Source organism: Erithacus rubecula (genome assembly GCF_903797595.1).
Source record: "Erithacus rubecula genome assembly, contig: scaffold_88_arrow_ctg1, whole genome shotgun sequence".
In the NCBI taxonomy this organism is placed as follows: domain Eukaryota; kingdom Metazoa; phylum Chordata; class Aves; order Passeriformes; family Muscicapidae; genus Erithacus; species Erithacus rubecula.
Genome location: NW_027635446.1, coordinates 162,236 through 304,088, shown reverse-complemented (window position 1 = coordinate 304,088; position 141,853 = coordinate 162,236). Strand labels below are relative to the sequence as shown.

The window sequence follows — 141,853 nt, the reverse complement described above, 5'->3', positions numbered from 1 at the left end:
GCCCCAGCCCTTGCTGGCCCCAGGGGCTGATGGCATTTGTGCTCACTCAGCTCCATCTCCCCGCAGCAGCACCATGGAGGTGCTGACACCTGCTCTGTGCAGTGCAAACAGGGGCTCCTGAGCCAGTGCTGCTGTGTCTGTGCCTGCAAGGATGCGGCACCTGTGTGAGCTGGGGGAGAGGCCAGGGCTGCAGAGGGGAGATGTTGTTGGCAGGTGCATGAGGACGCTCTGGGACGCTGCCCTGTGCTGTCCAGCACAGTGGGGATGGATCAGCCCCTGCTCTGCTGCTCCTTGCCAGGGTCTCTCCTTGCAGGGACCTTGCAGAGCACCAGCCATACTGTTTGCCCCCAACCTCCCACAGCCAGCCTGGGGCTGCCCACGGGGGTTTTCTTTGCTCAGCATTGGCCTGGAGCACCCAGGCCCTGCCCTGAGGTGTCAGCATTGCCCCAGCAGTGCCCATGGCCTGTCCCTGCTGCAGCTCTGGCACTGCCACCCCCAGGCTGTGCCCCCCAAGAGCACTCAGGCCCTGCAGCAACACGAGGGACAGGAGGGCAGCGGGGCAGTGGCACGGGAGCAGCACTGGCAACACCAAGTGCTGCTGCTGCTGGTCACAGCTGCTGTGCCAGCACTGATCTGCCCCAGCTCTGCTCACAGACATTGCTGCTGCAGCTCCAGAGAAGGGAACACAAGGGGCATCTCTGGAGGAATCTTTGCTAGCACATCTTTTTTTTCCGTTGAAAGTCTCTGAGAGCACAGTTCCTTATTGAAACAGTCTGTGGATCTCAGTTTATTGGAAGTGAAACAGAAAGAGAAATGGCATAAAAAATATTTGTGGAAAATATTAAAAAACTGAAATTACAAAAAAAAACCCCAAAAAACCAACAAAAAAAAAAAAAAAAAAAAAACAAAACAAGAGCCTGCAACCAAACATTAAAGTGCTATCACAATTTACTTATTTACAAGTGATTTTCAAAAATTGGAAACCAAGTTAATGTTTCTGAAATCATTTAGTGATCAGTCTCCACACTTCAGCCTTGAGCTCCTGGTTCCTCAGGCTGTAGATGAGGGGGTTCAGGGCTGGAGGCACCACTGAGTACAGAACTGACACTGCCATATCCAAAGATGTCGAGGACAAGGAGGGGGACTTCAAGTTGGCAAATGTGCCAGTGCTGATTAAAAGGGAGATGACAGCCAGGTGAGGGAGGCAGGTGGAAAAGGCTTTGTGCCGTCCCTGCTCAGAGGGGATCCTCAGCACAGCCCTGAAGATCTGCACATAGGAGAAAACAATGAACAGGAAAAGCCCAAGCACTAAACAGGCACTAAGAGCAATGAGCCCAAGTTCCCTGAGGTTTGAGTCTGAGCAGGAGAGCTTGAGGATCTGTGGGATTTCACAGAAGAACTGGCCCAGGGCATTGCCATGACATAGGGGCAGGGAAAATGTATTGACTGTGTGCAGCAGAGCATTGAGAAATCCACTGGCCCAGGCAGCTGCTGCCATGTGGGCACAAGCTCTGCTGCCCAGGAGGGTCCCGTAGTGCAGGGGTTTGCAGATGGACACGTAGCGGTCGTAGCACATGATGGTCAGGAGGAAATACTCTGTTGACAAAAAGAAAAAAAAAAAAGAAAACTTGTGCAGCACATCCAGAGTAAGAGATGTTCCTTGTGCATGGCTTTGGGCACAGTGGTGCAAATGCATCCCAGGTCAGTGAGGGCCAGGTTGAGCAGGAAGAAGAACATGGGGGTGTGCAGGTGGTGGCTGCAGGCTACGGTGCTGATGATGAGGCCGTTGGCCAGGAGGGCAGCCAGGGAGATGCCCAGGAAGAGGCAGAAGTGCAGGAGCTGCAGCTGCCACGTGTCTGCCAATGGCAGCAGGAGGAAGTGGCTGATGGAGCTGCTGTTGGACGTTTCTGCCATGTGGGCATGGTGAACCACTGAGAGAAGACATTGACAAGCTGTAAAAGATTTTCATGAGTCAATCCTGTGCAATTACATTACGAATCCTCTGAAAACTATTTATCTTCCTGTGGAGGAACTTCAGTAATTTTTTTTTTTTTAATATCCATTTTGCACTGCTGAGTTACTGCCTCTTCTTCAGCATTGCTCTCAGCCTGAACACTGGGGAGTCTAGAGGGAAAACAGGGCTCCTGTGGCCCATTGCAGTCAGACTTGCTGGTCCCACACAGCTGCCCTGTGCTCATTACACCCCCCACTATTTCATGGTGATCAAAATTACAGTGTGCTGGAAAAACAAAGTGTATTCTTTGAAGGCTCCAGTTTCAAAGTCAGCCTTCCTAAACCCTTCTCTCTTTCCCTATGCAGCTGGACTTAGAAGGGTATTCAGGGCTGTTCTGGCTCTTTGCTGCCTGGAGTTGTGCCTATTAGGAGCTGTTTCTCTGTATCCAAGACCTGATATCCTTGTATCTCTGTACCCTGCCAGAGCCCAGCCCAGCCCTGGGGGCTCAGTTCTGCCCTGCACACTCCTCCCAGCACAGGGCACTGCCCAGGGGCATCTCCCTGCCAGCAGGACATTAAGGGCAGCTCACACAAACTGAGATGCTGCAAGCCAATGTGCTGCTGCTGTCTGTAGGCAGAGGAGGCTGAGGAGGCACTTTTGTAGGGAGATGTGAGGCAGATCTGCTGATGCCCAGTGAGACAGTTCAGGAGTCTCAGTGACACCAACACACCTGACAGCCCCTTTCCCTTGCCTTGAGGAGAAAGCTGAGAGCAGCACCATCTCCACAGCAGGAGGAATCTGCTCTCATGGGAGTGGATCCTTCCACCTCTGTCTTCTCCCCACAGTCCATGAGGAGCTGCCAGGCAGGCTGAGAGCTGCCCCTGGCAGGTGGCACATGCCCTGGGCTGGCGAAGAGCCCTGAGGGCTGCAAGAGCTGCTCTGCAGGACAGCCCTGGGCAGCCCTGGCTGCAGCCCCAGCTTCAGCCCCTGCAGCCATCCCTGGCAGCAGGAGCCATCCTGCCCTGTCCCTCTAATGGTGCCCAGGGTAACCCCGCTCTGCAGCACATCCTCCTCTTCCTCTTCCTCAGAGAAACTGGGAGAGTCCTCCTGACACATCCCCCAGGCTGTGGGCTGTGCTGGCTCCAGGAGATCCCTCCAGGAGCACAGGGGACATTGCCCTGCACCCACAGACTCACCATGTCCAGGACTGTGCAGTTGTTTCTCCAAGTGAAGTCTCAGGTCAATGTTTTTCCAATCCTGATTGCCTTTAGCCTGTCTGTGCCTGGCTCCTGTCCCCTCAGTGCCTGCAGGCAGTGCCCTGAGCCCTTCTGGGATGGAAGAGGGGCAGCTTCTCAGCAGAAATGTCTTTTTGAAGCTTTTCCTGGTTGTCATTATCTCCCTCTGTGCCAGGAGACACAACACAACGACTTTGATGACCCTCTCAGGAGTTTGGTCTTTTTAAAATTAGATTCAGTCCCTGAGAGAATGTTTTTCAAAAATCTTCTCAAGAACTCAAAATTAAATTGAAACTTGAAAGTTTCTTGAACTTTTAATGGGTCCCACTGAGAGACAGGACTGAGAAAGTTCCCCAAGGTACCAGACAGAGCAGAACAATGGAAGCACTGGTGACAGGTAGGAACAAGGAAAGTAAAGGTGTCTCTTACAAAAATTTAGTAAAATTTTTTACCATGACTGCGAATTTTTAGTACAAGAACAAGGCATGCAGGGGCTGCTTTCCCAGCAGGGAAGATGTGAAGATAAGAACACATCTGGCTCAAGGGTGCAGTGATAGAATGAACAGGAACTGGGAAATTGGAATGGGAATTTAGGAAATGGGTACATTCTAATACACTTGTAGCGACTTAATATAAGCAACACACTTGTAGAATGATGTATCCACAATAGGAGAGGAGTTATCCTCTTCTTGGACATTGGACTTGAGGCCTGAAAAAATGATTTTTTCATCAAATTTGTGTTAAGGAGACTTATTTCGATATTTTGGAGATGTGATGATAGTGAACCTCCCAGAACCAAGGAGTCAAGTGTTCCACTATGGAACCTCAAGGAACAAAGGGGTCTTTTGACATTGTGGGAGCTCATGGAACTAAAATCCATTTTGACAGAGTGGGGCCACATGGAACCTATGGTCCCTTGTTACACTGCAGATCCAAGGAGACCATTGTGGCACTGAGAAATCTCATGGAACAAAAAGTACATTGTGATAGAGAAAGGCCTCATGGAACCAAGGGGCCCTTGTGACACTGTGGGGCCTCATGGAACCAATGGTCCATTGTTTACTGCAGATCCAAGGAGGCCATGGTGACACTATGGAACCTCCTGCAGCCATGGGTGCATTGTGACACTGCAGGGCCTCACAGAACCAAAGAGTCCAGTGTGACACTGCAGAATCTCACGGAACCATCTGTGTGATCTCTGTTCCAGCTCCTAATGGCAACAGTTACACTACAGGGCAGAAGAGGGAGACCCTTCTACCATTTTGAGCCCTCATGAAACCAAGGGTCCATTGAGATACTGTGGTATGGGAAATGCAGGCATGGAGACCACTCAGGGCCTTCTGCATACAGGCTCAGAGATAGAAATGGATACAAGGTTTGACCTAAGACTTGGAGAAGGTTTGAAGAATTAGAGTGTTAAAGTGAAACAGACATGAAACAAGAATATAAATTTGCTGTTTAAGTAAAGACATATTTTAAGCAAACAGAAATATATATTTTATAAGCAACAGAATATGTAAGGAAAATAGTAAAATATTTTAAAGTTTAGCTATAGAACCTGTTAGAAAGTTAGTTAGAGGTTTGTCCTGGTTTGAAAGGACAGGTGTCTGCCAGTAAGGGCAGAAGTTTCCCTCTGGAATAGAGACTTTGGTTCCACCCCCTCCCCCAAGTATTATGATTGTTGAATCAAGGACTCTGAGGCAGAGATAAGGGGGGGTGGGAATAACAGCTCTTTTACTAATATATCTAACTATACAAACAGAAAACAATAACAGTTAAAATTGCTAACAGAACGAAATAGGTAACTCGGTGTCAGTCCCTTTAGATGCAAGCACGCTGTCTCTGTGCTTAGTCCAGAGCCCGGATCTGCCAAAAAGGCAAGTGGGAAACGGAGGCAGGAAGGAGGGGGGAGGGGCAGCGGCAGCGCCGGTCCTGGGCGGGAACGGGCTGCAGCGGCGGCTCCTCGCTCACCGTGTGTCTGGGTGATCAGCTGTGTCCGCAGAGGCAGGAGGCTGGAAACGGGGCAGATGCAGGGCAGGTGATCGCAGAGGGTCTGGCTCTCCTGTGCTCGGCTGCGTGGCTGAACGATCCCGTGCGTCCTCCTCCCAACTCACGGGAAACACGAGTGCCCTCCCGGAAACCTCAGAGGCTCCTCTGGGGCCGTCCCCACCCACCCCCTTTGTCTGGACCCATCAGGGACCCTGGGTGTAGCCCGGCCAGCTCCATTGGCATGATAATGGGAAAAATTCTTTCAATTGACACAGCAACAGAAAAACACTCAACCCCCAACATTATCCACCCCGAATTTTTCCATGCCATCATGCCACATCATATTGAAACCTTTAAATTATATACATACATGTAGTTACGGGCACAGTATCATATATAGTTCACCCTAGAACAAGGTCCCCTTGGGGTATGCATCGGGTCTCTCCATCCTTTTGCATCACCCACCAAGTGCAACCTGGTCCTTGAGCAAAAACCACCCCACGAACAGGATTCTCTTTGCTAGAAGCAGAGTTCACCCAGACAGTTTTTCCTAACATGCCTCTCAGGTGTACCACTGGAACCTTATCTCCATCTGCTGCTCCCAAGGGCTCTGACTGGGCAGGGCCTGCTCGGTTAGTGGAACCTCGGGTATTCACTAACCATGTGGCCTTTGGTAGATTGATCTCCCAGTTCTTGAAAGTCCCCCCACCCAGTGCCTTTAAGGTGGTTTTAAGCAGACCATTGCACCGTTCGACTTTCCCAGCCGCTGGTGCATGGTAGGGAATATGGTACACCCACTCGATGCTGTGTTCTTTAGCCCAGGTGTTTATAAGGCTATTTTTGAAATGAGTCCCATTGTCTGACTCAATTCTTTCAGGGGTACCATGCCTCCAGAGGACTTGTTTTTCCAGGCCCAGGATGGTATTGCGGGCAGTGGCGTGGGGCACAGCGTAGGTCTCCAACCATCCGGTGGTGGCTTCTACCATGGTCAGCACGTAGCGCTTGCCTTGGCGGGTCTGAGGCAGTGTGATATAGTCAATCTGCCAGGCCTCCCCATACTTATATTTGGACCATCGCCCCCCATACCAGAGGGCTTCACCCGCTTGGACCTGTTGATGGCAGCGCACGTGTTCACAGTCGGAATAACCTGAGAGATGCTGTCCATGGTTAGATCCACCCCTCGGTCTCGTGCCCACATTATAGGTGGCGTCTCTGCCCTGATGGCCTGAGGCATCAGTGGGCCATCTGAGCAGGAACAGTTCCTCCCTTGTGTTCCCAATCTAAGTCTATCTTTGAGACCTCTATCTGTGCAGCCTGATCTACCTGTGCTGTTGTGCCTGTGTTCTTCATTAGCCGACTTGGGAACATGGGCATCCACATGACGGACTTTCACGGGGAGCTTCTCCTACCCGAGTGGCAATGTCTTTCCAATCATCAGCCAGCCCAGATTGGTTTTCTCTACGTTGCCAGTCAGCCTTTTTCCACCTTTCCAGCCAACCCACAGAGCATTGGCTACCATCCACGAATCAGTGTAAAGGTAGAGCTTTGGCCACTTTCTCTCTCCTTTTTCCCTCTCAGCAATGTCCCAAGGCCAGCTGAACAGCTTTGAGTCAGCAAGTTGACTCGATCCACTCTCTCCTTCGGTAGCTTGTGAAACTGTCGTGTTGGGGCTCCATACGGCAGCTTTTCCACTTCCGGTTCATCCCCCACCATGCGGCAGGAACGTCGGTGAAAAGGGCGTACGCGTGTTCCATCTGCTGGCAGCTGGTTGTACGGTGGCGCTTCTTCAGCCCGGGTCACTTGCTTCTGCTCCCTCTTCATCAGCGAGACCAAAATCTTCACCTTCTGGCCAGTTCGTAATTATCTCCAAAATCCAGGGCGATTCGGGTTGCCAATACGGGCGCGCTGCGTGATATGAGGGCAATCCACTTGCTCAGTGTTGCGTCCGGTGGGCTGTGCTGAGTAGAGGGAACCTTTCCTTTGAACATCCACCCCAGCACTGGCAGTCGGAGGTGCCAGGAGAAGCTGTGCTTCTGTGCCAATCACCTCTGAGGCAGCTTGAATCCCTCATAGGCAGCCAAGATTTCCTTCTCTGTGGGAGTGTAGTTGGCTTCAGTACCTTTGTAGCTTCTGCTCCAGAATCCCAGGGGTCGGCCTCAGGTCTCACCAGGCACCTTCTGCCAAAGGCTCCAGGACAGACCATGGTTCCCAGCTGCAGAATAGAGCACATTCTTTACCTCTGGTCCTGTCCTGACTGTGCCAAGGGCCACTGCATGAGCGATTTCCTGTTTGATCTGGGCAAAAGCTTGCTGTTGTTCAGGGCCCCAATGGAAATCGTTCTTCTTGCGAGTGATCTGGTAGAGAGGGCTCACAATCTGGCTGTACTCAGGGACGTGCATTCTCCAAAAGCCGATAGCACCTAGAAAAGCTTGTGTCTCCTTCTTGCTTGTTGGTGGGGACATTGCAGTGATCTTATTGATGACTTCAGTGGGGATCTGGTGCCGTCCATCCTGCCACTTCACTCCCAGGAACTGGATCTCTCGGGCAGGTCCTTTGACTTTGCTCTTTTTAATGGCGAAACCGGCTCCCAGCAAAATCTGGATGATCTTCTCTCCTTTCTCAAACACCTCCATTGCTGTGTTCCCCCACACAATGATGTCATCGATGTACTGCAAATGTTCTGGAGCCTCACCCTTTTCCAGTGCAGCCTGGATCAGTCCGTGGCAGATGGTGGGGCTGTGCTTCCACCCCTGGGGCAGTCGGTTCCAGGTGTACTGCACACCCCTCCAGGTGAAAGCAAACTGAGGCCTGCACTCTGCTGCCAAAGGAATGGAGAAGAATGCATTTGCAATGTCAATGGTGGCATACCACCTTGCTGCCTTGGACTCCAGCTCGTACTGGAGTTCCAGCATGTCCGGCACGGCAGCGCTCAGCGGTGGAGTCACTTCATTCAATGCCCGATAGTCCACAGTCAGTCTCCATTCTCCATCAGATTTCTGCACAGGCCAGATAGGACTGTTGAAGGGTGAGTGGCTCTTGCTGACCACCCCTTGGCTCTCTAGATCACGGATCATTTTGTGGATGGGGATCACAGCATCTCGATTTGTCCGGTACTGCCAGCGGTGCACGATCATGGTGGCAATTGGCACCTGTTGTTCAGTCACTTTCAGGAGTCCTAGTGCAGAGGGGTTTTCTGACAGTCCAGGCAAGGTGTTCAACTGCTTAATGCTCTCTGTCTCTACAGCAGCTATTCCAAAAGCCCACTTGAACCCCTTTGGGTCTTTGTAGTAGCCGTTCCTGAGGAAGTCTATGCCTAGAATGCACGGTGCCCCTGGGCCAGTTACAATTGGATGTTTCTGCCACCCCTTCCCTGTCAGGCTAATCTCAGCTTCCAGCAAAGTGAATTCCTGTGATCCCCCCGTCACCCCAACAATGGAAACAGGTACCTTCCCCACATGTTCTGATGGTATCAGGGTGCATTGTGAACCAGTATCAACTAACACTTTATGTTTCTGTGGCTTTGACTGTGCCAGGCCATCGCACCCACACTATCCAATAATTCCTGTCATCCCATGCCTCTCCCTGGCTAGAGGCAGGGCCCCTCTAGCCCTGGTTATTATTTCTTTCCTGGGCATACATAGTGGAGGTTCCTTCCAGGGGATCTGACAGAACATCCTCCTTGCTGTAATACCCTGCACCTTGCTTGTGGGAGGTTGAGGCTACCTTCATTTTAGTGCGGCTCCCTCGGTTAGCATTTCCCTCCCTGAGCTGACGCACCCGTGCTGCCAGGACAGAAGTGGGTTTCCCATCCCATTTTCCCATATTTTCCCCATGGTCTCGCAGGAAAAACCACAGGTCAGCTCGTGAGGTGTACCCTCTCTCCCTAGCTGGGGGACGTGAAGCTCTGTCTTGGGGGCCTGTGACTCGTACTGGTGCTACGCTGATCTTCCTCACCTCCTCAATTCTCTCCATCATCTCCTCCCTCATATCCCTCATCCTATCTTCAACCTGTTGGAGGTCCCTGGCCACGGCAGAGACATTGGCCTGCATTGGGCCATTCATCATGCTCTCGAAATTTCTGAGTTTGTTGGCAACAGAACACACTGTCTCTGGACTGTTATCAGCATTAATCATTGCTATGTAGGTGGTATATTGAGATGGACCCAAGGTTGCCAATTCCATAACATCTGCCCTGTGCACTTGACCTTGTCAGGGTCATTGTCATGCTGTCCATCCCTCCCAAAGAGTACCTCTAATACTGCTGTCTCTCTCAGCTGCTGGATCCCTTCCTCAAGGGTCTGCCAGCGCATCCTACGGTGGTGCTCCTGCATTCTCTCTCTGTGTACAAACTTCTCTCTCACACTCATTAAAAGCTGGTCCCAGAGGGAAAGGAGGCCTTGCTCCCTTACGAATATCTGGTCCACACCTGAATCCTGGGCCAAGGATCCCAAATTCCTGGCCTCAGTTCCATCCAGTTGAACACCTGTTCCCGTAAGGTCCCAGACCCGGAGTAACCAAGTTGTGAAAGGCTCACGGCCCCGCCGAGCAATGTCTTTACGCAGGTTACGGAGACTATCGTATGGCAGAGGACTCGGTGACAGATCTCAACCTCTGGCTCCCTTGCTGGTTGTGAGGACCCTCCTTGCTGATCCCCATTATCTAAGTGCCTCGTTTTAATCTTAGATTTCCTAGTTTCCACAGGAGCAACTGCTGCTGGCTGTGGCTGCTCCTGTGATCCAGCTGGAACCTGGACAGATACAACATCTACGGGTTCCACTGCAGCACCATCTGACTCCCCTCTTAGGGCAGGGTTTCTCACCAGCTGGAGAAAAATACTCCTTCATCCTGGCTATGCTCTTCAACATCTGACTCTGCTCTTTCAGCATTTGGCCTATATCCTTCACTAGAGCCCCCACCCACTCTGGATGGCTCATTTCTGCGGTGGGCTGTGGGGCATGGTTAAGCTCTGGGGCAGCAACCCTAGTCCCTGGGGCAGGCTCTGGGGCAGCATCCCTAGTCCCCTGCGGCAGAGGCAGGTTCTGGACAACATCCCTAGTCCCTGGGCAGAGGCAGGTTCTGGGGCAACATCCTAGTCCTGGGGCAGAGGCAGGTCTGGGGGCAACATCCCTAGTCCCTGGGGCAGGTATCAGAGTTGTTTTCCAAGCCAATATTCCCTTGTTTCTGAATGCTAAATAGAACAAGCCTACCAGCAAAACCAGCCACTGTAGAATACACTGGCAATAAAAACAGTCTGAAAATCCTTGAGACCATGGGGTAGCCTCAAAAAACTGGGTGATGGGTTGGGAAAAATTTCCCTTGCACTCGTTATCTTACAGTAAGTACCATTACTGAAATAGCCCAGAAACACGCAGTTAGAGTACGATAGCTCCGGATCCATGCAACCGCTTCCCAGAAAAAATTAAAAACCCATGAATCCTGAATAATCAATCCACCAAAACCATTGGACAATAGCCACAGCAACCTTGTGAGGGGGCCCAAATTCAAAAAAGGGCTTACAAATGGGAGGGAGATGGCTGTGACCACATGGAACACAAACCAGATTAAACCAGACAACATATTGCCAGTTAAGAGAGCTGTTATTCCTGTGCTTAACTCTCAACTCAGTGCCCTCTGCCCCTGTTTGGGCACCAAAATCTGTCCTGGTTTGAAAAGACAGGTGTCTGCCAATAAGGGCAGAAGATTCCCTTTGGAATAGAGACTTTGGTTCCACTCCCCCCCTCCAAGTATTATAATTGTTTGAATCAAGGACTCTGAGGCAGAGATAAGGGGGGTGGGAATAACAGCTCTTTTACTAATATATCTAACTATACAAACAGAAAACAATAACAGTTAAAATTGCTAACAGAACGAAATAGGTAACTCGGTGTCAGTCCCTTTAGATGCAAGCACGCTGTCTCTGTGCTTAGTCCAGAGCCCGGATCTGCCAAAAGGCAAGCGGGAACGGAAGGCAGGAGGGAGGGGGGATGGGGCGGCAGCGGCCACGCCGGTCCCGGGCGGCAACGGGCTGCAGCGGCGGCTCCTCGCTCACCGTGTGTGTCCGGGGGATCAGCTGTGTCCGCAGAGGCAGGAGGCTGGAACGGGTCAGATGCAGGGCAGGTGATCGCAGAGGGTCTGGCTCTGCTGTGCTCGGCCGCATGGCTGAACCATCCCAGGCGTCCTCCTCCCAGCTCGCCGGAAACGCGAGTGCCCTCCCGGAAGCCTCAGAGGCCCCTCCGGGGCCGTCCCCACCCACCCCTTTGTCTGGACCCATCAGGGACCCTGGGTGTAACCCGGCCAGCTCCATTGGCATGATAATGGGAAAAATTCTTTCAATTCACACAGTAACAGAGAAATACTCAACCCCCAACAATAATTTAAAAAACCCAAATGTATAGTACAAAGCACTGAAACTCAAAGGACAACAGGACAGAGTCTCACCACAAGCACTTTAAGAACATTTATTATTCAACAGGCACATGATATCAGCCTGCAGCACATATCAAATTTCACTTTTACAACTTAAAATAAGCAAATGTATACTTACAGAAATTTGCATTTCTTAAAGACAGAATTATAGAAGTTGGAGGGGGCAAAAATTTACTTTTTATCGACCAGTATCAACCACACAAATAAAAAAAATTACATTAAATTCTTTGCATTAAACACTGTATCAAAAACTTCAAATTTCAACTTCATTTCCAATTGTTCTTGATTTTGTCATAGACTGCAACCTGTGAGTCTCTGAATTGAAACTCTTGAATTTACCTATTTTGTTCCTTTTGCAGCAAGCTTTTCAAATTGGCAGTAGAAATCTCAAACTCCTCTGTCATGGCTGCAAGCAAAGCCTTCACTTTTTTACATTCTTCCTCCTGTGCTTCCTTTTCTCTGGTGACCTCAATTAATGTTTTCACTGTAGTCTGGAATTCAGTTTCTAAGTTCTTCTGATTAGCCTTCAAAACATGATATAATTTCCAAACATTGTTTTGCAACAAACAGCTACAGCTGTTTCATATCTAAAGTATCCATAATTATTTATTCAAATACTCATCTAGTCTATACTGTAAAATTATAAGCAAGGTGTACCTCTGCCTTTTGCAATGAAATTTTAGCCTCTTCCAGCTCTGCTCTCAAATGTTCTTTACTGACCTCAGATTCCTTCAACATTTCTTCTTTATGGGCTAAGCAAAAAAAATGTATGTTTATATTTTTAAAACTAGGATATTTACTAAAAAATGCTGCTATAAATGGAAGATTACATACATTGATAGAATTTAACAAAGACCAATGGTACTGACATAATATACTATAAATACTTTGAATATAGATGGCTTAAAAATATTGAAAATCAAACTTTTAAAAGTGTCCTCAGTGGCACCTGCCTGATTGTAAATTTGCAAAACTGAAGCAATGGATTTCCTCCTTGCAATTTTCAAAAGTTCTCACTGCTTGACTTCCCCTAAAAACCACCTGCCAGTTCCCATCCCACATAAGCAGCTTCTGTTTCAAACAAAGACAAGGCCCTCAAGGCCCCAAAATTCTGCTGAACAAACAAACAAACAAACAAAACTCTCATGAGCCTGTTTCCTGTGCTTCTAGAAACAATTACATTCAAACACAGCAGACAGAACTCTTACATTTGGCTTCCATTAAGTCAGCTATTTTATATTGTGATGTCTGCAGCTGAGCCTGGATGTCTTTTATTATTCCATCTTGTTCATCTCACTCTATGGTAAGAGCTGAAATCTAGAAAAATTAAATAAATATCATCATGAAGTCTGGGAAAGGGACAGACTCATTTCCATTTGTACCCCAGGGATGAGAAGCAGACATTGCTGTCATTCAGGTTAGACAAGGTTGTTAATCTCAGCCAAATATTGATCAAGTCACATTACTCTAATTAAAAAGGTTCTCCAGTTCAAAATCAAACTATCAATTCCAGTAGACTAAAGGTCTGAAACATCACCAAACTTAGCAGAATCTGACTTATTTTCTCCTAATACCCAGAATTTTCTACTTTTCTACTAATACCCAGAAACACTTCTTGGCTCTTGCATTGCCCCTTTAGTCACAAATAAAGTTGTATCACATATTAGATGGTAAAACTGAGCAAACCTGCTTTTCCTTCTGACTGACTTCCAGTTTGTATTCTTTTTCAAGCTTGTCCACTTTTTCTGCTTCTTCTTTTACTTTTGAGATACAGTGATATCCAAAGTTAACATTCTAGCTGAAATATACTCCAAGTTCAATACAACTTCCAGTTTAAGGATTGCTTGCAATTGTACAGCTATACATTTTGTTTCCCAAGAGTAATTGTTGAGGCTAATGTTTGATTTTATAATTAAATATAATTGTTTTGCCAGCATTTCCACAGAATTAGTCCATACTCCATGTTTGTAAGAAACTGACAGAAAAGAGCATGTGAAAATGAAACAGGAACATACAGAGAGGCATTTAGCTGAAGTTTATGTAGCATTATGCTTATCATGTAATTAATTAAATACATGAAGAAATAGTGATCTCTAGACTGTACTTCACAGACAAAACTTGGACTTTGAGTGACTATTTGAAAAATAAAGTTGCAAATTTGGCCCAGAGGAATAAGAATAGAAGGGGGGCAGGCAGTGAATGCAGCCAGCATGAACAGAAGAGGGTCCCAGTGTCCCAGTGTGAGCTGCTCACCCTTCCAGCAGTTCCCATTTGTCTGACACTGCCTGTGCTGTGTGCTAATAGAAGCTGTGAAGTGCAAAAGTGTGAGCCTTATTAGCAGCATAAAAACACACAACAAACAGAATTCTCACATTTGAAACTCATTTCCAATCTGTCCTCCTCTGCCTGCACACGAAGGCCTTCAAATGCCAGTGTCATTCTCTAAAAACAAAATTTGATATTTGAAGCTCAGTATTGGACACTGGAAGTTCCCCAGGGGCTGCTGCCAACCTCAGCCATTGTGAGAAATCACCAGGTAAGTGAAACAGAGTCCAAAAAGAAGACAGGAGTTCACCCAGCACCAAGCACATATCACATGGATCTACATCCCCACACTGCTGCATATAAAACAAAAATAATTCTTGAAAAGGGACTGAAAACCTGATTTCCTGCATCACACATGACATGGATATAAAATTATCTCAACATAAACATGTCCCTCAGCTCAGTATGTCCACTCAACTCACATTCCTTTTAGCAAGATTATGTCACTCACTTCTATGTTGCCATGAAGTTCCTCATACAATTCTCTTGTTTCTTCTCTTTCCTGTTCATCTATCAAAGCAAGAATTTTTTGATTTTTTTTTTTAAAGAATGCCAGCTGTCCAAGTCATTATGCTTAATTAGCATAATGAATTAAAAAAGGAGTTATCAGCTCATTTCTTATTAAATAAGTCATTATAAAATATGGTGCCAAAAATCTAGGGAAAATATGCATTTCATTGAAATATAAAGCAATCTCAGCTTTGAAATTTCCTTCCCAATATAATTTTTTCTGTAAAAAGTGTCATTTTGAGGATAAATTTATGTAACCATATTAATTTTTATAGCATTAATGTTGTTGAACAATAATTGTCAAAACTCTTAGCATTTGATAAAGTGTAATGTAGGGTTTAGCACTGCATTTCTTCCTATCAACAGATACCTGTGACCACAGAACTGTCATTATAAAATTATAAACTGTCATTATAAAAAACAACACTCCATGCCCTTATTTTCCTTCTTTCCTTTCACTTTTGTAATTGATACTATTTTTCCTTAAGAAAACAATTATGGAAGAGAACAGTATGGAAATACAGCTATTAAAAATGAACAGTACATCTATATACAAGTGTTTCTAGAAATGAGCTAAAAAGAAATAAGACACTTCTAAATATCCAGGATCAAGTTAGTAAAATTTTAATGATTATAATAACAATTCTACATTGCATATAAGTAAAATTCCCAATCAAAAACATGTTTTGAAAACCTCAAAGAATTTAAACTTTATTGACTTGCTCTAGTTTTGTGAGCCACTTAAAATTCACTTCTCATTTTAAGAGTCACATGCAGCCAATCTCAACAGGAGAACACAGCATGAGAACTTCTTTCTGTTTGTGAATTTAGAGCAAGCTAGAAGAACATTTGCTCTCATAAATCAAAAAAAAAAAAAAAATTTACATTTGCTGGTTTTCTCTGTGAAGTGAGTGCAGGTTTCCTTGAGCAGATTACACAGATGCCTGGAAGCAGTGGTTCTAAAGGAGGGAAAAATATCATGTTTCCACAGGAGTGCACAGTATTTTATACTAAGTATAAATATATACTTCAATATATTTATATAATACAGAAATATTTGATACTAAGTACCTAAAGGGTAACAATGACCTCACAATCTGGTTATATGAAACATGAAAACTGCACAAAACCATCTCTGTGGTTTCATTACTTACTCTTCAAGAGATCTTCACATTCACATAATGCATCTTCCAGTTGCAAATAGAGTTTATCATTTTTTAACTAATGTCATAGGGAACAAATGCAAAAAGACACTGTTATTGAAAAATACATTAGAAATACACTTTGACTTCTCAAATCAACATGAAAAAGTAATTTTGGCTATCAGTAGACAGAAGTCCATTTAACTGGCATTACATGCTACTCAGCATGTAATCTTTTTTTTCCATCTTTTTTCATTTCATTTCATCATCTTTTGCATGAAAGGCAGAGTAATTAATGAACAATAATTAACCAGCAACTGAGACCCAGGTAAATGCTTCATGCACACACTCAGACAGGACAGGTGCACACACCTTCTCAAAATAATCATTTTCTCAAGGCACAAACCAAACTGCAACATTCTTTAATATTTAATTGTACTAATAATATTATCATACTAAATCAGGAAGCACTTCCACTTCATCTATTCAATGTATATATAAAACACTGGCCTGCAGATCTTGAATGGTTTTATTCTGTGCTTCAATAATCTTTTTATCTTCTTGGTGTTCTCTTTCTTTCTGCTTTAGTTCTGATTCCACAGTCACTTTCCACTCCTTGATCTTCTCAGCCTCTTTGTAGAGTTTTGAGAACGAGTCAATCCTTGTTTCTGTATTCTATTAAAATGGGTTCCACAATTTAATCTCAAATGCTATCTAATTAATACTGTTGTAATTAATATATTTATCCCTTAGAAACATCACAGGAGTAATATTTTCCACAGATGGTGATATGAGCTTATACATGATCAGGAGCCAAAGTTTAAATCTTTGTGCATCCACTCTGTGGATACAGACCACACACAATGAAATTCTCCAACCTGCCTTCAGACACCAGCCAAAAGATGGTTTTAAAGAAATTAAAACTGCAGCACCTTGGTGCAGTCCTGATGGTACTTTAACAGCTGCTAGGATTAAAAGAAGTCTGATCATCAGGGATATGAAAATCAGCAGGGGGAACACAGGAAATATGTTTTATTTTGTGGTTGTAAACAGTGTTTTGTAGCTGCAAAGTACAGAAGCTTTTACAAAAAATGAGTTGTGCTAAAGCAGAAATATCCAGTGCCTGAGGAAACCACTAAATTCACTGTTTTACAGATAACACAAAGCCAGGCAGGGTAAATGGGATCATCTACTTCAGTTTTCCAAAGAATATTCTGACTTCAACACTGCTGCCCCTCAATAGAATATTCAGAGCCAGTTCCACAGGGACACTTAAGTGTTTAAATCTTACTCTAATTAAAACTCAGGCTTCACAGGCACTTCAAAGAAAGAAAAAAACAGCAATAACAACAAACAACATTACAATATTTTAATTATTAAAGATTTGTCTCCAGGCATAATCACTAAATCACAAATATCTCTTCTAAGTGATTCGGCTTTAAGCAGGAGACAGAAAACATGATTCCCTTTTGACTACTTCCTTTAGCCTGAAATATCTACTGAATAATGCTTTAGGCACTATTTGACAATTTGAATTAACAAATTCAAAGACCCCAAGAAATAAGATATGCATAGTTGATACTTAGCTGACCTCTTCATGTACTTCAGAGCAAGGCTTCACTTGCTGTGAAAATATATCTGAAATATCAAGAGATTTTTGATCAATGTATTTCTAAAAAAAAAGTAACAGTGAAACTATTTAACATCGTTATAAAACTGTAAGACTACTCCAAAAAAATTAAAACTCGACAATGTAAAAAAAATGTAAAGAATGTGCACAGCTGATATTTTAGTCTTACCTAAATCAGTGATTTCGCCACGGTTGGACACATCGAATGGCAATTTAAAATCATCATCTGAGCACTTGTTAAAACCCTGCACAAATTTAAAAATCAGTTTCTTATGGGTAGATTTGTAAAGAAGGATAAAATCCAGGAAAAAAAAAAGAAAAAAACAAACCCTACAGATTATGTGAAAATAATTTTTTTCATTAAGATATCAGCTGCCTACAATTTCAAAGCCCAAGGTTTTGGTGGTGGCTTTGGAACTTGCTTGCTTTTACTTCACTGTGGTTTATGGAACTGTTGGTTTTTCGCAGTTTGCTTTATTATTATTATTTTTGACTGTGGCCAAAGGGGAAGCTTTCAATGCAGGGAACTCTGCAGCTCCTGCCTGTCTGTGCACTGGTGCATGGTAAAAAACCCAAGAAGTTCAATTACTTTTTTGAAGACCAGTAGTTGACATTTCTTTTTTGCTTTACTTCCAAGGGCAGTTCAAAACCATATCTGATTATGTTTCAGCAAGAAAATACCCTTTAACAAGGTTTTTAAGTCACTGAAGTTTGTCCTCTAAACAGAGTAACTCATCTGCTGTCAGAATATCCTGTTTGAGTCTAAACTTATTTCCTAAGGAGATTCGACATGCAAAAATAACTTGTTGAATTCCCATAACTCAGTGCGGGGACAAAATTTTCACAGCACACTTGATCTGATGAGAGCAAGATATCAACGCTAGTGAAGTATCTGAGGGGGGGTGGGGAAGCGTCCCCAGCGCCTCACCTGGGATCTGCCCACAGGCCATTGCCCAGCGCTCAGGCGCGGCGGAATGAACAATTTAAACCGGCTTTCCTTCTCCATGGCGGCAACAAAAGGATGGGCAGGCGGCTCCCAGCGCCGCAGCTCTGGGCGGGCGCTGAGGGCGGGAGGGAGCTGAGGGCAGTTATGGCACTGAGGGCGGTTATGGCGGTTATGGCACTGAGGGCGGTTATGGCACTGAGGGCGGTTATGGCACTCAGGGCACTGAGGGCGGTTATGGCGGTTATGGCACTGAGGGCGGTTATGGCACTGAGGGCGGTTATGGCACTGAGGGCGGTTATGGCACTGAGGGCACTGAGGGCGGTTATGGCGGTTATGGCACTCAGGGCGGTTATGGCACTCAGGCTTATGGCACTGAGGGCGGTTATGGCGGTTATGGCACTCAGGGCGGTTATGGCACTGAGGGCGGTTATGGCACTGAGGGCGGTTATGGCACTCAGGGCGGGCAGTCGGGCGGGAGCTGCCGCCCCTCAGCGCCAGGTGGAGGCGCCGCCTGGCGGGAGCTGCTGCCGCGCAGGCGCAGTCGGGCGGGAGCCGCGGCCCCTCAGATATGGCGCCGCCGGAGGGAGCGCAGGCCGCGGGGTGTTGGCGAGGTCTCGGGGCTTCCTTGTCGCCCGTAGAGCTCTCGAGGCTGCCCGAGGGGCCGGGATGTCGCCGCGGTCGCCAGCCAAAGGTCACAAAGGGACCTTGGCCGTCGCTGGGGAAGCCGGAGAGGTCTGAGGGGAAAGGGGGGTGTCCCATCTGTACAGGGAATAAGTGGGGGGAGCCCCGTCCTCCTGTGACCTCCCGTGTTGTAAATCGCTTCCCCATGTGAAAAACGAGGTTCGCTTTCCTGGGAGATTTTAAGGAGTTCAATAAGAGGCAGTAAGAGACAAAGAATAAAGCAAAAGGTTATAATGGCCAGGTTTATTTTAACATTTGCAAAAAGCCAATAATATAATGCGTACTTGTAACATCTATATAATCTGATACCTATATAACCTTAATCACAGCTTTTTATACCTATATAACCTGATATAAAATATAATGTAATGGCTACTATATAGTTAAGCAGTTTCTTAATGCTAAATAGGCAAAAAGAAGAAAAACTCAGCAGGTGGACCCCCACAGTTCTGGTCTTCCCTCTATGCTCATATTTAATTAAGGAACACTTCAGTCAGAAACTCTGGATACTGTATGTGCTGCAGGCAGAAAAACTAGAAAAATGCTTTCTTTGTTATTTAATTTCAATCTTTTCACTTTGACAGCACTCATGAAACTGCTCAAATTAACTGCCTGAGACCTGGGGAGCTGAGGAAATCAGATATATATTTTTCAGAATCTCTTCTGTGTCTAACTCTGAAATTTCATGTTAGGTGTTAATAAATTCTCTTCACAGGGGATTCAGAAAAAACAATTTCTTCCCAGCTGGAGAATCAAGGACAACCAGTGTCCAAAAAGCAGAAACAACAGTGAGGGAAAGGGAGCTGTGCTTGGATAACTGACCCCAAGATTTGGATGAACCAAAACTTACAAAAATGTGAAAACTCCTGACCAGGATCCATCTTGGATTTGATTTGGATGTAACCTTGGCCAGGCTCTTGCACTGCCCAAGGTGCAGCCTTGAAAATGGATTGAAATATAAGTACAATAATCAAATACCTATTTTATTCCTTTTGCTCTGTCTGGTCTCTTTTCCAGGTCAACCTTTCCAGGCTGCAGGTCATGCAGAGTGCAGAGAGGTGGAGCTGGAAGGTGAGAATGGAGGGATTAGGTGGGCATGGGGTGGAATGAATAGTGGGGATGCAGCAGGATTAGAGGTAGGATTGAAGTGGAATTAGGGTAGAGATTAGGGTGGGAGTTCAGCTGTTTTTAGGGTGAGATTAGGGTGGAGGAGAAGTGAAATGGGCTGGAATTAGGATCAAATTGGAGTGGAATTAGGGTTGGGGGTGGAAAGGATTTGGGGATGGGATTAGGGTGAGATTGTGGTGTGGGTGGGCTGATTTTAGGGGTGGGATTAGGGTGAGATTGTGGTGTGGGTGGGCTGATTTTAGGGGTGGGATTAGGGTGAGATTGTGGTGTGGGTGGGCTGATTTTAGGGGTGGGATTAGATGAGAGCTGGAGTAGAGGGGACAAGATTAGGGTGAGATTAGAATGGTGATGGGGCTGGGGTTGCATGGGATGTGATTTAAAGTGGACAAGGGTGGAATTGGGGCAGGATCAAGGCAGGGTTTGGGTGGGATTGGGGTAGGATTAGGATTAAGAGTCCTTTGGTCCTTACTTGGTGCTGATTGTAGCAGGGATTTCATCATCCATCCATTGGATGTTATCCCAACCAAGCAGGCAGTTCAATTCCCACAAACAGATTCACTACTCTGTGTATGCTTAGAAATAGAAATTATATTTTTATAGCAAAGTTACTTTGACATTATACACACAGCATCCATTTTAATATTTGCAAGAAGTTGGGAGGAATGATGGATTTGTGTTTACAAGCAATCTGTGGGTCTTCTGGTTGCACTGAGAGATAAAGAAATAATGGGAAGGATTCCACTGATTTATGAATGGAAAAAAATATATTTGCCTTTACAAACAAACTGTTTGCTTTATTATACACACTAGTAAAGAATTGTTATTCCTATTCTTTTTTTTTTTTTTTTTTTTTTTCTGAGAATCCCTTAATTTCAAAATTATAATAATAATTTGGAGGGAAGGGGTTGACATTTTCCATTTCTTCCTCAGCAGACCCCTGAGAAGAGGCAGAGAAGCCAATTGCTTGATCTCAGGTACAGAGCAGGATCTGTGTGGGATTCCAGAAGGAATACAGGGCAGGATTCCACATCAGGGCATGATTCCAGATTGGGATCAGAATTCAAAAGTGTATCTGGGCTGGATTCCAGAGCAGGATGGATGGAGTGGCATTGGAGTGGGATTCCAGAACAGGATTGGGGGGATTGAAGGAGCAAGATTGGGGCACAATGGATACAGCAGGATCTGGTGGGATTCCAGAATAGTTCTTGCTCTCTATAGAGTCAGATCCAGTCCATGGGATGGGGACAGAGACAGGGTGACACCAACTCTTACTCTCATCCTGAATGATCCCTGGTGCCAGGTCTAACCCCTTCCCTCTCCCTGCACAAAGCCACAAATTGCTGCTCCCACCCATCACTCCCTTCCCAACAGATTAACTTCCTGCTTTCCCATGTTTTAAACACAATAATTACAATCATTCCAAACAATTAAATACAAAATTAATAATTTTAATTCTGGTGTGATAATACCCTGGTTTGGGCAATAAATCCCAGTTTCTTCCTCCAGTGCTTAGCAGTTCCTCTCTGGGAACCATGAATAGAAAAGGGGACATAGGAAACTGGGATGGGGATAGGGAGGGGACACTGGGAAAGGACTGGGGACACCAGGAGCTTGGAGTGAGCACAGCAATGACACCCACACCTGGATCTACCCCCTGGGATTTATTTCCCATTCTGCACCCACATCCAGGAGGAGACATGGGGAGCAGGGATCACAGGGTGGGGCTTGGATACAGGTGATCTGTGCATGGGGGACTCATGGGGGACACAGGGAAGGATCCAGGGGACACAGACAGCCAGGGAATGGGCAGAGCTGGGGGACACAGGGAACTGGGATGCAGAGAGCATGAGGATAAGGGATTCACAGGACACTAACTGGGGACACCAGGAGCTGGCTGGTGACACCAGGAATGGGGGCACTGGGGCTGATTATTCCCCTTTACTCCCTGCCGGGTGCAGCCGCCTTCTCGCTGCCCATCCCGGGGGTGCCAGCGCTGCCCGCCCCGAGGAGCAGGCGGGCGTAGGCGCCGCGGCGCTGCCGCAGCTCGGCCGGTGTCCCGCTCTCGGCCACGGCGCCGCGCTCCAGCACCACCAGGCGGTCAGCGGCGTCCAGAACGCGCCCGCGGTGCGACACGACCAGCACGGTCTGTGCCAGCCCGGCGCGCACCCAGCGCTGTGCCTGCGGCCAGAGAAGCCTCATCCCATCCCGTCCAACTCAGCCCTGCACAGTCCCACCTGATCCCGCCCCACTGTGCCGTTCCTCAGTCCCGCACTAACCCCGTCATCCTTTTCTTACCATCCCACCTCCCTGTTCTCCATCCCATCCCCATGCCCACTGTCTCATCCTGTTCACACTATCCCATCTCGCTGTTCCATCCCACCAGCCCAACCCTTCCCAACACATTCCATCTCTCTGTCTTCTTTCCAGCACTCACATCCCATCCCAACTCATCCCATGGATCCCATCCCATCCCATCCCATGGATCCCATCCCAGTCCAGCCCAACCCAACCCAAACAATCTCAACCCAGCCCAACCCAACACATCTCATCCCATTCATCCCATCTCAACCCAGCCCAACCCAAACCATCTCAACCCAACTCATCCCATCTCAACCCAACCCAACTCATCCCATGCCATCCCAACACAACCCAACTCAACCCATCTCATCCCATCCCATCCCACCCATCCACCCCAGCCCATCCCATCCCATCCCATCCCATCCATCTCATCTCTCTGTCTTCATCCATTCTACTTTCCTGCCATCCTACACTCCCAGTCTCATTCCTATCCTACCATCCTGTCCTATTTCTACACCTTATTGAGCCACACCACCCATCCAACCCCCCATCTTCACCCTATCATTCTCACTCCACCCCATTATCCCCCATCCCTCCAGCCCCCATCCCACCCTTCCACTCTCATACCATCCCACCCCATTTCCACCAATTGCACCCCTATCCCACCCCCCTCCACCCCACCCCACTCACCGCCCCCTCGTCTCCATCATCCAGAGCCTCATCGAGGATGAGCAGGGTCGGCCGCCGGAGCAGAGCCCGGGCCAGGGCCAGGCGGCGCCGCTGCCCCGCTGCCAGCCGCCCCCCACGCTCGCCCACCTCTGGGGGAACCCATGGATCAGGGGGATCTGACCTCAAGGATCCCCACACTCCCCCAATCTCTGGGAGCAACCCATGGCATCAGGGGGATCTGAGCTCAAGGACCCCCCCACACCCACCATGCTCCCCCATCTCTGCCAGAGGATCTTTGGGATCAGGGGCTGCCCCATCGTCCCAGCTCTCACACCCCACGATGAAGCCCCAGGATTCCCCTGCTGTTCCCCCAGCTCTCACCAGTGTCCCAGCCTTGCTCCAGCCCCTGGATGAAGTCCATGGCTCCAGCAGCAGTGGCAGCCTCCTGCAGCTCTGACTCTGTGCAGTGCTCCAGCCCCAGCACGATGTTCTCACGGATTGTTCCAGAAAACAGGATGGGATCCTGCTCCACCAGCACCACCTGCCCCAGCCCCAAAACTTGTGATGCTGTCCAGGCTCTTGGTGTCCCCATCCTTGTTCCATGATCTCATCTCTCCTTGATGTCCCCATAGTCTCCATCCCTCCTCCCAATGTCCCCATCCCTCTTCCCAGTGTCCCGATCCCTGTCATCACCATTCCATTTCCCAGTGCTCCCATCCCATTTCCTGTTGTCCCCATCCTATTCCTGGTGTCCCCATCTGCCTTCCCAGTGTCCCCATCCCTGTCATCACCATTCCATTTCCCAGTGCTCCCATCCCATTTCCTGTTATCCCCATCCCATTCCTGCTGTGCCCATTCCTCTTCCCAGTGTCCCCATCCCTGCTCCTGATGTCCCCACCCATTCCTCCCTGCTCCCAGCTCTGTTTCAGTGTCCCCACTGTCCCCACCCCATCCCCAGTGTCCCACCTTGCGGTGCAGGTACTGGTGTTCATACTCTGGCAGTGGGATCCCATCCAGCAGCACCTTCCCCCTGCCAGGATCCCTCACCCTCCCCAGCAGTGCCACAGCCGTGCTCTTCCCGCTGCCATTGGGCCCCGCCAGCGCCGTCACCTCCCTGGGACGCACCTCAAAGGTCACATCCTGTGGGATGGGGACAGGTGATGCCAGAATTCCCACCCCTGGGAAAAACCCCAGGTTCCCCCAGACCCACCTTCAGCACAGGGTGCTCTGGGTTCCCAGGATATGTGAAGGAGACTTTTCTGAAAAGTGACGTGGCCCTGAAGCTCAGGGGGCTTCCGTGTCCCCCCGATGTCCCTGGTGGGTTTCTGATCCAGGTATTCCCAGATCTTCTGTCCAGCAGCTGCATTGGTCAGGAATTCATTGAAGCCGTAGAGCAGCACCTGGGGAGAAGGAAGGGGATGGCATGGGGATGGGCAGGAGCATGGATGGACAGACAGACATGTGGATTCCATGGTCAGGAATTCATTGAAACCATAGAGCAGCACCTGGGGAGAAGGAAGAGGATGGCACAGGGATGGGCAGGAACATGGATGGATGGACAGACAGACATGTGGATTCCATGGGATCACCTGGACATGACTGCCAACTGTGTCCTGGTACAGCAGGAAGGTGACAAGGACCCCAGGAGTGATGTGTCCATCACGGAGCTGCTGATGGCTCCGGAACAGCACCAGGACCCGGATGGTCAGGTGGAGCATCTGTGGGTGGCAACAGGGATACTGGTGTCCCCATTCTGCTCCTGGTGTCCCCATTCTGCTCCTGGTGTCCTCATTCCAGTCCTGGGGTCCCCATCTCACCCCTGATGTTCCCATCCTTTGTCCCAGTGTCCCCACTCTGCTTCTAATGTCACCGTTCTCATTCCTGGCACGCCCATTCCTGATCCCAATGTCCCTGTTCTGATGTCCCCATTCCTGGTGTCCCCATTCTGCTCTCAGTGCCCTCATCTCAGCTGCTGGTTTCCCATTCATGATCCCAATGTCCCTGTTCTGGTGTCCCCATTCCTGGTGTTCCCATTCTGCTCTCAGTGCCCTCATCTCAGCTGCTGGTTTCCCATTCCTGATCCCAATGTCCCTGTTCTGATGTCCCCATTCCTGGTGTTCCCATTCTGCTCTCAGTGCCCTCATCTCAGCTGCTGGTTTCCCATTCCTGATCCCAGTGTCTCCATTCCCTGGCATCCCCATTTCCAGTTCCCCCTGACCCTGTTGATGAGAGTGAAGAATGCCAGCTCCAGCTCTATCTGCTCCTTCAGCCTCAGCTCCTTGGCCAGGTTGTGGCTGTGTTGCTCCTCCTCCTCCTCCTCTGCCGAAAAGATCCGGATGGTCTCGATGGCAGCGACGGATTCCTGCACACCCGAGGCCGTCCGGGCAGATGCTTCCAGCATGGATTGCTGAAGTGCCTGTGGCAGCATTGGAGGCTCTCCAGCTGTCCCAGGTCACCTTCCTGGTCCATCATCCACGCCCTGTCCTCAGCATTCCCATTCCACCACACCCACTGCATCCCCACTTTTGCATTCCCACCGTCCCACACCCTTCTCCCACCCATTCTATCAGTCCTAATCCCACCATCCCCATCCCCACTCTCTCATCCCTGTTCCTACCATTCTCATTCCCAGCATCCCATTCCTCTGGTCTTCATCCCCACTCCCATCCCCCTGGGCCAAATCCAGTCACACCATCCCAACCCATCTCCCTATTTTATCCCATACCATTCCATCCCATCCCACCCCACCTGTCCAACCTGTCCCTTCCCCACCATCCCACTTTATCCCATCCCATCCCATCCCACTCCACCTGTCCTTTCCCCACCTTCCCACCTTATCCCATCCTTCTCTTCCATTCCATCCTCATGTCAGCATTCCCACCATCCCGTTCCCTTTGTCCTCATCCCCACTCCTATGTCCCTGGGTCAAATCCAGTCACACCATCCCATCCCATCCCATCCCATCCCATCCCATCCCATCCCATCCCATCCCACTATTCTCATCTCCACCATTCCCTTCCTTCCCCATGCCAGCACTCCCACCATCCCATTCCCTTGATCTCTGTCCCCTCTCATCCCACTATTCCCATCTCCATCATCTTCCTTCCCACTCTCCATCAACCCCATTCCATCCCCACCATCCATTCCCCTGGCCCCCATCCCAACTCTGTCATTCCCACCTGGGTGTCCCCCTCCCCCTCTTTCCCTCCCCTATTCCTGACCCGTTTCCGGGCGCTCTGGATACGGTGGGTGGTGATTTCAAGTGGCACCTCCAGCAGTGCCAGCAGTGCCAGGCCTGGTGCCAGCCCCACCATGAACACCCCAACCACCAGGGCCATCCCCAGGCTTCGCAGCAGATGGTTGGCTCCAGTGGGTGCTGCTGAGCACACCTGAGGCACCTCGGTGGAAAATCGAGCCAGGAGCTCAGCTGCAGGGTGGGAAAAGAGATTGGGATTGTGGTGGGTGGGGACAGGATGGAAATGATGTGATGGGGACCAGTGGGATGGTGGAATGGGATGGGACAGTGGAGATGAGATGGTGGGAATGGAGATGGTGAGATGGGGATGATGGGATGAAGCTGAGGACATGCAATGGGATGGAGAATAATGGGGATGGGAAATAATGGATAGAATGGGGAAGTGGGATTGGGACAGGATGAAACTTTGGGGTAGAATGAAGCCAGGAAGATAAGATGGGATGGGATGGGATGGGATGGGATGGGATGGGATGGGATGGGATGGGATGGGATGGGATGGGATGGGATGGGATGGGATGGGATGGGATGGGATGGGATGGGATAGGGACTGGGGGCTGGGATTGGATGCTAGGATGGGGACTCTGGTGACAGGATAGTTGGGATGGCATGGACAGGTGGGATGGGTCAGGTGGGCTGCAGCTGGACCGTGCCCTGTTACCTGCTGGCCTTCCCTGGAAGAAATCCAAGTCTTGGTGCACCAGGTGGGAAAAGAGCCGGAGGCTCAGCCTCTGACGGAGACGTGCTTTCAGCAGCAGGAAGAAGCACCCACGGCACCCAGAAAACAGCACACTGGGGGGACACGGGGACATGGTTGACATCAGGGATGTTGGGGACATGAGGACAGGCCCAGGGAATGCTGCAACCCACCTGGTGGCTCCAGCAGCTGCCACCATGCCAGCAGCTCCAGCGGTGAGTCCGTCCCCAGTGCCGATGGCATCCAGCACCTTCCCGGTGACATAGGGTCCCAGTGTCTCCCCTGGGGGTCACCAAGCCTGTGTCACCATGGGTGTGACCACTGACACGGGGACCCTGCCTTGTGAGGGGCAGCACCCAATCTGGGCAGTGGGGATCTAAGTTTGGGAAGGCACAACACGATTTGGGCGGGATATAAAGGGGCAGTTTAGAGGGGTCAGGAGCCAATATTGGGGATTAAGTGCCAAATTTAGGGGGTCAGTACCAATTTTAGGGGTCAGAACCTAAACATGGGAGATCAGGACCCAAGGCCTTGGAGGTCAACATTCATTTTTGGGCATCAGACGCTGAGTTTGAGGGTCAGCACCCAATTTTGGGGGTCAACACTTCAGTTTGCAGAGTCAGAACCCAATTTAGAGAGTCAGGACTCAATTTTGGCAGGGTCAGCACCCAGCTGAAGGTGTCAACTCCCAGTTTATGGAGGTCACCACACAATTTTAGGCTGGTCATCACCTATTTAGGCACTCAACACTCAATTTTTAGGGGCCAGCGTTCCAATTTGGGGCTGCAGAACCCAAATTTGGGTGTCACCCACCAATGGCCGCCAGCACGAGGCAGAGGACGGCAGCTCCGAGGACGTTCCGCTCCTCCCAGGTCAGTGCCAGAGCGCGCCAGACGGTGCCAGGAGCCTTGGGGACATCGCCGGGGGTCTCAGGGACACCGCCAGGGACCGGGGGAGCGGCCCAGGCCAGCTGGGCGAGTGCGGCAGCTGCGTGGGCGACCCCGAGCCAGGCGGGCGGGGCGGCCGCCAAGAGCCCCGGGCCGGCCCCGGGCGGGCCCAGGAGGGAGCGCAGGGTCCCGAAGGCTGCGGGGGTGGCGGCGACAGTCAGGGCGGCCGCGGTGGCCCCGGGGGGACGGCGGGGGGCGAGTAGCCAGGTGGCCACGACCAGGACGGGCAGGCGAAGGGCGGCTTCGAGCCATAAGCCCGCCACGCCCAGCGGAGCCAGCGGCGGTACCAGCGGCACCAGTAACACCAGTGCCAGGGCATCGGCCACCAGCAGGAGGCCGGGCAGGAGAGCAGCGGGTGGCAGCGCCATGGCGGGACCAGTACAGACCAGTGCTCCCTGTGTGGGAAGGATCAACAGGCTGAGAACTTACCAGTTAAAACCAATGAGCACTGGGGTGCTCCCCTGTCCACACCAGTGCTCCCAGTCTAGACGAGGGCGCGACCAGTTTTGTGCCCTGAGCTCAGCAGTCCATACCAGTGCTCCCAGTTCAGCTCGGGGCGCTCCCCAGTCCACAGAAGGCACTTCCCAGTCCAGCCCTCTCAGCTCCCCAGTCCACACGGGGCACTCACCAGTGCCCACCACTGCTCCCAGTTTAGCTCTCCGGTAGCTCCTAGAAAGATCCGTTAAGATTTCGCTTTCGAGTCCCCGCCTGTCCCGCTCTGCCCCGCCCCTCCCGCCCTCTCCACGCCCACACCACGCCCATTTCCCCGCCCAGACCCCGCCCCCCGCTTGCACCGCCCCCTCCGGCCCGCAACCCGCTCCGGCTCCGTCTACCTGGCAACCGATGACGTCACATACATGCCGGCCAATCAGCGGCGCTTATTCCGGGCCTGTGGGCGTGTCAGTTCCAGGGGATTCCCGCCGGCCCCGCCCCGCCCCCCGCGTGCCGTTTTCGGCTTTCCGGGAAATCGCGGCGCCTCCGGGAGCGGACCGGGCGCGATCGGGGAGGCACCAGGGCCATGAAGGACTAGGACACACCGGGAGCAGGAACGGAGCCCGCACGGAGCCTCCGGGACCCTCCGGAACCAACCGCCAGAAGAACCGGGAGCCAGCAGAACTCACCAGGATCCAGCAGGACTCACCGGGACCAGAGCAGGACGCACCCCCTGCCCCGTGATGTTTTCTCCCCAGATCCGACGGCTCCTGGCCCTGCTGGCCCCCGAGCGCGGGCGCTGGGCGCTGGTGGGGGGGCTGATGTCGGCTTCTGCCCTCGGTACGAGGGGACCCCGACCTGGGGAGGGCAGGACCCCTTGGAGGGGCTTCGGGATCTGATTTGGAGGGTTTGGACATAACTGTGCGGGGGCAGGACACGATGGGGGGTTGCAAGGCCAATTTTCGGGGTCAGAACCCAATTTGGGGGGAGGCAGGATCTGATTTGAGGGAGGTCAGAAACCAATTTGTGCATCGGGACCCAATTTAGAGGCAGCGAGCGCACAATTTGGGGGATCAGGATCCAATTTTGGGACTCAACACACAGTTTTGGGAGCCAGGATCCAGTTTTCAGGCTTCAGTCCCCAATTTAGGGGGAACCCCCACTTAAACACTGTGTCCCCGCAGGTGAGGTGGCCGCCCCGTACTTCACGGGCCGCGTCACTGACCGGGTGACAAAGGAGGACGCGACAGCGGCCGTGTGGCCCCTTGTGCTGGTGGGGCTGGGCAGGTGGGTGCCCCCGGAGCCGCGGGGACACGCCGAGGTGGCGGTGAGGCGGCGGTGACCCGCGGCCTGACCCCGCTGTCCCCGCAGTGCCATCGCCGAGCTGGCCTGTGACTGCAGCGCAGCGGTGGCGCTGACGCGGGCGCGGGAGCGGCTGCAGCGACGGGCGGTGGCCGCGGTGCTGCGCGGGGACGTGCCCGGGCCCGGGGGTCTCCTGGGGGACACGCCGGGCGCGGTGGCCGAGCGGGTGACAGGGGACGCCAGGGCGGCGCACGCGGCGCTGGCCGATATGGTGGTGCCGTTGCTGTGGGAGGTGACACGGGCAGTGTCGCTGCTGGCCACGGTGGCCTGGCTGTCCCCTCTGCTCGGTCTGCTCACGCTCCTGGCACTGCCGCTCTTCCTGCTGCTGCCGCGCGCCGTCGGAGCCATCCAGCGGGTACTGAGGGGACATGGGGTGTGAGGGGCCCTTGGGGACACCTCTCTGTCCCCAGTGTCACCTCCCTGACCCCCTTGCCACCTCCCTGCACCTTGAGTTCACTCCAAACCCTTCCTGTCCCCTTCCTGTGCCTGTTGTCACTTCCCCACGCCCACTGTCACCTCCTCCTGTCCCCCCAGCCCCCATCCCCATGGTGACCCCCTGTCCCTGTGTCCCCAGGACCTGGCCCGGCAGGTGCGGGTGGCAGAGGCCAGCACCGCTGCGGTGGCCCTGGAGTCCCTGGGGGCCGTGGGGACCGTCCGAGCCTTTGGGCACGAGGCTGGTGTCACCTCGTGGGTCCGGCAGCGCCTGGCCCAGCAGCACCAGCTGGAGAGGAGAGAGGCCCTGGCCTATGCAGCTGGGTGCTGGGCCAGTGGGGTATGGGGACACTGGGGACACGGGGCGATGAGGAACAGTGGCATGGGAATGGAACATGTGGTGGCACAGGGCTGGGGACAAGGGACGTGGTGGCAGCGGGCTGGGAGACATGGGAATGTGATGGTGGAATAGGGGACAGGGATGTGATGGTGTTGGAATAGGGGACACAGGGATGTAGCAGCAGGAGTCACATTGGGTATGGTGGCAGGGGGATGAAGACATGGGGATACAGGGACAGGAGATACAGTGACGGGGGCTGGGGAACACAAAGTAGCAAAGGGTCAGGGGACACAGGACATGGTGGCAGGACATGAGGAGCAGCAGTGTGGGGCCAGGGGATGTGGAAACATGGTGGCATGGGGCAGAGGGGTATGAGAATGGGTGGCCAGGGGAAGGTGACATGGTGGCCTGGGGCAGAGGGGTATGAGAATGGGTGGCCTGGGGAAGGGGGCATGGTGGCATGGGGCTGGGTGACACAGTGACATGAAGCTGGGCTGACAGCCTGTGTCTGTGTCTCCAGTTCCCTGCCCTGGCTCTGAAGCTGGCAGTGCTCATCTTGGGTGGATACTTGGTGACTGCAGGGACTGTCACCCCTGGGGAGCTGGTGGCCATCCTCATGTGCCAGCTACACTTCACCAAGGCTGTGGAGGTGATGAAAGTGTCCCCTACATGTCCCCAGTGTGTTCTTTCCTGTCCTCACTCCCATTCCCTGTGTCCCATGTCCCCCCACCACGTCCCCATGTCCCCACATGCTGGCAGTGATGTCCCCATACTCTCTTGGCCACGTTCCCATCCCTATCTCCTGTGTCCCCAGCCCCTCCCTGTTGTGCACCCTGCATGTCCTCAAGTTCTGTCACTTATGTCCCACTGTGCACTTGCCCCGTGTCACCTCATGTCTCCCTGTGTCCTCCTCATGTCCCTGTGTCCCCAATGTCCCCATGTCCCCAGATGGTGCTCTTGTACCTCCCATTCCTGGCCAAGGCTGTTGGCTCCTCTGAGACACTCCTGGAGCTGCTGGAGCAGGCCAGGACGGTGGCACCAGCAGGGCCACTGTCACCTGTCACCCCCCCGGGGCCAGGAGACCACATGGACTCCAGGCCTGTGCCTCAAGGATGTCTGGATGTCATACCCTGGGCAGCCCGAGCCAGTCCTCAAGGTGATGGTGGCAGAGGGGCAGGGGGACACATGGGGTATGGTGAATGTGGGGGAACATAGGACACAGTGGGACAAGGGGATATTGGGGACATGGGGACACATGGGGAGGATGTGGGGAAACATGGGACATGGGGGGGGGTATAGGACAGGGGCACAAGGGGATAGTGGAGATATGGGGGACAAGGGGATATTGGGGATATGGGGGGACAAGGGGATATTGGGGACATGGGGGACAAGGGGATATTGGGGACATGGGGGACAAGGGGATACTGGAGATATGGGGGGACAAGGGGATATTGGGGACACGCGGGGACAAGGGGGTAGTGGAGATATGAGGGGACAAGTGATTCTGGGGTCCCGCGGTCACCGGAGGGGTCGGTGCCATCTCTGTTCCGCCAGGGGGTGTCGCTGTCGCTGCGCCCCGGGGAGGTGGTGGCCGTGCTGGCGCCCCCTGGCGGCGGGAAGAGCTCGCTGGCGGCGGCGGCGCTGGGGCTGCGCCCCCTGGCGGGCGGGGCGGTGCTGCTGGACGGGATTCCCCTGAGCCCCCGCTCGGACCCTGCTCTGCGACAGCAGGTGACACCCGCGGGCCACCCTGCATCACCATCCACCCCTGTCACCAAACCTCTGTGGCCACCTTGTTGTCCCCCCCAGCTCCTCACAGCCATCCCTGGTCCTCAACAGGTCCCCACTGCTGTCCCCAGGTCATTCCTGTGCCCCTGCTGCCACCCCGAGGTCACCAGTGGGTGCCTCAGTGCCAGCCCCTGGGTCCCCAATTCCACTCCTCTGTCACAAGTGGGTTACCATGGCTACCCCCAGCTCAGCCATTGTCCCAACAGCCATGACCCCCGTGTCACCCTGTGTCCTCAGCACGCCCCCACTGCCACCTCCAGGTCCCTCTTGTGTTCCCAGCATTTCTTCACAGCCACCCCTTTGTCATCCAGCCTCACCACGGCCCTGTCACTACCCCATGTCCTGTCCTTGTCCCTGCTCAGTCCCTGCATGGTGCCCTGTCCCCACAGGTGGCCGGTGTCCCGCAGTGCCCGTCCCTCTTCTCTCGCTCCCTCAGCGCCAACATCACTCTGGGCTGGGGACACAAGGAGGGGACCCAGGTGGTGGCAGCAGCACAGAGGGTGGGGGTGCACACCTGGGCCAAACAGCTGCCACGTGGCTACGACACAGGTACAGCAAGTGTCCCCATGGTCCCCCTGTAGTGTCCCCAGTGTGTGCCAAAGGTGCCTTACAAGTGTCCCAGCAATGTGTCCAAGGTGTCCCCTTGGTCTCCCCAGTGTGTCCCTGTTGTGACCCCATGATGTTCCCGTGATGTCACATCACTATCCCCACAGTCTCCCCACCTGTTCCCTGACTGTCCCCATGCCATCCCCTCCATGTCCTGTCTGTGTCCTCACTGTCCCCTTGCTGTCCTGTCTCTGTTCTCCCTGTGCACCCCAGAGCTGGGTGTGCAGGGGGTGTAGCTTCCTAACATGTCCCAGTGTCTCCCCTTGGTGTCCCAAATCTGTCTCCACCATGTCACTTCAGTGTCCCCATGCTGTCACCACAGTGTCCTGTTGTCCCCTCGCTGTCCACCCTCAATTCCCCACGGTGTCCCCTCTGTCCCCTCCCTGTCCCCGGGTGCACAGTGGGTGTGGCTCCCCAATATGTCCCTGTGATATCCCCACGGTGTCACCTCACCGTCCCTGTGATGTCCCCATGGTGTCCCCTCGCTGTCCCTGTGGTGTCCCCACGGTGTCCCCTCTGTCCCCAGAGGTGGGCCCGCGGGGGATGCAGCTGTCAGGGGGACAGGCCCAGGGGGTGGCACTGGCCCGGGCGCTGCTCAGGACCCCCCGGGTGCTGGTGCTGGATGAGCCCACGCGGGCACTGGACCCCGTGATCCGACTGCAGGTAGGTCACAGCCTTGTCCCTGTGTCCCATGGCCCCATCCCCCGGGTCCCCTGGGTCCCCTTGTCCTCTGGGTCCTCACTCCTTGTGTCCCCTGGGTCCCCAGTCCCCATGTCCCCTTGGTTGCTGCCCCTCATGTCACCTAGGGTCTCCTAGGTCACCAAATTCCCTGGGTCCCTTTGGTATCCCCTAGGTCCCTTCCTTGGCCCTTGGGTCCCCACTCCCCATGTCCTTTGTGTCCCCAATCCTTGTGTCCCCTACATGCCCCAGGTCCCCTCTGTTCCCACTCCCTGTGTCCCCTTGGTTGCTGCCCCCCATGTCCCCTGGGGTGCCCTGGGCCACCAAATCCCCTGGCCCCCATGTCCCCACTCCCCGGGTCCTTGGCTGTGCTTCCCCCCGTGTCCCCGCTGTGTCCCCCCGTGTCCCCCGTGTCCCCGCAGGTGGAGCAGGAGCTGCTGCGTCCGGGCGGTGCCGGCCCGGGGGAGGGGCCGGCGGTGCTGCTGGTCACAGGGCGACTGGCACTGGCCCAAAAGGCTCCCAGGGTGGCCCTGCTGGAGGGGGGGCGGCTGCGGGAGCTGCGGAGCCCTGAGGAGCTCAGGAGCCTCCCGTGGGGGACAGCGGGGGACACTGGGGATGGGGAGGGGGACACCGGGCAGGGACAGTGAGAACAGGGGTGAGGGGCAGCGGAGAATGGGGACACCGTGGGGGAGGGGGTGTGACAGTGAGCGGGTCAATCGATATTCAGATCTGTGTATCAATAAATCGATAAGCCAAGCAATAAACGCGTCGGGAGGGGGAGGGGCCGGGACCCCCCCCGGCTGGGCCCCGCGGCCCCTCCCCCTCCATGAGCTCATCGTGTTGATGGAGAAAATTCCTTGGCGGGGGCGGTGGGCACGGGGGGGACACGGGGGGGGGACATCGGGACACGGGGTGCCCCCCCACTCTGCCCCTCCCCCCCCGCCTTTTGAGGGGTCCCAGGAGCCCCCCCCGCTGTTGTTGCTGCCGGGGCAGAGTCACGGCCACGCCCAGACTGGGAGCACTGGGAGGGGTTGTGCTGGGACACTGGGATGAGCTGTACTGGTGTTACTGGGAGCCCTGGGTCAGTCTGTGCCGCATTGCTGGTGTTACTGGGAGCATTTGGACAGACTGGGAGGACTGGGATGGGCTGTGCCATGTTACTGGTGTCACTGGGAACATCAGGGTTAGGTTTACTCGTGTTACTGGGATCACTGGGACTGACTATACTGGGATGGGCTTTCCCATGTTACTGGTGTCACTGGAATGGGCCATGCTGGTGTTACTGGGAGAACTGGGGTGCACTGTGCCACATTACTGGCGTCACTGGGAGCATTGGGGCAGGCTATACTGGTGTTACTGGGATCACTGGGACCGACTATACTGGGATGGGCTTTCCCATGTTACTGGTGTCACTGGGATGGGCCATACTAGTGGTACTGGTAGTCATGGGTCATTCTGTGCCATTTTACTGGGCTTACTGGGAGCTAGAGGGTAGGAGTTACTGGTGCTCCTGGGAGCACTGGGATGAACTGGGCAGTGCTCTTGGGAGCACTGGGAGGAGGTGTCCTGTGTTACTGGTGTTACTGGTGGGACTGGGATGAGGTGTAGGACAGGTCCTGTGCTACTGGGACCACTGGGATGTGCTGTGCCAGTGTTAGTGGTGTCACTGGGAGCACTGGGATGTGTTGTGCCAGTGTTAGTGGTGTCACTGGGAGCACTGGGATGTGCTGTGTCGGTGTTACTGGTGTCACTGGGAGCACTGGGATGTGCTGTGCCAGTGTTAGTGGTGTCACTGGGAGCACTGGGATGTGTTGTGCCAGTGTTACTGGTGTCACTGGGAGCACTGGGATGTGCTATGTTGCTGTTACTGGTGTCACTGGGAGCACTGGGATGTGCTGTGCCAGTGTTAGTGGTGTCACTGGGAGCAGTGGGATGGACTAGACTGGGGTCCTTGTGAGCTGGGAGTCAGGCTGAGGCACATTGCTGGTGTCACTGGGAGCACTGGGATGTACTGTGTCGGTGTTACTGGTGTCACTGGGGGCACTGGGGTGGACTGCACTGGGGTTCTCATGAGCCGGGGGGTCAGTTGAGGCACGTTACTGGTGTCACTGGGAGCACTGGGATGTGCTGTGCCAGTGTTACTGGTGTCACTGGGAGCACTGGTGTCACTGGGACGTGCTGCACTGGGGCTCTCATGAGCCAGGGTCAGTCTGAGGCGCGTTACTGGTGTCACTGGGAAGTGCTGTGCTGGTGTCACTGGTGTCACTGGGATGTGCTGTGCTGGTGTCCCTGGTGTCACTGGTGTCACTGGGATGTGCTGTGCCAGTGTCACTGGTGTCACTGGGATGTGCTGTGCTGTTGTCACTGGTGTCACTGGTGTCACTGGGATGTGCTGTGCTGGTGTCACTGGTGTCACTGGGATGGCTGCACTGGGGCTCTCATGAGCCGGGCTCAGTCTGAGGCGCGTTACTGGTGTCACTGGGAGCACTGGGAGCACTGGGATGTGCTGTGCTGGTGTCACTGGTGTCACTGGGATGGCTGCACTGGGGCTCTCATGAGCCGGGCTCAGTCAGTTACTGGTGGCCCAGGCCCCGCCCCCGGCCCCGCCCCCCTCGGGCCGCCCCGCCCCCCAGAGCGCGAACGCAGCGAGACCGGCCGGAGGTTCTGGGGGGACTGGGAGGGACTGGGGGGTCGCTGGGGGGGCGCAGGGGCGACACTGGGATGTGACTGGGCGGGGCTTGGGAGAACTGGGCAGGACTGGGGGGCACGGAGAGAACTGGGGCAAACTGGGGGGAATTGGAGGCACTGGGAGGGACTGGGGAGGATTGGGAGAACTGAGAGGGACTGGAAGGGACTGGGAGGGACTGGGAGGAACAGGGGGGAGCTGGAGGGACTGTGGGAATGGGGGGGACTGGGGGAACTGGGGGGCACTGGGGGAGACTGGAGGAATTGGGGTGCACTGGGGGGAACAGGCGACACTCTCAGCTCTGGGGGAACTGTGGGGTTTGGGGTACTTGGAGGGACTGGGAGGGGTCACTGGTGGTTACTGGAGAGTCGCTGGGGTTACTGGGAGGTGCTGTGGGTTGCGGTGTCTGTCTGTCTCCAGGAATGTCCCCACAGGTGTCCCTCATGTCGCCACGGGTCTCCCTGTGCCCCCCCTGGTGTGTGTCCCTGTGTTCTTCAGGTGTCCCCAGAGATGTTCCCATGTCCCCTACTGGTGTCCATGTGTCCCCGGGAATGTCCCCTGGGTGTCCCCCCGATGTCTCTCTCTCTCCTCTGTGTCACCGTGGGTGTCCCCAAGATGTCCCTGTCCCCCCATGGGTGTTCCCTGTGCTTCACGCGTGTCCTTTGTGTGACCCCAGGGTGACTCCACATCCTCCCCGTGGCTTGGACATCCCCACAGCTGTCCCTATGTTCTTTATTGTCCCCATGTGTGTCCCCACATCCTCGTGATATGTGCCTGTGTGCCCTAGCTGTCCCCATAGGTGTCCCTGTGTCCCCCCGTGGGTGCCCCACGGCTGTCCCCGTGTTTTCCCGTGGTCAATCCCCATGTCCCCGTTTTCCCCCAGGACGATGCCGGTGACGCTGGAACTGCGGCTCCTCCTGCTGGCACTGGCGCTGCGGGGTGGGAGCAGTGTCCCCCTCAGTGTCCCCTCAGTGTCCCCCTCAGTGTCCCCTGCCACGTCTCCCCCCGAGCCACCCGAGACGTGCGGGACAGCGCTGGCCGATGTGCTGCGGCGGCTGCGGGAGCTCGAGGGACACGCGCGGGCGCTGAGGGGACACTGCGGGGACACGGGGGGACCCCAGGCCGGCACAGGTGACAGCGGGCAAGGAGGAGAGCACGGGGGCGGCAGGGGGACACGGGGGGCAGGGGAGTCAAAGGGACAGGGAGGGGACATGGCATAATCTAGGCTGGGACAGGTAACAGAGAGCAGTGACATGGAGGGGACACGGAAGGGGACAGTGAAGGACGGGGGGGACATAGAGAAACACTGGGGGGTCACTGGGTGGTCATTGGGGGGGTCACTGGGTGGTCATTGGAGGGTCATTGGGGGTCACTGGGCTGGTCATTGGGGGGATCACTGGAGGAGTCCTGGGGGTGTCACTGGGGGTCACGCCCGTGTCCCCCAAGCCGCTCGGTGCAGCTCTGTGCGCCCCCTGCCGGCGGGGGCTGTTCCTGCCCCGCCCCCTCGGGCGAGGCCCCGCCCCCTTCCCCGCCCCCCCCCGTGTTCCCCGGCTGCAGTGACCAGGGCCGGTGCGAGCGCGGGCGCTGCCGCTGCTTCCCGGGCTCCAGCGGCCCCGACTGTGCCACCCCCGCCTGTGCTCCGGGCTGGGGCGGGACCCGCTGCGACATCGGTGCGTCCCAACGCCCCCCAGTGCTCCCAGCACCTCCCATCGCCCCCAGCTCAGTGTGTACCCCGGGGTGGGAGGGGACACTGCGGTGACATCGGGGGCTCCCCAGTGCTCCCGGTGCCCCCCAGTGACACCAATGCCCCCTCCTCCCCTCCCATCCTGGGGGGACCCTACTGTGACACCAGTGCGTACCCAGCTGTTCCCAGTGCCCTTCAGAGTTCCTCCAGTGCTCCCATCCCAGTGCTCCCAGTACACCCCCACTTCTCTCCCCATCCATGAGGGGCTCTCGTGCCACCTCAGTGTGTCCCCAAGTGTCCCTATGTGCCACTCCCAGTGCCCTCTAGTGCCTCCCAGTGCCCCCATCCCATTGTGTCCCCAGTGTGTCCCTGGCACGTCCTAGGGTGTTCCCAGGGTGTCCCCACCCCCTAGATGCCCCATCCCAGGGTGTCACTGTGGTGTCCCCCATCCCATGGGTGTCCCCTAATGTCCCCATGGTGTCCCTGCGCTGTCCCCTCAGAGGTGCCCTGGGTGACACCACGGCTGGCCTCCCGCACCCCGACATCCCTGCGCATCACCTGGCCCCAGCCCCTCACTCCTCCTGATGGCCACCGGGTGACACTTGTCCCCCTGTGAGTGGGGACACAGGGGACATGGGGGTGGGGCCGTGAGGATGGGGCAGGGACAGAGGGAAACAGGGACATGGAAGGGGCAAGCCCCCAGTGCCACCCGTATGGTCACAAAGGGATGACCCCAATATGTCCCCAAATCATTGCCATGTGTCCCCATGCTGTTCTCAGTGGAATCCCCTATGTGTCCCAAACATGTCCCCCATAAGCTCCCCTCAGTGTGTCCCAAACCTGTGCCCAGTGCATCCCCCCAGCACGTCCCCAGTGTGATCCCAGTTTGTCCTGTGGTGTCCTCAGCCTGTGTCCAGTGTGTCCCCAGTGTCCCTACGGTGTCTCCACCGTGCTCCCAATGTGTTCCCGTGGTGTCCCCAACACGTCCCTAATGAGACATCACACTCTGTCCTCATTGTGTCCCCAACATGTTTCCAATGTGTCCCTGAGTTCCCAACATGTTCCTAAGGTGTCCCCAGTGTGTCCCCAGTGTGTCCCCCTGATGTCCCCATGGTTTCCCCCCCATCCCCTCACACTGTCCCCATCCCCAGGATGACCCTGTGGCCATGACAACACACGAACTGCCCAGCTCTGCTGTCACCTTCTCAGTGACAGGGCTGTCCCCAGGCTGCCCCTTCGAGCTGCTGGTCCAAGCCAGGAGGGAGCCACACCTGGGGGCACCCGGGGTCCTGCATCTGCGCACAGGTGGGACACTTGGGGACACCACTGGGACACCTGGGAACACCTTGGGAACAGGGAGGGGGTGGGGCAACAGGGACAGGGTGGGAATGGCTTGGAGATGAGGATGGAGAGGGCCTGAGCTCCTGCACCTCTGCACAGGTGGGGACACCTGGGGACAAGACAGGCGGCACTGAGATGGAGTTAGGGACACAGCAGGGACAGGAATGGGAGTGGGGATGGCAGGACAGGAGTGGGGACAGCAGGTGGCACAGGGACAGGGACAGGGTGGCACACAGATGGCAGTGGGAACAGGGATGGCACCAGGATGGGGACAGTGATGACATGGGGTCACCATGGGGGGCAGGGATAGCAAGGGGACAAGAGTGGGGTTGGGGATGGCATGGGCATTGGGACAGGGATGAGAGGCAAAGGGACAGTGATAGAGCAGTGTCACAGTTCAGGGGACAGCCCAGATGAGTGGTGAGAAATGGCACAGGGATGGTGACAGCATGGGAACAGTGTGGCATTGAACAGAGATGGGATGGCACAAGGATGGGGTTGGGGACACCAATGACATGGCCTGGGGGGTGGGGACAAGGATGAAAGCAGAGATGCCAGGGGAACAGGGATAGGGGTGGCATGGACATGGATACAGGGGGTAAGATGGACATGGGGACATGGGTGGGACCGGGATGGGATAGGGATTGGGACAGGGATGTCCCCCAGGGACTCTCTGCCACGATTGGTGACATGGGTCCCCTTTGCTCCACAGCACTCATCCTGCCTGTGCCCCACTATGAGGGGCCACCTCAGGGCTCTCTGGGGTCCCCAGCAGTGGCACCATCAGCCCGAGGGCCCCCAGAGTCCCCAGGATCACCAGTGTCACCCATATCACCAGACTTGTCCTCAGGGTCAGCCACATCTTTGGGGTCACCAGCCTCCCCCAAGGGTCCAGCATCCGCAGTAGCTCGAGGGTCCCTGGGACCCCCAGCACCCTCAAGGTCATCAGTGTCACCAGAATCCCCAGAGTCACCAGCATCACCAGAATTCCCAGGGTCATCAGTGTCACCAGATTTCTCAGTGTCACCAGTGTCCCCAGAGTCCCCAGTGTTTCCAGGCTCCACTCCACCGCCATGGTCCCCGGTGTCCCCACTGTCCCCGGGCATCCCCTCCCTGCAGGACCTGGTGGCCAGGCTGTCCACACACAGTGGCTCCCTGCTCCAGCATCTCGAGAGCCACCTTAGGGCCACCAACTACCCACTCAATGGCAACAGACAGTGCCAGGGGTGGCCCGTGCCATCCTGGCCTACAGCCTGCGCCGACGCCCGGCCCTGGGGAGGGTACAGGGGTCCACAGTGGGTGTGATGGGGGGACTGAACCAGGAGGGAGTGGGAGCACTGGGGAAAAAATGCCTCAGGGATGGGGGGCACAAGGGGAGGGTGGAACAGGGGCAATGGGGAGAAAGGAACATCACGGTGAGGGGAATGCAGGGATGTGTGTGGGAGGGGGAGTGGGACAGGAAAGGGAAAGGACATTCCAGGGTGGGATGGAGGGGATGGGAAAGGGGAATAAGGAAGATGGGGAGGATGGGTGGAAAGACATCATGAGAAGGAGGTGGTTAACTGGAGACAGAGGGAGTGACATCCTGGGGAGGGGAATGAGAAGGATGGGGTGGCAGGGATGTCTTGTAACACACTCTCTGGGGGCAGAGGAGAGTGGAAACCAGGAGCCAGTGCCAGAATGGGGGGACATGGATGGGGTGAAGCTGACAGAGCATTGGAGGGATGTGGGGAAAACATGGATGGGATAAGCTCAGGTGTTGGGCTTGATGATCCTTGTGAGCCCCATCCAGTTCAGAAGATTCTGTGATACCTGAGATGGATGGATGGATGGATGGATGGATGGATGGATGGATGGATGGATGGATGGATGGATGGATGGTGACTGTGATGGGTGATGATGGATGGTGATGATAATGATGATGATCAGTGGTGAATGGATGATGAATATTTGTGCAATTTGTTGGAGGTTTCATGTATCAAATCAGTGGTTAGATGATTGGATGATCCAAAGGAGGGAGAATAAGGAAACATACATGAAAAGAACTGTTCTTGAATGGATGGGTGGACAGAACCTGGAATGAATGATCCAGGAGATGAAAGGGTGGATGTATGTTCAGATGGACACACCCATCACCATCCCATATCCCTCACAGCTGCAGAAGAGCCAGAGGAACTGCCCCTGCCCTCAGAGGAGCAAAAACATGAGGAACCCCAAACTGAGACCCCTCCGTCTGATGCCCTCCCAGTGCAGGCAGCACTGGGGGAGCTGAGGGTCTCAAGCATCAGCTCCAGCTCCGTGGGGCTGCAGTGGAGTGTCCCCAGGGGCTCCTTTGACTCCTTCACACTGCAGTACCAGGATGCCCAGGGCCAGCCCCAGGCCCTGCCCATGGATGGAGGGTCCCGCTCGGTGACAGTGCCGGGCTTGTCCCCATCCCACCGGTACCGCTTCCACCTCTGTGGGCTGAGGGGAGGAAAAAGGACTGACCATGTCTCCACTGACATCATTATAGGTGAGGGGAAGGTCAGAGGGGAGAGGGTGGGTGAATGAAGGGATGAGGATGATGGAGGGAGAGATGGTGAGGTCAAGTGATGGAGGACCATGAGGGTAAATGGAGGGTATAAAGAAGTACAGGAGTGAGTGGATGGAGGATGGATCAACTAATGGATGATGGATGAAGGGCTCCTGAACTGGGTGTTTAGTTGACTGATGGATGGATGTATGGATGGTTGAATGAAGAGGGAGGATGGATGGATGGATGGATGGATGGATGGATGGATGGATGGATGGATGGATGGATGGATGGATGGATGGATGGAGAATAGATGTGGGCTCTGAAGTAGGAGAGAAGGAGCATTTATGCTGGTGGATGATGGATAAGGGGCTCCTGGGTGGGATGGATGGATGGATGGATGGATGGATGGATGGATGGATGGATGGATGGATGGATGGTAATTGGGTGGATGGGTGGGTGGATGGGTGGATGGATGGATGGGTGGATGGATGAATGGGTGGGTGGATGGATGGATGGGTGGATGGATGGATGGATGGATGGATGGATGGATGGATGGATGGATGGATGGATGGATGGATGGATGGATGGATGACTGAGCTGCTGGCTGGTTTTACCCTGGGTGAAGGAGGGAGTAAACAAAGAGGAAAGTGGGATAGATGGAGAAATGGATTTAAGGACTTCAAGTTAAAAAGATGGATGATGGATGATGGATGTTAGATTGATGATAGATAATGGATAGATCAAGATAAATGAAGCACAATAAATGCTGAAGCAATTTGTTGGAGGTTTCATGTATCAGGTCAGTAGCTGGATGATTGGATGACCCCATGGAGGAAGAGTTAAAGAGCCAGTTGATGGAAAAGATGCATGGAAAGAAAAATGACTGTGGATGGATGGATGGATGGATGGATGGATGGATGGATGGATGGATGGATGGATGGATGGATGGATGGATGGAAGTGGGGCCCAGGGGGAGCTCAGGGGAACAGGGGGCATTGAGGGCTGGGGTTTAGGGGAAAGGGGGAGCTGAATGCAACCAGGGATTGGAGGGGATTGGAGATTAGGGGGTAACACCTGGAGGGACTCTGATCAACTGGGGAGTGAGAGGAACTGGGAAAAGCTCGGGGAACTGGCTGGAACTGGGACCTGGGGTAATCTGGGGCCTGGATGAAACTGTGTGGAACTGGGGAATGGGTGGAACTGGGGCAAATTTGGGCTGGGGTGGAGCTGAGGACTGGCAAGGACTGGTAGAAACTGGGCCCCAGGGAGAATTTGGGGGGTACTGGGTAGCTGTGGAGATCTGTGAGCTGGGAGGCACTGGGGACTTGGGGGAACTGGAGGAATATGGGGGATTAGTTAGTGGTGTGACTGGGAGCAATTTGGGAGTTGGGGGGGATCGTGACAGCTCAGTGGGGACCAGGGAGAACAGTGGGATTAGAGAAGGATTGGGAGCAACTGGGGCTGAGGGTACTTGGGAGAAAAACTGGGAGCTAGGAGTAGCCAGAGGATTTTGGGGAACTGGAGATTAGGGGCAATGTAGCACTGGGAGCAACTGGCAGGAGAAGTGGGGACTGGGAGAACTGGAGGGACAACTTGGGACAACTGGGGGGTTTGGGAACTGGGGGAAACAGACTGGGGTGAATTGAGGGCATCTGGGGACTCAGAGCCTGGGGGCAACTGGGAGGGGATTGTGAGGAACTGGGGAAACAGGGTCTGGGAGGAACTGGAAGGAACCTGGGACTGAAGGGGCTGTGGGAGATTGAGGGGAACTGGGAGTAGGGGTGATGGGGGGAAATTGGAGAATGAGGGGAAACTGGGTCGGGGGAGGGGTTGGGGGCTAGGGTTGAACTGGGGACTGGAGAGAACTGGGGGGAAATGGGCACTGGGAAGACTGGGGGGGACCTGGGGACTGGGAGGTACTGGGGGAAACTGGGCACTGAGGGTGACTAGGGGGTCTCAGGAGTCTGTGGAAAATTTGGGATCCATTTGGCACAGTGTGAGGGCAGGGCTGGGGGTGCATGGGAGGGTTTGGGGTGTTGGGGTGACAACAGTGGTTTTTGGGGTATCAGCGGGGGATTTTGGGGTGTCAGCAGGGCCCTTTTAGGTGTCAGCAGTGTGTCCTTGCCCAGGTGCCCCAGGGACCCTCTGGGTGGGCTCTGTGTGGCCACGCAGTGCCTGGCTGCACTGGGACTCCCCACACCCGCCCCCCCGATGGCTATGAGCTGCAGTATGGACCCCCCGGGGGGGGCCCAGCAGGTAACAACCCCCTAAAAGACCCTAAAAACCACACCCAAGGTGTCCCCCAATATCTCCTTGGGGGACCCAATACCCTCCTGGGAACCCAAATAACACCTCAGGGTATCCCATCACCCCCTTTTGGCACCTCAAAACACCTCTGGGGCACTCCAGTGGGTATGTCAATGCTTCCCTGGGGACTCCCCTGCCCCCCTGGGACACCCCAATACCCCTCGTGCCCCCAGACCCTGTGGCTGCCACCCGAGGCTACATCTCAGCAGCTCTGGGGGCTGGAGCTGGCGGGACACTATGGGGTGAGGCTGTGGGGCCAAGGGGGAGACCCCCAAAGTGCCCCCTCGGGGCCACCTTTGACACTCGTGAGTGGGGGAAGCTGCGGGGTGTGGAGGGATCGTTGGGGGGAGCACCTGGACCCCCCGGGTGCTTTTGGGGGGCTGGGTGGGTCCATGGGAGGGAGATGACCCAGGGAGGGATTGGGTTGTGGTGGGGGGGCACCCAAGCGTTCTTTTGGAGGAGGGGGGTTGTTTGGGGGTTTTGGGGGTTGGGTCCTTTGGGGGGGTGCCTGGGGGGTGCCCAGGTCCCTTGGGGGGGGCTGGGTTGATGTGGGTCCTTGAGAGAGGCACTGGGTTACCTGGGGCTGCACTGGGGGGGTTCCATGGGGAAGGGAATGTTTTGTGGGGCTGAGACACGAGCAGAGAGGTGGAATTCTATTTGGGGGGGGACACCTGTACCCCTGGGTCCTTTTCTGGGGGGCTGAGATCCTGGGGGTGGCACCAAGACACCCGAGTTTCGATGGGAGGCATTGGGGGAGGGTTGCATCCTTTGGGGGGTGAATTTTGGGGGTGCGGGCTGGGTGCTGGGGGGGAGGGGCGGTCATTGGGTGGGTGTTTTGTGTCCTTGCTTGGGGGGGGGCGGCACCCCTGAGACCCCAAAGCTCCTGGGGTGTCTGAGGGTCCCCCCGTGGCCCCCCCAGCCCCCCTCCCGCACCCGCATCCCCGGGACTGCGCCGAGGAGCAGCTGAACGGGCCGGGCCCCCCCCGGGAAACCATCATCTTCCTCCGGGGGACCCGGCCCGACCCCTCCGGGTCTGCTGTGACATGGAGACGGACGGCGGCGGCTGGTGGGACTGGGAGCACTGGGACACTGCTGGGGGCAGCTCCCGCGGGGGGTTATAGCAGGATATATGGAGTTCTGGGGGGAAATGAGGGGTTTGGGGGCAATTGGGGATCCTGCAGGGGGTGCTGGGGGGCACTGGGGAGGTTGAGGGGTATGGGGGAGGCACTGGGAGGGGCTGGGGACATTCTGTAGGGTTTATGGGAGGGAAATGTGGGGGTTTGGGGACAATTGGGGGTCCTGCAGGGAGAGTTGGGGGGCATTGGTGAGGTTAAGGGGTATTGGGGAGGCACTAGAAGGGGAACTGGGGGGCACTGGGAGGGGCTGGGGGGGCACTGGGAGGGGTTGGGGGCATTCTGTAGGATTTATGGGAGGGAAATAGGGGATCAGGGGGGTTTTGGGGTGCCCCTGACTCCTCCCCCCTCCCCCCCCCAGGTGTTCCAGCGCCGCCAGGATGGAGGCACCGATTTTTGGCGGGGGTGGGAATCGTACGCCCGCGGCTTCGGCAACGTCAGCGGCGAATTCCGGCTCGGTGAGGGGGGGCTGGGGGGACCCCGGGACTGGGGGGGAACCCATAAAAACTTGAGGGGACATGTGGCCAACAGAGGCGCTCCACAAATTTTAAAAAACGAAGAATTTGCGGAGAGCCAGCTCCTGAGGCGGCAGCAGGGGGTACCCGGTGGGACCCCAGAATTTGGGGGCTCCCCAAGGGGGGACTCGTGGGATCCAGGCAATTGGGAAACAGGTTTTGGGGTGCAGGGAACGAGGCACGGACTAAGGAGTCCGGGGGGTTCGCCCAAGGGTCTGCAGGGACTCGGGGGGCGTCTCCAGACATTCGGATTCGGTTTTGGGGTCCGGGAAGGACTTGGAGGCTCTCCAGGAGTTCAGGGTGGGCTCGAGGGGTCCAGGGGGTCCCCAGGAGTTTGGGGGTCCCCAATATTTCGGGGGGAGTATTGCAGTAGCCGGGGGAACGAGGGAACTCGAGGGGAGTTCTGGGGGTACCGAGGGATTTTTTGGGGGGCAGATAACGAGGCGCTGCACGAGCTGACGGCCGCGACCCCCGCGGAGCTGCGCATCGACCTGCGCACCGCCCGCGACTCCGCCTTGGCGATATATCGCGATATATCGCGACTTGGCTGTCGGCAGCGCCCGGAGCGATATCGGCTCCGAGGGGGAGCGTTCAGGGGCGGGTCCCTGGGGTCCCGGGGGGGATTCTGGTGGGATTTTGGATCCCTGGGGGTTTTGGGACCCACTGGATGGCTGGGGCTGGGGGGTCCTTGAGGTGCTTTGGGAATCCCTGGTGGGTTTGGGGTCCCTGGGGCCATTGGGGTTTCTGGTGGGTTTTGGAGGCTCCTGGTGGGTTTTGGGCTCCCTGGGGTGTTTTGGGAATCCCTGATAGGTTTTAGGGTCCCTGGGGGAATTGGGGCTTCTGGGGAGTTTGGGGTCCCTGGGGGGATTGGAGTTTCTGGTGTGTTTTGGAGGTTCCTGGTGGGTTTGGGGTCCCTGGGGTATTGGGGTTTGTGGTGGGTTTGGGGTCCCTGTGGGAATTTGGGGGGTCCTTGGGGGGATTGGAGTTTCTGGTGGGTTTTGGAGGCTCCTGTTGGGTTTGGGAGTCCCTGACAGAGCCCCCCACAGGGGATGCCCTCTCCTACCACTCGGGCAGACCCTTCTCCACACGGGACTGGGACTCCCGGGACCCCTCGGGGTGCCCCCACCCCCCACCCCGTGCCGTGGCCTACAGGGGACCCTGGTGGTACCGAAACTGCCACTACACCAACCTGAACGGGCTCTACCGGACCCCCCGGGACCACCAGGTACCACCCGGGGCTGGGGGGGGTGGAGGGGCTATGAGGGAGTCTGGGGGGGGCTTTGCTGGGCGTTTTAAGGGGGTTATAGGAGGTTTGGGGGGCTGTGGGAGTAGATAGGAAGGTGTAAAGGGTTTTTGGGTGGGCTGTAGGACTGTGGGGGTTTGGCATATATGAGGGAATCTGTGGGGGTCTATGGGGGTTCCATAGGGGTCTGTGGGAGCCTATAGGATTCCACAGGGCTGTGAAAAAAGGATCTGTGTTCCATAGGGCCTGTGGGGATCTCTATGGTCTCTGGGGGTCTGTCTGTGGAAATCTGTAAGGGTCCAGGAGTGCCCATGGGAATCTATGAAGGTCTCTTGTGTCTATGGGGATCCAGAGTCAGTGGGGGTCTCTGTGTGGGGTGTATGGGGACATATGGGGGGGTCTCTGGAAGCCTACAAGTATTCTGACCCCCCCCTTCCCCACAGGGCATCCACTGGTTCCCCTGGAAAGGCTTCAACGTCTCCATCCCCTTCACCGAGATGAAGCTGCGGCCCCAGCGTGGCTGAGGGGGCTGCAGGGCTCCTCTGACTGCTGGGGATCCCAGAGTCTGGGGGCCCCTGGGTGCTGGGGGACCCAGGTGGGACCTGGGGAGGCTCAAAGGTGAAACTTTTATTGGTGGCTAATGAAAGCTGATGGTTACTCCCCCGTCCTGTGGTGAACAATGGTAGGAGACAGCAGGGACTCAGCCTGAGGGCAAGGTCATTCCAGGGTGGCTCCAAATGCTCCTTGTGGTTCTGGTCCCAGTGGCATTTGGAGTGCTGGACCCCATCCCTCACTGGCCCTGGAGATGCTGAGATGTTCCCAGTCTGGACAACATGCACATGTGGGCACAGATGGCATGAATCATCCAATGAAACCAAAACCAGAGTCAGACAAAACAACTCCCTGGAACACCCTGGCTGTCCTCCCGAGACTCAGAGACAGATTTGGGTCGTGATTGTGGCATTGTCACATCAGGGTCATCACCTGGTCATGTTGTGGTCATCTCATGCCACAATGACCCCGTGGCCATCTCCTCATCACTATCACACATTACATGGTCATGGGCATCTCAGGATCTCAAGGTCACTCAGCTCCTGACTTGCAGTGGGAATTCAACCCCTCACCTAAGTGGGGGGGTGCAGTCCCTGATCTGGGCTGGGGGTTCTGTCCCTGCACAGACACCTCCTGTCCCTGGGTCACAGATCCCTTCCAGCACCTCAGGATTCCTGGGCTCCTTTATCCCACCACAAAGAGATGTGCCCACAACTCTTGGAGCATCAGGAAAGGCTCCAGCACTTGGGGCTCCATGAGCAGCTAAATCTCTCTGCAATGTGTGGCCTGGGGTCCCAGCAGAGCTGCTCCACAGGCAGGGATGGCATCTGCACCAAAAGCTGCTGGCACAGCTCACAGGCAGCCACAGCTGCAGCTGTGCCCAGACCTTGTGGGGACCTCATATCCTGAGGGGTTCCTGCTCCAGGAGGGATCCTCAACTGGGCTCCAACCGGGCCCAGCCTGAGGGTCAAACCCAGCTCAGGGCCAGCGCTGGGGTGAGGGCAGGACAGGACGGGGCCATCCCTGGGGCCAGGGGCACTGCAGGAGCTGTGTCCCAGTGCCAGCCCAGCCTGGAGCCACAGCCCTGCTGGGCACAGAGCCCCTGGGAGCCCATGGCTGGGCCAGCTCAGCACAGCAGCACTGGGCTGATCCAGCAGGACACGGTGGCCGTGGCTGTGCCGGGGCTCTGCCACGGGATCTTCCCCTGGGGCCCGGAGCAGGCTGGGGCTGCAGGGTCAGCAACGGGCTGGAGCCGGGCACTGCCACCACCCCAGCACTGCCACAAGGCCAGCCCTGCTGTCCCAGTGCCACCATTGCCCAGGGCTCCCAGGGCACCTGCAGAGACTGCAGATCCCACTGCCCCAGCTGCTGCCATGGCCCAGGACCCCACTGTGCTCCCCCTGCCCGTTCTCCCTGATCCCGGGTGCTGCTGCCCCAACAAGAGGGGTCACTGCAGCTCCTGTTCAGCCAAGGGATTTCACAGAGTCAAGGGTGACACATGCAGATATCAGGGTTGAGGTTGGGGTCAGCTCCAGGGGAATTCTGGACAGAGAGGCTGTGCTGGCAGCTGAGGGAACCTGGAGATGGGGGGATCTGCCTCTGGGAGCTGTCGGTGGAGGGCTCCATGCTGGAGCTGTGGCTTCCCCAGCACAGCATGGCCAGGGCTCGGGGCTGGGCTCCTCAACCCCAGCCACACCCAGAGCCTCAGCCCTTGCAGGGAAAGCTGCTCCATGCAGGAAGCTGGATCAATGCTGGGAAGAGTCCATGGGAGTCCTGCCTGCTGATGTCAGCACCTCTGAAAGGATCCACTGCTCCCAGGAACACATGGTACCTCTGACATCAGGAACACACCCATATGGAAATAGGAGTATTTTGGGTCTATAGGGTCAGGATCCCCTATTTTGCCTCCCTATAGATGCACACAACTGTCACAAGGGATGGAAAACCACAAGGCCACATAGTGCCACAGAGTCAATCCTGTGATCTGACCCTGCCTGGATGACAGATACTCTGCAAAGCAGAACAGGGAGAGGAAATCTAAGGAAAGGCTCATGCATTGAGATAAGAATGGGGAGAAGTCTCTCACTGATCACTGAGAAAACAGACTCCATTTGGGAAAATTACCTGAAGTTATTGCCAAAAAAAATCAGAGGATATTGAGAAGTAAAACAAGTCTTCCAAGCACATTCCCTTCAGTCTTCCTCCATCCCAAGCTCTCCTTCCTACCCACACAATGACCATTGAGTCTCCCAGGACACAAAAAAGAAACACAAAATAGTTTTAATAAAAACAACGAAATGTTGAAATAACTGCACAAATACAGCACCAAAAGCAAAATCCAGACTTTAGACACAAAAGGACCCAGATGAACAAGAGGCCCTGGTTCCTCTCCTTTCCCTCCCCACACAGCAATGCCTGGGGAGCTGACAGGAGCCCAGGACAGCCACAGGGACAATTCCCAGGGGCTGCACATCTCACTGCACATCCAAAGCCCCGGCAGCCCGGGCATCTTGCCAGCACCTGGCACACCCCAAACCTCACCTGTCCCACTGGCACCTGCAGCTCTGGGGACTCTCCAAATCGCTGCATCCTAGATCGGGGCTGGCCAGAAGGCGCCGGGCTCACCAGGACACCTGCGAGAAGCACAAACCATGGCAGGCTCAGGGCCAGGCCGAGCAGAGGTGCCAGGTCCCTCCCGCACACTCCCAGCGGAGCTGCAGCAGCCCGGCTGCACACGCAGAACCCGCTCAGCCCCGCCGGCACACGGCGCTGCAGGGACACCGCGAGCCACCGCGGCCACGGGCACCCGGCCACCCCCTGCCACAGCGGGCAATGGGGCCAGCCCGGAGCCCCTGCTGGACACGAACCCCACGGCTCCCACCACAACCGCACCTGCCCCTCGGGACACCGGCGCCCAGCCCGACCCGGGCCCCGCGCCGCCCCGACCGGCTCCGACCCCGCCACCGGGACTCGATGCCGCCCTGGGCAAAAGCTCCGCTGCCGGACGGACGCACGGCGAGCTCGACGGGCCTCAGAGTCATTCTAGAGCTAAAGCGGTGACACACATCAGCTCCGCTCAGATAATACATGCCAGCGCTCATCATGGGCCCGGACAGCGCCGCCTCCTCCGCCCCGAACCGAACCGGCCCGAACCGAACCGGGCCGGAGCCGCCGCTGCCAGCGCGGGCCGCTCCCCGCGGCCGCAGCCGGGCCCCGCCAGCGCAGCGCTGCCCGCGGCGCTGCAGCCAAAGCCCCGGGCCAGAGCCGCCCCGGCTCGGCGCTGCCGCCATCGGCCCGAGCGACCCGGCCCGGCCCGAACGCTCCGCCCCGGGGCTGCGGCACCGCGCTCCGAGCGGCCCCTGCCTCCCTCCCTCCCTCCTTTCAACAGCCCCGGCACCGGCACCCGAGGGGCTCTGCCCGGGGGGCTCCGAGCCCGGGGGGCTCCTCCCGCCAGCCGCCCACAGCCCTGCCACCAACGAGACGCGCCCCGACCTTCCCCGGGATCCCCGACCTTCCCCGGGATCCCCAACTTCCCCCAGGATCCCCAACTTCCCCCGGCGATCCCCACCTTCCCCGGTCTCCCCCCGTTGCCCCGGGCCCGTCCCGCACCACGCGGCCGCTCCCGCTGCAAAGGAAATCCGCCCGCGCTGCGGCGGGAGGAGCCGCCGGCAGGATCCGCCTGCGAGCGCCCCATTGGCCTGGAGCCCCACCCGCACCGCCTGCATCGCCTCCCGTCCAGCCCCGAATCCTCATTCATCCCACCCGCACCGCCTGCATCGCCTCCCGTCCAGCCCCGAATCCTCATTCATCCCACCCGCACCGCCTGCATCGCCTCCCGTCCAGCCCCGAATCCTCATTCATCCCATCCGCACCCCCATCCCCATCTCCATTCCCATCCACTTCAATGCTCGTTCATCCCCATCCCTTCTGCCTCCTTCCCCCTTTTATCGCTGTCCATGCACGTACCATCCCCATTCATCCGCCTCCAATCGCATCTCACCCTCCTCCATCCTCATCCTCCTCCACTCTCATGCCAACCTTCTCCACCCCAGCCCACTCCATCCGCTCTGCCTCCATCCCCATCGTTTTTGTCCTGATGGGAAAAGATCTTCACAAGAGACTCGATGTGGAAAGAATGGCTGCGGGGTTCTTCACTACTGTCATAGAAATCAGAGTTAATGTGTTCTACATGGATCTGAATGTCTCTAGGAACATCCACCCGGGCAAGTTTGTTACAGGACCCCGGCAACCCGACCCAGACAATTTGAGCTCCTGAACTGTCGGGTAATGGGACAAACGGGTCCACACCGAGTGTACTGCAGACGGTCTGAACTTCTGGTGGACCCACAGAACCCAGACAGCCTGAACTTCTGAACTTCAGGGCAAAATGGAGACACGTGTTCAAGGGGGGAATATGTGGTTCAGGAAAGCTGCACCTTCCTGGTGCCTCAGCCAATGGCAAAAGGAACAGAGCTACATGTAGTGGAGCTCAGAATAAAAAGAGGCTGCACTCTCCAAAACCGAGAGAGAGACAGAGGGAGAGACAGAGGGAGAGAGACAGAGGGAGCGAGAGAGAGACAGACCCCATGGGTGTATGGGCCAGTGGACTCTCCCTTGATTGGAATAAAGTTGCAGAACTCCTCTGTCTCTTTTGTGGGCTGGGAGGAATGAGGGATTTGTCTTTACAAACAAGCTGTAGGTTTGCTGATAAATGAAATTGGAGATTGAAAGATGAAAGAAACGATGAGGGAAAACCATTAATTCTATAAGAGTTAAAAATTAAAAATGAGGGTTATACATTAGAGGAGAATTTGAGGTGTCAGGCATTCTGGGAAGTCTGTGCCTCTCAAGTACCTCAGCCACTGGGGAAAGACAGAGGGAAATGCAGCTGAGAAATTAGGATAAAAAGGAGGCTGTGTCCTCCAAAAAATTGGAGAGATCCCAGGGCACTGTGAGAATTCCAATATATCTATGAGCCCTGACAAGGTTCAGCCATTTTCCTTCCATGGCAATTCATCCTTTACTGGTTCAGGAAGCAGCAAGAATTCCTGGTGAGTACCTTCCTGCCAATCTGGATGCCAGGGGTGTCAGCCTCCACAATGAAGCCTGTGAAGGCTCTGCTGGCTGGAGCCCGGGGGTCAGGATCAGTACGGGCCAGCAGGAAATACCTGGGGAGGACAGAGATGGGGGTTCAGCTCAACCCCAAAAATTAGTTCAGGGCAAAATGCTGAGTGGTTTTGTCCATATATTGAGTGGTAAGGTAACAACTCTTTTTAATTGGCCCTTCAAAAAAAAAAAAAACCACAAAAAACCAAACAAATGAGAGGGAAGGAGTGTGAGGAACACAGTGTTGTCTGGGCATCTCTTCCTGCAAAACTAAGGTTTAATGGAATTCCCTCAGGTAAACCTGCAAAGCTTGTCCACCTTTTCCATGTGTTGTAAGACTCAATATACCCCTCAGCCTCCCAAATACCCAAAAAAAAAAGCCAGTTCTCAGCAGGTTATTCTCTAAGGGTTATTGTAGAGGGAATGCAGCATTGTATGCAAGGCCTTTTCCTCTGACTTGAAAATATTTCCATTTTACTCTTCATGGTATCATTTGTAAATTAAGTTTTTGTGTCAGCAATTGCTGTCAGTCCCATTTAGGGGGCTCAGGAACATTCTGGGAGAGTGAAGAAATTAAACAACTTTCATAGATAAATGTATAAAGTTCTTCCTCTTGAAGAGTTTGTGTGTTGTGGTGGCAAGAGTGTAAGCCCTGAGGAAGGGTCTGTGCTGCCCTCTCCAGACCCTGCAGCACAGCTCAGGCTCTGTGTCTCCTTGGAAATGTTTTACCTTCAGACAATTCAACCCCAGAGTTTTTCTGTTTTCCCTGTGAGCGGGAGGCATTCCCAGCTGAGTCAGAAGCAGCTGATCCCTGTCTGGGAGCCAGGTCAGGGTTTGGTATCCTGAACATTTTGGAGTTGACTCTACCTCCCTGTCCCAAAGGGAAAGTGGAGGGAACTGCATCTGGTTTCAGCCCAAATGAGCTGTGACATCATCGAGCTCAGGTGTCATCAACCTGTTCCCTCTCTGGGCACCCACAGCACCGGGGCTGTGGTGCCTCTTCCCAATGACCATGCCTTGGGTTTTAGCTTTGATATTTTTCAGAATCTCTGCTGCTTAGTGTTGTAACTCAGACTTCATGTTAGGTGTTAGTAAATTCTCTTCACAGGGGAGTTAGACAAAACAATTCCTTTCTAGCTGGAGAATCAAGGACAACCAATATCCAAAAAGCAAAACAATGGTGAGGGAAAGGGGGCAAGCCAGGGGACTGAGACTTCATAGCCTGGGGCTGTGCTTGGATAATTCACCCCAAGATGTGGATGAACCAAAACTTACAGAAGTGTGAAAACTCATGATCAGGACCCATCTTGGATTTGATTTGGGTGTAGCCCTTGCACTGCCCAAGATTCATCCTTTCAACAAATGCCTATTTTACTGCTTTTGCTCTCTCTGATCTCTGTTCCAGGTCACCTTTCCCAAGCAACAGCGACACACTGGAACACTCTGCTTTGCAGCATACCCTTAAAGAAACCCCAGTACAGACCAGTACTGCCACAATAAACACACCAGTTGGCCTTGCCATCGTTGGTGATCCACATCTTCTGCCCCTTGATCGCGTACTCGTCCCCTTTCCGCTCCGCCCGCGTCCCGATCCCGGCCACGTCCGAGCCCGCGCCCGCCTCCGTCACGCAGTAAGCCTGCAAGAAACAACCCCAGATCCCAAGGAAAATACTGTCTGGGTTTGGGGGCAAAAGAAAAATGTGGGGAATGGATTTGTAGAGAGCTCTCAGGGACTGAGAGAAGGCTCACACGTCTGTATGCAGACCCGAAGATGAGAAATGCTGATGCAGAAATGCTGTGGAATAGGACAGGTATTGCTGAGGGAGAAATGGAGCTTGAAAAAAGCTTCAAAGGATGGCCTTGTAAATAAGACTAGATATTTTTGAGATGAAAGATGCATTGTAATAGAACCCAGGAGGGGTAATTTTAGATGAGATGTGTTTTACAGCATGATGTGACAAAAGCTGATAGGCCAAGGAACAATTATAATGTATTGCAATTAGGGAATAGTTGGCTTCTAATTGTGATGGCGTGAATTATAACATCTGTATTGTCTCACCCTTCATATGAGACTGAAAATGGAATAAAAGTTTTTTAAATGCCTCTCAGTTGCCCCATCTCCAGGTCAGAAAAGGGGAAAATCCAACAGGAAACCACAAAATCATTATGGAATTGTGGGCAATGACCGATCCTGGTCACACAAACATCTGAGGTTCATCTGTCATTAATTAATTACTTAAGTAATGGGATTCCCTGATCAAACACACATCAAGGGTTCCTCTGTCATGAATTAATTAATCAATACAATTCCCTGGTCACACTCACACACATCAGGGGCTCCTCTGTCATCCTGCCCAAGTATTTTTTCTGCTGCTGCTCCTTCCCAGCAATGATCACGGGCATTTGCTGGAAGGGAATGTTCAGAGCATTAACCCATCACCTCAAGGGCCCAGAGTCCAGTTTGGAGCACCCAGAGCCCAGTTTGGAGCACCCAGAGCCCAGTTTGGAGAGCCTAGAGCCCAGTCTGGGGGCCCCAGTCCCAGTTCTGGACAGGATCAGGACTCACCCCCAGGGAATTGGCCTCGATGGCTGTTTGCACCCCAGTGCATCCATATGCCAGCTCCTCTGTGATCAGACATGCCCCAGCCCACCTGTGGGGGGAAAGGAGGCAACTCAGGGGGGGTCTCAGGTGCACAATATTAATGATTTGCAAGAATTTATTATCCCAAATGCCCCCCATGGGCACCGAGTTTCATCAGAAGTTCTCCCTTGGGAATGCTTTGATTGATATTTGTGTTATTTTGTTTCTTTTCATTGAAATCAGATGATTTAAAGGTCCCATTTCACCATTGTCAAGGGGTTAGTTTTGTGCTCAAGGTGGGACAAGTGGCACAGAATGGCCAGAAGGTGCCACCAGGATCTGTCACTGCTTTAAGGGCCACATTGGCTCTGATTATATCCCTCAAATCCCTTTTTCCAGAGGCAGAGTTTAGTGCAGCAGATACCATTTTACCTGAGAACTTTGAACCACTTCTTCCCTTTCCTGTGCCCTTCTCTTTTCCTATTTTGAATTTCATTTGAATCCTTGGTTCCATGACCTTCTCCCACAGCTCTTCACACCAGCCTCAACTTTTCCACACCCACCACCAGTCTCATCAATACAAAACTGTCCAATATCCATATTCAGCCAAATTGTGCTGATGATTTCCCACAATGAAACCTGATGGTTTTTCAAATTGATTCCTGAATTTCAAGTGATTTGTACCCATTCTCCCTTTCACTGCTGGGGGTTAGACAAGGGGACCTTTAAAGGCTGCTCTTGATTCAAACCTTCCTGCTATTCTCAGGCTCTGCTGCAGAAACTCAATTTTTGATACCAGATACACCAAATCAATCAAAAAGACCCAACATGGCCTGCTCTGGACACATCCCAACTCCACTTTGGTTGGTAAAATAGCGGATCAGAAATGTAGCATTTTTAATCTGTGCACACTGGCTGCACCTTGGCTAAACTGGGAACTGATCCTCAGGAATGAGCCCTTAAATCCCTCCTGAGGGAGGATCAAAGGAAACCCTTGAATTTCTGATGTGGGGATCATAAGAATTGAGATCATGGGAGACAATCTGGTCACAAATTACTACATCAGAATCTAATTCCTTGCCTGATCCCATCCAGCCTCATCACACCCACGTGTTCCACCTGTCCACAGATTGCTTTGGGATTACTGCAGTGTGCTGCAGGTAATTTTATATGTAACCCATAATTTCACACTACAACCTCCTCCAAGGCCTTTCCAAGGTTTGTTTTAGGGATTAAAGGGGTCACACCCACCGCAGTTCTCTGGGATGTGGGAATTCATCAGCCCAAGCTCCCAGGCCCGTTTGATGAGTGGCACAGGATACTGAAACAGGGAAAATCATGGTTGACTATCACAGGTAAAATTTCAAATTTTGGGTTAAGAGAAAAATCTGTTTTTTCCTCCTGTGGGGTGGATTTACCTCCCCAGTCCTGTCATACTGTGCAGCTACAGGAATAATCTCCTCCAGAGCAAATTTCCAGGCAGTAGCTTGGAATTCCTTCTGTTCATCTGTCAGTTCTGTTGAATAAAATAAGGCAAAATAGTCATGAAGAAACTCAACTTCCTCCTTCCCCCTGAGCTCTGAGAAATGCCCACAACAGCATTAGTTATAAAATTATTCCAAAACTACTGGAAATGGAGCAGAAAGTGCCAGGTAATAAAACGCTTTTACCAAAACATCTGTCAAGCATCTGCTGCTGCCCCAGAGAATTTGCTGTAATGGCTCAGGTGTGGAGAAATTTCTGTGTCACATCCCTAGAACTACCACGTTCCCCTGATGCTGTTCATGGTCATTTTAATGGCTTAAAAGCCAACAGGACTCCTTTTTTTCTTTTTTTTTTTTTTCTTTTTTTCTTTTTTTTTTTTTTCCCTCAGTATGAGATAAAAAAAGCTCAAGACAGTAACAAAGAAAGAACAAAATCTCTGAAATATCATCCCCTGCCCTTGCTGTCCTGCACTGGAAAGAAAAATGGCTTTTGGTTTTCAAATAGTTTTTATAAAAAATTAGAAATCTATTCCAAATAATGGGGAATTTTGGAAATTCCTCCTGAAGTGCAGTACCGTTCCTTGGGTTTTTTGCTCAGTTGTTTTGTTGGGGTTTGTGGTGGGCTTTCTTTTTTTGTCAGTTTATTTTGGTCCTTTGTTTGCATTTTTCCCTCCCTGTTCCCTCCCTTCCCAGCCCTGCCACACTCACCAAAGCTGAACCCATTCCCATGTTTGCTCAGGTGCACATTTTGGGCAGCTTTGCTGGAGTAGAACCTCAAGCTGGGCCAAACCAGGGTCTGGAGCAGCTGCAGCGGGAAAGGACCATGAGAATGAGAGAATATCCCAGAGCAGAATGTCCTAGTGCAGCCCCACAGCCCAGCAAGGGACACAGGCTGTGACAGGTGGCACATAAGGAAAAAAAGCATGGAATGCTGAGCTGCTGAGTCAGCAGTGTGTGTGCACAGCTTGGCAATGCCCACAAGGTAAAGTTTAATCTGTGGCATTTTCACAAGACACATGTGTTGTAAAACTGTCATTTCTCACCCATGTTTTCCCTTTTTGCTGAGCTTTCTTACCAAACTGCTGCCACAGGTGTGTAAGGAAAACAGAACAACACATCAGGAAACTCCCAAGTGTTTTAGACATTGTTTGAAATATAACTGACAAAAAGATGAGGTAGAAAAAATGACAGGGTATTGTAATCATTGTAATCATCATTTAATTGTTTGGGCTTTGGTTTGGTTTTGCTGATCCAGTTTTATGCAGCATCTCCACCAAAAGGTTTAGACAAAACTAGGAAAAGCCCAAAATTCTCAACAAGCCTGAAAGGGTTTTTTTTTGGTTTTTTTTTTTGGGGGGGGGGGGGGGAGGGGGGGGAAGCTCCCAAAGCTGCGTTTTGAGTGTGTTTTGAGATGTTTGGTCTCAGGGCGAGGTCAAAGGCATCACTAAGGTGACTCTGGACACATCAACACAGCTGGGCAGGCAGGGAGATCTCCCCAGGGGAAACAGAGAGTGCCAAGAGATCAAAGTTCTCCCACAGGGACGAGGCACTGGAGGGTTCCCAGTCCGGTGGGGTGGGACTGGTGCTCCCTGGGGTCACTTCCCACCCAAACCAGTCTGGGATTCTGGGATTTGGGCAAGCACCTGCTCCCTCCATCAGCCACTCCACGGTCAGACCCAGCTCCTCGTGCCCGCTCTGCCCCCAGTGAACCCCAAATCCCGGTGCCAGCAATGCCACCCATTAGATCACAGTTGCCCCCGCGGCTCCCGCTGTCACCGTGACACCTGAGGCAGGTGGCCACCCCCACCGAGGGACACCGGAGGGACATTGGATGGACACGGCTGAGCCGGCGACCTTCACCTTTCCCCTAATTCAGGAACGACGAGGAGACAGAACTGCAAGTGCTGACGCAGCTCCCGGGGAGCGCGATAAAAGGAATGTTCCCCATAAAAGGAATGTTCCCGATAAAAGGAATGTTCCCGATTTCCAACAGGACGGGCACCGACCCCCGGGGGGAGGAAGGGAAGGGCGCGGGAGGGGCAGCGCGCACCGACCCCGATTCGAGACCGCCGCCCCTGAGGCTGGCAGCGCCGCCCCAGCCCCAGCACGAAGCCGATTCCAGACCCCCGCGATGGAGGTTGGCGGCCCCAGCACGACCCCGGGCCTGTCCCCCTGTCCCGATTCCCCCCGTGCCCCCCGTGCCCCCCGTGCCCCGCTCACCCGGCGGGCGCTGAGCGCGGACATCGCGGCGGCGGTGCCGGAGCTGCGGGACGGGACGGAGCGGGGAGATCGCACCATCCCCCGCCCCACAACCAGGCGGTGTCCCCCGAAAAAGAAGGTGCGCCCCGAGTCAGGCGGTGCCCCCCGAACAAGGAGGTGCCCCCCGAACAAGGCGGTGCCCCCCGAACAGAGCTGTGATAATTGATTTGTGTTAATCATAAAAGTATTGTGTGGGAGCCCAGGGCATACCTCTGGCCTCCTTAAAGGTCTCAAAACCTCCCTAGCAAAGGTCTCAAAAACCTCTAAGTGAGACCCTAGTTTTACAAGTGCTAAATTCTAACCCCTAAAAAAAGTTGTCAGCACAAAAAAAAATAAAAACAAGCTGCCAAAATTAGTAAAGTGTAAATTAAATTATTAAAACGTAAATAAATAAGTTTTTTTAAATGTTTATAATAAGGAACACGTAGCCAAAATAAAAAATTTAAAAAGTAAACACCTTTTCCTCCTTCTTCTCCCTGTCATCCATGTTAAGTAACACGTTAGCACCCTTAAATTAAATAAAATCAAAGCTAGACCATTTAATAAAATTGTATTAAAAAAATTCTGTAAACATGTAATACGTAAGACAAACTATATAAAATAAGCCCTGCATTCACCAAGCAAATACCACCATAAATGCCAAGCTGAGCAAACCACTGCTGGCCAAGCAAAAAGTCCCAAAAATAAAAAATAATAAACAATCCCTAAAAAAAAAACGTCTCCGGCAATCTCTCTTCGGCTGTTTCAGAGAAAACCAGGGTTTGAACCACCTTCGTGTCCCTCTGGGGTGATCTCGGGGCAAAGGAGAATACCCAGACTGGGACAGTATTGGGGTTTGTATAAACCAGAATACTTAAGTCCGAAATGAAGCATGAAACTAAAGAAAGGAAAATATATGATTAAATAATTTTGTTTCAAATCCTCCTGTTATGAATATTATGTTTCTAAATAAGTTGTATCTACTGACAGCTTGCAAAACAAAGCTCTCACACAGCCCAACAGATTCTGCAAAATCAGGTTTCTTGCCTTTGTGTAATCAATTGTGTAATCTATCCCTAAGAGCAGACTTCCTGACTTCTGCCATTTCCTTATCTACCAAGAGCAGATGGGACAAATTGTCTAGAGACTCACATCGTCCAGCGAGCCCACGGACCACCACTGCTTACCCGGCAGAATTATGACAATTAAAAAAGAGCGGTTATTGATGACTAAAGGAAACAATGGAGTTGCAAACCAAAGTTCGGTGGAGCATGGAGTGGGCTGTGACCCCTCTGCCTGCCCAGCGCTGCTTGCTCTGTCTATGTAAAATAAAGCAATCTAAATTTTGCTGAATATCGAGACTTCTGTTTCTTATTTATAACAGAGGGATGTGCCCCAAACAGGGCAGTGCCCCCGCATCAGGTGGTGCCCGACAGGAGTCCCGGGAACCTTCTGGATCTGCACAATTCTCTAACAGAGACTGCAGCCAGGAAAGGGTCCGGCTGTGCTCCCAGGGAACAAGGGACAGACAGGGGAAAACGTCCTCAAGGTGTGTTAGGGGAGTGTAAGGTTTGTCAGGAAGATTAATCCACAAACACCGGAGGTTTATGCCCAAAAGGGAGACAGAGGGGGCTTTTAATTTATTTTAATAAAGGGAGAGAACATGGGGCATTCTCCTGGGATCTCTCCAATTTTTTGGAGGACACAGCCGCCTTTTTATCCTCATTTCCCAGCCGCATTTCCCTCTCTCTTTCACCATTGGTTGAGTACTTGAGAAGTCCAGATTTCCCAGAATGCCCGATTCGTAAGATTCCCATCTAATGTGCAACCTTTCCTTTTAATTTTTAATTCTTATAGAATTCATGGTTTTCCCTCATCGTTTCTGACATCTTTCAATCTCCAATTTCATCTATCAGCAAACCTACAGCTTGTTTGTAAAGACAAATCCCTCATTCCTCCCAGTCCACAAAGGAGACAGAGGAGTTCTGCAGCTTTATTCCAATCAAGGGAGAGTCCACTGGCCCATACACCCATGGGGTCTGTCTGTCTGTCTGTCTCTCTCCCTCTGTCTCTCCCTCTGTCTCTCTCTCTCGGTTTTGGAGGGTGCAGCCTCTTTTTATTCTGAGCTCCACTACATGTAGCTCTGTTCCTTTTGCCATTGGCTGAGGCACCAGGAAGGTGCAGCTTTCCTGAACCACATATTCCCCCCTTGAACACGTGTCTCCATTTTGCCCTGAAGTTCAGAAGTTCAGGCTGTCTGGGTTCTGTGGGTCCACCAGCAGTTCAGACCGTCTGCAGTACACTCGGTGTGGACCCGTTCGTCCCATTACCCAACAGTTCAGAAGCTCAAATTGTCTGGGTCGGGTTGCCGGGGTCCTGTAACAAACTTGCCCGGATGGATGTTCCTAGAGACATTCAGATCCATGTAGAAGACATTACACTGATTTCTATGACATTTGTGAAGAACCCCGCAGCCATTCTTTCCACATGGAGTCTCTTGTGAAGATCTTTTCCCATCAGGACAAAAACGATGGGGATGGAGGCAGAGCGGATGGAGTGGGCTGGGGTGGAGAAGGTTGGCATGAGAGTGGAGGAGGATGAGGATGGAGGAGGGTGAGATGCGATTGGAGACGGATGAATGGGGGTGGTACGTGCAGGAACAGCGATAAAAGGGGGAAGGAGGCAGAAGGGATGGGGATGAATGAGCATTGAAGTGGAAGGGAATGGAGATGGGGATGGGGGTGCGGATGGGATGAATGAGGATTCGGGGCTGGACGGGAGGCGATGCAGGCGGTGCGGGTGGGATGAATGAGGATTCGGGGCTGGACGGGAGGCGATGCAGGCGGTGCGGGTGGGGCTCCAGGCCAATGGGGCGCTCGCAGGCGGATCCTGCCGGCGGCTCCTCCCGCCGCAGCGCGGGCGGATTTCCTTTGCAGCGGGAGCGGCGGCGGGAGCGGCCGCGTAGTGCGGGACGGGCCCGGGGCAACGGGGGAAGACCGGGGAAGGTGGGGCTCGCCGGGGGAAGGGGCGATCCTGGGGGAAGTTGGGGATCCTGGGGAATGTTGGGGATCCCGGGGAAGGTCAGGGCGCGTCTCGTTGGTGGCAGGGCTGTGGGCGGCTGGCGGGAGGAGCCCCCCGGGCTCGGAGCCCCCCGGGCAGAGCCCCTCGGGTGCCGGTGCCGGGGCTGTTGAAAGGAGGGAGGGAGGGAGGCAGGGGCCGCTCGGAGCGCGGTGGCCGCAGCCCCGGGCGGAGCGTTCGGGCCGGGCCGGCCGGGTCGCTCGGGCCGATGGGGGCAGCGCCGAGCCGGGGCGGCTCTGGCGGGCAGCGCTGCGCTGGCGGGGCCCGGCTGCGGCCGCGGGAAGCGGCCCGCGCTGGCAGCGGCGGCTCCGGCCCGGTTCGGTTCGGGCCGGTTCGGTTCGGGGCGGAGGAGGCGGCGCTGTCCGGGCCCATGATGAGCGCTGGCATGTATTATCTGAGCGGAGCTGATGTGTGTCACCGCTTTAGCTCTAGAATTACTCTGAGGCCCGTCGAGCTCGCCGTGCGTCCGTCCGGCAGCGGAGCTTTTGCCCAGGGCGGCATCGAGTCCCGGTGGCGGGGTCGGAGCCGGTCGGGGCGGCGCGGGGCCCGGGTCGGGCTGGGCGCCGGTGTCCCGAGGGGCAGGTGCGGTTGTGGTGGGAGCCGTGGGGTTCGTGTCCAGCAGGGGCTCCGGGCTGGCCCCATTGCCCGCTGTGGCAGGGGGTGGCCGGGTGCCCGTGGCCGCGGTGGCTCGCGGTGTCCCTGCAGCGCCGTGTGCCGGCGGGGCTGAGCGGGTTCTGCGTGTGCAGCCAGGCTGCTGCAGCTCCGCTGGGAGTGTGCGGGAGGGACCTGGCACCTCTGCTCGGCCTGGCCCTGAGCCTGCCATGGTTTGTGCTTCTCGCAGGTGTCCTGGTGAGCCCGGCGCCTTCTGGCCAGCCCCGATCTAGGATGCAGCAATTTGGAGAGTCCCCACAGCTGCAGGTGCCAGTGGGACAGGTGAGGTTTGGGGTGTGGCAGGTGCTGACAAGATGCCCGGGCTGCCGGGGCTTTGGATGTGCAGTGAGATGTGCAGCCCCTGGGAATTGTCCCTGTGGCTGCCCTGGGCTCCTGTCAGCTCCCCAGGCATTGCTGTGTGGGGAGGGAAAGGAGAGGAACCAGGGCCTCTTGTTCATCTGGGTCCTTTTGTGTCTAAAGTCTGGATTTTGCCTTTGGTGCTGTATTTGTGCAGTGATTTCAACATTCCGTTGTTTTTATTAAAACTATTTTGTGTTTCTTTTTTGTGTCCTGGGAGACTCAATGGTCATTGTGTGGGTAGGAAGGAGAGCTTGGGATGGAGGAGGACTGAAGGGAATGTGCTTGGAAGACTTGTTTTACTTCTCAATATCCTCTGATTTTTTTGGCAATAACTTCAGGTAATTTTCCCAAATGGAGTCTGTTTTCCCAGTGATCAGTGAGAGACTTCTCCCCATTCTTATCTCAATGCATGAGCCTTTCCTTAGATTTCCTCTCCCTGTTCTGCTTTGCAGAGTATCTGTCATCCAGGCAGTGTCAGATGACAGGATTGACTCTGTGGCACTATGTGGCCTTGTGGTTTTCCATCTCTTGTGACAGTTGTGTGCATATATAGGGAGGCAAAATAGGGGATCCTGACCCTATAGACCCAAAATACTCCTATTTCCATGTGGGTGTGTTCCTGCTATCAGAGGTACCATGTGTTCCTGGGACCAGTGGATCCTTTCAGAGGTGCTGACATCAGCAGGCAGGACTCCCATGGACTCTTCCCAGCATTGATCCAGCTTCCTGCATGGAGCAGCTTTCCCTGCAAGGGCTGAGGCTCTGGGTGTTGCTGGGGTTGAGGAGTCAAGCCCCGAGCCCTGGCCATGCTGTGCTGGGGAAGCCACAGCTCCAGCATGGAGCCCTCCACCGACAGCTTCCAGAGGGAGATCCCATCTCCAGGTTCCCTCAGCTCCCAGCACAGCCTTTCTGTCCAGAATTCCTCTGGAGCTGACCCCAACCTCAACCCTGATATGTGCATGTGTCACCCTTGACTCTGTGAAATCCCTTGGCTGAACAGGAGCTGCAGTGACCCCTCTTGTTGGGGCAGCAGCACCCCGGGATCAGGGAGAACGGGCAGGGGGAGCACAGTGGGGTCCTGGGCCATGGCAGGAGCTGGGGCAGTGGGATCTGCAGTCTCTGCAGGTGCCCTGGGAGCCCTGGGCAATGGTGGCACTGGGACAGCAGGGCTGGCCTTGTGGCAGTGCTGGGGTGGTGGCAGTGCCCGGCTCCAGCCCGTTGCTGACCCTGCAGCCCCAGCCTGCTCTGGGCCCCCAGGGGAAGATCCCCTGGCAGAGCCCCGGCACAGCCACGGCCACCGTGTCCTGCTGGATCAGCCCAATGCTGCTGTGCTGAGCTGGCCCAGCCATGGGCTCCCAGGGGCTCTGTGCCCAGCAGGGCTGTGACTCCAGGCTGGGCTGGCACTGGGACACAGCTCCTGCAGTGCCCCTGGCCCCAGGGATGGCCCCGTCCTGTCCTGCCCTCACCCCAGCGCTGGCCCTGAGCTGGGTTTGACCCTCAGTCTGGGCCCGGTTGGAGCCCAGTTGAGGATCCCTCCTGGAGCAGGAACCCCTCAGGATATGAGGTCCCCACAACGTCTGGGCACAGCTGCAGCTGTGGCTGCCTGTGAGCTGTGCCAGCAGCTTTTGGTGCAGATGCCATCCCTGCCTGTGGAGCAGCTCTGCTGGGACTCCTGGCCATACATTGCAGAGAGATTTAGCTGCTCGTGGAACCCCAAGTGCTGGAGCCTTTCCTGATGCTCCAAGAGTTGTGGGCACATCTCTTTGTGGTGGGATAAAGGAGCCCAGGAATCCTGAGGTGCTGGAACGATCTGTGACCCAGGGACAGGAGGTGTCTGTGCAGGGATAGAACCCCCAGCCCAGATCAGGGACTGCACCCCCCACACTTAGGTGAGGGGTTGAATTCCCACTGCAAGTCAGGAGTTGAGTGATCTTGAGATCCTGAGATGCCCATGACCATGTAATGTGTGATAGTGATGAGGAGATGGCCACGGGGTCATTGTGGCATGAGATGACCACAACATGGCCAGGAGATGTCCCTGACGTGACATTGCCCACAGAGGTGGAAGCGGTACCGGTGGGACGGGGACAAGCCCAGCACTGTCACTGAGCGGGACCCTCCATCGATGGGCAGGGTCTGGGGCTGGCCCTGGGCATCCCGGTACTGCAGCATGAAGGAGTCAAAGGAGCCCCTGGGGACACTCCACTGCAGCTGCACAGAGTCTGGGCTGACACTGGAGACCCTCAGATCCTCCAGCACCGCCTGCACTGGAGCAGCCTCAGATGTGGGTGCCTCAGTTTGGGGTTTCTCGTTCTGCGGTTCCTCTGTGGGCAGGGGCAGTTCCTCTGGCTCCTCTGCAGCTGTGATGGAGAGAGGATGAAGGTGGGTCCTTCCATCCAAGCATAAATCCACCACCTACCAAACAACCTATCCATCCACACTTCTACACTTCCATCTTCTGTATTATTCATTCTGGCACTCATCATCCATTGATCCATCCATCCCTGCCTCCAAACTCCCATTCCCCATTCCTCCATCCCTTGATCCCTCCATCTCTTCAAATATTCATTATTCTTCACCCATACATCCACCCACCCTTCCTCCTCCTGACCCTTTCCCTTACCTGTCAGGACTTCAGTGGAGACACGGTCAGTCCTCTTCCTGCCCCTCAGCCCATAGCGGTGGAAGCAGTACCGGTGGGACGGGGACAAGCCTGGCACTGTCACCGAGCGGGACCCTCCATCCATGGGCAGGGCCTGGGGCTGGCCCTGGGCATCCCGGTACTGCAGCATGAAGGAGTCAAAGGAGCCCTTGGGGACACTCCACTGCAGCCCCACGGAGCTGGAGCTGACGCTTGAGACCCTCAGCTCCCCCAGTGCTCCCTGCACTGAGAGGGCATCAGACAGAGGGGTCTCAGTTTGAAGTTCCTCATGTTTTTGTTCCTCTGAGGGCAGGGGCAGTTCCTCTGGCTCTTCTGCAGCTGTGAGGGATATGGGATGGTGATGGGTGTGTCCATCTGAACATCCATCCACCTTTTCATCTCCTGGATCATTCATTCCAGGTTCTGCCCACCCATCCATTCAAGAACAGTTCTTTTCATATATGTTTCCTTATTCTCCCTCATTTGGATCATCCAAACATCTAACCACTGATTTGATACGAAGCCTCCAACAAATTGCACAAATATTCATCATCCATTCACCACTGATCATCATCATTATCATCACCATCCATCATCACCCATCACAGTCACCATCCATCCATCCATCCATCCATCCATCCATCCATCCATCCATCCATCCATCCATCCATCTCAGCTATCACAGAATCTTCTGAACTGGATGGGGCTCACAAGGATCATCAAACCCAACACCTGAGCTTATCCCATCCATGTTTTCCCCACGTCCCTCCATTGCTCTGTCAGCTTCACCCCATCCATGTCCCCCCATTCTGGCACTGGCTCCTGGTTTCCACTCTCCTCTGCCCCCAGAGAGTGTGTTACAAGACATCCCTGCCACCCCATCCTTCTCATTCCCCTCCCCAGGATGTCACTCCCTCTGTCTCCAGTTATCCACCTCCTTCTCATGATGTCTTTCCACCCATCCTCCCCATCTTCCTTATTCCCCTTTCCCATCCCCTCCATCCCACCCTGGAATGTCCCTTCCCTTTCCTGTCCCACTCCCCCTCCCATACACATCCCTGCATTCCCCTCACCGTGATGTTCCTTTCTCCCCATTGCCCCTGTTCCACCCTCCCCTTGTGCCCCCCATCCCTGAGGCATTTTTTCCCCAGTGCTCCCACTCCCTCCTGGTTCAGTCCCCCCATCACACCCACTGTGGACCCCTGTACCCTCCCCAGGGCCGGGCGTTGGCGCAGGATGTAGGCCAGGATGGCACGGGCCACCCCTGGCACTGTCTGTTGCCACTGAGTGGGTAGTTGGTGGCCCTAAGGTGGCTCTCGAGATGCTGGAGCAGGGAGCCACTGTGTGTGGACAGGCTGGCCACCAGGTCCTGCAGGGAGGGGATGCCCGGGGACAGTGGGGACACCGGGGACCATGGCAGTAGAGTGGAGCCTGGAAACACTGGGGACTCTGGGGACACTGGCGACACCGAGAAATCTGGTGACACTGATGACCCTGGGAATTCTGGTGATGCTGGTGACTCTGGGGATTCTGGTGACACTGATGATCTTGAGGGTGCTGGGGGTCCCAGGGACCCTTGAGCTACTGCGGATGCTGGACCCCTGGGGGAGGCTGGTGACCCCAAAGATGTGGGTGACCCTGAGGACAAGTCTGGTGATATGGGTGACACTGGTGATCCTGGGGACTCTGGGGGCCCTCGGGCTGATGGTGCCACTGCTGGGGACCCCAGAGAGCCCTGAGGTGGCCCTGGGGGCCCCTCATAGTGGGGCACAGGCAGGATGAGTGCTGTGGAGCAAAGGGGACCCATGTCACCAATCGTGGCAGAGAGTCCCTGGGGGACATCCCTGTCCCAATCCCTATCCCATCCCGGTCCCACCCATGTCCCCATGTCCATCTTACCCCCTGTATCCATGTCCATGCCACCCCTATCCCTGTTCCCCTGGCATCTCTGCTTTCATCCTGGTCCCCACCCCCCAGGCCATGTCATTGGTGTCCCCAACCCCATCCTTGTGCCATCCCATCTCTGTTCAATGCCACACTGTTCCCATGCTGTCACCATCCCTGTGCCATTTCTCACCACTCATCTGGGCTGTCCCCTGAACTGTGATACTGCTCTATCACTGTCCCTTTGCCTCTCATCCCTGTCCCAATGCCCATGCCATCCCCAACCCCACTCTTGTCCCCTTGCTATCCCTGCCCCCCATGGTGACCCCATGTCATCATTGTCCCCATCCTGGTGCCATCCCTGTTCCCACTGCCATCTGTGTGCCACCCTGTCCCTGTCCCTGTGCCACCTGCTGTCCCCACTCCTGTCCTGCCATCCCCACTCCCATTCCTGTCCCTGCTGTGTCCCTAACTCCATCTCAGTGCCGCCTGCCTTGTCCCCAGATATCCCCATCCTGTGCAGAGGTGCAGGAGCTCAGGTCCTCTCCATCCTCATCTCCATGCCATTCCCACCCTTTCCCTGTTGCCCCACCCCCTCCCTGTTCCCAAGGTGTTCCCAGGTGTCCCAGTGGTGTCCCCAAGTGTCCCACCTGTGCGCAGATGCAGGACCCCCAGTGCCCCCAGGTGTGGCCTCCTCCTGACTTGGACCAGCAGCTCGAAGGGGCGGCCTGGGGACAGCCCTGTCACTGAGAAGGCGACAGCAGAGCTGGGCAGTTCGTGTGTTGTCATGGCCACAGGGTCATCCTGGGGATGGGGACAGTGTGAGGGGATGGGGGGGAAACCATGGGGACATCAGGGGGACACACTGGGGACACCTTAGGAACATGTTGGGAACTCAGGGACACATTGGAAACATGTTGGGGACACAATGAGGACACAGTGTGATGTCTCATTAGGGACGTGTTGGGGACACCACAGGAACACATTGGGAGCATGGTGGAGACACCGTAGGGACACTGGGGACACACTGGACACAGGCTGAGGACACCACAGGACAAACTGGGATCACACTGGGGACGTGCTGGGGGGATGCACTGGGCACATGTTTGGGACACACTGAAGGGAGCTTATGGGGGACATGTTTGGGACACATACGGGGTTCTTCTGAGAACAGCATGGGGACACGTGGCAATGATTTGGGGACATATTGGGGTCATCCCTTTGTGACCATATGGGTGGCACTGGGGGCTTGCCCCTTCCATGTCCCTGTTTCCCTCTGTCCCTGCCCCATCCTCACGGCCCCACCCCCATGTCCCCTGTGTCCCCACTCACAGGGGGACAAGTGTCACCCGGTAGCCATCAGGAGGAGTGAGGGGCTGGGGCCAGGTGATGCGCAGGGATGTCGGGGTGCGGGAGGCCAGCCGTGGTGTCACCCAGGGCATCTCTGAGGGGACAGCGCAGGGACACACCATGGGGACATTAGGGGACACCCATGGGATGGGGGACACCACAGTGACACCCTGGGATGGGGCATCTAGGGGGTGGGGACACCCTGGGAACACCCTAGGATGTGCCAGGGACACACTGGGGACACAATGGGATGGGGGCACTGGGAGGCACTAGAGGGCACTGGGAGTGGCACATAGGGACACTTGGGGACACACTGAGGTGGCATGAGAGGCCCTCATGGATGGGGAGAGAAGTGGGGGTGTACTGGGAGCACTGGGATGGGAGCACTGGAGGAACTCTGAAGGGCACTGGGAACAGCTGGGTACGCACTGGTGTCACAGTAGGGTCCCCCCAGGATGGGAGGGGAGGAGGGGGCATTGGTGTCACTGGGGGGCACCGGGAGCACTGGGGAGCCCCCGATGTCACCGCAGTGTCCCCTCCCACCCCGGGGTACACACTGAGCTGGGGGCGATGGGAGGTGCTGGGAACACTGGGGGGCGTTGGGACGCACCGATGTCGCAGCGGGTCCCGCCCCAGCCCGGAGCACAGGCGGGGGTGGCACAGTCGGGACCGCTGGAGCCCGGGAAGCAGCGGCAGCGCCCGCGCTCGCACCGGCCCTGGTCACTGCAGCCGGGGGACACGGGGGGGGCGGGGCAAGCAGAGACCCCGCCGGCAGGGGGCGCACAGAGCTGCACCGACCGGCTTGGGGGACACGGGACACGGGCGTGACCCCCAGTGATCCCCCCAATGACCAGCCCAGCGAACCCCAATGACCACCCCAGTGACCCCCCAATGACCACCCCAGTGACCCCCAATGACCACCCAGTGACCCCCCCAATGACCACCCCAGTGACCCCCCAATGACCACCCCAGTGACCAACGAGTGACCCCCCTCTATGCCCCCCATGACCACCCAGTGACCCCCCAGTGACCACTGAGTGACCCCTCAGTGACCCCCCCAATGACCCCTCAGTGTTTCTCTATGTCCCCCCCGTCCTTCACTGTCCCTTCCATGTCCCCTCCATGTCACTGCTCTCTGTTACCTGTCACAGCCTAGATTCTGCCATGTCCCCTCCCTGTCCCTTTGACTCCCCTGCCTCCCGTGTCCCCCTGCCGCCCCCGTGCTCTCCTCCTTGCCCGCTGTCACCTGTGCCGGCCTGGGGTCCCCCCGTGTCCCCGCAGTGTCCCCTCAGCGCCTGCACGTGTCCCTCGAGCTCCCGCAGCCGCCGCAGCACATCGGCCAGCGCTGTCCCGCACGTCTCGGGTGGCTCGGGGGGAGACGTGGCAGGGGACACTGAGGGGGACACTGAGGGGGACACTGGCACCCCGCAGCGCCAGTGCCAGCAGGAGGAGCCGCAGTTCCAGCGTCACCGGCATCGTCCTGGGGGAAAACGGGGACATGGGGATTGACCACGGGAAAACACGGGGACAGCCGTGGGGCACCCACGTGGGGACACAGGGACACCTATGGGGACAGCTAGGGCACACAGGCACATATCACAAGGATGTGGGGACACACATGGGGACAATAAAGAACATAGGGACAGCTGTGGGGATGTCCAAGCCACGGGGAGGATGTGGGGTCACACAAAGGACACGCGTGAAGCACAGGGAACACCCATGGGGGGACAGGGACATCTTGGGGACACCCACGGTGACACAGAGGAGAGAGAGAGACATCCGGGGGACACCCAGGGGACATTCCCGGGGACACATGGACACCAGTAGGGGACATGGGAACATCTCTGGGGACACCTGAAGAACACAGGGACACACACCAGGGGGGGCACAGGGAGACCCGTGGCGACATGAGGGACACCTGTGGGGACATTCCTGGAGACAGACAGACACCGCAACCCAGAGCACCTCCCAGTAACCCCAGCGACTCTCCAGTAACCACCAGTGACCCCTCCCAGTCCCTCCAAGTACCCCAAGCCGCACAGTTCCCCCAGAGCTGAGAGTGTCGCCTGTTCCCCCCAGTGCACCCCAGTTCCTCCAGTCTCCCCCAGTGCCCCCCAGTTCCCCCAGTCCCCCCCATTCCCACAGTCCCTCCAGCTCCCCCCTGTCCCTCACAGTCCTTCCCAGTCCCTTCCAGTCCCTCTCAGTTCTCCCAGTCCTCCCCAGTCCCTCCCAGTGCCTCCAATTCCCCCCAGTTTGCCCCAGTTCTCTCCGTGCCCCCCAGTCCTGCCCAGTTCTCCCAAGCCCCGCCCAGTCACATCCCAGTGTCGCCCCTGCGCCCCCCCAGCGACCCCCCAGTCCCCCCCAGTTCCCCCAGAACCTCCGGCCGGTCCCGCTGCGTTCGCTCTCTGGGTCGGGCGGGGCGGCCCGAGGGGGGCGGGGCCGGGGGCGGGGCCTGGGCCACCAGTAACTGACTGAGCCCGGCTCATGAGAGCCCCAGTGCAGCCATCCCAGTGACACCAGTGACACCAGTGACACCAGTGACACCAGCACAGCACATCCCAGTGACACCAGTGACACCAGTGACACCAGTAACGCGCCTCAGACTGAGCCCGGCTCATGAGAGCCCCAGTGCAGCCATCCCAGTGACACCGGTGACAACAGTAACACCAGTGACACCAGCACAGCACATCCCAGTGACACCAGTGACACCAGTGACACCAGTAACACTCCTCAGACTGAGCCCGGCTCATGAGAGCCCCAGTGCAGCCATCCCAGTGACACCAGTGACACCAGTAATGCGCCTCAGAGTGAGCCTGGCTCATGAGAGCCCCAGTGCAGCCATCCCAGTGACACCAGTGACACCAGTGACACCAGTAACGTGCCTCAGACTGAGCCCCGGCTCATGAGAGCCCCAGTGCAGCCACTCCAGTGACACCAGTGACACCAGTGACACCAGCACAGCACATCCCAGTGACACCAGTAACGCGCCTCAGACTGAGCCCCGGCTCATGAGAGCCCCAGTGCAGCCATCCCAGTGACACCAGTGACACCAGTGACACCAGTGACACCAGCACAGCACATCCCAGTGACACCAGTGACACCAGTGACACCAGCACAGCACCTCCTAGTGACACCAGTAACGCGCCTCAGACTGACCCCGGCTCATGAGAGCCCCAGTGCAGCACGTCCCAGTGACACCAGTGCTCCCAGTGACACCAGTGACACCAGTGACACCAGTGACACCAGTAACACGCCTCAGACTGAGCCCCGGCTCATGAGAGCCCCAGTGCAGCCATCCCAGTGACACCAGTGACACCAGTGACACCAGCACAGCACATCCCAGTGACACCAGTGACACCAGCACAGCACTTCCCAGTGACAGCAGTAACGCGCCTCAGACTGACCCCCGGCTCATGAGAGCCCCAGTGCAGCACGTCCCAGTGACACCAGTGCTCCCAGTGACACCAGTAACACTGGCACAGCACATCCCAGTGACACCAGTGACACCAGTGACACCAGTAACGCGCCTCAGACTGACCCCCGGCTCATGAGAGCCCCAGCAGCACGTCCCAGTGACACCAGTACTCCCAGTGACACCAGTAACACTGGCACAGCACATCCCAGTGACACCAGTGACACCGACACAGCACATCCCAGTGACACCAGGGACACCAGTAACACCGACACAGCACATCCCAGTGCTCCCAGTGACACCAGCAATGTGCCTCAGCCTGACTCCCAGCTCATGAGAACCCCAGTGCAGTCCATCCCAGTGACACCAGTGACACCAGTAATGTGCCTCAGCCTGACTCCCAGCTCACAAGGACCCCAGTCTAGTCCATCCCACTGCCCCCAGTGACACCAGTAACACTGGCACAACACATCCCAGTGCTCCCAGTGACACCAGTAACACTGGCACAGCACATCCCAGTGCTCCCAGTGACACCAGTAACAGCAACACAGCACATCCCAGTGCTCCCAGTGACACCAGTAACACTGGCACAACACATCCCAGTGCTCCCAGTGACACCAGTAACAGTGGCACAGCACATCCCAGTGTTCCCAGTGACACCAGTAACAGCAACTCAGCACATCCCAGTGCTCCCAGTGACACCAGTAACACTGGCACAGCACATCCCAGTGCTCCCAGTGACACCAGTAACAGCAACACAGCACATCCCAGTGCTCCCAGTGACACCAGTAACACTGGCACAGCACATCCCAGTGCTCCCAGTGACACCAGTAACAGTGGCACAGCACATCCCAGTGTTCCCAGTGACACCAGTAACAGCAACTCAGCACATCCCAGTGCTCCCAGTGACACCAGTAACACTGGCACAGCACATCCCAGTGCTCCCAGTGACACCAGTAACACTTGCACAACACATCCCAGTGCTCCCAGTGACATCACTAACACTGGCACAGCACATCCCAGTGCTCCCAGTAGCACAGGACCTGTCCTACACCTCATCCCAGTCCCACCAGTAGCACCAGTAACACAGGACACCTCCTCCCAGTGCTCCCAAGAGCACTGGCCAGTTCATCCCAGTGCTCCCAGGAGCACCAGTAATACCACACAGTTCATCCCAGTGCTCCCAGGAGCACCAGTAACTCCTACCCTCTAGCTCCCAGTAAGCCCAGTAAAATGGCACAGAATGACCCATGGCTACCAGTACCACTAGTATGGCCCATCCCAGAGACACCAGTAACATGGGAAAGCCCATCCCAGTATAGTTGGTCCCAGTGATCCCAGTAACACCAGTATAGCCTGCCCCAATGCTCCCAGTGACACCAGTAATGTGGCACAGTGCACCCCAGTCCTCCCAGTAACACCAGCATGGCCCATTCCAGTGACACCGGTAACCCCAAAAACCCCAGTAAGCCTAACCCATGACTCCCAGTAACCCACCCTGATGTTCCCAGTGACACCAGTAACATGGCACAGCCCATCCCAGTCCTCCCAGTCCGTCCAAATGCTCCCAGTAACACCAGCAATGCGGCACAGACTGACCCAGGGCTCCCAGTAACACCAGTACAGCTCATCCCAGTGTCCCAGCACAACCCCTCCCAGTGCTCCCAGTCTGGGCGTGGCCGTGATTCTGCCCCGGCAGCAACAACAGCGGGGGGGGCTCCTGGGACCCCTCAAAAGGCGGGGGGGAAGGGGCAGACTGGGGGGGCACCCCGTGTCCCGATGTCCCCCCCCCGTGTCCCCACCGTGCCCACCGCCCCCGCCAAGGAATTTTCTCCATCAACACGATGAGCTCATGGAGAGGGAGGGGCCGCGGGGCCCAGCCGAGGGGGGGGGGGTGTCCCGGCCCCTCCCCCTCCCGACGCGTTTATTGCTTGGCTTATCGATTTATTGATACACAGATCTGAATATCGATTGACCCTCTCACTGTGACACCCCCTCCCCCACGGTGTCCCCATTCTCCGCTGCCCCTCACCCCTGTTCTCACTGTCCCTGCCCGGTGTCCCCCTCCCCATCCCCAGTGTCCCCCGCTGACCCCCACGGGAGGCTCCTGAGCTCCTCAGGGCTCCGCAGCTCCCGCAGCCGCCCCCCCTCCAGCAGGGCCACCCTGGGAGCCTTTTGGGCCAGTGCCAGTCGCCCTGTGACCAGCAGCACCGCCGGCCCCTCCCCCGGGCCGGCACCGCCCGGACGCAGCAGCTCTTGCTCCACCTGCGGGGACACGGGGGACACGGGGGGACACAGCGGGGACACGGGGGGAAGCACAGCCAAGGACCCGGGGAGTGGGGACATGGGGGCCAGGGGATTTGGGGGCCCAGGGCACCCCAGGGGACATGGGGGGCAGCAACCAAGGGGACACAGGGAGTGGGAACAGAGGGGACCTGGGGCATGTAGGGGACACAAGGATTGGGGACACAAAGGACATGGGGAGTGGGGACCCAGGGGACAAGGAAGGGACCTAGGGGATACCAAAGGGACCCAGGGAATTTGGTGACCTAGGAGACCCTAGGTGACATGAGGGGCAGCAACCAAGGGGACATGGGGACTGGGGACCCAGGGGACACAAGGAGTGAGGACCCAGAGGACAAGGGGACCCGGGGGACCCAGGGGATGGAGCCATGGGACATAGGGACAAGGCTGTGACCTACCTGCAGTCGGATCACGGGGTCCAGTGCCCGCGTGGGCTCATCCAGCACCAGCACCCGGGGGGTCCTGAGCAGCGCCCGGGCCAGTGCCACCCCCTGGGCCTGTCCCCCTGACAGCTGCATCCCCCGCGGGCCCACCTCTGGCAACAGAGGGGACACCGTTGGGAGACCACAGGGACAGCGAGGGGACACCATGGGGACATCACAGGGACGGTGGGGGGACACCGTGTGGACATCACATGGTCATATTGGGGAGCCACACCCACTGTGCACCCGGGGACAGGGAGGGGACAGAGGGGACACCGTGGGGAATTGAGGGTGGACAGCGAGGGGACAACAGGACACTGTGGTGACAGCATGGGGACACTGAAGGGACACGGTGGAGACAGATTTGGGACACCAAGGGGAGACACTGGGACATGTTAGGAAGCTACACCCCCTGCACATCCAGCTCTGGGGTGCACAGGGAGAACAGAGACAGGACAGCAAGAAGACAGTGAGGACACAGACAGGACATGGAGGGGATGGCATGGGGACAGTCAGGGAACAGGTGGGGAGACTGTGGGGACAGTGATGTGACATCATGGGAACATCATGGGGTCACAACAGGGACACACTGGGGAGACCAAGGGGACACCTTGGACACATTGCTGGGACACTTGTAAGGCACCTTTGGCACACACTGGGGACACTACAGGGGGACCATGGGGACATTTGTTGTACCTGTGTCGTAGCCACGTGGCAGCTGTTTGGCCCAGGTGTGCACCCCCACCCTCTGTGCTGCTGCCACCACCTGGGTCTCCTCCTTGTGTCCCCAGCCCAGAGTGATGTTGGCGCTGAGGGAGCGAGAGAAGAGGGATGGGCACTGCGGGACACCGGCCACCTGTGGGGACAGGGCACCATGCAGGGACTGAGCAGGGACAAGGACAGGACATGGGGTAGTGACAGGGCCGTGGTGAGGCTGGATGACAAAGGGGTGGCTGTGAAGAAATGCTGGGAACACAAGAGGGACCTGGAGGTGGCAGTGGGGACCTGTTGAGGACCAGGGATGGCTGTGAGGAGCTGGGGGGGACAACAAGGTGGCCATAGAGGTTTGGTGACAGGGGTGGATGGTGACACAGGGTGGCCCGTGGGTGTCACCTGCTGTCGCAGAGCAGGGTCCGAGCGGGGACTCAGGGGAATCCCATCCAGCAGCACCGCCCCGCCCGCCAGGGGGCGCAGCCCCAGCGCCGCCGCCGCCAGCGAGCTCTTCCTGCCGCCAGGGGGTGCCAGCACGGCCACCACCTCCCCGGGGCGCAGCGACAGCGACACCCCCTGGCGGAACAGAGATGGCACCGACCCCTTCGGTGACCTGCGGGACCCCAGAATCACATGGCCCCTCATATCTCCACTACCCACTTGTCCCCGAGTGTCCCCAATATCCCCTTGTCCCCTCATATCTCCAGTATCCCCTTGTCCCCTGTTGGGGGTTGAGTGTTTTTCTGTTACTGTGTCAATTGAAAGAATTTTTCCCATTATCATGCCAATGGAGCTGGCCGGGTTATACCCAGGATGTCTGATGAGTCCAGACAAAAGGGGTGGGTGGGAACGTCTCCCGGAGGGGCCTCTGAGGCTTCCGGGAGGGCACTCGGGTTTCCGGCGAGCTGGGAGGAGGACGCCCGGGATCTCCAGCCCCACGCGGCCGAGCACAGGAGAGCCAGACCCTCTGCGATCACCTGCCCTGCATCTGCCCCGTTCCAGCCTCCTGCCTCTGTGGACACAGCTGATACCCCAGACACACACAGTGAGCGAGGAGCCGCCGCTCCAGCCCGTTCCCACCGAGACCAGCGTGGCTGCTGCCGCCCCTCCCCCCCCCCTCCTTCCTGCCTCCGTTCCCGTCTGCCCCTCGACAGATCCAGGCTGTGGACTAAGCACAGAGACAACGTGCTTGCATCTAAAAGGACTGACACCGAGTTATCTATTCCGTTCTGTTAGCAATTTCAACTGTTATTGTTTTCTGCTTGTACAGTTAGATTTATTAGTAAAAGAGCTGTTATTCCCACCCCCTTATCTCTGCCTCAGAGTCCTTGATTCAAACAATTATAATACTTGGGGGTGGAGTGGAACCAAAGTCTCTATTCCAAAGGGAAACTTCTGCCCTTACTGGCAGACACCTGTCCTTTCAAACCAGGACAGATTTTGGCACCCAGACGTGGGGCAGAGGACACTGAGTTGAGAGTTAAGACAGGAATAACAGCTCTCTGAACTGGCAGTATGTTGTCTGGTTTAATCTGGTTTGTGTTCCATGTGGTCACAGCCATCTCCCTCCCATTTTCAAGCCCTTTTTTGAATTTGGGCCCCCTCACCAAAGTTACTGTAGCTATTATCCGAATAGTTTGGTGGATTGATTATGTCAGGAATTCATGGGTTTTTAATTTTTTCTGGGAAGCGGTTGCATGGATCCGGAGCTATCGTACTCTAACTGCGTGTTTCTGGGGCTATTTCAGTAATGGTACTTACTGTGAGGTAACGAGTGCAAGGGAAATTTTCTCCCAACCCATCACCCAGTTTTTTGAGGCTACCCCACTGGTTCTCAAGGATTTCAGATCTGTTTTAATTGCCACTGTTATTATACAGTGGCTGGTGTTGCTGATAGGCTTGTTCTACTTAGCATTCAGAAACAAGGGAATATTGGCTTGGACAACAACTCTGATACCTGCCCCAGGGACTAGGGATGTTGCCCCAGAATCTGCCTCTGCCGCAGGGACTAGGGATGTTGCTCCAGAACCTGCCTCTGCCCCAGGGACTAGGGATGCTGCCCCAGAGTCTGCCCCAGGGACTAGGGATGCGGTCCCAGAAGCTGCCTCTGCCCCAGGGACTAGGGATGCTGCCCCAGAGCCTAACCCTGCCCCACAGCCCACCGCAGAAATGTGCCACCCAGAGTGGGTAGGGGCTCTAGTGAAGGATATAGGTCAAATGTTCAAGGAGCAAAGCCAGATGTTGAAGGAACATAGCCAGATGTTTAAGGAGCACAGCCAGATGATGAAGGAGCATTTTTCTCCAGCTGGTGAGAAACCCTCCCCCTGCCCTAAAGAGGGAGAGTCAGATGGTGCTGCAGTGGAACCCGTAGATGTTGTATCTGTCCAGGTTCCAGCTGGATCACAGGAGCAGCCACAGCCAGCAGCAGTTGCTCCTGTGGAAACTAGGAAATCTAAGATTAAAACGAGGCACTTAGATAATGGGCATCAGCAAGGAGGGTCCTCACAACCAGCAAGGGAGCCAGAGGTTGAGATTGTCACCGAGTCCCTCTCATACGATAGTCTCCGTAACCTGCGTAAAGACATTGCTCGGCGGGGCCGTGAGCCTTTTACAACTTGGTTACTCCGGGTCTGGGACCTTATGGGAACAGGTGTTCAACTGGATGGAACTGAGGCCAGGAATTTGGGATCCTTGGCCCAGGATTCAGGTGTGGACCAGATATTCGTAAGGGAGCAAGGCCTCCTTTCTCTCTGGGACCGGCTTTTAATGAGTGTGAGAGAGAAGTTTGTCCACAGAGAGAGAATGCAGGAGCACCACCGTAGGATGCGCTGGAAGACCCTTGAGGAAGGGATCCAGCAGCTGAGAGAGACAGCAGTATTAGAGGTACTCTTTGGGAGGGATGGACAGCATGACAATGACCCTGACAAGGTCAAGTGCACAGGGCAGATGTTATGGAATCTGTCAACCTTGGGTCCATCTCAATATACCACCTACATAGCAATGATTAATGCTGATAACCATCCAGAGACAGTGTGTTCTGTTGACAACAAACTCAGAAATTTCAAGAGCATGATGAATGGCCCAATGCAGGCTAATATCTCTGATGTGGCCAGGGACCTCCAACAGGTCGAAGATAGGATGAGGGATATGAGGGAGGAGATGATGGAGAGAATTGAGGAGGTGAGGAAGATCAGCGTAGCACCAGTACGAGTCACAGGCCCCCAAGTCAGAGCTTCACGTCCCCCAGTTAGGGAGAGAGGGTACACCTCACGAGCTGACCTGTGGTTTTTCCTGTGAGACCATGGGAAAGACATGGGAAAATGGGATGGGAAACCCACTTCTGTCCTGGCAGCACGGGTGCGTCAGCTCAGGGAGGGAAATGCTAACTGAGGGAGCCGCACTAAAATGAAGGTAGCCTCAACCTCCCACAAGCAAGGTGCAGGGTATTACAGCAAGGAGGATGTTCTGTCAGATCCCCTGGCAGGAACCTCCACTATGTATGCCCAGGAAAGAAATAATAACCAGGGCTAGAGGGGCCCTGCCTCTAGCCAGGGAGAGGCATGGGATGACAGGATCTATTGGATAGTGTGGGTGTGATGGCCTGGCACGTCAAAGCCACAGAAACATAAAGTGTTAGTTGATACTGGTTCACAATGCACCCTGATACCATCAGAACATGTGGGGAAGGTACCTGTTTCCATTGTTGGGGTGACGGGGGGATCACAGGAATTCACTTTGCTGGAAGCTGAGATTAGCCTGACAGAGAAGGGGTGGCAGAAACATCCAATTGTAACTGGCCCAGGGGCACTGTGCATTCAAGGCATAGACTTCCTCAGGAACGGCTACTACAAAGACCCAAAGGGGTTCAGGTGGGCTTTTGGAGTAGCTGCTGTAGCGACAGATAGCATTAAGCAGTTGAACACCTTGCCTGGACTGTCAGAAAACCCCTCTGCAGTAGGACTCCTGAAAGTGACTGAGCAACAGGTGCCAATTGCCACCATGACAGTGCACCGCCGGCAGTACCGGACAAATCGAGATGCTGTGATCCCCATCCACAAAATGATCCGTGATCTAGAGAGCCAAGGGGTGGTCAGCAAGAGCCACTCACCCTTCAACAGTCCTATCTGGCCAGTGCAAAAATCTGATGGAGAATGGAGATTGAATGTGGACTATCGGGCATTGAATGAAGTGACTCCACCGCTGAGCGCTGCCGTGCCGGACATGCTGGAACTCCAGTATGAGCTGGAGTCCAAGGCAGCAAGGTGGTATGCCACCATTGACATTGCAAATGCATTCTTCTCCATTCCATTGGCAGCAGAGTGCAGGCCTCAGTTTGCTTTCACCTGGAGGGGCGTGCAGTACACCTGGAACCAACTGCCCCAGGGGTGGAAGCACAGCCCCACCATCTGCCACGTACTGATCCAGGCTGCATTGGAGAAGGGTGAGGCTCCAGAACATTTGCAGTACATCGATGACATCATTGTGTGGGGGAACACAGCAATGGAGGTATTTGAGAAAGGAGAGAAGATCATCCAGATTTTGCTGGGAGCCGGTTTTGCCATTAAAAAGAGCAAAGTCAAAGGACCTGCCCGAGAGATCCAGTTCCTGGGAGTGAAGTGGCAGGATGGACGGCGCCAGATCCCCACTGAGGTCATCAATAAGATCACTGCAATGTCTCCACCAACAAGCAAGAAGGAGACACAAGCTTTTCTAGGTGCTATCGGCTTTTGAAGAATGCACGTCCCTGAGTACAGCCAGATTGTGAGCCCTCTCTACCTGGTCACTCGCAAGAAGAACGATTTCCATTGGGGCCCTGAACAACAGCAAGCCTTCGCCCAGATCAAACAGGAAATCGCTCATGCAGTGGCCCTTGGCCCAGTCAGCACAGGACCAGAAGTAAAGAATGTGCTCTACTCTGCAGCTGGGAACCATGGTCTATCCTGGAGCCTTTGGCAGAAGGTGCCTGGTGAGACCCGAGGCCGACCCCTGGGATTCTGGAGCAGAAGCTACAAAGGATCTGAAGCCAACTACACTCCCACAGAGAAGGAAATCCTGGCTGCCTATGAGGGAGTTCAAGCTGCCTCAGAGGTAATTGGCACAGAAGCACAGCTTCTCCTGGCACCCCGACTGCCAGTGCTGGGGTGAATGTTTAAAGGAAAGGTTCCCTCTACCCACCACGCCACTGACGCCACATGGAGCAAGTCAATTGCCCTCATCACGCAGCGTGCCCCTATTGGTAACCCGAATCGCCCTGGAATTTTGGAGATAATCACGAACTGGCCAGAAGGTGAAAATTTTGGTCTCGCTGATGAAGAGGAGCAGAAGCAAGTGACCCGGGCTGAAGAAGCTCCACCGTACAACCAGCTGCCAGCAGATGAAACACGCTACGCCCTTTTCACCGACGGTTCCTGCTGCATTGTGGGGATGAACCGGAAGTGGAAAGCTGCCGTATGGAGCCCCACACCACAGGTTGCACAAGCTACCGAAGGAGAAAGTGGATCGAGTCAACTTGCTGAACTCAAAGCTGTTCAGCTGGCCTTGGACATTGCTGAGAGAGAGAAATGGCCAAAGCTCTACCTTTACACTGATTCGTGGATGGTAGCCAATGCTCTGTGGGGTTGGCTGGAAAGGTGGAAAAAGGCTGACTGGCAACGTAGAGGAAAACCAATCTGGGCTGCTGATGAGTGGAAAGACATTGCCACTTGGGTAGAAAAGCTCCCCGTGAAAGTCCGTCATGTAGATGCCCATGTTCCCAAGAGTCGGGCTAATGAAAAACATAGGCACAACAAGCAAGTAGATCAGGCAGCACAGATAGAGGTCTCAAAGATAGACTTAGATTGGGAACACAAAAGAGAACTGTTCCTGGCTCGATAGGCCCATGATGCCTCAGGCCATCAGGGCAGAGATGCCACCTATAAATGGGCACGAGACCAAGGGGTGGATCTAACCATGGACAGCATCTCTCAGGTTATTCATGACTGTAACACGTGCGCTGCCATCAAACAGGCCAAGCGGGTAAAGCCCCTCTGGTATGGGGGTCGATGGTCCAAATATAAGTATGGAGAGGCCTGGCAGATTGACTATATCACACTGCCTCAGACCCGCCAAGGCAAGCGGTACGTGCTGACCATGGTAGAAGCTACCACCGGATGGTTAGAGACCTACGCTGTGCCCCACGCCACTGCTCGGAACACCATCTTGGGCCTGAAAAAGAAAGTCCTCTGGAGGCATGGTACCCCTGAAAGAATTGAGTCAGACAATAAGACTCATTTCAAAAATAGCCTTATAAACACCTGGGCTAAAGAACATGGCATCGAGTAGGTGTACCATATTCCCTACCATGCACCAGCGGCTGGGAAAGTCGAACGGTGCAATGGTCTGCTTAAAACCACCTTAAAGGCACTTGGTAGGGGGACTTTCAAGAACTGGGAAATCAATCTACCAAAGACCACATGGTTAGTGAATACCCGAGGTTCTGCTAACCAAGCAGGCCCTGCCCAGTCAGAGCCCTTTGGAGCAGCAGATGGAGATAAGGTTCCAGTGGTACACCTGAGAGGCATGTTAGGGAAAACTGTCTGGGTGAACTCTGCTTCCAGCAAAGACAATCCTGTTCGTGGGGTGGTTTTCGCTCAAAGACCAGGTTGCACTTGGTGGGTGATGCAAAAGGATGAAGAGACCCGATGCATACCCCAAGGAGACCTTGTTCTAGGGTGAACTATATATGATACTGTGCCTGTAACTACATGTATGTATATAATTTAAAGGTTACAATATAATGTAGCATGTTGGCATGGAAAAAATTAGGGTTGGATAATGTTGGGGGTTGAGTGTTTTTCTGTTACTGTGTCAATTGAAAGAATTTTTCCCATTATCATGCCAATGGAGCTGGCCGGGTTACACCCATGGTCTCTGATGGGTCCAGACAAAAGGGGTGGGTGGGAACAGCTCCTGGAGGGGCCTCTGAGGCTTCCAGGAGGGCACTCGGGTTTCCAGTGAGCTCGGAGGAGGACGCCTGGGATCTTCAGCCGCGTGGCCGAGCACAGGAGGGCCAGACCCTCTGCGATCACCTGCCCTGCATCTGCCCCGTTCCAGCCTCCTGCCTCTGTGGACACAGCTGATCACCTGGACACACACGGTGAGCGAGGAGCCGCCGCTCCAGCCCCTTCCCGCCCGGGACCGGCACGGCCGCTGCCGCCCCTCCCCCCTCCCTCCTGCCTCCGTTCCCGCCTGCCCTTCAGCAGATCCGGGCTGTGGACTAAGCACAGAAACAGCGTGCTTGCATCTAAAGGGACTGACACCGAGTTATCTATTTCGTTCTGTTAGCAATATTAACTGTTATTGTTTTCTGTTTGCACAGTTAGATATATTAGTAAAAGAGCTGTTATTCCCACCCCTTTATCTCTGCCTCAGAGTCCTTGATTCAAACAATTATAATACTTTGGGGGGGGGGGAGTGGAACCAAAGTCTCTATTCCAAAGGGAAACTTCTGCCCTTACTGGCAGACACCTGTCCTTTCAAACCAAGGCATCTTGCAGTTGTTTGATCTTCTCGTGAATGGATGCAGAATGCTCAGAAAGATACATACAACACATCCAATCAAAATCCTCACACCCGTGCCCATATGCTGATATCAAAAAATCTATAGTAGCTCTATTCTGCAGTGTGGGGTGTCTAATGCTATTTACATCTGTAAGCATTTGTTTCAAAACAGTGGAAGTTATATTCAGCTGTTCATTCACTCAACATCTCAGCTTCTCAAGCGTAGCCAATGCCTGAGCAGCAGCAACACCTGGGGAAAGAATTGATGCTATTATTTGTGCCAGAGGACCCCAGAATTCCAAACGATTGTAAAAATTAGGCTCGAAATCCCCCATTTCTTTTTTTAGCTCTTTAGCTGTGCCCTGCTCTCCAAAGGCTCTGATTCAACAACTCATGCGTGCCAGGAGCAAACATAGTTAACTTTCGGAGGATATTCGGGGGGAATTGGGGGGTTTTTGGGAGTTCTCAGGAGTGTTATAAATGGATATTTCGATATGTTAACTTTTCAACCCTTGGCCATATGCATTTGCCTCTCGCTTGGTGAAAGCTGCTGTGGGCCAGAGCCAGCACCGAGCTGGGCTGTGTGGGCCAGGCAACGTGGAGAGTCTTGGCTGATCTTGCTGTGTCCCCGGCCTCAGCAAAGGCTTGGAGGATTTGCCTCCCAAGGCATCCTGCTCATTGGCTCTTCCTGTGTGCCTTGGAGAGAACAAGGATGGCATTTCTGGCAGCTGGGCATTAGCAGCCCTTCATACGGGGGTGTGTTGTGGAGCAAGCCCAGCTGAGACACCCTGCGAGGAGCCAGCCCAGTGCTCCTTGCTCCTCCCTGCTGACACCAGATGGTTGATGTGGTTTTGGGATGAGCCCAGCTCCATGCCGGGGTGCTACATGCACACGAGACAGCTGCCCCTGTCCGGCAGGGTCCCAGCAGTGCCTCGCAGTTGTCCTGCACACACATCAGGATGCGGCCAAAAGAGGTCCTGGAAGCTGAGGCAGCTGATTTGAAGCTTTTGCAGGTGCCTACAGGTCAAGGCCAACGGTGTTCCCTCAGGATGCAGCAGTCCTGAGGGTTCCCCCCAGAGCTGCCTGATGCCACGCACTCCTTGTGGCACCAGTTGCTTTCCTGTGGAATGTTCTACCTCCACCAAGAGTAAAGAGGGAGCTGGAGAATGAGCTTGCCAGTCCATTCTCGATCATTTCCCAGCAGTCATGCTCCCTCCCTCCAGTCCTCAGACTGTGCCCATCCCTTTTGTTCCCCTTAGCTCATCATTTTGCTTTGCTTTCCATCAATAAAGTTTGGCTTCTTCACTTTGCCTGCATCTCTGTGGAGCTCAAGCAGTGCAAATCCAGAGCCCTGGGACACACGGGCCCCTCCTGCCATTCTGTTCCACACCGTGTTCTGTGCAGAGACTCAGAGGAACGAGGGCAGATCAGGTTGGAAAGGTCTTTGTGCTGAAGCTTCAGTTCCACAACACTGTGAACTTCAAGGTCTTGCCTCAAGGCTGATGGCTGCTGCCAGCTTGGTCCCATGCCACCCACTGTGGACATGACCAGGGACAGGACGGCAGAGGGGCCGGGCAGACACCCCGCAGTGGCCGTGCTCCATCCTCTGGGGCATCCCGGGGCTTTCCCTGCCTGGGGAGCGTAGGGCTGGCCTGTGTTCTCTGCACATGAACAGTTGATCTTATCCACAGGAAACAAAATCAGCATCCCCATTTCCAGATGTCAGTTAGGAGGAGGCATTTGGCACAACAAAGGCAGCCGGGCTTCTCAGTGGTGGCAGCTTTGGTCCGGCAGAAATCTTGTGCCATATGGAAATTTAGCTGGCAGAAACCCACTCCCGGCTAAGGCCCCTGAATAGGAATGGCTGCTGTTTTCCACAGGAAAGTAATCTCAGCATCCCAGTTTCCAGATATCACTTAGGAGAAGGCATTTGACAGTCCAATGGCAGCCATGGTCCAAGGATATGGCAGCTTTGCTCTGGGAGAAATCCTGCGCCATATGGACTTTGAGAGGGCGGTAGCCCAGTCCCAGCTACTGGACCCTGGTGGCTCTTTTCCATGTGAAACAAATCTAACCATCCCAGTTTCCTGATGTCAGTTCAGAGGAGGCTTTTGGCACACCAAATGCAGCCATGGTCCTAGGAGTTGGCAGCTTTGATCTGAGACAAATCCTGTTACGTAGGGAATTTTAACATAAACAAACCCATTCCCACTCCCAAAGGACCATAAAGAAGAACAGTGCCTTTTTCCACAGGAGAAAAACCTCAACATCCCCATTTCCAGATGTCAGTTATGAGGAGGCATTTGGCACTCCAACAGCACCCAGGCTTCTCGGTGGTGGCAGCTTTGGTTGGGGAGAAATCCTGCACCCTATGAAATTTTAGCAGGTGGAAGCCCACTCCCAGTTAGAGGCCCCTGGATATCAACGTTGGCTCTTTTTCATGGGAAACAAAACTCATCATCCCAGTCTCCTGATGTCAGTTGAGAGGAAACATTTGGTGCAATAAAGGCATCCACTATCCTAGGAGGTGGCTTCTTTACAGGGCACACACCCACAGATTTTTCTCTCTTGAGGCTTCAGAGAGTGCAACCTCCTTTTATCCTTAACTCCTGGCCACACTTTGCCCTCTTCCCTTCCCCGTTGGCCAAGGTACTCGGAAGATACAGCCTTCCCAACCCGTGTACCCCATATTCCCCCTTGAATCTGGCATTTCCCCCCAAAGTGCAGAAGTTCAGCCTTGTTCAGACTCTTGTCTGGTTCAGGAGCCAAACTGTGTGGGTCCAGTAACAAACCTGCTGCCCAAAGCTAGTAGAAACTTTACAACCCATTCAGAGACCCTAACAGCCATCCCTTCACCCATGAAGTGATTTGTAAAGACATTAGCACACATCTTTCCTCTCACATTGATGTTTCCTCTGCTGCTAACAGACTTTTAAAGACAGCCTTTGGCCTGACCTCTCTGCTGTTGTAGTTCCATGCACAGAGGTTGTTGTCTCTTCCCCCTTCCATGGGCAGGCCAGTGTTCAGCCATCTCCAGGACAGGAGGGCCCCACCCCACAGCACTGTGATGTACGAAGACAAAAACCATCACTCCAAATGTCCCCCATTCTTCTTCTTCTCAGGCATGTGGCTCAGCCAGTGGGGTTTGCTGCTGGTTGCCACAGGAAAAAGAAGAGCACTGTGATACTGTGGGGCTCAATGGAACCAAACATCCATTGTGACACTACAGAGCCTCACAGCAGCAAGAGTCCATGGTGACACAACAGGGCCTTGTGGAACCAAGGAGTCCAAAGGCCTACAACAGATCTTGCATGGCTCTGCCTTGGAAAGAGAAATCTCCTTGGCACACTGTCCAAGTTTAGGACAAATTTGGGGAAAAAGACCTCCAAAGGGCCCCCTCCCCCCCCTTAGAATTCCTTCCCTCACCGAGCTCGGAAAGAATTTTCTTCAGGAAAAAGTGGAAAAAGCTTTTTATTAACAAAAATACAAAAGAAACACTTCCCAGCACAGACCCAGATGAGATGAACTCGGCTGATCTTCGCCGGGAAGGGCAGCAGAGCTTCTTTGGCAGACTTCCAGAGGTGGTCTCCGAAGTTCAGATGAGTGTCCTCTGGAGCCAGTGCAAATCTTAGGGATGAGGAGGAGGAGGGAGAGGGGCAGCTTAAGCAGCCAGGGGAGAGGGAAAGCAGGTGAAGCAGTGGGGGGGGGAGGGGGAGGGCAGCAGAAGCAGCAGAAGCAGCAGCGAGCGGCAGCGAGCAGCCACGAGCAGCAGCTAAAGCCCCTCAAAGCCGAAAAACACCTGCCTAGAAAAAACAGCCTGGGGGAGGGGCTGGCAGCTCCGCGGTGGGGGGTAGGGAGAGGAGCTAGTCAAAACATAACCCATAACATTCCACCCCTTATCCCATATCGTGATCATTGACACACGATTGGGATACACACTTACTAAGCACAATATGAAAACTTCCTCTGACTTGCTCAAACCTTGAACACTTTCACATTTCCTCCTTCTCACTTGCTCAGGCCTTTGTCACTTACACATTTCCTTCTATTCATAAAATCTAGCATACAATGGTGGTGACACTCAACAATAATATTTGTGTATAATTTATCCTATAGTCAGATCTCCCTGAGGTACACAGCGGGTTGTTCCATCCTTCTGCATTATCCACCAAGTACATCCTGGTCTTTGAGCAAAGGCAATCCCACAAATGGGTTTGCCTGTACTTGAGGCAGGATGAATCCATACTGTCTTCCCTAGCAACCCTCTGACATGGGCCACTGGAACTTTGTTTCCGTCTATTACATTAAGGCCTTCAGACTGGGCAGGACCTGCTCGGTTGGTGGAACCTCGAGTGTTGACTAACCAAGTGGCTTTTGCTAGGTGCTGCTCCCAGTTTTTGAAAGATCCCCCACCCAATGCCTTTAAGGTGGTCTTCAACAATCCATTGTACCTCTCCACTTTACCTGCAGCTGGTGCATGGTAAGGGATATGGTACACCCACTCAATGCCATGTTCCCTAGCCCAGGTGTTGACAAGCTTATTTTTAAAATGAGTCCCATTGTCTGACTCAATTCTCTCAGGGGTACCATGCCTCCAAAGGACCTGCTTTTCCAGCCCCAGGATGGTGTTGCGGGCAGTAGCATGGGACACAGGGTAGGTCTCCAACCATCCAGTGCTGGCTTCCACCATGGTCAGCATGTAACGTTTTTCCCTGGCGGGTCTGAGGCAATGTGATGTAGTCAATCTGCCAGGCCTCCCCATACTTGTACTTGGACCACCGTCCACCATACCAAAGGGGCTTTACCCGCTTGGCCTGCTTGATGGCAGTGCAAGTGTCATATTCATGGATAACTTGAGTAATGCTGTCCATGGTAAGATCCACCCCTCGGTCTCGTGCCCACTTACAGGTGGCATCCCTACCCTGATGGCCTGAGGCATCATGGGCGCATCGAGCCAGGAACAACTCTCCCTTATGTTCCCAATCCAAATCTATTTCCAACCCCCCTATCTTAGCAGCCTGACCTACTTGATGGTTGTTTCGCTTTTCTTCATTAGTTCTGCTTCTGGGGACATGGGCATCTACATGGCGAACCTTGACAAGTAGTTTTTCTACCCGAGTGGCAATGTCTTTCCACTCATCAGCAGCCCAAATTGGTCTTCCTCTATGCTGCCAGTTTGCCTCTTTCCATTTCTTCAGCCACCCCCACAGAGCGTTGGCTACCATCCAAGAATCAGTATACAAATAGAGCTTTGGCCACCTTTCTCTTTCGGCTATATTTAAGACCAGTTGGACAGCTTTAAGTTCAGCAAATTGACTAGATCCTCCTTCTCCTTCAATAGCCTCTGCAACCCATCATGTAGGGCTCCATACAGCTGCTTTCCATCTCCAATTTGTCCTTACGACGTGACAGGAGCCATCAGTGAATAAAGCATAGCATGCTTCCTCTGCTGGCAATTGGTTATATGGTGGAGCTTCTTCAGCCCGTGTCACTGGTTCTTGTTCCTCATCTACGACACCAAAACTTTCACCTTTGTAATTACAGTTTGTAATTATTTCCAAAATCCCAGGGCGATTTAGTTTTCCAGTGTGGGCGCGCTGAGTGATAAGGGCAATCCACTTACTCCACGTGGCACTGGTGGCATGGTGGGTGGAGGGAACCTTTCCGCTGAACATCCACCCCAGCACTGGCAGTCGGGGTGCCAGGAGAAGCTGTGCTTCTGTACCAATCACTTCTGAAGCAGCTTGGACTCCCTCATAGGCAGCCAGGATTTCCTTCTCTGTGGGAGTGTAATTACTTTCAGTCCCTCTGTAACTTCAGCTCCAAAATCCCAGAGGTCGGCCTCGGGTCTCGTCTGGCACCTTCTGCCACAGGCTCCAAGACAAACCATGGCTCTCAGCTGCTGAGTAAAGTACGTTCTTCACATCTGGTCCCCTCCTGACTGGGCCAAGGGCTACTGCATGGGCAATCTCCTGTTTAATCTGAGCAAAGGCTTGCTGCTGTTCAGGGCCCCAGTGGAAATGGTTCTTCTTGCGGGTAATAAGGTAAAGAGGGCTCACAATCTGGCTGTACTCAGGAATGTGCATTCTCCAAAAACCGATGGCACCTAGAAAAGCTTGTGTCTCCTTCTTGTTAGTAGGTGGGGACATAGCTGTAATCTTGTTAATAACATCAGTAGGAATCTGACGCCGTCCATCTTGCCACTTCACTCCCAGGAATTGAATCGCCAGAGCAGGTCCTTTAACTTTACTCTTCTTGATGGCGAAGCCGGCTTCCAGGAGAATTTAGATAATTTTTTCTCCTTTCTCAAACACTTCCGCTGCTGTGTTTCCCCATACGATGATATCATCAATATATTGTAGATGTTCTGGAGCTTCACCCTTTTCCAGTGCAGCCTGGATCAGTCCATGACAGATGGTAGGACTGTGCTTCCACCCCTGGGGCAGTTGGTTCCAGGTGTACTGCACACCCCTCCAGGTGAAAGCAAACTGAGGCCTGCATTCTGCTGCCAAAGGAATGGAGAAAAATGCATTTGCTATGTCAATGGTGGCATACCACCTTGCTGCCTTGGACTCCAGCTCGTACTGGAGTTCCAGCATGTCCGGTACGGCAGCACTCAGCGGTGGAGTCACTTCATTCAATGCCCGATAGTCGACAGTCAGTCTCCATTCCCCATCAGATTTACACACAGGCCAAATGGGGCTGTTAAAGGGTGAGTGGGTTTTACTGACCACCCATTGGCTCTCCAGCTCTCGGATCATCTTATGAATAGGAATCACAGCATCTCGCATTGTTCTATACTGCCGGCCGTGTACTATTGAAGTGGCAATTGGTACTCGTTGTTCTTCTCCCTGCAGAAGTCCTACTGTAATTGGATTCTCAGATAGTCCAGGCAAGGTGTTCAATTTCCGGATGCGTTCTGCCATCACAGTTGCGATTCTAAATGCCCATCTTAGTTCTTTTGGGTCCTTAAAATACCCACTCCGAAGGTAATCTATGCCCAAAATACATGGGGCCTCTGGACCAGTCACAATAAAATGTTTCTTTCCAGTTAAACTCACTTCGCTTCCACCAGGGTGAAGTCCTGCAATCCACCTGTCACACCAGCAATTGAAACAGATTCTGCTCCCATGTGTCTTGATGGGAGTATCGTACACTGTGCACCTGTATCCACTAAAGCTTTATATTTCCGTGGTTTCGAAGTGCCAGGCCATCGAATCCACACGGTCCAAAACACACGGTTCTCCCTTGCCTCACCCTGGCTAGTGGCAGGGCCCCTCTAAGCCTGTTGCTCCTTCTTTTCTGAGGCATACATCTTAGAATTTCCCTCAAGAGGATCAGACATGTCATTATCAGTATCACGTTCGGCACTTTGGCTGCGAGAAACAGGAGTGGCTCTCCTTTTGGTGGAACTTCCTCTTTCAATTTTTTCTTCCTTCAAATCCTGCACTCATTGTGCCAGAGCAGCCGTAGGCTTCCCATCCCATCTTCTCATGTTCTCTCCAGAATCCCGCAAGAAAAACCACAATTCAGCTCAGGGAGTGTACCTCCTCTCCCAACTGGGGGAACGTCTGTGTTGGGTACCAGGGTTTCTCATCTGTACAGCTGAGATTTGGAGGAGGTCCTCCTTAATCTCCTCCCTGAGTTTCCAATTATTCTCTTGTATCTTATCTTCTAAGTCTTGCAAGCGTGTTTCCACTGCTGCAATTCTAGCATGAGTCGGGCCATATACTGCATCCGCATATGCACGAAGCTTCTTTGCCATATCGAGTACTGTCTCATACACCTCATCTCTCTTCATTATCGATAGGGCAGACGCATACTCAGGTGGCCCAAGCTGCACGAGTTTTCTCCACATCACCAGTGTGCATGGTACCAGGTCTGGATTTCTAGTTGTTATGTCAGCCGAAAAAATAATTTCTGCTACTGCCTTTCCCTGAGGCGTTGGACCCCCTGCTCTATGGTTTTCCATCGGGTCTGCTGCACATACAGGTCATCTGCACACAGATATCTTTGTGCCACGCTATCCAGGACCCGTGCCCAGAAGCTTTGAGGGTTCGCCCCCCTCATCACGCCCTGGTCGATAACAGGATCATGGGACAGAGACCCCAAATGTCTCGATTCAGAGCCATCCAAAACTGTGGCCTCACCTGCCATATCCCAGAGACGAACTAGCCAGCTGATCATAGATTCATCAGGTCTCCGGGTATAATCTTTTCTTAATCCACGAAGATCCTTCAGGGAAAAGGACTCGTTATTGGTCTCTGCTCTCCCACCAGTTGTTTTAACTCCTGATTTTACATCAGGAGGTGTCGAGGATCCCTCTCCAGCATCATCATCATCATCATCATCATCCACCGGCTGATCAGTCTTCTTGGTACGTTTCCTACTTCTTGTACTGGTAGCCACAACCATTGGTTGGGGCTTATTATCCAGTTTAGCTGCTGGGTTTCGGCCTAAGGGGTTGGCAACAACCTGAGTAACTGGGATAGGAGATAATTTATCTCCCTGTTCCCTCTCCTCTGTCTCCTGCTCTATAGTGTTCAACAGATTGCGATATGCATGTGCCAGGGCCCAGCTCACTGTAATAATCCTTTCCTCTTTAGAACCATCCTGGCACTTCCCTTTTAAGTACCTTGCAACCTTGATTGGATCCTGAATCTTTTCAGTTGGGAATTCCCAGATTATGGGGTCAGAAAATTCCTTTAAAATCTGGCCCATTTTCTCCCATTTGCCATTCCACTCAAGATTCCTCCTGCTGAGCTTGACTCCTAAATCAGGAGTCTTCCCAGCCCCTTTAGAAATCTTGGCCTTCATTCTATATAGACTGCAAATGGTGCAACAAAGACTTACTAAATTAATTGCCATAAAGATGATTTCCTTAATACTCAGGGAGATCTGAATGTTTTCTAATAAAGATGTAACCGATTCAGAGGAGAGGAAAGGAAATAAAGGCAGGAAATCTTCTTTGCCTGCTTCTCCTCTAATAAATAACACAAACCATGATTTATACATTCTTGAAGCAGATTCCAACATTCTCATAAATCTCCTGTATGCCATTGCAACCAAGCCTAGCCCAATGAGTATTTTTGTTAATATCCCTTTCATACAAAAACTACGAATTAAAGACAACACCCGAGCTATCTCTGGATGAGTAAACAAACCCAAAGACCACAAAGGTATTAAAACTTCAAAGAAACCTAATGAGCACACATTCAAACAGGCTCCCACAACAAAAGACATTATGGATTTAAGAGACATAGCCATACCAACAGCTGAAAACAACAAATTATTAGATAAAAGTTTTTTCCACTTTTTCTGGTGCTGATAATCTGAAGGTTGTGAGTTCTTTTCCCCGTATGGGCCACCAAAAAGTATGTCCAAGTTTAGGACAAATTTTGGGAAAAAAAAGAGCTCCAAAGGCCCCCCCCCCCACCTTTTCTTTTTTACAATTCCTTCCTTCACCAAGCTCAGAAAGAATTGTTCTTCAGAGGAAAATGGAAATAACTTTTTTTATTAACAAAAATACAAAAGAAACACTTCCCAGCCCAAACCCAGATGAGACGAACCCAGCCGGTCCTTGCCGGGGAGGGCGGCAGAGCCTTCCGAGCTGACCTCCAGCAGTGGTTCCCAAAGTACAGATCCTCGTCCTCCAGAGTCGGTGCAAATCCCTGGAACGGAGAGAAGGGAGAGAGGGGGAGGGGCAGCTGGAAGCAGGCCAAAGCAAGCCCAAGACAAGCTAAAGTGAGCCCAAGACAAACCAAAGCGAGCACAAGACAAGCCAAAACAGGGGCGTAGGCAAAACAGCTGGGGGGAAAGGGGAAAAGCGGCCAAAGCAGCCGGGGCTGGGGGGGTGCAGCTGAGTGGACAGCAGAGAGCAAGACACAGCCCAAGAACCGAGGCACAGCAGCAGCCAGCTGGAAAAACACCAGCCTAGATAAAACAGCCCAAGGGAGGGGCCGGCAGCTGCATGGGGGAAGCAAGGAGGGGAGCCAGTCTAAACATCAACCCATAACAGCTGCCCATGCATCTCCCTAGCCAATCACTGCCTCACACACGAGATGACCACCAACCCACTCTCCAGCCATCTGACCCACAGCTGAACCCTTCCCAGAGTTCCTTTGGGTGAACAAAATTGAACAGAAGTCAACAGGATTTAACAAATTTTAAAAAGGTCCTGATTCTCTAAGACTTTTCTTATTTCCTTTAGTTAATGGTCATCACCATCATCTCATGGTCATGGTCATGCTAGGCTTAGTTCAAATAAAAGACTAGATTACTTGGCTTAAGGCTGTGGGAAAACCCTTTGCAGAGAGAGTGAGTAGAAAAATCACCCCCAGAATCCTCCTGTTCAATATGTTAATCATTGCCAGAATGGTCCCTGTTCTCCTTGTTGTCATTGGTTCTTTCTTGGTGCAAAAATGTTAATATTCCCAATCACCCTTCTCTACTGGATCCCCTCCCTAAACTCCACCCTAACTTGTCCCCTCCTCCAAGTTTACAAATATTCCTGTTTTGCCCCGGCCCTTGCTTTTTCGCCATCATGCACAGAATTAGCCTCCCTGTACCACCTTTCTTGGTTCATTCAATGTAAGCTGTTTGGTTTGCAGTTTGTTATTTTTGTATTACTAAACTTTTTAGTTCCAGAACTTTTTTATGCACAAGGTTGCCAAGTTCCGTGAAGCCACTGATCCTAATATCCAGGTCAGGATCAGCAGCAGCTTCACTTGGTGCCCGAACAGGGACTCCTGAAATTCAGGAGACCCTTTGGAACTTGGTCGCATACTCTGGGGAGCCGAGAGCAGGACCTGCCCTTCCTGGCACCAAATCAAGGCTTTGGGAGCCGTTGAACACTGTGGAGTCAGGAGGAGACAGCCTCAGTGTTTTCACCTTCAGAGAAGGTAAGAGGAAGGGCGATATCCATCCCATCTACTCTTTTTCTCTCATCTAATTTGGCAGTTCAATTTCAGTTCAATGATGTAGAGCAGAAGGACATCTAAAGGGATTTTAAATTCAAACTGGAAGGAAATTTGAGAATAAGGAGCTCCAAATTTTGATTCTATTGGCTTATAAATCCACTCCAGAGGCTACCAAAGACAAGCTCTACCTGATGGACATTTGGGACTCAGCTGGGAGGAAGCTGTATAATTCAGCTGCAAAAAGGGATGGCTAGGCTCAAAAACTAATTATTATCTTTCAAAAAGTAGGTGACATGGTCAAATTGGAACAGAAGGAACAAAGCATGAGGGAAAATTTATTTGGAGGACTGAATGATGCTAAAAATTTGGATCAGCCCAGTACTGCCAATCCTGCTCTCTCCTTCACCGTCTGCCCTGTGACTGAACCTGATAACAGACATGGGCTGAGCTGGTTTCTGCCTGTGCCCAAAGCTGGTCCAGGGAGTTATGCAGCTGTGCTGGTGACCCTGCCGTGCTACATCCATTGTCCTCGAACCCTTCACCATGGACCCCCAATGGCAGTGCACAGGTCATTGTGGATCACCACCACTCTGTCCCTCCAGTGCCCTCATGTGCTCCTGTCTTAGGTTGCAATGACCAAAAGTGTGTATTCTATCACCATCTGCTCAAACCATGTGGGGCAGTGTTCCTTATCTCTGTGGGAGATATTCTCTGCTAATGGGCCATCTGTTAAAAACCAGGTGGAGCAGTCATCGTTATTTTTTTCCACAACCTTCCCCCATGAAGATATCATCTGCTAATGGGCCATTGAGTCCCACGGTAAAACTGATAAAATTACATCATCCCATTGGAAGATGTGCCAGCCAGGGGAAGGAGCCAACTGTTTCCTACATAGATATAAACTGAGATTTGGAACACCAAAGCAGCCTTTTTTCCACTTGATTCCAGAGGAAAACCAGACCTTTCCACATCATCCCTGGGCCTTCAGAGGAAAACTGCACCTTCTACAGGAGCACTGTTCCAGCTGAAACACATCTGTCACTCCAGGAAGATGCAGCCACGATTGAATGGGACTGCTACCAGCAACCTGACTGACTGATGGGGTGTCAGGTTGTATTCTGACTCAGTCAGTGTTTTGGGATTGCTCTTTGTAACACTGTATTTCTATTTTAATTTTCTTAGTAAAGAACTGCTATTCCTATTTCCCACACATTTGCCTGAGAGCCTCTTAATTTCAAAATCATAATAATTTTTAGGGAGGGGTTTTACATTCTCCATTTCAAACAGAGGCTCCTGCCTTTCTTAGCAGACACCTGTCCTCCAAACTAGGACAGCTCCTCATCCCCTTTAGCCTCGTAACACCTTGCAGTCCCATCCAGTCAAAGCACCCATGGCTGTTACCCCACTATCTGCCCTGCTGCAAATGGCAGCCATTGTGAAATCACAACTAACACCCTCGGTCAAAGACCTGGTTTGTCAGGTGTCCCCACCTCCAGCCCCTCCTGCCAGTTCTCACTCTCATGGCTCATCCACCACCTTAAGGGGTCACTCCCCCTGGGAGGAGACCAGAACTACCCTTAAAGTGGTTCCAGTAGGGTCCATCCCCAAAATGTCAATGTCAGATTGCCCTGGCCAGCACTGAGGCCTGGCAAGGGGGGGCAAATCAAGAGACAAAAGGGTGCTGATTGCCAAGGGCTACTCCTGCAGATTGTCCTTCTCTCCCTTCTCTTCCAAGGAAGACCTCTGCTGGTTGAAGTCAAGGAAGAGAAATTGGGAAGAAATTAAAAGATTGTCCCTGAAAAAGGGAGAATGAGATTCAGCTTCTAGAGTTGACATAATGCCAATAAGGTGTAACAGGAGAGACAATTCAAGCTGGGAGGTTTTGGCATTAGTAAAATCAAGGAACTATGAAAAGCAGGCAGAGAACAATCCTGGCGCTCTCCATATTTTACAAGCTGGTTTCAGCAACTTTTGCCGTGCACATCTTTACTCCCCACGACATAAAATAATTAATGGCATTGCTGCCATCCCCTACTGAGCTTTTGCTATGGGAGTTGGGGTGGAAGAGACAGTTAAATAAATTGCTTTCTGGAGCATGGGCTGGCATTACACTTGCCCAATTGGTAGGGGAGGTAACTGACCCGGACCAGCAGGCCAGAGATTTGCAGGACCAGTGTTAAACGACATGATGGAAGTGGCTAAAAAGGCCTTTTTACAAGTACCTGAGGCCAGTAAGCTGCAATTGAATTTTGCTGATATAAGGCAAGGCCCTACAGAGCCTTATATGACTTTTCTGGATAGGGTTAAACTCACTCTTGATAAACAAGTGGCTGAGGACCAGGTTTGGGAAGCTGAAACAGCTAGCAGTGGTCAATGCTAACCCCAAATGTAAGAAGGGCTTGAAGGCTTTGCCCTCTGACCCTGAGACCACCATCCCCCATATGTTGGGGGCTTGCAATAAGTTGGTTACTCCAGAGCATGTTGCCTCCCTCCAAGGAAAAGTATTAGCCAATGCCTTGATTAAATCTCAAAAGGGTCCTCAAAGAACAGAAGAACCAAAAGCCAGGACAATGCTTTAATTGTGGCCAAAATGAACACTGGGAAGGGAATTATTGCAAACCCAAAAAGGGAACTCTCAAAAACTTTGTGACTGGAATAAACCAGGCCAGATACTAACTCTTGTCATCAAGTCCAGGTACATTGCTGCAGCCAGTGAGGAAACTCCAAGCAGAGCACAGGACAGTAGCACGTGGAGACACAAGAACCCCCATGGCTGGACACTGGCAAAACAGACATTGGAACCCACCAAACCTCTTTTTGCAACACCTCCTCAGGGACCTGCCTGCCTCAGTACCATCCAGATCCTGACTGGAGCTGTCACCTGCCCGGTCAGTAATGATAACTGATTTTATCCATCATGTTATCTCTACAGGCCAGCTAAAACCAGAACTGCAGCCAAGAATTTTTCTCATTATTGGACATGACCAATGTAATACTGAAGGTTTTTATGCGTTGCCCACTGTTTTAACAGTTACCTCTAATCAAGAAATCAGTGTTAGCTAGGTGCCCTAATTCTCCTTGTTTATTTCCAAAGAAATACCTTTCACTCAGGCTCTCTTGTTGCCTATGGTTAATGATGACACTGACCACATTGCATGGGCCCAGCAGATTGGCCTGGGAAAAATCAAAATCACCTGCGATGTCATTTGCATGGGGAAAACCCTCATCTGTATGGGTCTTTTTGACATGGGAGTAGACATGACCATTATCTCACACAACTCTCCAGAGTGGACTCTTATTCCTTCACTCAACACACTTGTGGGAACTGGGGGGCACAGCAACACAATGAGGAGTTTACATCCTGTTTCCTTTAAAGGACTGTGGGGCCGTGTGGCCATCACCAAGCCATTTATTATTAAAGACAAAAGTGTGTGTTTGAGGTAGGGATCTCTGTCCCACTGGTGACTGAGACTCAAGACAAATTTTTAGCAAAGACTACTGATGAGCACGGTGCTGTGAAGCTCACTTGGACCTCAGGCAGACTCATCTGGGTTGATCAGTGGCCCCTTCCCATTGGAAAGCTGTCCACACTAGAGTCTCTGGTTTGTGAACACCTGCAAAAAGGGCATGTTGTCCCTAAAATAGCCCCTGGAACATCCCCATTTTGCTATTATAAAGCCACATAGTGAGAAGTGGACGCTGCTTCAAGACCCGAGAAGAATAAATGAAATCATTGAGGAGATAGACTGTTGCAGACAGGATTGTCCCTCTCTTAACATGATCCCCAGGGATTGGTTGTTAACGATTATTGATCTGAAGGATTGCTTTTTCAGGATCCCTTTACATCCAGAGTTTGTGTCAAGATTCTCCTTTTCCATTCCTTCCATCCACCACCAGTCACTGCTGAAAAGGCACCATAGGACCGTCCTGCCACAAGGGATATGGAACTCCCCAGCAATGTGCCAACGGTACATGGCAAGGATCCTTTCACCCAAGAGAAATTCCCCCGGGTAATGATACTGCAGTACATGGATGGCCCCTGGCAGCTACAGCAAGCCCGGATAAAATGTTCCAAATAAAACAGATTTTCCTGGCTGCCTTAGGCAGACATCAGCTACAAAGTGATTAAATGCAAGCAAGGCCTAGGCTTAGGCTACGAGCTCTTCTGTGATTTCATTTTGATTGCAGCACTTCCTCAGCCAGAGAGAAAGAGATTCGGGAATGCTGCACAGGAATTCTGCAGGCAACTTTATTTCTACGAAGGGACCCAGCAGCAAATCCAAGTACACAGAATATCAAAGGGGTTTTATAGGGCTGGGGTGGCTTCAGATGCAGACCAATAAAATTAGAGATTGAAAACTATCCAACTACTTTAAAGGTTTAGGTGAGAGTGACCAATTACTTAGAAGGAAAAAAGACCAGTTAGAACACTAAAATATAACACGGGGGTCTATAGGGGCTGAACATTTCTCTAGCATGAGTCATCCTAAGGAAGGATTTCTTATCTAAGGGGTAAGTTTCTAAGGGGGTCCTGAACAGGTGTCTGAATCATCCACAATGGATGACATCCTGATTGCCTCAGAAAAGGAGACCACCCTGGAATTTGTCACCACCAACATTTTGGAGGAGATCCATAAGTCTGGTCTACAAGTAGCCAAAGATGAAGTGCAGTGATCCTCCCCTTACAGGTACTCAGGGTACAGGCTCACTGTCACACCACAGATCAGCCACCATCAGTGAGTTCCATCAGGAGGAACTCACCACCTTACACCCTCTGCAGAAACTCAATTAACGGGGTTAGGACCCTCCTTGGAATCACAAACCAGGATTTGGCTCCTTTATTTGACTTATTAAGGGGGGACACGGACCTGAACTCTCCCAGAGACTTCACACCAGATGCCAGAACGGGGTTGGATAAAGTCGCTACAGCACTGCACACTCACCAAGCCCACTGATACCACCCAGAGTCACATTTTTGATTTGCTGTTTTAGGAGAACGCCCACATTTTTATGGTTCAATTTTTCAATGGAAAAAGGATTTGTCTGTCCTTTTGTTAACTTTAGAATGGATCTTCCTATCTTATCAGATGCCCAAAACAATCACTACTTGTCCTGAAATCCTTTCTCAGCTGATCACAAAATCCCAATCCCGAGTTTTAACCCTTTCCAGAAATTATTTCTCTGTTATGTTTATACTCATTACTTCCCTGTATTTAGAATTCTTAATTCAGCAATCTGAGGTTTTTCAAATTATTTTAGCAGCTTTTATGGGACAAATCTCAGTTAATTTTCCAAAACATAAATTAATACATCTTCCTTTGAATTTTACCCAAAAACCCCTAGATAGTCACACCCCTCTTAATGCTCTTACTATTTTTACAGATGCCTCAATTGAATTGCATAAATCAGTTATCACCTGGAAAGACCCTGACAGTGATAACTGGGAATCAGACATTGAACTTGTAGAAGGATCACCACAGATTGTGGAACTTGCAGCAGTTGTCCAAGCTTTCTCTAAGTTTTTAATTCCTTTTATTTTAGTTGCAGATTCCTTTTATTATGCAGCAGGCATTGTGGAATGAGCAGAAGGTTCCTCCCTCAATTTTATCACTAATGAAAACCTATACAATTTGCTCAAAAGTTTAATTTTCTTTTTTAAGAAAACAACCTTATTTTGTCACACATGTTGGTTCACGTACCAACCTACCTGGAAGTGAATTCAGGGCTGAAGGTAATGCCCATGCTGATCACCTCACCACGCCCATTCAAACCACCCTTCCAAATTTTTTTGAACAAGCCCATTTAAGTCACTCTTTCTTACACCAAAATGCCCCATCCCTCATAAGAACTTTTAATCTAACTAAAGATCAGTCCCACATGATCATCAGCTCCTGTCCTGATTGCCAGCAGCAATCCATTCTCTCGGGGGGAGGTGGTGTAAACCCCTGGGGACTCAATAGATGATGGTGATCAGGAAATGACCATGAGATGACCATAAGATGATCAGGACAATGAGATGACCACTTCAGGGCCACCTCAAGCCCATGGCTGTGCCATGGCCAACCCATGGTCATCTCTTGGTCCAAACCATCTCATGGGACTGTGGTTGTGTCATGATCATCCCATGGTCATCTCAGGGTTGTGTCACTCATGGCCACTCTCATGTCATGGCCATGGTCATGACCAGAAAGCTCTCTGAGATCCCAAACCCCGATTTTGGGACACTCAAGGACTGTTGGGGACAATGAGGCCTGGCCTGATCCCTCCCCCCAATCCCACTGCCCCTCCAGGAGCCCAACACAGCCAAACCCTTCTGGGGACACCTCGGACATGGGACACAGAGCGGGAAATGAATCCTGGGGGATGGAGTCAAGTATGGCTGGCAAGTCCCCATGTCAGTCCTGGTGTCCCCATCCCAATCCTGGTGTCCCCATTCTAGTCCTGGTGTCCCCATTGTAGTCCTGGTGTCCCCATCTTGTTCCTGGTGTCCCTATTTTCATTCCTGGCTCTCAGAGAAGAACTGACAGACACTGGAGGAGGGAACCTGGATTTATTGCCTCAAGCAGGATTTATTGCCCCAGGAGGATTTATTGCCCAAAGCAGGATAATTTCACACCAGAACTAAAGCACTGGGAATGTTTGTGGTTCTTGGCTTTAAAGAAGCCAAAATGGGAAATTGATCCATTAGCAGGAGCTGTGGGTGGGTAAAAGCATGGGGAGGAGCTCTGCTGGAAAGCCTCAGTTTCCTGGGAACAGGAAGGGGCTGGATCAAGCTCTGTGGATTACTCAGGGAGTGATTCCTGCTGGGATGAGAGAGGGTCACTGTGTCACCCTGTCCCTGTCCCCATCCCACAGGATGGGCCTGGCTGGAGCCCATGGAGAGCAGGAGCTGCTCCAGATCCAACCGGATCCTGCTCACTCCTGCTCCATCCATCCCACCCAAACTCGCTCTGGAATCCAAACCTGATCCTGCCTCATCCATCCCACACCAATCCTGCCCTGTCCACTCATCCATCATCCATCCATCCATCCATCCATCCATCCATCCATCCATCCATCCATCCATCCATCCATCCATCCATTGATTATCCATCACCCACCCATCATACATTATCCATCCATCCATCCATCCATCCATCCATCCATCCATCCATCCATCCATCCATCCATCCATCCATCCATCCATCCATCCATCCATCCATCCATCCATCCATCCATCCATCCATCCATCCATCCATCCATCCATCCATCCATCCATAATCCATCCATCATCCATTTTCCATTTATTCATCATCCATCCATCATCCATCCATCCATCCATCCATCCATCCATCCATCCATCCATCCATCCATCCACCCATCATCTATCCATCATCCCAACTGATCCTGCTCCAGAATTCAGCCCCGATCCCACGCCACAATTCAATCTCATCCTGCTCTGGACCCCTCCTCTGATCCAGAATCCCTCCCGGACCCCAATCTGTCCATCCTGTCCCAATCCCCCTCTGGAATCCCATCCTGATCCCATGCCATACCTGCGGTCAAGCGTTGATTTACGCATCATTTCCTGCAGAAAGAGAAGATCCATGAGATTCCAGCGTGGATCACACACTGGGATTAACCCCAGGATCCATCCTGGGATCCACATGGAGAGGATCCAGAGCTGGATTCGCCACTGGTACTCACTGGCTGCTATGCTGTATTCCTTCCCGTCCTTCCTCCCTGTGGAAAGGCAGTGGGATCAGCGTTGGTGGCACAGGATTCCCAGAACGGTGCTGGGTGGATCTGTGCCCTTCCTGATCCCCATCCCGTGTGTTACCGGATTGGCGCTTCCAGACGATGAATCCAACGAGGACAATGAGGATGATGATGGCAACAATGGACACAGCGACCATCACAGTGAGATTCCCACCAGATGTTGGCTCTGGGAATCGAGGGATGGTGAGGAGGGGGAGAGGAATCCCCATCTGGGAATTCCAACTCCCCAATTCCCACATTCCACATTCCCAGCCTCACCCCAAGCGAAGATCCCGGGCTCCGACATTCCGGGATGCTCCACCCGGCACCGGTACTGCTCCCACTCCTCCGGCCGCGCCTCGATCCTGGCCCAGGTGTGGAAGGTGCCATCGCTGTTGGGAACGACCCCGCCCCACTCCTCTCCTGATCCCAGATTTCATCCCCCTTCATCCAGTTGACCGCGATGGCCTTGGGGTAGAATCCGTACGCGTGGCAGGACAAGATCAGCATCCCGTGTTCCTCTTTTCCAGACACATGGACATCAGGGGGCTCTGGAATGGGATAATGGTGAGAGATATACATGGAATTCCATGGGAATGGGATGGGGGTGAGATCTGCCCAAGGAATTCCATGGGAATGGGATAGGGGTGAGACCTGCCCAGGGAATTCCATGGGAATGGGATGGGGGTGAGATCAGCCCATGGAATTCCATGGGAATGCGATGGGGGTGAGATCTGCCCATGGAATTCCATGGGAATGTGATGGGGGTGAGATCTGCCCATGGAATTCCCACTGCAATGGGATGGGGTGAGACCTTCCCATGGAATTTCCACTGGAAGGGGATGGGGGTGAGATCTGCCCATGGAATTCCATGGGAATGTGACGGGGGTGAGATATGCCCATGGAATTCCCACTGCAATGGGATGGAAGTGAGACCTGCCCATGGAATTGCCACTGCATTGGCATGGGGGTGAGACCTGCCCATGGAATTGCCACTGCATTGGGATGGGGGTGAGATCTGTCCATGGAATTCCATGGGAATGGGATGGGGGTGAGATTTGCCCATGGAATTCCTTAGGAATGTGATAGAGGTAAGATCTACCCATGGAATATCATGGGAATGGGATAGAGGTGATACCTGCCCATGGAATTCCATGGGAATGGAATGAAGGTGAGATTTGCCCATGGAATTCCCACAGGAATTACCCTGTTCCCAAGTCCTCCATTCCCAAATCCCACATTCCCACATGAATTCTGCTCCCACCTTTGCGGTCCAGCTCCTTCCGCCCATATCCGACGTATTTCTGGAGCCACTCAGGGCAGATGTGCCACAGGTAATTTGTCCACCTCTCAGCCTCGTTCTCATCTTCCCAGAGCCTCCTGGTGACCTCAGCAGCGCTGTCGGCCGCCACGAATCTCCTGGATTCCAGGTCAAAGGAGAGGAAATCCTGCCCGTCGTAGCCATGCCGGTGGGATCCACGGACACTCCCATCGGACAGGAGGTCACAGCCAGAAACTCGCAACCTTGTGTGAAAACCTGGGGGAATTGTACCCACAGAGACCCATGGAATTGTGTCCCAGCCCCACAGATCCCCATCCCAACCCCATGGATCCCACCCCAGCCCCATGGATCCCATCCCAACCCATGCAGCACAAGATATCCCATACCAGCCCAATGGATCCCCATCTCAGCCCCTTGGCACCCTGTGAATCCATATCCAAGCCCTACAAATCCCATTCAAGAATTATAGATCCCCACTCCAGCCCCACAGATCCCACCCCAGCCCCATGGATCACCATCCCAACCCATCCATTCACATCCCAGCCCCACGGATCCCCCCACTCACCCCTGCTCTGGTTGTACCGGTCCCGCAGTATCTCCAGGCTCCTGGCAGCCACGTGCTGGTTCCTCACATTGATCTGGGTCTCTCTATCCCAATATTCCAGCTCTGCTCCGTCCTTCATCCACTGTGTCAGCGGCTCCACCCGGCCCCGCTCGCTGTCGTAGCGTGTGAAGGGGATCCCATCCAGGTACCCAGTGGCCATGAACTGGGGGATCCCCGGGCTGGGCTCTGACACTGCCACATGCAGGTAGCGCAGGGAGTGGAGAACTGGGGGGACACAGAGATTTGGGGGGGTTGAGGGGTCGTGGATCAATGAAAGGGGAACTGGGAGAGCTGGGAAGGGGGTGCATGGGGTCCCAGTGTCCAGGAATGGGGGCTCAGGGGACTCTCAGGGTCAAGGAAAGCAGGATACAAGGAATGGGGGTTCCAGGGGACCCCAGTGTCAAGGAAAGGGGGTCCAAGGGTCCCCAGTGCCAAGGAAAGAGGGGTAACAATGTGGGGAGACCCGGGATGGCTGGAATGGGGGGCTCAGGGGTCCTTGATGCAGAGGGAAAAGGAGGCTGGGGGCTGAGAAAAGCAGGAATGGGGGTCCAGAGGGTCTCAGAGTCAAGGAAAATGTGGGTCTGGAGCTGGGGAAGGCAGGATGGATGGGAAAGGGGGTGCAGGGGGGGATTGGTACTGGATAAGGGAGTGCAAGGAGGTGCCTTCCTTTCCAGTGGGACTGGAAATTCAGGGGGCTCCCAGAGCCCAGAATCCCCCCTGGGAGCGTCCACGATACCCCAGGGACCCTCCCAGACCGCCTGGGACCCCCCGCAGGACGAGCAGGGGGTGGAGATCTGGGGGGATGCAGAGATTTGGGGGGGGCAGGAAGCGAAACTGGGAGAGCCGGGAAGGGCGCAAGGTTCAAGGGAGGGACTGGGAGAGGCGGGATGGGGGATCCAGGGGGTCCCTGTGCCCAGGAAAGGGGCTCCAGGGGTCCCCAGTGTTGAGAAAAGTGGGAGCTGGGAAAGGCAGGAACGGGGGTCCAGGGGGTCCCTGGGCCACGGGAAAGGGGCGCTGGGGCTGGGAGGGGCGGGCGGATCCCGGGGACGCGGTTTGGGAGATGCGAAAGCGAGACGGGAGTAAAGGGGAATTCCAGGGAATTCATCCGGATCCCACTGGATCTCCGCTGAGACCCCCTGGGACCCCCTCCCAGGAAGCGCCGGCAATGGGGAACTCGGGGGATGCAGAAATTTGGGAGATCTGGGGGTTCAAAAGCCGAGGGAAAGGGCGGAACTGGGGTGTGGGGATGGCCGGGAATGGGGGTGCAGGGGGGTCCCAGAGCACTGACGGGGGTGCGGGGGGATCCCAGCCCCGGATTAGGGGGTGCAGGGGGGTCCCGGTGCTGGAGAAGGGAATATGGGGGAGTCTCTGTGCCCAAAAATGGGGGTTCAGGGGTTCCCGTGCTGGGGAATGTGTGTTAAGTGGGAGTTTCCTTCCCGGAATTCGGGGCTCAAGGGCGTTCTGCTGCCCGAAAATGGGGGTTCAAGGGGTGCTGGTGAACAGAAAATGGGGGTTCAGGGGGGTCTCCGTGCCAGATAAGGGGGTACATTGGTGGGGCCGCTGCTGGGGAGGGGGACTGAGAGGTGGTCACAGGACCCAAAATGGAGATTTCCGGGGTATCCCTGCCCAGGATTGGAGATTTAGGGGGTTCCCGGTGCCTGAAAATGGAAGTTCAGGGGGGTCCCGGTGCCCGGGAATTGCGGTTCAGGGGGTCTCTGTTTCGGGGGGTTCTGTTGCCATTTTGATACAATAAACTGTATTAAAATAGTAGTGAACCTTAGTAATTGACATTAGTTGACATTAGTAGTAGTTATGCTAAGGTTTAGTAGGCCGCATGTAACCTGCAGATGAACTTTATAGCAAATTTTGTAATGTAAGCAGTGTAGTTGAGAAATAATCACTTATCTTAAGGAGTGTATCCATTTATCTAGGGAATGTACCTTTTGGCAGAAACTTAATGTCAGAGAGATTATGGTACCAGGTATTGAGAATGAAGTAAGAATTTGTTAGGATGAAGAAATCATGTAAAGAAACATATAAAAACCCTGTGAATTTTCTGTAAGATGGGGCTCTGTCTCTGGACGCTAGTCCACAGGCTCCCAGGCCCTCAATAAAGCACCGCATAAACGACCTCGGTTGTTTGTGTTTTCTTCGAATCGGGCAACAGTTTTCTGGCGACCACGGCAGGACTCCGAAGGTGGCTGGGGCGGTTTGCATTCTGATCCACTCCATGCCGGCACCGAGTGATTCTTGGGGAGTCGTCGGTTCGTGCCCGACCCCTGCGCCTGGCAGACGACTGCGAAAGGTAAGCCCGAAGGTGCTTTATTTTCTGGTTCTGGTTTTGGGTGCCTGCCCATAAGACGAGGCGGCGATCCTCGCAGGGTTGGGCTAAGACGTCTGGTTGGTCTGGAAAGCCTAGGCGCCGGCTGTCAGACGCGGCGGAAGCTGCGCAGGTCCGGCACTTGCCCCTCGCAGCGTCGAGAAGCAGCAAGTTGGATTGGTCTGGTATTGGTCTGGTATTTATTTATTTCTGTGGTGTGAGTGTGAGTATGTGGTATGATTGATTCTGTTAAACTGTCAATATTGATTGTGGTTATTATTGTTCTGTACGTTGCTGCATATTGGTTGTTGTGATCGGTTGTCGAGTTGTTGTACAGTTGTAAGTGAAACCGGTTCAAAATGCCATTCAAAGCACTCAAGTCTATGGTTCAGTTCTCCAAGGGTATACCCGGAAATACACCGTTAGGATGTCTCTTGAAAAGGTGGAAAAGTGAAAGGTTTTTCCAAGAGATGAGTAAGGGTAAGATGATTGATTATTGTAATCATTGGTGGCCAGAATATGAGCGAGAAGGGCCGGCATGGCCAGAAAATGGTACTGTGGATTATGATACCCTGAATTCATTAATGCAGTATTTGAGGGAAAATGAAAAATGGGATGAGGTACAGTATTTAGATTTGTTTTATTTACTGCGCCCTAAGAAGGAGTGGCAGACTGAATGTGGAATAATGGTATTAGAAATGAAAGAATCCGAGTACGGGGGTTGTAAAGGAAAATCTAAATGTGTCCAGTGCTTAGCCTTAACCTCTCGACCAGAGGAGGATTTGTCTTTAATGATACCACCCGATGTGCCTGCTGCTTCATTCCCCCCTTCATCCCCTCCTGCTGTCTCACCCCCTCTGGCTGTCTCACCCCTCCCCTCTGTTTCACCCCATTCCTCTTTGTATCCACCGTTACCGGAGAGCAGTGCAGAGGAGGAGGAAGAGGAGGAGGAGGAAGAGGAGGAGGTAGCAAACATGACAGTAGTGCCAGGGAATGTTAAAAAGGTTGTTGTGCGTCCCCCAACCCCTTCCCCTATTTCTCCCCAAAATCGGCGAAATACCCCGCTCGCGGCACGAACTAGACAAGAATCATGGGGAACCCCAGCTTATTGCCCCTTTAAGGGAAGCTATGGAACCCCAAGGAGAGAAGGTGCTTGTGAAAGTACCTTTCTCCCCAGGAGATCTGGTGATTTGGAAGCAGTCTGCAGGGTAGTTACCCTGAGAATCCTGAAAGAGTGGCACGGGTGGTCAAAATGATTATTAAAACCCAGAATCCAGACTGGAATGACATGCAAGTTTTGTTAGATACCTTAATGGATTCCACCGAAAAGGAGATGGTGTTGCGGGCAATGAAAGAGCGTGCTCGAGAAATGATCAGACTGCATTCAGTTGGAAGAACTGTGGGTGACTTGGTACCGAGTGATGATCCGAGATGGGATCCGAACAGGGGTGAGGGAAGGGAATCTATCAGGGAATATCAGGAATTGTTAGTAGAAGGAATTAGGACTAGAATGCCCAAAACATTAAATTGGTCAAAATTGTATTCAGTTAGACAAGATAAGAATGAATCACCTTCGGCATTTCTGGAGCGACTTAAGGAAACTGCTAGACGCTTCACTGATTTGAAAATTGACAGTGAAGCAGGAAAGTTGCAGCTTGCTCTAATCTTTTTAGGTCAGACACAGGAAGATATACGTAAGAAACTGCAGAAATTAGAGGGACATGATACTCGAGACTTGGATAAAATGCTGGAAATAGCTTGGAAAGTTTACAATAATAGGGACAAAGAAGCTAACAAAAGGCAACAAGCGAGCCTTTTGGCAGTGCTGCAACAAATGAATGCTGGCAGAGGGAGAGGCAGAGGTGGTTTCGGGCGAGGGCGAGGGCAAGGAAGAGCAGGGTTTCAAAATGTGGGAACAGGAGGAAGAGGGATGGTTCCCCCAGGACTCCAACAAGGAGGCCTTGCTTCTAATCAGTGTGCTTTTTGCCGACAAATAGGACATTGGAAAAATGAGTGCCCTGTAAAAGCTGGGTTAGGAGGAGCACCTGGATTGGTCATGAACAATTCAGGGGGTTACCCAATGAACCCAGAAGGGGTCGCCCAAGCATTGGTGTTGGGCAACTATCAGAATCAAAGCTGACTAGAAAAGGATTTAAAGGTGAGGATAGATATTAGAGGACAAGAACAAAAATTCACCGTAGATACCAGGGCAACATATTCTGTTTTAAATAAATGATTAGGGCCAATCAATGACACTATTATTCAAGTAGTAGAAGCCACAGGACAGCTAGAAGAAAGACCTTTCTTACAACCATTAGATTTAAAATTAGGAGGAAAAGAGTTGGATCACCAATTTTTGTACATGCCAAATTGTCCAAAGCCATTGCTGGGCAGAGATTTACTATCATTACTAAATGTGAAAATAATTTTTGAAAAAGGAAGGGCTAAATTGGAATTCCCTGAGGAAGAGATTGCTAAATTATTTACCATAAAGGAAATTGATCCCTCTCCTATTCCCATCGAAGTAGATCAAGCTGTAGTACCTTGGGTATGGGAAACGGGGAACTCTGGAAAATCAAAGGCTGCCCAGCCAGTAGTAGTAGAATTAAAAGAAGGAGCTCAGCCAGTCAAAATAAAACAATACCCTATTAAATTAGAAGCTAAGAAGGGTGTTGCTCCTTTGATAACTCGGTTCTTGGCACAAGGGATTCTGCAGGAATGTGAATCAGAATTTAATACTCCTATTTTTCCAGTTAAGAAACCAAATGGTGAGTATTGGTTAGTGCAGGATCTAAGGGCAATTAATAATATTGTTAAAGACATTCACCCAGTGGTTGCCAATCCATATACCTTATTAACATCTGTGTCAGAAAAATTTAAATGGTTTTCTGTTATTGATTTGAAAGATGCTTTCTTCTGCATCCCTCTGGCATTCGAAAGTAGAAAATATTTTGCATTTGAATGGGAAAGTCCTGACACTGGAAGAAAGAAACAGCTCACCTGGTCCCGGCTGCCTCAAGGTTTCAAAAATAGTCCTACGATATTTGGAAATCAATTGGCAAAGGAATTAGAAGAGTGGAAGACTGCTGAGGTAAGAGAGTCACCTTTCTCTTATGTCATTCTCCAGTATGTAGATGATATTTTTCTAGCAACAGAAGAAAAAGAAACGTGTCTGAAATTGACTATTGCATTGTTGAATATGTTGGGTCAGGCTGGCTACCGAGTGTCAAAAAAAAAGCACAGTTAATAAAAGAAAGTGTAATTTATCTGGGATGTGAAATCATGCAAGGACAAAGGAGGCTGGGAGTCAATCGAATAGAAGCAATATGCACCATAAAGAGCTTAGGTCCTTTTTAGGAATGGTAGGATGGTGCAGACTGTGGATTTTGAATTTTGGACTCTTAGCTAAGCCCTTGTATGAGGCCCTGAAAGAACCACAGTTACACTGGGATTGACAAAGGAAAAAAGTCTTTGAGGACCTAAAACAGGCCTTGAAGGAGGCCCCCGCATTAGGCCTCCCAGATCTGAACAAGGATTTTCAGTTATATGTGAATAAAAGGCAAAAGTTAGCACTCGGAGTGCTGACTCAGAGACGTGGATCCTGGAAACGCCCGGTAGGGTATTTTTCAAAACAACTGGATCCAGTTAGTGCTGGATGGCCGTCATGCTTGCGGGCAGTTACGGCCACAGTGATCCTCATCCAGGAGGCCAGAAAATTGACTTTAGGGAGGAAATTAGAGGTATTTGTGCCTCACATGGTACCGGCAGTTTTGGAACAAAAAGGGGGTCACTGGCTTTCGTCCAGCAGGATGCTATAATACCAAGCAATCCTGAGAGAACAGGACGATGTGGAACTGAAAATGACTAATCATGTTAACCCAGAAAAATTTCTCCGCAGTGAGCAGGAGGAAGGAAAATTGGCGCATGATTGCATGGAAGTGATTGAACAAGTACATGCTAGCAGAATCAATTTAAAGGATACCCCAATGGAAAACCCAGACTGGGAATTGTTTACTAATGAATCCAGTTTTGTTGAAAATGGAACCAGGTATGCGGAGTATGCTGTAACAACAGTAAAAACAGTGGTAGAGGCGAAAGCCTTGACTCCCGGAACCTCAGCCCAACGAGCAAAAATTATTGCATTAACAAGAGCTTGGAACTAAGTGCGGAGAAAAAGGTAAACATATGGACTGATTCTAAATATGCTTTTGGAGTTGTACATATTCATGGAGCTTTGTGGAAAGAACGAGGGTTATTGAACTCTCAAGGAGTTACTATCAAATATAAAACTGAGATTCTTGCTCTACTGAATGCGGTTCACCAACCTGTGAAGGTGGCTGTGATGCATGTTAGAGGACATCAGAAGGAAGACGGAAAAATCTACGAAGGAAACCAGATGGCAGACTGGACAGCTCGGGAAGTAGCTAGAGAAGTATGGACTCAAATGGCCTTGGTACCAATTAAAGTGAGCCCAGTAACTCCACATTTATTACAGGAACCCAAGTACTCCCCAGACGATGAAAAACTGGCATCATTGCTGCTAGCCCAAAAGAATGCAATTAGATGGTATGTAACCGGAATGGAACAAGTTGTAGTGCCTGCCAGAATCATGAAGGCAAGTCTAGAAACAGAACATAATAAATGCCATTGGGGAGCAAAAGCATTAGTAAAATTTCTAAAAAGGGAAGTAGTTTCTAACCAGATGTTAACATTGGCAAAACGGGTGAATGCCATGTGTCCAACTTGTTTGAAGAATAACCCAATAGTTAGAAAACAGATCCAGCTAGAGAGATTACAAATGGGACCAGAACCAGGAGATTACTGGCAAGTAGATTTTTCAGAATTACCAAAAGCACAGAACTTTAAGTATCTTTTAGTGTATGTATGCACTTTTTCAGGCTGGCCTGAGGCTTTCCCTTGCCGAACAAATCAAGCAAAAAAAGTAGTCAAAACACTGTTAAGGGAAATCATTCCTAGATTTGGAGTGCTGTTAGGATTGTCATCAGATAGAGGCCCACACTTTATAGCAGGAATAGTACAAGAGGTGGCTAGGATGCTAGACATATCTTAGAACTTACACACCCCGTGGCAACCTCAATCGAGTGGCCAGGTGGAGCGAATGAATCAAACAATTAAAGGACAAATTAAGAAAATTTGCCAAGAGGCAAAAATACAGTGGCCACCGGCATTGCCATTAGCATTGCTCAGGATCAGAATTAAACCCAGGGAGCGGTTGGGAGTTAGCCCATATGAAATCCTATATGGAAAACCATACCATGCTAACGTGTTAAAAGGGGATTTGCATGTGCAAGGTGATCAGACAATATTCAGTTATGTCATGTCATTAAATAAAATTCTTAATGCCTTAAGGAAAACTCTGCAGTAGAACCGACCTATGCCACTGGCAAATCCAGTGCATGACATTCAACCAGGAGACCGAGTGTATGTGAAGAACTAGTCCACCCACCCCTTGAAAGAAAAATGGGACGGCCCACGTCAAGTGATCCTGACAACCTACACTGCAGTAAAGGTCGAAGGAATCGACTCATGGATCCATTACACTCGAGTCAAGAAGGTCCCTGCACAATGGGAGACTCAGCTAGTCTCTCCAACACGGATGATTTTTGGCGGAAAGTAGCATTTTTAATTATCTTTTTACTGGTAATAACAAAACCAATTCTTGTTAATGGTTCTGTTGTAGTTGCAGTTATAAAACCAGTGGTTGGTGTTATGGACGGAATGGATGTGAACCTGACCTGTTTTATAACAAATAACCAGGAGACTGAAGTCCAGAATGTACAGGCAACCTGGAAAAAAGGTGCTGATTATCCAGAAGCAAATATTAGCACAGTTTGGGATACGGATGAACAAAGAGGAAACACCACATTACAACTGAAGCAAGTTAGGCAAGAGGATATGGAAAGGTACATGTGCATTGTAAAATCTAGAAAAAGCTTTGATTATAAGCAAATTAAATTGAGAATAGTGCCCTGGAAATCGAGGAAGGACACCCCATCCCAGGAATCCATAGAGGTAGAAGCCCCTTGGACTGTACAAGGTATGTGGGACGGACTTCCTTTGAAGGTGAATTGTTCATTTGTGTTAAAACAAGAATGTAATCAGACATTGCAAGTTAAATGGTGGAAAGAACACGACCAGAAGTCATGGGATAGGATAGACCAAGGAATTAGCTGGTGGGAAAAATTTGGAAAAGGCATAGGGTGGTTGAATATTAGTAACCCACAAATTGGCTCTACTGAAGGAAAATACTTGTGTTTAGTGATATGTGAACTTGATGCTGACTATGGAATAAGAATAGTAGAAGCGGGACAAGGAACCAGGCCTAATCATATAGTGTTCCCAATAAAAAAGAAGCGTAGAGAGCTGAGAGATACAGAAGTACATCAGAGTCATGAACAAGAGAATTTAGTAGTGGGGTTGATTAGAGATTTTGGGCTGGTGCAAAACGTATCCCGAATTACAGCATGCTTGCCACTTCCACAAGCGGCAGGAGAGCCAATCCCTTGGGGAATAATTCCCATTCCATTACCACCCAAGACTGCTAAGAATACATCTACCGTATGTCACATTGAAAGGAAAGAAAAGAAAATAATTACTAAAAAGGAATTTCCCCCCATATGGAGATACTCATCGATTTGGGATTGTAATAAAAATGGGGGCAAATATAAACCAAAACCTGGATTGGGCGACCCCTTCGGAAACTATGGGTGGTGTTATGATGCTCAAGTAAAAGAAATTAAAACAAAGCAACCTTACCAGGAAATCAAGTGTCAAAATATAAGCCAGCAACATGTAATTTGGGATAATTGAAAAACCGTATGGGGTCTGAGCTTATTGGAACATTACAGCTATATTGGAACAGTAAACTGGTGCATACAATGGACAGGAAGTAGAAATAAAACCCTGGTGGAAGTCTATAAGACAGAAACTTCTACAAGAGAAATTAAAGAAACTAGAGAAAATTGGAACTGCACTAAAGTTATTATATGTGATACCCCTGAAAGTCAAATCAGTCTAGCTCCTCTTAGAATGTTACTCAAGTGGGGATGTGAATGCAAAAAATTCAATCATACAATTCTGGGAAAAGTAGCTGCACTGAGCTGGAGCAATGGAATTAAAAGAGCTGTAAGTTGTAGAGATACTACAATTAAAAGTCCAGGAAATTTGGTTTGGGTAATGGGACATGGACAATGGACCACACATATTCCTATAGATGGGCCTGTGACACAAATCACTCTACCCTACCCTTTGCCCTCTATGGAAGCAATCAAAATTAAAATCTAACCGGAAGAAAAGAGAAGTAGATGCATTCACTGAGTTAAAGAATGAATGGCATGAGCCTGATGGTAGAGTTAAATTTGGGTGGGTTTTGGAATCACTATTTGCACCTATAGCCGCCTATAGGAACAGAGACATGCTGTACAAATTGCTAGGGCAGACTAAGAGATTAGCAGCAGCCACTAAGAAAGGATTCAAAGATATGAATTTGCAATTGCAAGCCACATCCCGAATGACTTTACAGAATAGGATGGCATTAGATATGCTCTTGTTAAAAGAGCATGGTGTGTGTCAGTATCTAAAAATGAAAATTGACCATTGCTGCATCCATATTCCAAACATGACTATCGAAGTAGAAAAAGATATCTTTCAATTAGCAACAATTGAATCCAAAACAAAAGACATTGAAAAGGAAGCCCAACATAATTGGATCGGAAAAATTTTTGAATCTTTAGGACTTCAGGTTTCTGGATGGGTTTTGTCCGTAATACAGTACATTCTGTTGATTGCAGTTTTGTTATTAATTATCTGGTTAGTGTATAAGTGTGTTTTAGGAGTCATTGAAAAAGAAACAAGACACACCAGAAGGGTGATAAAAGCCTTGACAAAAACCAACAAAATGCACCTGTCTCCTCCGAAGTATGAAGTTGCTATCGGGCAAGAAAATCCAGCATTTGAAAGGGAATCCAGCATTTGAAAGTTCCGATGATAACTGAGAGTTGAGCATCCTTGCAGAAGACTGAAGAATGCTCAAAAAGGGGGGAATTGTTGCCATTTTGATACAATAAACTGTATTAAAATAGTAGTGAACCTTAGTAATTGACATTAGTTAACATTAGTAGTAGTTATGCTAAGGTTTAGTAGGCCGCATGTAACCTGCAGATGAACTTTATAGCAAATTTTGTAATGTAAGCAGTGTAGTTGAGAAATAATCACTTATCTTAAGGAGTGTATCCATTTATCTAGGGAATGTACCTTTTGGCAGAAACTTAATGTCAGAGAGATTATGGTACCAGGTATTGAGAATGAAGTAAGAATTTGTTAGGATGAAGAAATCATGTAAAGAAACATATAAAAACCCTGTGAATTTTCTGTAAGATGGGGCTCTGTCTCTGGACGCTAGTCCACAGGCTCCCGGGCCCTCAATAAAGCACTGCATAAACGACTTCGGTTGTTTGTGTTTTCTTCGGATCGGGCAACAGTTCCACTCACCTTTCGTCGCACCCCCCAGGCCCCCAGGAGCCCCAAGAGCAGCCCCAGCCCCAGCGCTGGAGCCATCGCAGCCATCCCCGCTCGCAGTCGTGGCGCAGCTCGGGAGACCCAAAAGCGAAAGTGACCGAGGGAGCGCGGGGGGGAGGGGAAAAGGGGGAATTGCAGAGAATTCCTCTGGATCCCCGCTGCGACCCCCCTGGAGCCCTCTGAGAAACACCTGGGACCCCCTGGGACCGCCCTGAAGAAAGCACCGGGAGTGGAGAACTGGGGGGACACGGAAATTTGGGAGATCTGGGGGTGCAAAGGAAAGGAAAAGGGTGGGTCTGGGGGCTGGGAAGGGCGGGATGCCCGAGAAGGGGGTGCAGGGGGTCCCCATGCCGAATTAAGGGGTGCGGGGGGAGTCCCCATGCGCAGTAATGGGGGCTCAGGGGGTCCCGAGGTCAAGGAAAATGGGGGCTGGGTCCCCGAGAGGGGGAGGGCCGGGAAATGGGGTACAGGGGGGCACTGGAGCTGGATAAGGGGGAAGTATGGGGGAGTCCCCGTGCCCAAAATGGGGGTTCAGGGGTTCCCGTGCTGGGGAATGTGTGTTAAGGGGGAGTTTCCTTCCCGGAATTCGGGGCTCAAGGGTCGTTCTGCTGCCCGAAAATGGGGGTTCAAGGGGTGCTGGTGAATGCTAAACACAACAGGCCTATCAGCAACACCAGCCACTGTATGATACCATTAGCATTTAAAGCAGATCTGACCTCCTTGAAAACTGGTGGGGTGGACTCAAAAAACTGGGTGATGGGTTGGGAGAAGATTTCCCCTGCCATCACTTGCTCACAGTAAGTACCATTACTGAAGTAACCCCAAAAACACACAGTTATAGTGTGATAACTCTGGATCCATGTGGCTGTGTTCCAGAGGGAGTTAAAAAACCATCAGTGCCCCACCTGATCAACCCAGCAAATGAATCAGATAACAGCTACAGTAATTTTGGTGAGGGGACCCATGTTCAAATAAGGGCTTGCAAATGGCAGAGATGTATCTGTGATCACGTGGAGCCCAAGCCAGATTAAGCTGGACAGCACAGTGACACCTGACACAAAACCTTAGGTAACTCAAGAGCTGTTATTCCTTTTTTCACCCTGCTCTCAATGCCCTCAGGCCCCACCATATGGGCACCAAAATCTGTCCTGGTTTGGAGGACAGGTACTTGCCAAGAAAGGCAGGAGCTCCTTCCAGGATGGAGAATGTAAACCCCCTCCCTCCTAATTGTTAGAATTTTGGAATCAGAGGCTCTTAGACAGAGATAGGGGGGTAGGAATAACAGCTCTTTCCTAATATATCTAACCAGACACACAAAACCAGCAGCTGCTATGAAAATGAACAACAAACAGAACAGTAACTCAGTTCTAGTCCTTTTTGGCCACAGACACTTTTCCTGTGCCCAGTACTGGTGCTGGGGGCAGGGCAGGTCCCGTGCAGCTGTGGAGGGCTGGGACAATGTCAGCAGCGTCCCAGGTGGGAGAAGGGTGGAGGAAGGACTCCCCGCTCAGCACAGGGCTGGTGGCACTCGGCTGCATGTGCAGAGGCAGCAGCTGGAGTGGGGCAGGCAGCAGTGCAGTGTCCCACAGCACAGAACCGGCTCCTGGGCTGGGATGGGGGGAAGCGAGCAGCCCCGGACATCTTCCTGCAACCCACCGGGGAGCACGAGGGCCAGACCCCGCCCAGACACCCCCAGCTCTTTGGCCATCAGCCACCATGACCTAGGGTGCAGCCCTGCAAGATTTCTTAGCATCACAATGGGGAAAATTCCAGAGAGAGAAAGGAAGGGAACAAACCCCAACCCACAACACAGCCACAGCAGCCTTAGTTAAAGGGCCCCTGTTTAGATAAGGGCCTGCAAACGGGAGAAATAGAGCCACAACCATGTGCCACCTGAACCAGGGCAAGCTAGAGCACATGATGCCACCCAATGAGGCTTTATATCCAGCACACAAAAATGAGGTTACTCAAGAAGTGTTACCCTTTTTCTCTCAATGCCCTCGTGCCAAACATAGGATGCCAAAATTTCTCTTTGTTTGAAATACATGTGTCTGCTAAGAAAAGCAGAAGCCTCTCTTGCAAAGGACAATGTAAACCCCCTCCCACCAAATTAATATAATTTTGAAATTAAGCAGGTCTCAGGGAAAGATATCAGAATAGTAAGAACACTTCTTTTCCTTGGAAAATTAAAATAAAAATATAGTACTACAAAAAAAAATCTAAACCCCAAACACTGTAAAAGTCAGAAATACAACCTGACACCCTGTCAGTCAGGGTGCTGGAGCAGCCCCATTAAATGCTGGCTGCAGTCCTGGAGTGAGAGATGTGGTTCTGTTGCAGCAGTGCTCTTGCAGAAGGATGCAGTTTTCCTTCCCTCAGTGGTGACCCCGTTGGTGTCGGGTCATGGTGGAGCTCTGTGAAAAGCTCTTCTCACACTCAGGACACTCGTGGGGCATCTCCCCGCTGTGGATTCGCTGGTGGAGAGTGACGGTGGAGTTGTCCTTGAATCCCTTCCCGCAGTGGGGGCAGGGGAAGGTCCTCTCCTCTCTGTGAACCCGCTCGTGTCTGAGGAGTTTGGCGCGGCTCAGAAACCTCTTCCCACACTCAGGACACTCCCAGGGCCTCTCCCCGGCGTGGATGCGCTCGTGGCTCCTCAAGCAGGAGCGCTGCCTAAAGCTTTGCCCACATTCTGAGCAGGGGTGGGGCCGTTCCCCTGAGTGGATCACTTGGTCTCACATCAGGTGGGAGATGTCACTGAATCCCTTCCCGCATGTCCCACACTCATAGGGACGTTCCCCAATGTGGATCCTCTGGTGCTTGATCAGAATGTACCTCCGGCTGAAACCCTTCCCACATTCCAAGCACTTGTGGGGCTTCTCCCCTCCATGAGGCTTCTCCACCAGCTCTGAGCTCTGCCTGCATCTCCGGCCGCCTTCCCGGCTCAGGGAGGGTCTTTCCTCCTCGCAGCTCCCTGGGCTGGGTTTGCAGCCCCTCCTCCTGAGAGATCTCTGGGCCTTTTCTTCCTGCTCCATCTGCACACACTTTGGGAATAAAAAATCCTAGTTTGGGGGAAAAACAAGAGGAGAGGGCATTAGGCTGGGGGGTTTCCCCCTTGCCCAAGTGCAACTCAGGAAGACACTGGGTGTCCTGTGTGTGTCAGAACCTGCAAAACACCAAGCTTCAGCCCAAAAATCCTCCAAACATCACAACACAGATGAAAATCCCACCAAACAGCAAGATTTGGCCAAACCCCATCCAAAATAGAAAGATTCAGCCCCTCCTAAAAACAAAACCACCAACATTTAGCCCAGTAAAGCTCACAAAGATCAAGATTCACCCCTGTGATAATCAGGGATCCCTCTTTCTGGTCACCTGCTGCATGTGATGGGGACAACGCTCCTGGGGCTGGGGAGAGGCTGCAGACACAGGGAGGGGTGGAACCTTGTGCTGCTTCCTGTTTCTGCTCCTCCTCCTGTGTCCCTACTCTTCCTCACATTCCTCTTCCTCCTATTGTTCCTCCTTCTCCTGCACAATCCCACCATTTCCTCCCACGTGCAGCATTTGACCATTTGCATTGGGATTATTTGTGTATACATGTGGGTGACTCTTAGTGATATCAAAATTTTGGTATTGGTTTTTTGATGTTCACCTTTAGGATGGATTTTGTAACACCAGAAGAGCTTTAAAGGTAACACTTTAACAGATAAAATGTTAATAGAATTGTTACTATGAAAAAAAAATAGCAGATTGTGGGGGGGGCACATATGAGTCATCCAATGGCTCCACTGGAAGAGAAGCAGGGATTCCAGACAGCCAGGAGAGGTTAAAAATGCAAATTAACACTGCTGGGGCAAAGTGTGGACAAAGTACCAGGATCTTCTTGCCTGGGAGAGGAATTGGGCTGATTCCCTCTGGCCCTCACCCCGAGCTCTGCCTGCCTGCACAGATGGAATTTGCACAGCTAAAGGCAGAGCCCATAGTGAGGATATCTGACTGCAACAGAAATTGGTTAAGCTGCAAAGAGAAAGAGCAAATGGAGAATGTTGTGAAAACTTTACTAAATAAAACTAAATATCCCTCTCCCCACTCCAACATGTGCTGTCACTGTTTAGTTATACAGAGTGTATTAGAGCACTGGGGTATTTTTGCTCATCCAAAGAAACCAGTTGGGAATCCAAGTATTTGGTGATTTAATTAGAGAAAAGTGGTCAGTTGATGCAGCCCTGGCTGGCTGGTGCTCCTGCTCCCAAAATTGAGGAAAACATGAAGAGACACCACAACAAATCCTACAATACCATGGACCACTCTCTGGGAACCCTAAGAAATACGTATCAGGAGACAGAAAATTTGAGTGGCATAATGAGGTTAAAAACTAAATATTATTATAATTATTACTACTATGATTAATATTCATTATGCTATTATTATTAATGCTATTATTATTTTTTCATGTACTAAGGAATGTATTATCAGTCCTTGAAATAATAATCAATTCGACAGCACCAGCTCCTGACATTCCTGCTGGCCAACCCAAAGAAAGGAAGAACAAGATATTTCACCATGGGAGAGAATCAGATTATCTTTCAACAGAAGGAGAAGTTTGTGGAAAATTAAGTGATGCAAACAGCTGTTTGCAAATAGATGATAACTGAAAAGAGGTGAAACAGATAACAAAGGAAATACTAAAATAAATCATATTCTGGTCCAAATGTACAGAGGATGGCAATGGCACACGTGTTTGTGGTTCCCTGGCAGACCATGGGTTAAACGAATGCTGTTCCTCCCCTGATGTGCTGCAGCAACTCTCATATTTTTCCCATGCCCGACACCTTGCTGAGTGCAGCTCATTCAGCAGCTGAGCCAGGGGATGCAGGTGGCAGCCAGGCCTGATCCAGAAACGGCTGCAAAAGAACAGGGAGGGAGGGCACTGAGAAAAATCCCAAACCAAAGAGGGACCAGGAGAAAAAACAGAGTCAATGAGTGAATCTGCTTAGAGAAAGGGCCAGGGACTTGTACATGAGGAAGCAATGGGAGAAATCTTCAGTTTCAGAACATGTTACTAATTGACATGGACTGCTGCTGAGCCAAGACCCTGAACTTCGAGAAGAAACACTTAACAGAGCCATGTGATAATTGATAAGTGATTTTTGTTAATCATAGAAGTTTTGGAGTTTGTATAAACCAGTATACTTAAAATAAGAAAAGAACATGGACCTACATAAAGGGAAATTATGATTAAACCCATTCTGTTTAAATCCTCCTGTTACAAATTTTCTAAATTGAATATTGCACACCAGTTTGTAAAAGGAAAAAAAATGGCTTTCCACAGTCTGAAAGTTTTGCAGAATCAGATTTCCTGCCTTTGTGTAATCAATCACAAACTATCTGCCAAAGATCAGGCTTCCTACTTCTCCTGTTTTTTATCTACCAAGACCAGATGGTTACAGGACCAATTGTCTGAAGAACTGTCCCACAGAAGTTTGGAAGTTTTCTTTGACCACCACTGCTTACCTCGCAGAATTACTACAACAAAACAATAATAATTATTGATGACTACAAGGAAAACCATACTATAAAGAGGGAACTGCAAACCAAGTTAGATGGAAGTGTGGAGTGGGAAGTGACCCCTCATGTTTCCCAGTGCTGCTTGCTCCATCTATATAAAATAAAGCAATCTAAATTTTGCTGAATATTGAGACTTTTTGTCTCTAATTTATAACAATTTGGTGCCAAAACCCAGGACGTCCTTGGAGCCCTGAGAGGCACTGCGATTTCGGGGAGGCGCCCCATTACTGTGGCCCCGGTTTGTCAGTGGCTCTCGGGACCCAACGACCTCACGATAGAGACTGAGCAAGGAAAGAGCTCCCTGGAAAACTGCGGCAAAATCGCCTGTAATTCTTGTGCATGAAGACCCAGACAGGAGCATGGAAGCTGTAAGTGATTGTCTGGTTGGGTGGAGGTGACTGTGTGCTTGCCTGAATGAGACGTGGATTTTGCCATCAAGCGAGAGCAGAGTCCTTCCATCTGCGGTTCCGGGATCCTGCGAGGGACCCAGCCGGGGAAGGGACAAAGCGAGTGAGGGGAGGCTGCTTTTCCCATCCTAGCCCAGGGAGAAGCTGGGTTCTTTTCCCATCCCAGCCCAGGTAGAGGCTCCTTCCCATCCTGACCCAAGCAGATGCTGGATCCAGGCAGAACACAAGGGGAGCACAAACACCTCAAAATAGTCCCTTGAGGTAAACATGGGACAAGTAAAGAGTAAGGTTTTACATCTGAATGACCCACAAAGGGATTCAAGTTCCTGTGATCCACAAAGCAATAAAGATAAGACGTAGGTTGGCAGAAATACCACCAGGCAGCCCTTTGGCAATAATATTAAGATGCTGGGGCACAGGGGAGTTATACAAAGGCCATTTAAAGAAAAATTGTAAAGAGAGGATACAGGAGGAGAACAAGTTCCAGGGGGACGAATAGGGGTGTCAGGGGCTGTATGTATTTGGAACCTTACCATCTAAAGAGTCCTTGATAAAATTAAGAATCGGTCCCAAGGGAGAGGAGCTGGAATTTTTAGTAGATACAGGAGCAAAAAAATCCACTATTAAACATCTACCAAAAAGGTGCAAACCTAGGACTCGTAGTTGGAGCAAAAGGTAAACCATTTCCAGTCCCTGTTATTAAAAATGTGCAAATTGAGACCCAGAGCAAAACTGAATTAAATGATCTGCTGCTACTGTCAGAGGCAGAAAATAATTTATTGGGGAGAGATTTAATAATAGCATTGGATTTGAAAACTGAAGTATCCCAGGGGCAACTAAAAATTTATGCCTTAACCTGAAAAAATGAGGAACAAATATATCCCGAGGTGTGGTATACTCCTGGGGAAATCAAAAAGTTACAAATAAAACCTACCAAAGTGAAAATCACTGCTCCAATTTGCCTATCCAAGTTCGCCAATATCCAATATCATTGGAAGGGAGACAGGGCCTTAAGCCTGTCATAGAAAACTTCTTGCAACAAGGCACTTTAGAACCACATATGTCCCCACATAATATTCCTACTTTGCCTGTCAAAAACACAAACAGGAATCACAGATTGGTACAGAATTTGAGCAAACCCTTAAATTCCCTTAAATCAGCTGTTCCCTGACTACACTTGGTATAGTGCAATAGATATAAAAGATGCCTTCTGGGCATGCCCATTAGCAAAAGTAGTAGAGATTATTTTGCCTTTGAATGGGAAGACCCTGATAAGGACAGAAAACAACAATTTCATTAGACAGTATTGACTCAGGGCTTTACAGAACCCCCCAATCTCTTTGGGCAAGCCCTAGAAGAATTGATGCAGTCTTTTGAGCCACCAGAAGGGGTGAAATTGTTACAATATGTAGATGATCTATTAATAGCAGGAAAAGACCAGAAATCTACTAGAAATGGGACTATAAAACTTTTAAACTTCTTGAAACAATAGGGTTTGAAGGTATCCAAAGCTAAGTTACAATTCACTAAATCAGAAGTAAAATATTTAGGACATTGCCTAAAATGTCCTAAAGGGAAAAAGAAATTGGATCCCAATAGAGTCACTGGAATACTAAGCCTGGGACCTCCAAAGATCAAAAAAGAAGTGAGGAAAATTTTGGGACTGCTGGGATATTGTAGTCAATGGATAGTGGGATTCAGTAAGAAACTGAAATTGCTATATGAAAAACTTAACACTGATAGCCAAAAATGGACAAAGGAGGATGATAAAAGTTTTGAAAAGGTCAAATAGGCTTTAATTCAAGCCCCTGTACTAAGTCTGGCAGATTTGGAGAGACCATTTCAATCACTTGTAAACACCTCTGATCAAAGGGCACATGGGCTGCTCACTCAGGAATGGGCAGGCAGTCGAAAGCCAGTGGGATTTTATTCTAAACTGCCAGACCCTGTCAGACAGGGCTGGCCCACATGTCTACAGGCCCCAGTGGCCACAGCACTTTTAATTGAAGAAGCCCAAAAAGTCACCTTTGGGGCACCCCTAGCGGTACACACCCCCATGATGTAAGGAAAATTCTGAATCAAAAAGCCAAGAAATGGCTAACCAATGCCCTAATATTAAAATATGAAGCTATTCTAATCACTTCCCCAGACTTAGAGCTAAAAGCAGCAACTGCTCAAATTCCTGCACAATTCCTATATGGGGAACCAGGAGAAAATATAGAACATGATTGTCTGGACATTCTAGAGTTACAAACAAAAAACAGACCTGACCTGGGGGAAGTTGAACCTAAAGATGGAGTAAAATTGTTTATAGACAGGTCTTCCAGAGCAGTAGAAGGAAAAAGAAAATCAGGATATGCCATAGTAGGAGCAGAAGAATTAAAATTAGTAGAATCCAGACCCTTAAATGCAACATGGTGCTCAGGCTTGTGAACAATTTGCTCTTTACAGGGCACTATCTCAATTAAAGGGTAAAAAAGGGACCATATTACAGATTTGGGAAAAAGGGGGGGGTTAATTAACACTCCAGGATGGGGATTGATACATCAAGAAATAATTGTTAGAATACTAGAAGTTCTCAGGGGCCCCACTGAAATTGCTGTGGTCCACATAAGAGGGCACCAAAAAGGAACAAGCTAACATAGAAGAGGGAATAATCTGGCTGACAAAGAAGCAAAAAAAGCAGCATTGGAGCAAAAAACAGTTTCTGCATTAAGTACTACAGTTAGAGATCCAATTCCAACCAGGAATTACAGAAGCTGTTTACTCCCCAGCAAAAAGAAGCGATAAGGAAATTAAAGGCAGAACACATGTGAATAAATGGGTTTTACCAGATGGCAGGGAAATTTTACCTAAAGCCCAGGCCAGACAAATTACTGAACAATTATATCAACAAACTCATTGGGGAACCAAAGCACTAGCAGACCAATTTTTAAATTTTTTTTGATGCATTTTTGATGTTGCAAAGCAGAGCACCCAGAGTTGTTCAACTTATCAGAAAATTAATAAAACAGTATGTAACAAGGTCCATCAGGAGGATGGAAAACTGCTTACAGACCCTTTGAAAGAATACAAACAGATTTTACAGAATTACCAACAATAGAAAGGTGGAAATATTTACTAGTAATAGTAGAGCAATTAACCCACTGGGTAGAGGCATTCCCTGCAGCTAGAGCCACATCACAAGTGGCAGCCAAAATATTGACAGAACACGTAATGCCAAGGTGTAGCCTGGTCCAAGCCATAGACTCAGACCAGGTGACACACTTTACATCAAAGGTGCTGAAGTTACTGACCTCAGCACCAGGCATCAGCTGGGAGTACCACACACCCTGGCACCCTCAGAGTTCTGGGAGAGTTGAAAGCATGAATCAAACTTCAAAACAACAGCTGCCAAAATTAATGGTTGAGACTAAAATGCCATGGACAAAGTGCCTCCCACTAGCCCTGCCTAATATACCAACAATGCCAAATTTGAGAACAGAGATGTCACCATATGAAATGCTGGACGGTATGTCTTGCCCTAAAGGAGCACACCTTGATCCAGCCTTAGTGCAGGACTCTTCCCTACAGAATTACATAAAAACAATCAACAAAAACTTGCAAAAATTAAGGAAGAAGGGAATTTTAGCTCAAACTGTCCCTCTAGGATTTGCCATACATAAGATTAAGCCAGGACAATGTGATAATTAAAGTATGGAAAGAAAAAGGTCTAGATCCAAAATGGGAAGGACTGTATTTAGTTCTATTAATGACTCAAACAGCTGCACAGACAGCTGAAAAGGGATGGACACATGTGAGGAGAGTCAAAGGTGCTGTAACCCCTCCTACTGCAGACTGGGCAGTGACATCCAAGCCAGGAGACCTCAAAATGCAAATTCAGAGCACTTGATGTCAATACCACATCAATTTGTCTCCAAGATCTCCCAATCAAGACTAAAAGTCACTTGTCCCAAACCTGGGTGTGACTGTAACCCGTTCATCGAAAAAGGGATCCACACTGTGCTGAGTTGTGGTGATATCATTCCAATGGTGGGTATCTCCCATTGCATTATGTGTCCAATGTAAAAAAAAACAAACATAAGGAAACTGTTAAGGTACTTATACCCTATCAGCACAAAGAAAAAATCAAAATTGATAATCATAACTGGTGGGAGTTATTTGAGAATGGAAGGAAAGGAAAGAAGAAAGCCAAAGCAGAGGTACTGGCACAAGAGTGCTGGAAAGGGTTGCATATACCGTGCTGTTACTGCTGTGCCTCGTACTGGAATGTTAAAGCTCAAGGCTGGGACAAAATTAAGAAATGATACCAAAAGAGAGAGACAAAGTGGGAGACCCCAGGACACACTCCCTGCAGCCCAGAAGATTAAACAAACCTTGGTTACTAATAGAAACCCCACAGGCCTTGAGGGAGGCAGAGGGATGAAAACAGTCATGGGACTCATCCTATTGCTAATTATGACAAAAGGAAATAGTGCTGATGCTTGTTCCAAGTGTTACCAGACAATTGGGTATGGCAGACACACAGTAACCACCTTTGCCTTCCACACACACACCAATTCAGCCTGCTATAATAAGCACAACTCAGAAACCTCCATTATCATGGGAAAAAGTTACTGGGTAGCCCAAATTTGGGAAAAGGAGGGTGGGCTCCATCAGCATAGCAAAGTTGCCCAGGAAGAGAAGCACACCTCTGCTTCACAAAAGAAGGTATGTGAGGATATGCAGATCAGGGAGGAGTGCAAGATCACTACAAGGAAGAATTGATAAAGAATATAACTAAAGAGTTCAAGGGAACAAGGACAAACCATAAGGGAAGTTTTAACTTGTATGAGAAATTGAAACAACAACTCAGCAAACGGGACTTACCCACCTCAGGAAAGAATTTATTTGTGGAATTCATGAAAGAAATTTCTACTGAATTACTTACTGATATTACCACTGAACTGATTTAACTCACTGCTGGATCTGTGGAGGAACACAAATGACTGAACAGTGGCCATGGAGGGGGGAGGGATTAGACCCAGAGCAGTTATTGGAATCAAATGGAAATATCGAGGGGAGTCCATAGACCTGAAGGGTGAGTTCTAAATCATGAGGAAATAGGAGAAGTGTGTATAACACATCAGGGAACTAACTTAACCAATATGTGGGGCACACCCCCTCTATGACTATCCTCATTACAAATACAAGCAGTCAGTCTTGGTGGCCCAAAGTTCCAAAAGGATATTGGGGAAACTTAAGTAAAGGCAAGTGTAGAAAGAAAAATTTTACAGGACTAGGCTGGTATAATGAGAATAGAGCCAACCCATACAAAGAAGTAAAAAGTGTAAGCATCTCTTGGCAACAACCTAAATCAGTTCAACTAAGCTGGAAAGCCCAAACAGAATATTTGGGATCTGCAGGAAAAGGGCTTTTAATACCCTACTAGAAAGATGGAGAGGGACATGTACTCCAGGGATTATCCAGCCTGTGTTTTTCACATTACAAAAAGAAAAAGGGAATAGAGTGTTAGGAGTTCCCTTGTATAAAACTTTGTATCAAAACAAAAGCAGCCCTGCCACAGGGGGACACAAACCTCAAAGGATAATGAATGGCCCCCATGATGAATTATTGAGTACTATGGACCAGACGTGGGTTCAAGATGGGAGCTGGGGCTATCCACTCCAATTTATCTGCTAAATAGAATTATCAGACTACAAGCTGTAATAGAAATTACTGCCAATTGAACAGCCTGAGCAATGGAATTCATAGCTAAACAACTTACTCAAACTAGAGCAGCAGTACATCAAAATCAACTAGCCCCAGACTATTAGCTGAAGAAGGAGAAATGTGTAGGAAGTTCAATACTTCTGAATGCTGCTCAGAAATTGATAAAAATGGTGAAGTAATTGCTAAAATTGCAGAACAAATAAAAGGAACAGTCCATGTACCTGTACAAACCTGGAACTCGATGCTTAATAATAATTAGTGGAATAATCTACTAGGGAGAGTGCCGTGAGTCTGCTGCACTCGCTGCGATTGGCTGATTCTGCCGTCACTCCTCATTCTCGCGCGCTGATTGGGCAGAGCGGGGACAAGCCCGGCCCCGGGGCCGCTCCCAGCCCGCACAGAAGCTCCAAAAATGGCCCCTTTGGCCCCGGGGCCGGGCCTGTCCCGCTCTGTCCAATCAGCGTGCGAGAATGAGAAGTGACGGCAGAATCAGCCAATAACAGCGAGGGGCGGGCTCTGTAAACGTCACAGGCTCCCCTCCCTTTTCCCGCCCTCCGCCATTTCCTCGCCTCAGGAGCGGCTTCGCGCTGGGCCCCGCCCGGGCATCGGGCCAAGGAGCCGCTGCTGCCCTGAACCGCCGGGAGCTCGGGGTGAGCGGGAGCTGCGGGCGGTGGGAGCTGGGGGTGACCCCGGGATGGAGCCGGGACCCACCTGGAGCCTTTGCAGGAGCCCGAGCCGGGCACGGGATGTTCGAGAGAGGCCCCGGGACTGTGCGGGAAAATTCACGTCGCCAGAGTTTTATGTGCCCAAAGGAGACACAGGAGTCCTGTAAAGTGACTTTATTGATGAGCAAAGGGAGAGTCTATGGGATTTGCCATGCGGTCTCTAAAACGTAGCCTCCTTTTTATCCTCATTTTCCCGGCCGCATCTCCCTCTCCCTTTCTCCACTGGCTGAGGTACTTGGAAGGTTCAGATTTCCCGATCCCCCTGCTGCATGTCCCCCTTAATATGCACCCCGCCTTTTGTATAATATGCGATATTCACGGCACTATTGTTTCTTTTTCTCGTAGCTCAGGAACTGAGCAGGATCTTAGTTGAGTAGCAATCCGTATCAATTAGAAACATTTTCTGAAGATTATGGTCTATCCCATTACTTCTTTCTCTACGAGTCCCTGACCGTATCTCCAAGCATATCCATCTTGCTCTATTCAATCCCTTTTCACATTTCCTCAAGAATTGTATTTACAATATTTTAATGACTATTTTCTCAATCTCTATTCCTGTTTCCTCTTTGATTTTGGGATTATTCTCAGTGCCCTCCCTCCCTGTCCTTCTGCAGCCGTTTCTGGATCAGGCCTGGCTGCCACCTGCATCCCCTTGCTCAGCTGCTGAATGAGCTGCACTCAGCAAGGTGTCGGGCACGGGAAAAAGATGAGAGTTGCTGCAGCACATCAGGGGAGAAACAGCATTCGTTTAACCCATGGTCTGCCAGGGAACCACAAACGCGTATCCCATTCCCATCCTTTCTGCATTTGGACTGTAATATGTGCAGCTTTCCATTTTTTTTTTTTATGTCCACTATTATCTGTTTCAGTTATCATCTAAGTAGAAACAGCAGTTTGAGACATTTAATTTTCTGCAAATCTCACCTTTTCCTTGGCTGGGGTGGGTCGGTAGGAAGGTCAAGAGCTCGAACTGTGTGGCTGATTATTATTTCGAGGAAATATTGTAATCTAATCCTGTAATTCAAATGATAGATGTGTGCTTTGCCCCAGCAGTGTCAATTTGCCTTTCTACAGCTCCTCTCCTGGCTGCCTGGAACCGATGCTAATCTTCCGTGGCAGCCATCCCCTGGCTCACATGTGCACCCTCACAATTTGCTTTTTACTTGATATCTTTAATGTTAGAGAGTCAAGGCATTACTTGGTTCTTGCCTGGATGTGCAACAGAAATCATTTCATCCACACATAGGCCGAGTGTGCAGAAAAAATCGTTCTCTGACACGTGACTTTTACTATATTTTTACTAAATTTCGTACAGTCTGAACCCATAGAAATCCATTTGTTTAGTGTTCATTGCTTCCAAGTTGTGTAGTTCTTTCTATTTGGTATCCTATTGGACCCGGATTTCTTTGCTTGTGATTCTGTCCTTCTGATGTTAATTAGGTTGCACTCCTGATTTTCCTTCTCAGCCTTTTCCAGACCAGGTGTCTCCAGCTCCACCCGGAGTTGTCTCTGAGGTGGGTGTTCCTTGATGTTTGCTGGTGGTCCTATATGTTTTGTTGCTGGTTGTTATCTTTGTGGGGATCTTTTGGGCCATTCCCCATCTGTTGAGATGTTAAATTCATCTCTGTACAATGGTGCAACCTCCCTTTAAAAAAAAAGCCTTTAAAATTCCTTTCCCCAAGAGGAAGGCAAACCAAGCCTGAGTACGAAGATGAAATTTTAAAAAATTTAAGCTACATATATTTTCCAGCACCAGCGCAGGTTTTTTTTGTGATTTTCTAATCCCCCCCAGCCCAGTGTGTGAGTGTAATCGAGAGCCAGAGTGGGATTGTGCCCGTGTGTTCCCCAGCAGCTGTGGCAGTGTAGGCACAGAAAGCAGCGAAGCTGCAGCAGGGGCAGCAAGGATTGGCCCCAGTGGCTGGAGATGCCCAAGGAGGGTGCCCAGCCAGAGGATTTGAGCAGAGGATGTGTGGGCAGGCCCAGGGGCTTCCCCCGCTTTGCAGCCCTGGCTGCTGCTTCGTTGCCTTCAGTGCAGCTCAGTGGGGCCTCCCGTGCTGGTGCTGCAGCTGGGAAGAGCAAATCTGCGGGGCTGGAGAGCCCCTGAGGCCAGGGTGAGGGGTCCCCCCGTGCTGAGCTGTGCTGGGGCTGTTTCTGTGCTCAGGGACACTTAGGATGGGCCATCAGTGGCACTTGGCCACCAGTGGTGCTTCTGTGCATTCCTCAGGCAGAGTGTGTTATAGACTTAGAATGAAAACCAAATAGAGTCAGTTTTAATCAGTTAGAGTTTATTCAGCAAGCCGCGGGGGGGGGGGGGGGGGTCTTTGTTCCACAAATGGAGTGCCATTTCCCTCTGCCCCCATGGTCTGTTATGCAGCTGTAATTCAGCTGACGTGTCCTTCCTTGGAGTATTCTGCTGGGGGGGGGTCATAATCTTGTCTTCTGGTGGTCTAAGCAGCGGAGAGTCCCTGAGTTATTTTCTTGTTTATTCCTTCTAGCCAAGGGGAAAATCCTCAAAAACTGGTTAAACAACCACTAGTTTTAGCATAAATTATGCATACTTGCATACATGCTCAGTGATTTTAAACTATGTGGTCAAAGTCTACACCCATCTCACCTCCAGCTGAAATTCAGTATTCCTTACTAGGAGTTTTAATGAACAATGTGCTTATACTGTATCACAATCCCTCCTTTTCTCTTTTTACCATTTTAATTAAAACATTTCAGTTTTCTATGACTCAGGGCAAGGGTTTCATTTACCTCTGGATCACTATGTATTTGCTCATATTTAGCTCGAATGAGCATTGGTGTGCTGCCTCTAGTCATCTTTTTACAATTTTTATGATTTTATTAAAGATGCAGGGGCCAAAAGTTAATTCTAACACTAAGAGAATGATTGGTCCTGCTATGGTTGACAATAGGGTAGTGAGCCAAGGAGAATTATTAAACCAAGTCTTATACCAGCTTTGTTGGGCTTCCCTTTCTTTGTTCCTTCGCTCTAACCCCTCTCTTAGTTTGGCCATTGAATCCCTTACAATGTCTATTTTCTTCACGTACAGGCAGCACTTTTCTCTTAAGGCAACACAATCCCCTTGTTGTAAAAAGATTAGGTCTAGACCCCTTCGGTTTTGTAACACTACCTCTGATAGTGACTGAACATCTTGCTCTAGAGCGGTTATGGATCACTCAATGTGGGCTAAGTCTGTATCTACAGCTACCCTTAGGGAATTGAATTCTTGGTTTTGTTTCACTAATGATGCTGCTTCCAGTGCCTACCCCTGCTCCTCCTATTAGCATTAAAGTGGCCACGGTTAAGGCTGTGAATGGTGTTCCCTTTTTGTAAAGTGATGTCCCTTAGTGTCTTGGAGATTATATGCATATTTTTCTGGGTGATGTATAATTTTAGGGACTATCAATACCTGCACACAAAAATTTGACACTTCATTGAATAAGTTGAGAGAAATACAAGGAGTTATTCCTTCCTTTGAACATAGCCATCTAGTATTTTTGGCTGGGATTAACCAGGTGGTGGGGTTTAGTTGCTTTGCTTTTGTTATTACCCCACACAGATGTTTTTTATCTTTTGGGACATTCCCAATGCACCTCCCCTTTCCAGTTACTGCTGCTCAAGTTATCCCTCGAGCTTGAGTACCTTTCCAATCACATTGAGGGGGCATTACTTCCATTTGCCTGCCTAGCCTTTTCAGTGACTCCTATTGCTGCATAAAAAGGGGGTTAATATCAGAACAAAACCAGCAATGTTCAGTAAGGGCAGGCTTAGTGGCATTAAGAACTTGATAAGCTGCATACATAAGGCTCCAAAGAGTGTTTTGCTGTGGGTCTACAGTGGGGAGTATTACGGTCTCATTGTCTGATGCCAGGGCACTGTTGCCTTTAGTGAAGGTGTCATTTATTTTAGGCAAATCACTAATTACCAGGTTTGCGCCTATGGCCTGATAGTCATGGGGCAAGGGTTCCTTTTTAATGAGTATTAGTCTTTCTTTATCGGTGCCTGGTTTCCAATACTGCACTCCCCAGTCCTCCCAATCACCCACCCAGGGTCCTGTGGGTTTGTTAGTTTTAATAAATGAAGTAACAAGTACTACTTTTAAGTACTCTACCACTATATGAATGCTTAGGTTTTTGGCAGCCTGGGGGGCCTTATGTCACTTGAAGGGATTTATCTTTGCCTGCCCTAGGTTTTCAATTAGAGGCAACTATCTTAGAGCTTTAACAAGCACAATAGTATTCTCTGGGTGAATTCAGCAACTTATATTAGGATTTATACTTGGGCACATATAAAACGCTTTTAGTTGGGTTTGTTTTTTATCTGTGACTACAGGTGAGCTCAAGTGCACTGTAAAGCTAGGGGCCCCTGGCCCCTTTCTAAACCGAGTGAGTTGGTAATTTTTCATCATTAGAGACCACCTGAAGGGTTGGTGGCTGTGTTTTCCTTCTGACAACTTAAAAAAAAAAAAAAAAAATCCAAAATTACTAACATAGTCTGCCAGAAAGGGTATGGTCCCAGCCTGATCATTAAAGCACTATTTCCTAATCTCTTTGTCTCCCCGGGTGTTTACCCTTTGGTCCCAATGTAGTGTCTGTTTTTTGGTTTCTTAGGGAATTAATATCCCAGGGGCATTTCTTGAAGGATTTTTGCATTGTCCCACTCGGTGGGTTCCCACCTCCACACTCTCTGCCTCGCCCACCAACTGGGTTGTGGCCAGCCAGGGGTGTTCCACCTTCTCGGCAGCAAAGGTGGGCTTCAGGAGCTCTGTAGCTTCACCCCTTTCTGCTCTTATACGATTTCTAATTTTTGTCCTTTACTTGTCAATTACACTGGACTCACTGGGCCCCAGTTAAGGCCTTTCAGCAACACCCTTTGATGATCTGTGCTATAAATGGTGCCAGTTCCTTAGAGCGATAACAATAGTTCTCAGGATTCACTCCTTTTACAATATTTCCCACCACTTTTGAGACTGTTCTACTATTCTCCCAGTAATTTTTCCCACCTTTAGGGTAGCTCGTGTGAGCTTCCTTTCTATTCGGTAACACCTTCTACAAACTCCCCTCGGGGTCTGCCCCTTTGGCGGTGGGTCCACCACCATTCCTGGCACACTTTACAGATAAAACATACAAAAGGATAGCAATCACAGCTCCATATCCCACAGTATACTTTGAAATTGCTAACAATGGGGTAGCTATATTCAGCCAATTTACCAACTTAGGTCTTTAAATTAATTACATAGAGTTCATTAGTAATAGTTCTGAGTCCGGGTTTAAATTCTTGTCTTTAAAGGTGATTTTCAGGTCTCCAGGTGGCCCGGCTACCTTCCAGGGATTCTCAGTGTTTACTAAATGGGTCTTTTTACTCGACTAGCATGAGTTTATCCTTTTTCAGCAGTTCTCACAGCTGTTTCTGTAGTAAGCAAAACAACGTAGGGTCCTTCCCAATGAGGTGTTAAAGACATTTCTTTTCAGGCTTTGATTAACACCTTATCTGTTGTTTTCTATGTGTATCGGGGTCTTCCCTTTTAAAGGCAAAATAATCCAGGCAGGTTTGTTATTGGGGTTTTGTTTTTCTTTTTTTTTTTGTTTGGTTTTTTTCTTTGTTTTTTTGAGGACAGGACCAGAATGCATTTTTCAAGTTTATTACGTTGTAGCATTTATCTTCTTTCAGCTGGCTTAATAGGGTATGCGGGTTTGCAACCACTGGGAATATTTCCACGGTTCTTTTTTTTATTCTCTTAAATCATTTACCAATTTGTATTTTTTATCAGCTTTCTTTCCTGGTAATATAGGAGTGTTAAAGGGGGACATACAGGGCTCCAGCACCCTTTCTTTAACAATCACTCTATCTCAGGTTTTAAACCTTGTCTCCCCTCTTTGAATAGGGGGTATTGCCTAATTCTTACAGGAATCTTGGGATTTCTGATTGTTACTTTAAAAGGTTCAATTTTTAATTTCCCCATTGTATCGGGTGTATTCCACACCTCAGGATTTATCTTTTTCTCATCCTTTGTTAGTAGGGTGCATAATTTAATATTCCATTTGTTTTTTACAACTTCTAAACTAATTCTTAATTTATTCATCAAGTCTCTCCCTAATAAATTATAATTTGCTTCAGGGACTAACAATAGAGACTCCAGGTCTATTCTGGAGTCTGTTTTAAATGTTACATCCTCTATCACAGGCACCCAGAAGGGTTCTCTTTTGGCTCCCACCACCTGTACCCTTTTACCCTTTTGATGTAATTGTACAGCCACGGGCCAGGGATTGAACAATTGACCTTCCCACCCCGGAATTACCAAAAATTTAATTTATTCTTGTTGGGGACCTACTCTTAGTTTTACCAGGGGCTCTGATCTTTCCTGTGTCCTCAGCAAATAGAGCCCCCAACCTTCTTAATCTTCTTAAACAATTGTTTCATTTGCTGCTCTTTTCTTACATTTTCTTTTCACATGTCCCTTTTTTCCACAACAGAAACATGCCACTCCACCTCTGGTGTTTACATCACAACACCAGGACCACTCTGGGTTAAAAAGTTGCACAAAGGTCTAGCCACAACTGAAAAATTCTCATTTTAAGCTCTGCAGTACTTTACTAATCCCAAAATTGCCGCAATCCCTTGTTAGCCTGGGGCAAAAATCCTCTGCACTCCTTCTGAACCAACACACCACACGTCTACTTTCTGTGCTTCCCTCAACAATTCCTCCAACCCCCGAGTCTGCCAGTCCTCTAGCTTTTCCAATTTCTTTCCAATGTCCACCTGAGATTTTGCTGCAAACTGAAATTTTAACAATGCCTCTAACTTAAAAGGATCTTTTAAATTCACGTAAGTGTTGTAAGCCTGACAAATTTAATCTTCAAAGGAACCAAAAATTGGCCAATAGAGGTGGTCCTTAATTTGCTGAACCCCCCCATACTTTTCGGCAATAGTGTATAATTTTCACTCCTAGACGGGAAGGCATCCCAGGTCTTGATTATTCATCCTGATGGACTGTCTGGTGGTATGTGGGGGAGCTTAACTTGAGGTCCCTCACCCACGGGAACAGAGGGCTTGCTTTTCCTCTGTCCCATCTTCTGGAGTGCCTTCTCATTCACACACACCTGCTGCCCCCTGTTTGTGACCCAGCCCCTCACAGGGAGTGTTAACTGCACTACTGAGGGATCCGCACTCACTTCGCCCGCGATCGGGCGTCTCACCCAGCACACTCCGGGATACCCAACCCCAACTGAGCAGATAACCAGCCTGTACTCACGCGTCCTGCGTCTTCGTCCGGATCTTCGTGCACAAAGATTATGGGGTTGCAGGTTTTTTTGTTTACTGCCAAATTTAGGATTCATCAGTTAGAGTCCTGCAGGGCGTCTCTCAAATGGGGCTGCAAAATTGTGAGGCATCTCCCCAAAGGAGAGCGTCCCACCGGGTTGTCCCTATCCGAGTCACGGCACCAAATTGTTATAGACTGAGAATGAAAACCGAATCAAGTCAGTCCTAATCAATTAGAGTTCATTCAGCAAGCGGCAGTAAGCTAACAGCGCTGGGTGGCCAGGAGCCTTTGCTCCACAAACGGTGTGCAGTTCCCTCTCCCCCCAAGGTCTTTTTATACAGTTCTAATTCAGCTGACGTGTCCTTCCTTGGAGTACTCTGTGTCTGTGTCGCCCATTGCTGGGGGGGGATGGTAATCTTGTCTTCAGGTGGTTGCAGCTGGGTAGAGGCGCCAGGTTCTTTTCTTGTTTATTCCTCCTAGCCTAGGGGAAAATCCTCAAAAACTGGTTAAACAGCCGCTGCTTTCAGAATAAGTTATACATGTCATCCTCAGTGATTTTAAACTATGTGGTCAAAGTCTACACCTGTCTCAGCCCCTGCTGAAATTCCTTATTCCTTACTAGGAGTTTTAATGATCAAAGTGCTTATACTGTATCACACTGAGCAAGGCCTGGGCTGGTTGGAGGCAGCAGAAAGGCCAAGGGCTGAGCCCAGGCCTGGCACAGCAGGGCCTGTCCCTCATGGGTAGCTCGGGGCTGTTCCTGGAGCAGTGGGATGGGAGGGGCAGCAAAGACTAATGTCATCAACCTGTGTGACACTCCAGATGCTCATGGAACCAAGGACCAGTGTGACACTGCAGGGCCCCATGGAAACAAGAGGCCATTGTGAGCCTGCAGGGCTGTAATTAACACCCAGGACACTCAAATTCTGGGGGTAATTAGAGGTTCCTCTTCTCACCTTTTCTTTGGTGAAGGACTCGATGCCATAATGTATAAAATTCACGCAACACTGGCCATCAGGATAGTTTCATGCTTTAGGGGAGACCCAAACCCATTGCACCTCTTATAGGTGTCCTCAGCCACCCCAAAATCCCCCTGTGTGCCTCACAAGAGACCCCAGACCCCTGCTTAACTTAGAGGTGTTCCTCACCCCCTGTACAACTTAAGGGTGTCCCCAGCCCCCTTCTCAGCAGAGGGGTGACCCAAACCCCCTGCATGCCTTCAGAGGGACCAGGCATGACACTCAGGGAGCAGCAAGACAGCAGAGCCATATTTGCTGTGTGTGTTCACCATGTGTCCCTGGGTGAACAGATGAGGCCTGGGGGCAAATCCCCACTCTGGCACTAAGGGACCCCAGGGTGCCACAGGCCCAGTCTCTGTCAGGTTCTGAGCTCATCTCTCAGGCTAGGGAGGACTTCCTTGTGGTGCATAGCCCAGCCTCACTCCATTCTCCTCAAGGCAAGCACTTTCTGATTGCTTCCCCTTTTTCCTGGGTGTGCCTCTGGAGGAGGTCCAGGTGCAGATGGTGGCACTGAAGGAGCTGTGCCCTCAGCCCAGGGACGCTCAGCACGGGCTCCCCCAGCCCCTCGAGGCCTCGCCGCTGGTCACAGCAGCCCCTGCTTGGCTCCTGCCTCCCCGCACCGTGGGCATCCATGGCTGCTTCTGGGCATGGAGCTCAGCCAGTGCTGCTGCCCTGTGGGCTTTGCTGGTGCTACCACCCAGACACAGCTGTGACAGCTCCATTTCTTTATTAGAACATAGAACATGGGCCAACTCCTGTCCTGGCAGACAGGGGCTGCCCAACTTCAATCAGGGCCGGGGAGCAGGGCCAGAGGGCTTGGGGGCAGGGGGTCTCATTTTGGAGGTGTGGGTGCTGGGACAGCTCAAGATGGGGGTGCAGCCATGCCAGAGCAGATGGGGACAGCTAGGAAGAACTGGAATGAGTCAAGTTCTTGCTGCCTGAGCTCTTGGGCTGCTCTTCTGAATCTGCACAGGAGCAGCTGTGGAGAGAGGAGTGTCTGAGGCCCCAGCTGCCAGTGGCACACAGGGACCCTCCTGCACAGCAGGGCCCAGAGCTGGCAGGGCTCCCCAGCACAGCTGGAGCTGCTGGCACAGCTTGGCCCAGCTGGACAGCTGCCCCTCAAGGCCCCGGCCAGCAAGGGATGGCTCTGGGCAGGGTCCCTGGCCAGGAGTGAGCCCAGAGCATGTCTGCCTTTCAAGGGCAATCTGGTCCCTGCTCTTTCCCCTCCCCACCTTGCTCTGCCTCTGCCTGCTGCTCCTGGGACTGCTCTTGGCCACGCAGCCTCAGTGGGAGCCAGCAATGGCTGCAGCCCCAGCAGGCTCCCCAGGACAAGGCTCAGCAATTGAGAGGCCAATTAAAGCACTGGGCAGCAGCAGAGCCCTCAGCAGAGTTATTTGGACAATCACTGACCATCCACAACTCCACAGCAGCCTCACTGGGAGTATTTCCTATCAGCAGTCTGTAAAAGAAGCTGTTTGAGGCAGAGGTGAGCAAAACTGTCACCGTTTCCTCTTCCAGCAATACCAGATTCTGGCATAACACATCTGCAACAGTGCCCCACCAGCTACAATGACCATTAACTTAATCAAACAATGTGTTCCCCAGCAGAAAACGCTTTTCCAGATATTTTTCTGTACGAGTTGAGGTGCCACCTGCATCTGTGGGAGTAATGGGGAGTGTGAGCCCATGCTGTGCTCTGCTGCTGAGCTGGCAGCTTGCTGGATACAGCCAGGATGTTCTCTGTTTCCTCCAGAGCTGGGGCCTGCAGGCACCCCTTGGCACAGGACTGCTCAGTACCCAAACCCCTGACACAGCATAGGACATTTCCTCTGTGCTGTGCCAGTCTTCTCCAGGCAGAATTTGTCGAAGACATGGATAAGGACAAGGAAAATGCCCAGGGTTTTGGAGCTGCTCCAGTACCCACCCATCTCCAAACAGCTGCCCCTCCTGATCTACCCTGAGACCGGGAAATTGCAGGGGATCTCAGGGTGTGCATGGCCCGTGGGGCAGATTGGGCTCCCTGTCAACTGATGCCAAATACCTTCCTGCAGAGGCTGGGGAGAAGCTGCAGCCAGGCCAGGCTGGCAAAGAGCCCTGCAGGCTGTGACAGCAGCAGTGGGGCAGCAAGGCTGCCATGGATCCTTTCCTGCTGTGCCGGGCACGGCATGTCCAGAAGTGCAGAGAAAGACCCTGACTGCTGAGTCTCAGGAGAAGGCTGATGGACAGGCACCAACCATGGCATCTCTCTAGGTCACCCAGCATCTGTTCCAGGTGTTTGGATTCCTCCAGGGACTTACTATTTCCTATAGGTTCGTTCTTCCTTCTCAGGGCACCTTAAGAGAAAGTATTTCCATTTCCTAGGAATGGATCCCACAGAAGCAGTGCTCAGCCTGTGGGGTCAGCAGGGACACACTACTCACCCGTGGCATGGGAGCTGGGCCTGTGCAGCATCCAGCAAAGGACCTGGGAAAGTCCTCCCTGCAGACACACCTGTAACTCAGCAGCCACAGCAGCTTCTGTCATCTCTGCTGCTCTGCACGGGCAGCACTGGCTGCAGGAGCAGTGAGGGGATTGCACACGGCCAGGGCACACACGAGCACGGCTCTGTCCTGGTACCTGCAGCGATGCCCCCCTGGCTGAGCTCTGGGCTCTGAGCTGGCAGCTCCTCCAGGGGGAAAGGCCTTGTGACCTGTCCTCATCATCTTCCTCTTCATCAGGCTCAGAAATGGGTATGGGTTGGGATTCCAGATCATCAACAGGTTCATCTGCAAAGAAAGACAAGACAGAGCAGCTCCCAGGAGATCCTCAGGCTGCCTGGAGGAGGCAAAGGAGCTGCACAAGGCACAGCCCCGGGGAACAGCCCTGGGCCCTTCCCTTCCCTCTCTGCTCTTGTCTGCGGCTGCACAGAGCACACAGAAGGAGACACTGGCATTGCACATGGGAAGAGCATTGACAGCTAAATGCTCCTTCCTCCCTCTGACAGCGATCCTGTGGGAACACTGTTGGGCACAAGAGTAGAAATTTCCAGGCTAAGATTTCCAGAATCCATCAAACTTCAGAGGATCTTAAAGGAAACGACGTGTATATTGCTCTGGATAGTGTTTACACTTGGACAATGATTCTTGATTTAGGAAAGGGTTACTGATAATTTACCTTCACCAAGCTCCAAAATCCTTGAACCACAGTTTACCAGCAATTCCAAATGATGCAAGTCACGACCCCAGTGTAGAAGAAGGACAGATGGGAACCACTCCATGGTGTGCTGGGATCCCCTTCTACAGGGAACTGAGCACTTCAGGAGGTCAGGTCATGCTGTGTGCCCGCAGTGCCAAGCAGCAGAGGTGGCAGCTCAAGGCTGAGCAGGGCTCAGGCCCAGAGGCACAGCAGTTACCTCCTGTGACTGTGCCTGGCATGTCCTGCCTTCCTGCAGCAGAGGCTGCCAATGAGCCACAGTTTCCCCTGGGATGATTTACCAAAACATGAGTATTGGTCTAATACTGATACTCATCTGTGACAGAGAAAAGACTCTCTAACAATGTAAAGTTAGAAAATGGATGTTTATTCAGTGCTGAGCAGCAGTGTGAGGTAACCCTCTCATACACACTGCAAAATCAGAGGTGATCACAGAGTCTATTTATTGACACAACTTTAAACAAATACATGTTCATAATAACAGCCCCTCCCATCCTCTGCTTCCTACGATAATTAGTTTGAATGGCTATTAAGCATGTGTGGTTGGCTTCTTAAATGAAGTCTGGGGTCGTTTTGTGGGGAGGGGTCTTGGAAGGAAGGGAGGGAGGGAGGAAGGGAGGAAGGGAGGAAGGAAAGGTCAGTCTCCCTTGCCCTAAACTCTCAACGCAATTGTTCGTGTTTCTTTGGACCTACTTACTAGTTTCATCTTTTCCCATTGCAAGCATAGCTCAGCAAACGTTAAATGACAGGAAATCAATTATTTAAATTTCAGATAACTATCTCAAGACTAGTTTCTCAAGTAAATAAATCACATTTGACTAAAATCTCAATTTCCCTACAATTAGTGTTTCAGTAATTCTACGGTTTTAGTGGGAATCTGGGAAGGAAGCAGGAGGATTCTAAATTCTGAATGTGCAGAATGCTTTAATTCCATAGTTTTAGTGGGAATCTGGGAAGGAAGCAGGAGGATTCTAAATTTCCAACAAACTGAATGCCGTAAATCCAAGGTTTTTGTGGAAATTTAAAGAGAGCACGTGGAGACATCAAAAATCCTGGAAAGCTGCTATTGTATGGGAATTTGGAAGGGAGCTGGAGGACTTGAAATTCCCAATGCCCAGAATGCTGAAAATCCATGGTTTTGGTGGGAATTTGGAAGGGGAATTGGAGGATTCTAAATTCCCAACGCCCAGAATGCTGCAATTCCATGGTTTTGGTGGGAATTTGGGAGGGGAACTGGAGGATGCTAAATTCCCAATGCCCAGAATGCTGTAATTCCATAGTTCTAGTGGGAATCTAGGAGGGAAGGAGGAGGATTCCAAATTCTCAATGCCTGGAATCCATTTATTGTGTGGGAATTGCTAAGGGGAATTGGATGGTTCAAAATTCCCAACACTGAGAATGCCATTATTCCATGGGAATTTGGGAGAGGAACTCTGCTATTCTAAATTCCTGAAACCTGGAATGCTGCTATCCTGTGGGAAGAAACTGGACTTCTGAACAGCAAACCAATGTGATTTTGCAGAAGCCAATTTATCGTTTACAATTGATCCCGATTATGCATTTCTAGAACCATCACCCACGTGGGAACACACTTTACAATTAGTAATTTTAGGATATGAATCCACCCCTTCAACCCCCCAAAAGTCTGTCATTGGTGGTCTTCACAATCTTCACTGCCCCTTGCTATCTTGAATCTTCTAATCTTGGTATTTGATGTTTTCAACATCTTCTCTCCCGATTTAGCACAGTTGATGTTCCAGCGTCCTTGGGGGATTTCAAACAAGTTATTGAAAAACTCCCGAACCTTTCTCATGCTGTGCACCTGCTGTAAACACTGATCTAAACTGAGAAATACACAAAGACAGCGAGCGTGTGAAAGGGATGTGAGAACTAACAGCAAAATGTGCAGCAAGAAGTGACCAGCAAAACACAGCAGCTCAATATGGTTTATTGGCTGGGGCACACACACCAAGCCCAGATTTGCACAGACATGTCCAGCGGGGCCCAAACCCCGTTCAACATTACATTTTCTCCTTCTTTTTCTCGTACTGCCTAAGTCGTGTTTGCTATTTTACTTTATTTTATACTTGTCTCACTCTTATTTTACTCTTATTTTAATTTTATCTTATCTTAATTTTATCTTAATCTTATCTTAATCATTATACTATCTTATCTTTGTACTATTTTATCTTTTTATATTATCTTATTGTTATTCTATCTTTTATATTTTTATTTTTAAATCTTATTTTATTCTATTTTATTTTTATCACATTTTATTCTATTTTATTTTTATCACATTTTATTCTATTTTATTCTATTACATTTTATTTTATTTTATTTTATTTTATCTTATTTTTATCTAATGAATCATTATTTATGGAAGAAACAGTGTGCTAACAACTAACAAAAATATTTAAACTCCTTTAATTCTGTTTTCTAACTATCCCTGCATTCTCCATTTTTTTAACTATTCATCTAACCTCTGATTGTCTATGGATAGCTTCTTCATATTCTTTTGCAATTGTTTAATTTTGTTTTGAATGGATGCAGAATGGTTAGAAAGATTCATACAACACATCTCATTAAAATTTTCACACCTGTGCTCATGTGCTGATAGCAAAAAAATCCATAGCAGCTTTATTTTGCAACGTTGCATGTTTAATACTATCTACATCAGTGAGCATTTGTTTCAAAACAGTGGAAGTAATATTTAATTCTTCAGTCACTTAATATTTCAGCTTGTTGAGCGTAGTCAATGCTTTAGCAGCAGCAACACTTGGGGAGAAAACTGATGTTATTATTTGAACTGGAGCTTCTCAGAATTCTACACTATTGTAACAATCAGGCTTTAAACTCCTAACTTCTTTTTTAACTCTTTTGCTGTACCTTGTTTTCTAAAAGGTCTGATTCAACATTTCATGCACACTAGGGGCAAACATAGTCAGCTTTTTTAAATAACAAGGTCTACTAAAAGGATTACTGGGAATTGCAGGCTATGCCCTATTTTCACAAATTAGAAAAACACTTGGGGGAAGCAATCTTGCAACTACACTTTCTTTAGCACTCTCAGGGTAAATCTAATTGTGGCAATACTTAGTTACATTCTTGTACTGATTAGGGAGAATTAGCATTTAAAACAACACTGTTGTTTTTGGGACATGGGACTAAAAAACGTGACTCAAGTTAACCAATTTGAAATTCAAAGGATAATTGAAAAACAAGCAATAATTTCTAGAAACTGACTTTAACAAATTTAGTTCTTTGGGCTCTAATTTATTCTTCCTCAGTGATTGTGTTATTATACTTGCTTGAAAAATTTCTCTATTTGGCTCAATTCTTAATATTTTTTGCATATGTCCACGT

General features: G+C 51.6%; 6 protein-coding genes, 1 long non-coding RNA gene and 1 pseudogene across 8 annotated transcripts; 2 read left to right on the top strand and 6 right to left on the bottom strand.

Annotated features, from left to right (window-relative positions):
- Nucleotides 1–11,936: 11,936 nt before the first annotated feature.
- On the bottom strand, nt 11,937–18,275 carry LOC306816784 (synaptonemal complex protein 1-like). The gene is made up of 11 exons (XM_079333246.1): nt 18,140–18,275; nt 17,381–17,456; nt 17,173–17,219; nt 16,086–16,256; nt 15,325–15,466; nt 14,381–14,439; nt 13,977–14,046; nt 13,291–13,364; nt 12,646–12,718; nt 12,262–12,506; nt 11,937–12,128 (listed from the first exon to the last, which is right to left on the bottom strand). Exons 1-11 carry the CDS (start codon nt 18,215–18,217, stop codon nt 11,940–11,942), a joined length of 1,224 nt encoding a protein of 407 aa, XP_079189372.1. The 5' UTR covers nt 18,218–18,275; the 3' UTR covers nt 11,937–11,939.
- Nucleotides 18,276–21,904: 3,629 nt separating this feature from the next.
- LOC306816765 (antigen peptide transporter 2-like) lies at nt 21,905–28,558 on the bottom strand (annotated as a pseudogene). The gene is made up of 12 exons (XR_013777888.1): nt 28,459–28,558; nt 27,697–28,225; nt 27,057–27,165; nt 26,848–26,978; nt 26,155–26,360; nt 25,152–25,349; nt 24,523–24,651; nt 24,144–24,333; nt 23,900–24,073; nt 23,315–23,474; nt 22,955–23,082; nt 21,905–22,144 (listed from the first exon to the last, which is right to left on the bottom strand). The product of XR_013777888.1 is annotated as an antigen peptide transporter 2-like (transcript).
- A 421-nt stretch (nt 28,559–28,979) lies between these two features.
- LOC306816768 (antigen peptide transporter 1-like) lies at nt 28,980–34,022 on the top strand. The gene is made up of 10 exons (XM_079333200.1): nt 28,980–29,102; nt 29,447–29,549; nt 29,634–29,979; nt 30,199–30,396; nt 30,917–31,045; nt 31,345–31,552; nt 31,951–32,124; nt 32,571–32,730; nt 33,314–33,450; nt 33,888–34,022. Exons 1-9 carry the CDS (start codon nt 29,006–29,008, stop codon nt 33,411–33,413), a joined length of 1,515 nt encoding a protein of 504 aa, XP_079189326.1. The 5' UTR covers nt 28,980–29,005; the 3' UTR covers nt 33,414–33,450; nt 33,888–34,022.
- A 9,898-nt stretch (nt 34,023–43,920) lies between these two features.
- Nucleotides 43,921–47,413, top strand: LOC306816783 (tenascin-R-like; the record flags this gene model as incomplete). The annotated part of the gene is given in 8 exon segments (XM_079333245.1): nt 43,921–43,947; nt 44,172–44,307; nt 44,918–45,013; nt 45,016–45,068; nt 45,493–45,589; nt 46,082–46,243; nt 46,681–46,871; nt 47,333–47,413. Coding segments are annotated over 8 exon segments (843 nt in total).
- Nucleotides 47,414–52,461: 5,048 nt separating this feature from the next.
- LOC306816782 (medium-chain specific acyl-CoA dehydrogenase, mitochondrial-like) lies at nt 52,462–58,879 on the bottom strand (the record flags this gene model as incomplete). Its single annotated transcript, XM_079333244.1, has 8 exons — nt 58,833–58,879; nt 57,321–57,417; nt 56,547–56,644; nt 56,376–56,449; nt 55,114–55,198; nt 54,873–54,953; nt 54,054–54,184; nt 52,462–52,609 (listed from the first exon to the last, which is right to left on the bottom strand). Exons 1-8 carry the CDS (start codon nt 58,854–58,856, stop codon nt 52,462–52,464), a joined length of 738 nt encoding a protein of 245 aa, XP_079189370.1. The 5' UTR covers nt 58,857–58,879.
- An 8,282-nt stretch (nt 58,880–67,161) lies between these two features.
- On the bottom strand, nt 67,162–70,255 carry LOC306816781. The gene is made up of 4 exons (XR_013777784.1): nt 70,061–70,255; nt 68,797–68,908; nt 68,115–68,269; nt 67,162–67,181 (listed from the first exon to the last, which is right to left on the bottom strand). It is a non-coding gene; the product is annotated as an uncharacterized lncRNA (long non-coding RNA).
- A 4,011-nt stretch (nt 70,256–74,266) lies between these two features.
- LOC306816780 (antigen peptide transporter 1-like) lies at nt 74,267–76,308 on the bottom strand (the record flags this gene model as incomplete). Its single annotated transcript, XM_079333243.1, has 4 exons — nt 74,267–74,491; nt 74,929–75,065; nt 75,649–75,808; nt 76,066–76,308. 4 exons carry the CDS (start codon nt 76,306–76,308, stop codon nt 74,267–74,269), a joined length of 765 nt encoding a protein of 254 aa, XP_079189369.1.
- Nucleotides 76,309–95,816: 19,508 nt separating this feature from the next.
- On the bottom strand, nt 95,817–114,641 carry LOC306816778 (class I histocompatibility antigen, F10 alpha chain-like; the record flags this gene model as incomplete). Its single annotated transcript, XM_079333208.1, is given in 9 exon segments — nt 95,817–95,916; nt 101,657–101,843; nt 101,941–102,045; nt 102,138–102,278; nt 102,281–102,409; nt 103,123–103,395; nt 103,706–103,969; nt 114,576–114,593; nt 114,596–114,641. Coding segments are annotated over 9 exon segments (1,263 nt in total).
- Between the last annotated feature and the right edge of the window lie 27,212 nt (nt 114,642–141,853).

Coding starts and splice junctions, on each gene's coding strand:
- LOC306816784 (XM_079333246.1), bottom strand. CDS start 18,217: ATGGAGAAGGAAAGCCGGTTTAAATTGTTCATTCCGCCGCGCCTGAGC. Junction 15,467..16,085: donor TTCAAGATCTGCAGGCCAGT/GTTTTATATATA, acceptor AATATATTGAAG/TATATATTTATACTTAGTAT. Junction 12,129..12,261: donor TTTCATTGCAAAAGGCAGAG/GTACACCTTGCT, acceptor CATGTTTTGAAG/GCTAATCAGAAGAACTTAGA.
- LOC306816768 (XM_079333200.1), top strand. CDS start 29,006: ATGTTTTCTCCCCAGATCCGACGGCTCCTGGCCCTGCTGGCCCCCGAG. Junction 29,550..29,633: donor GTGCTGGTGGGGCTGGGCAG/GTGGGTGCCCCC, acceptor CTGTCCCCGCAG/TGCCATCGCCGAGCTGGCCT. Junction 31,553..31,950: donor AGCCCGAGCCAGTCCTCAAG/GTGATGGTGGCA, acceptor CTGTTCCGCCAG/GGGGTGTCGCTGTCGCTGCG.